The 112425-nt window shown below is 39.4% G+C and overlaps 6 protein-coding genes and 1 long non-coding RNA gene across 25 annotated transcripts; 2 read left to right on the plus strand and 5 right to left on the minus strand.

The window, feature by feature from the left end:
• Positions 1–1453: 1453 nt before the first annotated feature.
• On the minus strand, positions 1454–6954 carry ift52 (intraflagellar transport 52 homolog (Chlamydomonas)). Of its 5 annotated transcripts, none has more exons than XM_081607465.1 (15): positions 6799–6918; positions 6617–6652; positions 6266–6435; positions 5067–5154; positions 4834–4963; positions 4674–4749; positions 4501–4572; positions 4285–4411; positions 4101–4184; positions 3522–3590; positions 3290–3444; positions 3130–3217; positions 2945–3053; positions 1800–1945; positions 1454–1664 (listed from the first exon to the last, which is right to left on the minus strand). In XM_081607465.1, exons 3-15 carry the CDS (start codon positions 6382–6384, stop codon positions 1623–1625), a joined length of 1305 nt encoding a protein of 434 aa, XP_081463591.1. In that variant the 5' UTR covers positions 6385–6435; positions 6617–6652; positions 6799–6918; the 3' UTR covers positions 1454–1622. The 5 variants fall into 5 exon arrangements, with proteins under 5 accessions (XP_081463591.1, XP_081463590.1, XP_008408408.1 ...); XM_081607464.1 differs by having other exon boundaries at positions 6617–6711; positions 6799–6917; XM_008410186.3 differs by lacking the exon at positions 6617–6652 and having other exon boundaries at positions 6799–6954.
• Positions 6955–7588: 634 nt separating this feature from the next.
• On the minus strand, positions 7589–13399 carry acot8 (acyl-CoA thioesterase 8). The gene is made up of 6 exons (XM_008410202.3): positions 13140–13399; positions 11395–11531; positions 11078–11303; positions 9930–10087; positions 9644–9835; positions 7589–8429 (listed from the first exon to the last, which is right to left on the minus strand). The coding sequence occupies exons 1-6, from the start codon at positions 13319–13321 to the stop codon at positions 8311–8313; spliced, it is 1014 nt and encodes a 337-aa protein (XP_008408424.1). The 5' UTR covers positions 13322–13399; the 3' UTR covers positions 7589–8310.
• On the plus strand, positions 9484–70330 carry phactr3b (phosphatase and actin regulator 3b). Of its 9 annotated transcripts, XM_008410195.3 has the most exons (15): positions 33652–33793; positions 33869–33933; positions 41499–41564; positions 41780–41938; positions 42088–42162; positions 42310–42450; positions 43665–43901; positions 43970–44177; positions 45074–45264; positions 48028–48181; positions 66921–66976; positions 68133–68194; positions 68280–68420; positions 68771–68847; positions 69796–70330. In XM_008410195.3, exons 4-15 carry the CDS (start codon positions 41785–41787, stop codon positions 69809–69811), a joined length of 1512 nt encoding a protein of 503 aa, XP_008408417.1. In that variant the 5' UTR covers positions 33652–33793; positions 33869–33933; positions 41499–41564; positions 41780–41784; the 3' UTR covers positions 69812–70330. The 9 variants fall into 9 exon arrangements, with proteins under 9 accessions (XP_081463588.1, XP_008408415.1, XP_008408420.1 ...); XM_081607462.1 differs by lacking the exons at positions 33652–33793; positions 33869–33933; positions 41499–41564 and adding exons at positions 9484–9502; positions 16217–16324; XM_008410198.3 differs by lacking the exons at positions 33652–33793; positions 33869–33933 and adding an exon at positions 16217–16324.
• Positions 70331–74575: 4245 nt separating this feature from the next.
• Positions 74576–78025, minus strand: ppp1r3db (protein phosphatase 1, regulatory subunit 3Db). 5 transcript variants are annotated; one of them, XM_081607469.1, is made up of 4 exons: positions 77721–78025; positions 77355–77636; positions 76800–76904; positions 74576–75413 (listed from the first exon to the last, which is right to left on the minus strand). In XM_081607469.1, exons 2-4 carry the CDS (start codon positions 77628–77630, stop codon positions 75306–75308), a joined length of 489 nt encoding a protein of 162 aa, XP_081463595.1. In that variant the 5' UTR covers positions 77631–77636; positions 77721–78025; the 3' UTR covers positions 74576–75305. The 5 variants fall into 5 exon arrangements, with proteins under 5 accessions (XP_081463595.1, XP_081463593.1, XP_081463594.1 ...); XM_081607467.1 differs by having other exon boundaries at positions 76800–77636; XM_081607468.1 differs by lacking the exon at positions 74576–75413 and adding an exon at positions 75553–75731 and having other exon boundaries at positions 76800–77636.
• A 1470-nt stretch (positions 78026–79495) lies between these two features.
• Positions 79496–91954, plus strand: LOC103465411 (solute carrier family 41 member 1-like). 2 transcript variants are annotated; one of them, XM_008410210.2, is made up of 11 exons: positions 79496–80040; positions 80177–80440; positions 84607–84714; positions 84855–84926; positions 85470–85614; positions 85707–85853; positions 86666–86810; positions 86983–87062; positions 89143–89277; positions 90822–90970; positions 91052–91954. In XM_008410210.2, exons 2-11 carry the CDS (start codon positions 80312–80314, stop codon positions 91229–91231), a joined length of 1290 nt encoding a protein of 429 aa, XP_008408432.1. In that variant the 5' UTR covers positions 79496–80040; positions 80177–80311; the 3' UTR covers positions 91232–91954. The 2 variants fall into 2 exon arrangements, with proteins under 2 accessions (XP_008408432.1, XP_008408431.1); XM_008410209.3 differs by lacking the exons at positions 79496–80040; positions 80177–80440 and adding an exon at positions 82635–83453.
• On the minus strand, positions 91955–108700 carry LOC103465412 (carbohydrate sulfotransferase 11). 2 transcript variants are annotated; one of them, XM_008410212.3, is made up of 3 exons: positions 108112–108700; positions 97138–97211; positions 91955–93557 (listed from the first exon to the last, which is right to left on the minus strand). In XM_008410212.3, exons 1-3 carry the CDS (start codon positions 108203–108205, stop codon positions 92712–92714), a joined length of 1014 nt encoding a protein of 337 aa, XP_008408434.1. In that variant the 5' UTR covers positions 108206–108700; the 3' UTR covers positions 91955–92711. The 2 variants fall into 2 exon arrangements, with proteins under 2 accessions (XP_008408434.1, XP_008408435.1); XM_008410213.3 differs by lacking the exon at positions 108112–108700 and adding an exon at positions 97417–100991.
• Positions 107351–108105, minus strand: LOC145551765 (uncharacterized). The gene is made up of 2 exons (XR_014087678.1): positions 107933–108105; positions 107351–107518 (listed from the first exon to the last, which is right to left on the minus strand). It is a non-coding gene; the product is annotated as an uncharacterized LOC145551765 (long non-coding RNA).
• Positions 108701–112425: the final 3725 nt, after the last annotated feature.

Raw genomic sequence — 112425 nt, forward strand, 5'->3', positions numbered from 1 at the left:
GGAAAAAGGGTGCAAGAAAATGGATGGATGGACATTAAATGACTCTTTAAACTACCTGTCACTAAAATGGTTACCTCAAATCCAGCTTTTCTAATGTTTGACTATTTGAAATCTCAAGGCTTTTAATTTGAAGGGACCCCTGGCTTCTAAAATCAGTGAGGCCATTAGGTTTGCATGAATGGAAGCTGTGCTGCCAGTTGCCGCAACATTCCACTTCTCACCCTCCAAGGCATCTGTCCAATCAGAGAGCTGGAAATTCCTAAAATAACTACTGAAAGAGTTAAAGGAATTAAGCACTAATCTGTTAGAAATCTGCCAATTTCTGTTGAAAGCACAGCATGTAAATAATAAATTATCACACAATTTACATGTAATAAATATCAGTGCTGGTATGGTGGATAAGGAGTAATGGGCACCCAAATTGAAATCTGCCAAAAACAAGGCCATAGAAAGCTTTGGGCTGGCTTTGGACGGGACTGGCTTAACAGTAATTGTTCTTTTTTTATTATTATTCTGTATTTTTTTATGATCATTTAAATAGAACATTTACCGTTAAAAAAGGCACAACATTTTTTAAAAGCATATTTCCTTTCTTTCCAGACATATTAAAACAAACATATCGACTCATAAAACAGGAAGTTGTAATCCTGTACATTTATACAGAAGTTTTCAGAACCATTTCGGCTTGTAGCGGGTCATCATAGCGGGTCTCCTCCTCCTGATGACCCGCTCTCACCCCAGCTGCTTCAATTAACCAGCAGCTAAAATCCACCTGCTACTGACTGATCAGTTTTCTGCCTCCATGGACGCAATGGAGAAAGCTGTTGTCCTCAAAGGTAAGGTCCATGTTTCTGAAAGCGGCCTCATTTCCATCTGATTAGCCCAAAGGTTTAATTCCAAACGTTTCTCCCTTTCTAGACGTCAAAAGTTTTGAGTACTCTCCGTCGGAGTTGGACAGGGCCTTTTTCGGGGAGCAGAGTTTCCTGTCCGCTTCGTCTCTGGACCAACTGTCCACGTCGAAGCCTTCTAACGCGGATGGCTTTGACGGCAGGTCGTCCATCCTGGCGTCCCTCTGCTTGTCGTCGGATGCCATTTCTCCTTCCGTGGGGTTTCCACCCTGCGGTTTCAACATGAAGGAGGCGGACTGCTCCATCTCCATCTCTCCGCAGGGGAAGTTCTCTACCCCCCGCGTGCTTTCCAAAGAGCCCCGAAACTCCGTCTGTTTCGACCAGTCCCACGCGTTTCTCTCGGCTTCACAGGTCTCCTTGGATGTCTCCGTGATCAAGTCGGAAAGCAACAGCCCCAGGTTCTTCATAGAGTCCGGCACTCGGGAGCAAACGTGGAGCCCCAAACCCCAGCTGCCTGAAGTTTGCCCTGACCAGGAGGCCAACAGAGACGGTAGCTGACTGTGGAGGAAACGTTTGTGGAAGGAAAACCAGACTTTGACTCTCAATCAGGGTCAAATTACAGAATTTTTATAAAGTGTAGTCTAATAAAGTAAACACATTTGTTTCCATTAAATAAAATGCAGTGTGAAATAACATTTGTTTACAGTCTTGGTCTCCATGTAGTTTTTATATTGAAACCATGAGGAAAAAGTCTTGACGTGATTGTGGTTCTGATCAGAGTGGAGTGAATTGGGTCTCTGGGTCGAAGTCATGTTCCTGTAAAAAGTAAAACATTTGCTTTAGTGAAGGCTCCCACAGCAGTCGCCATACATCATGGTGTCTGGTCTTGAAAGGCATTTGTCAGGGAAAGCAATATTTGCAGGGCACCCGCCGTAAACTTAACCATCTCACCTGGTTAAGTTTCTTGAATTCTACCACCTGGAAGAAAATGTGTTCCAGGATGTGCTTGGCGTCCCTGTGCTCTTTATCCAGCTTCGGTGTCACACCCAGAATTTCACCACATTTGCGTACATAAAACTCAAGGTCATCATCTGTGCCTTTTAAAAAAAAAAAAAAAGTTTAACGGATGAGACAATTTAAATCTTTCACTCTTAAAGCTTTGCTTTACAAAATCTGCATATCCAGTCCATCATTGCATGTTAAATGTTTACAAGTAGGTCACCAAAATGAGCTTTAAGTAAAAAGTTTCCTGTTTATAATCTGGTCAGTAAGCAGATAAATTTGCACACAGGTGGAAAACTGCAGTGTGATTAAGGAGATCACACAATTTAACTACTAATGCAGATTAGACGATCACTGAAGAAATGGTTGAAAAGACATATCTACTGGCTCTATGTAGCATTAAACTTACTGCATGAATGTTAAGTTTACACATCCATATTTGGAATGTGCCCTGCATTTGCATTGAACCATCCTGATGTGTTTTTGGTTTGTCTCTAGCAGCTCTGAACACATCCAGATGGAACATTTTCCCCTCTTTTATTCTAAAAATTAAAAGGTCAAGTCAGATCCTGCTACAGAAGCAGTTTCCCTCTATTTAAGACCATCCACCTTCTCTGGATGATCCTGCCACCACAATATGTTACTGCTCATTCATGTTTTCATCACAAACGCAGTAAAAAGCTTAATTTCAGACTCTGACCAGAACACCACCTTCCAAATGTTGTCCTCCATGATGCCCATAAATTCACACCCTTCAATGCTCTTTTACCAATCAATACATCAACAAAATTTGACTTTTTGACTAAAACTAAGATGGCAAACTACAAATTTGACAACTTATGGCTTTCAACAACTTAGTAATTTAAATTTTCCTGATTCGTAGTTTCCTTTTCAATTTAGAGGGACAATTATGTATTGATAGGTTTGTAGTTGTACTAGAAAAAAAAGTGAAATTAATGTCACTAAATGTGAAATGATGTAAGGGGTAATTATTTTTTGCAAAGCCCTGTCTGACGTTTTGGTAATGAACTTAATTTGCAAGCTACCAACTCAATAGAAAGTTAGCCAGATATTGGTGATTCTAATCTCCTTACATTTATTGGTAAGTTGGGCGAGTCGTACTTTCTCAGAGGAGAACGTTTCATCGAGATCAAACAGGTCCAGCATGGGAGGAGGCAACTCACTTAACGCAGGTGGAAAGACCTTCCAAGGATAAAATAGCATCCATCAGTGTTACAATCTGTTTCCTGCTCAATGAATGCTGAATCCACAGACTCACAGCAGGCTGAAGCTGAGGCAGCGGCGTCTCAAACTGTGGAGTGATGAGCTGAAGCGGCTCGTGTTTCACATTGAGCTGCTTAAAGGAACTGCAAACACATTGTTTTAGCTATGAGAGACAGAAAAAAACCAGGCGTGTGTTGAACACTCGCTCCATATACCTTATGACTTCTGGTAAACTGTGGGGCGACAAATTGAACAAAGACATATCAAAGAGGGAGGTGAAGTCCCGCGGGTTCTCGTCTCCCTCCTGTAAACACACTCGCAGCTGTTCCGATAAGCGGCCCGTGTCTGGCAGCATTGTGTAGTCTGTAATCTAGGCGACACAACAACAGGAAGTGAGCTAACGGCGATCGCTGGTGGTGATCTTTTAATACGGTCCAGTCTGCACACCTCGGGATCCTCTGCATCGATCTGATTCAGCTGAATGTTTTCTGACATGAGCCACTGAAGCACAACGTCCTGCAATGAAATGAGGTAAACAGTTTGATTGCTGTTTTTGCATGTTGCTCAAAATGTTCTAAAAAAGAAGCTAAAAAAAAAATCATAAATTTCAAAGGTATACAGTTGCTGAAATTATGTAACTGATTAGGTTTAAAAGCCCATAAAGCTACTTTTAGTGTTTTCTCCACAGATACTTTCATGAGATCATAGATAAATATAAGTCAACAAGAAAATACGGTTAAACGTAAGCAGTGAAAAATCATGCTTTTTATGTAACTGGTGTCCCGGAGAAGTTTGTTTCCTTCTAGGTTTCTTTTTTAAGAGTAATGTTTGTGTTTTGGGGCTCTGATTACTGTCATATACCAGAAAATAAGCTGCAATTATTTTATTATTTTTATCGTTGTATCAATATATACCAACACATTTTGTGGTACCATTGGAAAACACACCCCTTTAAAACATTGAGCTGATCTTCACCCATTTGTTATCAATCATTTTACCAAAAGTTCTTCAAACGTTTGGACTCACCATTATTTTACTGTTCTCTTCCCTGTCTGTGTACTGATCACAGAACATGTGGCAGGAACCCAAAACGGCCAGTTTGCCAGACTCCTGTGTGAAACAAAATACTAATTATACTAATTATATTTACAGGTGGTTATTGTCATGAAGTTTGGGGGTAAAATATGTAGAAAGTATGAAATTAACGGGCCTTTCCGTGGTAGAAGGCCAGGACAGGCCTGTTGAGCGGGAAGCAGACGGAGCCGGTTGACAGAACAGCCACAGCAGGTTTAATCACGCTCAGTGTGGCTCCAAAAGGGTACACAAATGTCAGAGCCCTGCAGAAACCCACACAGGTCAACTCAACTTCAGACCACAGCAACCATACCAACCAAAGCAACCAGCTTTGGAAAGCATAGTTGCTTACTGTGTGTTGTTTCCAATAGCTTCATCCTCGATCACCCCGGTTACCACTTTGCCGGCAGCTCGACTGATTTCTCTTTAAAAAAAAAACAAGAAAAAGAAAAAAAGGAGAATGATAAAACTTCTGCAAATTAAAGAGTGCATTTCCATAACGAAGACCAGAAGGTGACAGCTGACCTGTTCAACACGCCGTTGGACACCAGGGCCTCCTTGGGGTGAAAGTATTTGTAGTACACATTCCGAACTACAGCATCTATTGCAGTGAAAGGAGAGAGAGAAAGATTGGTGCCGACTCAGACCGGCGAATCTGGGGTCTGCGTCAGACTGCTGTACGCACCACTGTTGACCATTATTCCAAACTCCTCCAGGAGGAAATTGATGTTTGTGTCATATTTCATTTCTCCTCCCTCTCCAAGCATGACCAGCATGTTTCCTCCTCCATCCAGGTAGTGCTTCAGCACCTCCAGCTGTGGAAAAAAATACGGGATAAGTTTGCACCAAACGATCTTCATTCTTCCTGAAGCTTTTGTGTAACATTCCGCTGCTGTGAAATGTCTTAATGCATATCACCTCTGATGCTGTGAACTTCTCCCTTGGGCCGGCAGTTATCCACAGCTTCACACCCTTCAGCTTCTCTACAGACAGTTCTTCCTTTATACTGCGAGGGATGAAGATGAGCTACTCAGTAAGGAGGATAAAATCTAAAGTCATGACACATAGTTTTAACTTCTTAAATTGGCTTGTATGTAGCCAGTATGGAGGGTAAAGTGTGACTATGTTTAGATAAAAAAATCATTTATCTAAGTTTAGACTAAGTTTAGATAAAAAATAATTAGCCTAGTTTTAATATAGTTTTATTTTATTTTATTAATCTACAGGTTACTGTATTTGAGTCAGTGTTTCTTTTTTCTTTTTTACTGTTTTCATGGTTATTGAGCCATTTTTAATAATGTTTTATTCTTTGTGTGTTGATCCAAATTGTTATTTTTGTCAAGAAATCTGACTCCCCTCACTGTAACCAAATCTATCTGATGGTCTAAATAAAATGTATTTACTGATTGTCCTTTGAAGGAAAACTTTTATCTCAAAATATATGTAATTATTTCACTGTGTATTTGTTTATTTATTTTATGGCTTTTGTGGCAGCGCTATTGTCACGAAATAATTTAAATAATTCAAACCCAGAGTACAGTGTAAATATAATCTCAATAAGTTAAAATGCCACTGAAAAGTTCACAATATTTAGATGCACTTACCAACCTCCCTACACATGAATGGATTTTGTTTCACAATCCTCTCAAGGCTGGAGATATTCAAGTTTCTTGTGCATAATTTTCTACCACTATCTTTCCCTTTCACTCAACTTTCTACTTCCATGCAGCTCTCTGTGAACACCGGGTTTATTTAGCAATGACCTTTGGCAGCTTACTCTCATTGTGGAGGATGTCAGTGATAGTCTTCTGGACAATTAAGTCAGTTTTCCCCCTGATTGTACAGGCCAAAACATTGATGTAATGTTATATTTCGGTATTATAAATAATAATGCTTTTATATGACATTCAAATGTACTAGGGTTTTCATTAGCTGTAAGACATGCAACTAATGAAAATATATACAACATATTATATGTATTATGCAGACCTATATAGAAGTTTCAAGTTTTGAACTGAACTTCCGTTTGATGGTATTCTAATTTATTGACACGCACCTTTACTTCTGTACTAATATGTCTAACTTAAACACGCTGACCGCAGTGGGGTTACTCTTACCTCTGGATCTTCCACTGCGCTCTGAGTCTCTTCTGCATGTACTTGTAGCCATTGTTGATGCCAAACAGCTCTCTTTTAGAAGCATTAAAGATGATGAAGCTCTGTTGTTCTTTCTCCATCGTTATTAATGTGCAAACTTAAGACTTCGGGTTGTGTTTGCTTCCATATACCTAAAAAAACAATATAAACTGAATATTAAACAAAGTCTCGTGCCTTCAGTAGACTACCACGTAGCGTAGAAAGCTAGCGGTAATGTTAGCACGGCTGTTTCACTGCACTTCATAGAGCGACAAAAAACAATTAAGCCAGCATTGTTTCACACATATCACAGAAACCGTTTCTAAGACTTACCTTTTTTTTTTAAATATACATGTTTGCAGTCCGCAGCTGAAAGAACAAAGCTCATAAACTGAGAAGCTAACGTTAGCTGCTGTCAGTATCTACCGCTAACGGGGTTGAAACACGTTAGTGTGATCAGTTTTCCGGATATGTGATTAAAAACAGAGTATAGAAAGGAGATAAAAAATACTTACTTCCTTTCAAAAGAATATTATTTTGTTATAGAATGTTATTTAGCGTTAACTAAATATCTTAAAGCTCTCCTTGAAGCGATGCATCATGGGAAGAATTGGTAACTAAGGGCGCGAACTACATAGCAACCGAGTGGCGTAGCTACGTGTCAAAACAAAAGCTTCCTCTAAGATTTTCTTAATTCCTTTTGTGGAATTGGCTTATTATAAAATTGTAGGTACTATATTTTATTAATATTTACATATTTAATTAAATTACAAGCAGGGATAGAGGAGGGAAAGATGACCGAGTCATCATACTTTTTACATTTAATTTCCCCATGGGATCAATAGTATTTTTGAATTTGAATTACTCCTAGAGTGATATTGAAAGTTTTCTCTTACTTTTCCATAGAAATCTCCAAAACACTTTCAACAACTTTTGGAGATTCTGCAAGGAAGGAAAATGTTGGCAGTAGATATTTACATAAGCTGTATAAAAGGGTTGCACAGTGGCACTGATAATAGACCCCATGTTTTAAATTATTTTCATGTATTTTGCATATGTGGGTTATTTCCTGGTACACTGGCTTCCTCCCACAGTACAAACATGGCCGAGTTTTAATTTTATGAAATAAAAAATAAAAATTCTTTCTTGCGCAATAATCTCTACCAGTTCCATGTGAAGAGATATAGAAAAGTCATGCTCAGTTTTTTATGCATCCCTTTGCATTTTAGTAAAACAGGGTGATTGTTCTTCAATCAGCCTGTTGATTGAACTGCTTGTTCCTCACAGGTTTTAAATGCATAAACATTTTATCACAAGTTACACGTTTATTGTTACAGTGCAGAATTCTCTTAATTTTTTCACATTCAAGCTAAATACAAAGAACATTTTGACATTAGTGCAACAATTGAAACAAGAGTGACTTCTGTGATACCCCTGTGAGGAAAATTATACATTAAAAACAAGTTACAATGCTTTGTGTTTCATGTTATCAAGGCACCACAGGTCAAAGATGTTGCAACATAAATCAACAAAAGGAGTTAACATTGCATATTGACTTTTACATTTTATATCATTGCATGAATGTTTCAAAGAAATACAGAAAAGCTTAAAGCCACTCTAGGTTTTTCCGTCTTTGGGAATGTGTTAATAAATAAAAACTAATTTATAAAATTGAGATATTTCAAGCTGATAGACAATGTCAAACTCTACAGTCATAATAAACGGTACATCTGTTTGCATCCGCAGGGGTTTTCAGATATCATCACATCTTTATTAGGTTCTAACATGGCTTATATTTTAGCCTCCAGTGCACAAACATATCCCACTCATTCATAAAACTGAATAAAATTGTATTCAAGTCCTGACATGTAAAATCCTAGAAGTTAGAAAGATTGTACTCACCCCCCCCCAAATGCATAATTTTAATTTATGATATTTGAACATTTTAAAAGCAATCCTTCCATAAAACACTTAAAAACAGCAGATGTCACTCATAATTATAGCAATTATGTAAAAAAAAAGAACTGCTATAGCTTGCTGTTCTCTGGGACAGGTTTGACTCTGAGGACCCCTTCCTGAGAACACGAGGCAGCCAGGACCCCATCTCTTCTCCACAGCCGGCCCTGAGCCAGTCCTCTGCTGCTTCCTGCAGGAATAAACAACCACACACCAAAAACGAACACAAATGTTAGGCTCAAACTGGAAATGGAGAAAAATTTAGGAAAAAGGACAAATCTGAGGTATCGTATCGGCCGATATCGACCTGATACAGAAAAACAGCTGAATTGACTTAAAACGCTTCTTTGTTTAAACACAGACATAAATGTAGTGAATTACAAATCTATTTGAAAACTCTGCACCAGTACAGCACACATAGATACACCAATGGCTTTACAACCTGTAAAATGACATGTAAAAACAACTATTTTATTAAGTCAGCGCAATTTAGAGTACAACAATTAATGTAGAAACTGAAACAACAGGTTGGCTACATTGGTCAAACATGTAAAAACAAATTGCAACAAACCTTCTTTCAAATGGTTCAGAAAATGCAATTAGGAATTCTAAATATGATGTAAAATAAATAAAGCATGACAGCACTCAAAATTAGACTGAATAGATCTGCCCTAATGCATAGGGCACATTGCCACCGATACCATATCTAGAATTTTTCAATATTGGCAACAATTTAGATATTAATATCAGATTGGTGCATCTCTAGGCATTAACTGGCTAGAGTGAGACTTGAAAATGGACACACCCCAAAATGTAAGGCTGAGCAATCTGTGTCCTTAGTTTAAGTATGATTACATGCAAAGAGCCTTTAAGAGCATTTTAATGAACCCCAAATTGAAGGTTCAGGTAGTACAACAGGTACTTCTGTTGTCATGGTTGGTACGTCAACTCAGGGAAAATTAGAGCGGTGAGAATTTATAACGATTTAAATAAGTCACTTGGAGAAACCTCTAACACAGTGGTGTCCAAAGTCTGCTGGCATATATTGCATGTTTTATTTCTCTCCATGATTTAACACACCTGGATCCAATGATGGCTCATCAGAAGGACTAAGAAGAACACTGACATTCTGAGAAGGTTGTTACTACCACCAGGGGGAGAACTAAAGTATGCAGGGTGTTTCGCCCTCCAGGTTCTGGCCTCTCCAGGACCCACTTTAGACACCACTGCTCTAAGAGGTCCTTGTTCCACCACTTCAAATGAGTGAGTCATTCATTAATCGAGCAGAACTCAGAATGGTGCCAACACTTATTTCGTATTTTGCTGTTCATCTTCACCATTGTTGTCCAGAACAAAGTGAGGCAGGTATGTGGGGACAGCGGGGTTACAGGAGGAGGTACTGACCTGCCCAGGGGCTGTCACACTCGTACAGCATCCACTCGTCGCTACGGAAGGTGCTGTGGAACCACATGGCGTGGTCCAGGGAGGCGGTGAAGCGGGCCTTGTATTTAGGGTACGGCAGCAATACCGTCCCCAGGAGGGCAAAGTCTGACACGTAGGCAGCCACACAGCAGTGCAACTTCATGTTTCCTTCACCTGCATAGGAACAAAAGCCATCTGCATCCACAGAACTCGTTCAATTATGTTTTTTTTTTGTTTTTTTTGCCGTTATGGGTTGTTCAGATATTACCGATATGTCCTCGCGCTCTGGCCCAGAACAGCCTCCGCGGTTGTCCTGAAACATGGCGGTAAAACTGTGCTGGGCTGACGGGCTTCACCTCGATGGGAACCTCTGTAGCCAGGAGTTTGTTCAGGCCTTGTTTTGCACTCTCTGTCAGGTCTGGTTTACTGTGAGGCGAGCAGATCCTCAGATCACATTCAGAGCAGAATGAAGACAAGAGTTTGTTGTGCAGCCAGATGGAGCAGTGAGTTCTCATCTGTCCTTTTTCTACAATTTCATTCACTTTTATAGGGGTGAGGCATTGCATGTTTGGACAAATCCCTTTGGTTTTTTATGCTGTGCAACGTTTTCTTTTTTTTTTTTTTAACTTTCAGATAGCTGTTGTGATGCACAACAATGGAAACAAGGTGCTTTTTCTCACAACCAGTAGCCAATTGGCATCTCAAAAGATCAAATGATACCTGAACTCTGATCCCAGATCAGAGGAGGAGGTGGCTTCAGGGATGAGGAGGTCCAGAGAGAGGGAGGAAATTCAGACCGTCTTAAATTCAAAACGTTTTAGCTATTCCCTCAACTAGGTCTGTCAAGATAACATATTTTGCTTGATGATAAATTGTTCCAGTAATTATTACGATACGCAATAATATTGTTGTTTTGAATCCATTTTCAAGTAATATATTTATACTAGTGTAATGATACACTCTCGGAGACCAAGAAACTTTAATTGTGTCAGTAAAACTTTAGCACAGGAAGTGGAAGACATTTTAAATATCCAAGACAAACAACCAAAAACAACAGAAATCAAATCCACGCACACACAAAAATAAAATGGATTAAGAAGTCTCTGTAAACAAACTTATCCTTCAAAAAATATCAGTGGAATCAAAACTGTTGATTTTGTTTTAATTTATCATGAGATTAATTGATTGCTTACCTCCAACATTGATTTTTATTATCTGACACAAAAACACTACTGTAAAAATATTACTGCTATAATATTCACTAGCAAATTTCACACAGGTGGGACAGAGTGCATCACCACCATGTAATTCTTTCACCTCATCAAAAACCTCATGTCCACCACAAAATACAGAGAGCAGAACATCTGACTGGTGACCTGCCAACCAGGCTCACATCTCCACCACAGAGAGCCGTACCTGAGGTAACGCTGGATGATCTCCTCAACGGTGGGCAGGTCTTCAGGCTGAGGGACCACCGGCATGGGGAACTGGTGCTGCAGCGGGCTCGGCTGCAGCAGCTGGAAGGACGCCTGGCAGATCAGGATGGGTTGTCCGTGCTGGATGGCCTTCACAGAGCGCACAGTGAAACTGCGCCCATCTCTAGTGCGGTCCACCTGGTACAGAACCGGTACCTTAGGGTCACCTGGAAGAAAAGAAAAGAAAACAAACACAAACAATGATTCAACTCTTCAAACTTTTGCTTGGCTCCAGATGTTAAATAACCCGAGTCTTACCTGCTCGCACAAAGTAACAATGGAGCGAGTGGGCATAGAGATCGTCACTGACCGATTTGGCAGCAGCCACCAGAGCCTGGCCAATGATCTGACCGCCAAATAAGCGTTGTGTGCTTGGCACCCAGTGGTGCGTTCCCCTGGGGGAGAAAGAGATGGGACTGAAATAAAATACCCTTATCAGATCCAGCTGCTCGTAATAAAACATAAAGCTGCCTGCAAGCAGGTTTAGTAGCTTCTAGCTGTTCCTAGAGATGAACTGATGGAGTTTGGCGGATGACCATTTTGATCTCCAGTTCATAGCAAAATAAAATATAAAAATAAATTTTAAAAAATTAACAGTTTTTATAAATATTGTTTTCCAGTAAGGGTGCAATGACAAATAGGCTCCAATTTCCATAACGTCGTGATCGGCCAATACTTACACGTGAAACCAATGTAAAGTGGACAACTTAGCAAGTTTGTTGCCAAGTTGTGACAAAAAGTTGTCACAACTTAGCAACACAAATAAAGTTATGCGTTTAGTGACAAAAAACAATTGTATTGGCCAAATTTGAAATCGTAAGGTTAGGCTTTTTAAAGATTGGTGATCGGCCAGAAAACTGCAATCGGTGCACTTCTTTTTTACAGCCTTTCTGACATTAGCAGCCATTTTTAATTCATATTGGAAGCAGAAGCTACATCTCACTTTTTTGACAGAGAAAGTGTGATCTCTAGATTTTTAAGAATATAGAGATCACACTTTCAACTCTATAACTTATTAGAGTAGACAGTATGTTGAATCAGACTGCTTGGGTGCAATATTTTTTCACCTTCTTATTTATTACTGAAAATAAGCCCTCAACCTTAACTCAGAACTTTCCGAAAGACTTCTCACATTTTCAATACCAGGAGGCTTCAGAGCAGGTTGAAACCCTTAAAATGATAAAAGTGTGTTCAGCTGTCTCCTGGAGTCCATCCCTCACTTGGACCTAATGTCCGGGGCCCTTAAATCCTTAAAATTAAGGATTTAAATTTAAGGTCCTTAAATCCAGGCCTCAAGGACCGGGGTCCTGCAGCTTTTAGATTCGCCTCTGCTTTAAAACACCTGTGTCAAATAGTCAGGTCATTAGCAGGACTCTGTAACTCAGCCACTTGATTGACTTGTGTTGGCCCAGACACATCTAAAAACGATGTGAAAGATTGGATTTTTGATTTTCTCATCAATATAAAAACAGGCCAGTTTTAGTTAGGAGATGATCTCAGTGCAAATCTAAATGTTTGTTTTATATTACAATTATTACAGGAACTGTAGTCAACATGACTATACAATTTGTTATAGTCTATTATAAAGCATTTTTCCCAGTGGTTTATAGATAATGCTTTTTTTTTTCTTTTACAAATTTTTTTTTTTTGAAAAAAAGTCACTGAAATTGTTTTATCCATGTTAAACTTGGAAAAACCAGTCACAATAAGCTTGCAGCTGTTTGCATGTGATTCAATCATTTTTTAAAATGAGTCGCGATCATGTGTATTTTTCAACCCATTTATTTACGTTTGCAGCGATTTATTCAGGCATCATGACAGTCGCCTACCCGAGACGGTTTTTTGGCATTGAATACCTCCCTAAAAACACAGCAGTGAAACTGTTTATCCTTTCAAAAGCCCCAGTTAACTAAAAGCAAGTGAACTAGAAGCAACGTTAACTCGAAGCAAGTGAACTAATTTCTAAATGTTGTAGAAGTGACGAACTGAATGAAGCTACTTGCCTGTAGAGGTCAATGTCCAGCTGCTCCAGGTTTAAAACACTGGTAACCAGGACGCTTCGGAGGTCCTGCGGGTACCGAGCTCCAGAACTTTCCGAGCTGTCATCCTCAGCTGAATTATGTGACTCTATTATATCAATTAACCGGTTAACTGCATCACTCTCGCTCACTTTCCCTTCTGCCATTTTCTTCAGCACTTCCTCTTATTTGCTTTAGGCTCGGTGCCAATCAGATATATTGCTCTTTATCGCCTCCCAGTGGTGAAGTGAGTTCCTTCATTCTATTTTCAAGCTTTCCAATGCATACGTATATTTGTAGATTACATATGAAATATTAATAGTTATTGAACTAAAAAAAAACAAGCAGGTAATTATATTTGTAAAAAAATGTATATTCCCTCAATGTTTTCACATTTCAAGTACAGCCTAAACTTCAACGTATTTTGAATTTTATGAAATCTAACAGAAAGTTGTGCATAATTGCGATGCAGTGGGGAATTCTGCATGTTTCAAAAGTATTTTTTGAAAACATGCATTCAAGTCTTAGTTATATACACTATATTTGGCAAAGTTATGCTCACCTATCCTAAATAGGACTCAGGTGTTCCAATCACTTCTATGGCCATGGGTGTGTAAAATGAAGAACCTAAGCATGCAGACTGTTTTTACAAACATTTGTGAAAGACTGGGTTGTTCTCAGGCGCTCAGTGAATTCCAGAGTGGAACTGTGATGGGATATCACTTGTGCAACAAATCCAGTCGTGAATTTTCCTCACTCCTAAATATTCCACAGTCAACTGTCAGCTGTATTATAAGAAAATGGAAGTGTTTGGGAACAACAGCAACTCAGCCATGAAGTGGTAGGCCACGTAAACAGACAAAGCGAGGTCAGCAGACAGTGAAGCACATAGTGCGAAGAGATCGTCAACTTTCTGCAGACTATTCAGTCACTACAGGCCTCCAAACTTCATATGGGCTTCAGATTAGCTCAGTAACAGTGTGCAGAAACTTCATGGAATGGGTTTCCATGGTGACCACCTGCATCCAAGCCACACTTCACCAAGTGCAATGCAAACCGTTGGATGCAGTGGTTTAAAGCACTCCACCACTGGATTCTAGAGCAATGGAGGTGCCTTCTCTGGAGTGACGTATCGTGCTTCTCCATCTGGCAATCTGATGGATGAGTCTGGGTTTGGTGGTTGCCAGGACAATGGTACTTGTCTGACTTCATTGTGCCAAGTGTAAAGTTTGGAGGAGAGACGATTATGGTGAAGGGTTATTTATCAGAAGCTGGGCTTTGCCCCTTGGTTCCAGTGAAAGGAACTCTGAATTCTTCAACATACCAACACATTTTGCACAATTCCATACTCCACACTTTGTGGGAACAGCTGGCCCCTTCCTCTTCCAACATGATTGAGAACCAGAGCACAAAGCAAGGTCCACAGAATACCTGTGGGATGAATTAGAACATAGACTGAGAGCCAGGTCTTCTCCTCCAACATCATATGACCTCATAAATGGACCCTGGAAGAGTGGTCAAAAATCCCCATAATCTCTCCTAAACCTTCTGGACAGCCTTCCTAGAAGAGTTGAAGCTGGTCTAGCTGCATAGGTGGACCAATGTCATATTGAACGTATGGATTAGGAATAGGTTGTTCCTTAATCTCATATGTGAGTGAAGGCTGGTGAATGAATGCTTTTGGCAATATAGTTTATTAGTCAGATTGGAAGCAGAGTGACTGTAAATAGAGGCAGCTGGTAGCACTGTTTCCTTGCAGCAAGAAAATCCTGTGTTCAAATCCCACCCAGTTCCATTTGATTTTAATTAAGAGTATTAGAGTAAATGGAGCTGAAAATGCAGTTGTATGCTACTTAGATGACAGGACACTTTGAAGTTTTGTGGTTGTAACGAGACAGAATGTGATTAATAAATGATTAATAAAAGGTGCTCATAATTAGGCAAATTTTGTGAGGAATAATTTTGGAAATTGCTGGAGATTTGTCTTTCATTCAGGTCGTAATAATCCACAGTACCACATTAAAGAGCATCTGAATTGCTTCTTGACGATGTTTTGTCTCTTTTCAGAGGTTGGGCAGATTCGTGTTTATTATATAACATGATGATTACATAAACTTGGAAGAACGGCCGTCCAATCGCATTCTATTCAATACATCAACCAGGGGAAAAAAATCAGGAACTGTCGGATAGTTTTTGCTTTGTTTGTAACACTCGCAGAAAAGATCCATTAGTTTCTCATTAACTGTTACTAGCTGTTGGTTAGCATTTCCAAGTAAAGTTAAGCATGATCAAATATGCAAATTCCTGAATGGCAATGGCATAAAAGATTTATAAAAATAAAAAAAAAATCTGAACTTCAGAACTGAGCATCAACTTGCTGTGTGAATATAAAGCTTAAAACTGGAAAGATCTAAAAAAAAGGGAAAATAGTAATGTCGTTTGCTGGGAAATGTCCTTGTTTTTTCTAGAAAATTTCTGAGATTAATCTAAAAATTTCTGAGTTGTTTTTTTTTTTTTTGCTGGAAATTTCCTCTTTCTTTCTACCTTCTATGCCCACACTGTCGTAGTATCTTGTACTGTGATGTATAGTAAATAAACTTAATATAATAATAATAATAAAGCCATAATTTTATTTGTTCTGAAAAGGTAATGTCACTGAGAACCTCCACCCCCCACAATAATTGCTGCTATTTAACAAATCTGTTTTAAGGAACAGTCCACTTTCACGCTCCATGTCTAACTCAACTGTGTGTTGAGAAAAATCACGAGAAAAGATTGAAGGGGGTTTTTGGGGGTGTGGGGGAATCACGTGTTTTTTGGCACCGTCGACACTCTATAATGCTGCGCTCGTAATGAATTTCCCGCTGGTGGCTGCTGCTGACCGGGGAGCCGCAGCTGCAGCAGCGGAGCGCAGCGCATGAAATCAGCGCCTACCACTTGATGCCGCTGACCTTGGCCGGTTGGTTGGCTGTTGGCGGAGATCACGCCTCTTTCAAGCTTTTTTTAACCTTTTTTTTTTCTTCTTCTTTCTCCAACCATGGCATCATCCTCATCATCAACAGCATCACCATCCGACGGGCTGGATGATGAATGCGTGGTGCAGCGCGGAAGATCTCAGAGTGACCCGAGCAGCATCACCAAGGTCCGTTCGGGAGAAGCCCACGGTCCAGGTAAGAGGATGAGAGGAGGGCGCCGGCTGGGCGTCTGTTTTTTTTTCTTTCCTTTTTCTTTTTTTGTTCTTTTTCCGTTTGATGCCGGTGAATCACGTGTGCGTGGTCGCGTGCTCGGTGATACCGCTGATACTATGTGCAACATGCGTCGTCATGTGCGTATTTTTGCGCTGCGCTGCAGGGCCTTCCAGGAACCCCCCACGCCCCCCCCCCGCCCCCATCATGATAAAAATGTCACGTGGGCATTTCTGGGGCTGTGTGCATTCTGTCATGCTTCCATCACAGTGTCGAGTCTGTGACGCAATCTGTAAAACAACCTTATTATTCCATAAATCTGATCATTTTCATTGGGTTTATGATGTTTTTGCTTTGAATTTTCCCTTTACATGTTCCCTTTACTTAAAGCTGGACCAGCGCTGCTGCTGGTGGTGTATTTGGCTGTTTCCATGGTGATCCAAATGGCAGAAGGCAGTGCCAGGCTTTCCAACTGTGAGGCGACATGGTGCTCATCTGTCTGCTCCACTTTTTTTCACGTCTTTCCAGTAGCAGTCGTAAGCCATTCCAAATGAATTGCCAGTTCAGGCCTTGACGTTGGCCTTTAGTGTTGAGGTGGGATCCCCATTTCTGCTGGACGGTGTTGGGAAAGTGTTTTCTGTTGCTTGGCAGCCTGGGAGCTTTTTAAAAAGCTACTGCTGTGGAGTGTTGATAAATGTATAGGAGTATAGCTTTTTTTTTTTTTTGTAAATTGACAGCAGATTATAAAAACCTTAATCATTTTCATTTACATGATTTATTGTTTTTCTCTTTCCTCTCTTCCTACCAAAACCTGGATGGCAAAAGTCTTCAGTCTGGTTCTTCAGTCTCAATAAGTCAATTTTTGAAGGACAAAAATGTATTCATACATGTTTTCTTTACAGACTTCATGATTTATTTGTTATTGTTTCTGTTGTTTTCCGTTTTTATTTTGACTATTTAAAATTTCTTCCTGTTTGTGTTAAATGTTCATCATCTGTTGCTGCGTGTTGCTACGTTATTATGCAATTACCATGTTATTACTTGAAAATGGTCTCAAATCAACAATATGATAATTTACGACAATAATGTCTGGGACAATTTATCATGCCAAGGACCAAGGCCCCCCCACGCGGGCCACGTCCGCGCGGGCCACGTCCACAGAAATTACAAAGAACAAATCTGGTTCTTAATCAAATCCTAATGAGTCAAATTGAAAGTGTCATGGAGTCATCAGCCTCATGACATTAACACTGACATGAAAAATAATGTTGAAGAAATAAATATATCAAATCTAATTAAAAACAAACAAGTGATACGTTATTTACTGTTATGGTCTGTAAAATGTATTTATTCTCAGTATAGATATGGTCTCAACAAACCCATGGCACTTCAACAATATTATTTTACATTTTATCTGGAAATAGTGTCTGTTTATTCTTGCCATACAGTCCTCTGTATTAATTATTGCTCGAAATGTCTTGCCATACCAGTTTATTCCTCTGTATTTACTTTAGCTTCTTAGTTTATTCTTGCATTTTGTTCTTCATTCATTTCCATTTAGTTTCCTTTGATTAATAGTATCCTCTCTTGGTTTATTGCTATGTCCACTTTAGTTTCTTTCCTGTTGCTAAATTTATTTTATCGTTTATTGACGCTCACCATCAGTAATCTTCACTCATCACCTGCTGCGCTGCCGAATTGTCATGTGTTTCACATCATGTGTTGATTTTTCACTGTTCAGCGTCAGATTCTCTGTTTTTATGCCATAATTCACATCTAGTTCGTTGCTCCATTTTATGTCTTGCTTCTCTTGTTTCAGAGTTTTTGCGCAATGTGCGCGGCTTTTTTTTTTTGTTGTTGTTTTGTTTTGGGGGTTTTTAACTCCCTATGGTGCGCAGTGTTTGGGAAGCGTATCGATGGGGAAAAGGCAGACTGACATAAACCTTTTAAAACAACGTAAACAATTTCGGTATTCTGATTATTGAAATTTAAAAGTGCTTTGGTATCGTTGTTCTATCACACCCATTTCATACCGGACCACTTACAGCACCGGTGTTAACGCTATAAAATGAACGCTCTCTATCGTGGTATCATCCATTGGAGGGATTTTGTTATTTAAATGGATTAATTCTTCAGAGGGATACAAAGTGAGGGTATCGTGAATTTAGTAATTACATGTTCATAAGACCAATTTTCTGTTGTCCTCCCATGGAAGCGTGCAGCTTTCAAACGGAAATAAAACCCTTTAAGTCTCTGCTTTGACATGATCACAGCACTGCCAAAACATATGTACAAAAATACCAGACAAAGTGAAGCAAGACCATCAGCTGGACTGATGCGGTGAAGCTACTAGTAGCAGGAGAACGGAGCTGCGCCAAGAAGCTACAAACACTGAATAGAAGGAGAACTGCCATTGATACAGTTGCAGCCAAGCATGTTTTAATGTTACAAAATACAGTTTTAGCAAGTTGCTCAAAGTCTAACCTGGTATTATTGTGCACATAAGGTGTAAAGTTTACCTTCGACCTAACGCCCCCCTAAGGAATCCCAGCACCCCCCTTTTGTAAAAGTTTCCACCAGCGCCCCCTGCCGTCCTCTGAACGCCCCCCGGGGGGCGGTACTGCCCACGTTGAGAACAGCTACTCTAGTCCTTCTGCCAGCGGCTCACTGACGCTGGCTGTGTTGGTGCCCTCACTCCTCTTCAGGGCTCGTCGTGTTCTCATGGTTGTTATGGTTATGACAGTGTGTTCATTTCTGTCTGAGAAGCTCTGAGTCAACATCAGAAGGGTGTAAAATTGCCCTTGTGTAATCGTTTTAGACCTAATGTCCACCCACCAGCCCACTGTTCCCGTGTCGGTGTCTTCCATCCGCATCAGGATGCTCTGCAGCGAGTCGTCCCGCTCCTCCTCTGCTCTTCCATCCCATCACACTTGATGCTAGCACTTTAGCTATCAACCCAGTTATGACTGAATTCACTGCTTGAAGAATCATGTCCATTAATAGGGATAAAAGCGGGAGCAACAGATCTCTGATGTCAAGGAGATCAGCTGCATAATCGCCTTGACAAAATTTTCATATGACCTCTCAATACAAGTATTACAAAGTAATGCATTGCAACACTTGGGCATTTAAAGTTTCTAAGTTTTGTACCTCTTATATGGCAAAATACCTACCAACGGATGGTAAAGTTTGCTTCGTCACAACTTATTCTGCAAATGTTTCCATCGACCCTTCAGCGCATTAACTCTTTTTTGGAAAAGCCAAAAACCACCTCAAGCAAGTATAAAAACGTTTCTGCAAAATTGAGGAAGTTATATAGAATTTTGTCAATTTGATCAACCTTTTTTAATGCATTGCTTCAAAATGCAAATAAAAAAATGTTCGAAGCACAGTTATTGTCTGCTCTGAGTGTGGCTGTTCAGAAAGCTGACTGCTGCTGCGGGTAAGATAATGACAAATTCTCTAAACAGAAACCCACTTATCTCTTAAAGGGGTGGTATCATGTAAAAAAAACTTTCTTGAGCTTTACATCATGTTATTATTTTCCTATTCAAAAACATGAGTGTTACTTTATTCTTTCATACATGTTTGAGAAATTCTTTAGTCTCCTGTGTCAACCATTCAACTGTACAAAACTCCACAATATGGGTTAAATGGTTAATAGAGTGACTTTCGCAGTCAGGCTTTTTACCAAAATGATTTTATCTGAGCTAGGACTGGGTAGATCAGTTATCAGTTCTGCCTACATATGATAAAGCTCATAAAATCATTTGATGAAAATAATGTAGTTGCCAGAACATGAAAAAAGTGAAATTGCTACTGTTCATGTCCTGTTTTACTGTTTTTCTGAACAACATGCCGGTCTGCTGAGGCTCCCCTCGTCTCTTGCTGTTGCCCTGTTGCCTGCAGTCTGTGAGAGCCTCTTGTCCTTTTTAAAGGGGGCGTTGTTGTTCTTTTCTGACATGCTGCACTAACATCAGAGGCTCTTATCGTCCAACCGCTGCACCTCCACCTCCACTTTTCCCTTTCAGCTGCACATGGCCTTCAGCTCAGTCCTCTCTATCAGTCAAATGAGAAAAGGTATGGGCGGCTGCATGAGGCTGGGATTCCTTTTATTTTGCTTGCCTTATGTTTTATTAATCGGGGAGCCTGTTTATAAGACAGTTTGTCTCATTCTGAATTCAGAGCTGTGAGCGAACTGTGAGAACAGAAGACCCAGCACCTGGCAGCTCATGCCTACATGCACGCATAGACCCGTCTCCATAGACACACAAGTCATAGAGCGCACACTCCAGCTCACGAAAGGTGTTCCTATAGTCTGGAAAGAAGAAACAAAAGAAAATCTATTTCACTCACACAGCATATCTGCAGGATTGCAGCGTGTGGCACCTGTTAGGCAGAATCTGGGTCCTGAAGCTCACAGAACATGGATTCTATCTCTTGCTGCAGCCTCTTCCTCCATGTTTTTAATTCACGCCTGTTCTTAGTAGGGGCTTATCTCAACTCCCAGAACCGTTTTATTGAGAGCAGTGCTCGGGTTCTGGGTAATTAAGAACACCAGAAGGTTTCTTGATAACTCAAGATCAAACAATTGCATGGAAACAATACTGAAGAGGACCTGGGTGGACTGAAAAGGCTAGAATTTCAATTTTGGAGGAATCCTGTTCACATATTCACCTATTTGCAGATTTCTGTGGAACGGAGCTCCAGGTTATTTGTGGAATAACTTGGAGCTATTGAATATGTGCTCTATTCATAGATTCATGGAACACATAGAACTTCAAAGAAAATGCAGTGAGGGAAGTGGTGTGTTTGCAAGCTAATATACAATGAATGTGAATATTTATGTGCTTCAGTTATTACTGTTGCTCTTTTAGACCGTATGGGTGACCATGTCATGTTGTTTGTGTCAAAATTTAAATTATTGCATATCCAACGGTGTCTACTTCCTTCTTGAAGGAGGCTGTATCCTTTCTAAAGCTAGCTACTGATTGACTAATAACAGCCATTGCAAGCAAATTAGGAGACAACTTGCAGCATGTCTAGGCTGGTTAACCTCTGTATTTGCCTTCTTCCTCTGATGTCCAATAGCAGAAGTAGGCTAATGCTAACATTGGCTAGGCCAGGATTAGCTTTGGAGATACTGGTAACTAGCCAGGGCTGGTCACCCACTGGAATGCCTACTAACTGTGCTGTCCATTGCCACATATATGCTAACGCTAGCATTGGGTTGGCAAGCAATAGCCTTACAGAAGCTGGTGGCCATCATCCCAAGGCTGGTCATTTGTGATTTCTAAATGTTTCTTTAAAGAACATTTTATTGAGAAAACTGGTTGGTGTTCAATCTGCAGTTGATATAAATTAGACATGCTGACTTGTTCTTTTAACAGTTTATTGTAATCCAATTTTTCAGAACCTTGAGCATCTGTAATTTGTTCTAGTTTATTAAGAACTAGAACAAATTAACCATCTCTTCAAACTGAAAGCAGACTGCTTGTCACCTAGTTTGTACTTTGCGGATATAATGTCCTGAGATAAGGAAGCAGCTACCAGTGGGGGTGTAATATTCTTAATTTTGGCACTTGTAGCATGATGGGAGAGAAGAAGAGAGATGCAAGAGGTTATTGAGTTAAAAGGAATGTTGTAAGCTCAAGACATCGTTTCCAGTGATTAATGCAAATGCAACTAGAAGCTGAAATACTTAGGTGCAATGATACCTCCTCGACTCTGATTGGTGTTTCCCCGCTAGTCTGCCTAAAGACCAAGGTCTCAGTTTGTTGAAGAGAAATCTGTTGAGGTTTCAAAGTATATGTGAACACCAAGCAGACCAGACACTGCTCCAAAAGAAGGAAGCAGACTATAGCGCAGGGCCTTCTGGGTAAGTACAACCAAAACAAATGTGTGTATATCACCACCACAGGAGAGGAGGTGAACAAGTTGTTGAAGGGTTTGGTTTGTTTTACACAGTATAGTGTCAAAGTTAACCACATCAGCTGAAAATATAACAAATGTTGTCATTTTGATCCCCAATCCAACAGAGTCTGCTGGACGAAGGTGTGAACAAATCCTTAGGTTCTGCTCTACAGAAGATTTATTCAAGCTAAAACAAAAACCTTGAATTAAAAGAAGCTGGAAACCAGTTGAAAACTAAAGAATTGAGTCTTTTTGTAGACATCTGAACAAACTCAAACTGTAATACTTTTGAAGGGAACAAAGTAAACGCAGCAAAACGTGGTCAAAAAAGTAATGAAACCGTCAGTAATGGTCGCCACTAGAGGGCTCCACTCTGCAGATGGGATAAATAAGTGAGGTGACTGTCACGGTGGGCCTGGTACCGCAAGCAGCAAATCTCTCATATAGGATAGGGACAAATGGAGTGTGCAAGGTCGAACTTCCCACTGAGTGAGGATGCACAGTCACTGGAGTCTGGATTACTCAGCAGCCTGCTCCAGGATTTGCGATTGCTGCCTGACCACTGTACACTCAGTGTTATAATGATCATTAGGATATTTTAAAATGAAATCCAGTCAGATGTGGATAAAATGAATAAGCCAATGCTTTATTTCCCTCTCATCCAGGATCCTCATACAGTATTTTTAGACATGCTGCAGGCCCCTCAATTTCTTCCATCTTCTTTTTGTTTCAAAAGACGAGCTGCAGTGATGAAGGCATTAACATGAAGCCATTTGAAGTAAGACTCCTTATATATCCCTGTAGGTGCTGCTGTGTATAGATTTTACCCTTGAGTCTTGGTGGCATTGATTCTTTTAAATTACTTGGCTAAGATTGAGTGGCTCAGAGGAGCGTTCAAATCATATCTCCATATTTTCTGCCGAGTCATCTCCTGCGTTGTTATGCTTTTTGCAGAGACGTCCCTGGGTCCCACTGACTACAGCACCCTGGGGTGAATCACAGAGAGCACGACAAAGCATGACATCACCCTGGACCGATCTAACAAGAGGACACAAGCACTATTATGCAGGAGGCTGTCATGTGATGTGGAGCAGCAGCAGCAAATAAACAGAGCAATAAGGGTTTTATTTCTGCACACAAAGACAAAACATGTCAAAATATCAAGCAATGTGAAAGAAAATGTTTTTCAGGTTTGTCATGTGCAAAGGCTAATCCGCCATTAATCCTCTCTAAAAAGCTAATGAAGCAGGGAATTGTGTGCAAAGTGTGGCTATGTTAAGAGTCTGACAAATCAGTATCTTACCTGAAGTGAATAACTCTTCACCACTTATGCTGCGTTCAGATTTGAATGATTTGAGGATCTGCTTTACATGCAAAGTCTATGCAGACGCACATCCACAGGTGTATCGTAAAGTCTCATGGTGGATCTGCTGTCACACATTTTGACTTTGCTTAACGGGTGTCCATCACAACTGCTGCTGGAGTTGTTTAGTAGCTGGACATGGAATATCAACCAATCAAAGAGACTCCTCTATATGACGTAGTGGCCTGTAGTTGGTGTCCTGGCAGGAGATGTAGGCACTGATGCGGGTTAGTAAGCCGTGAAACTGGGCCTGACTGAGACACCATTGATAGTGACCTTTGTCAGCAAGTGGCTAAGTTGTGAACCTCAGAACATCTCTGAATCATCTGGTGAATTCAAACATGGTGCAGAGGCGCCCGACAAAGACGCTGTCTTGCTTTTAGTAAATAAAGCCACAATACTTTGTATACATTTCATCTGCCATTGTAGAAAGTGATCAGCAGAGGAAAATAAAGGCAAAAGTCAAGAGGCTCCTCCCAATGCGCAGGATGCCACACTTTGCTCAGACACATTTCTAGAGCGATTTTGATGCTCAATATTAAGCGTCGGACTTGTGCACAACCATCCAACTTGAGGCCTGGGTTGGAACCCAGCATTATGCTTTGTTTCCACCGAGAGGCATGGCACAGCATAACATCACGTCATATTACTGCACCGAAAAAAAGCCACTCAGTAGTTCGTCACATGCTTATCGCAAGCAGTGACGCTATTTTCCCCCTAATACGGGCTATATTGTGATGCCAGTAGCTCCGTTTTAACCATATCTTACTATACTGTACCGTACTGTACTTTATTGTCGTGTGCCTTACTGTACCTTTGTCCTATGGACCTACCACTGAAGGGGGACCAGGAATAGTGCTGTACAGGTTGGTTTTATGGGTTGTTTTAACAATGGAGAGAGACAATATAGCATGCTGAACCACACTGAGTTGATTTGACATCAGTTTAGCTTTAGCTATGTCTGCTGTCTAGGGATTTGTTTATGGGTTAAAATCTGCAAAAATTTTATTGGAATATATTGTACCATATTTTTCAATATATTGCTAGTAATCAATAAAAAGACATTTGAAAGAAAGAAAAAAATTAATCCTGATTAAATATTTACATTTTTATGTTCTATATGTGAGGTACTTTATATGTTTTTTTTATGCAAATGCAACAACGACTACTGCTAAAACACAGTTCTGTATTTAATTATTCTAAAATAATCTTCTTATTTAAATCATGATCGGTTTCCTTTTAAAGAGAGAGTTTCATCTGGAACTTGTGTATTCAAGAGTTTCTGCTACAGCCGTAAATCTGAACCTCAAACAACACAAGCAAATAGTGAAGAACGACAAAGCTGCTTCTCTTGGACCACTGGAGGTTCATTTCATTTCTGAAATGATGTGATTGAACCATTGTTGTGTTCAGGTTGTGCTAAAAGGAGTTAGGAAGCAATGCTCCAGATTCAGCAGACTGATCTTTGCAGCTGCAGTTTTCCTCCCTTCAGTACGCCCCCCGCCTCTCTGCCTCTCCGTCCGCTCTCTGGGCTTAAGCGTTTGCTTTAATTACATCTGCCATGGGGAGTAAAGCACTTCTCCGTGTGACGGCGCCCACGCTACGCTGTTTCTGTTCTCACTGTGTGTTTTGTAAAAAAAAACAAATGTCTGAAATGAACTGAGTCCTGGGTGGTCTGAGCTGCTCTTCCATGCAGCCCGTAGTGATCAGCAGGGTGCACCGTGTGCAACATATTGCTTTTACTCAGCTCTGGAAGGATTTAGGTCAGCACATGAAACATTCATAAAAAGATACTTAATGTGTAAATGGCTGACAGCTTATGTCAAGTAGTTTCCCCCCTCGGCGGAGTGCAGTTGCTGGGTAGATCTCCGCTTCTTCTCTGGAAGATATTCGGATATTTACAGACGTGAGGATAGACACCCAGTCTGTCGAAACCCAGACAGGAAGGAAACAAAATAATTGCACATCTGAGACAGTTTCATTCAAAATCAGCAGGGCGTGGCGATGGTGAAGGGCTCAAGCACCCGACACGCACGACCGTCATGGGTTCGAGTACCCCCGGTTGACCTTTGCCCCATGTCTCAAATGAAGGCCACTAGAGCCGAAAAACATGATTTAGACACAAAAGCAGTAGCAGTAAGAATGATTGAAGTGACAATGTGGATGAGGGTAATGGAAGGAAGGAACCTGCATCACATAAGTCTTTACTGACTTACTTTTAACTCTGCCTGTATGATTGACAGATTGTGTAAATCTGAGCAGCATTTGTAACATGTCAACATTAGACACTGATGTTGTTGCAGGGGAAGGCCGCACTTTTGTTGGTGTTGGAGGAGGGGAGATGGTGTTGGGGGGATGGGTTCATCCAGATTCTCTATTTCTCTCACTGTAGCAGTTAAATTACATCTCTTCTTGCTAACATCGCCTCTGATTTTAGTTCTCCTCTCTTCTCTAAAAGAAAAAGCATAATAAAACTGTCACGATGCTGGAATATTTGACTTTGATTTCTCTCTTCTGTGTTCATATTTATGCTTTGATTATTACTGTGGCTTGTATCAGTTTAGATTTTGCCATATCATTTCATTCATTTATGTTAGTGTTAGCGATGGATCTCAATTAAAAGTTTCCATTGATTTTAATTAATCACATTTAATCAAAAACTGTCCAAACTGACAAAATAAGCATTTTCAATTCAAAACCTTTTTTGCTGCCTAATTATTGAATAAATCGACATATTAGATCAACAACAAAGATATCTGATGTGTTTAATATGGATGCTAACATTAGCGTTAGGACGTCTGTGCTGCTGCTAGATATTTAGCATTGAGATGCTATGTTAGGTGTGAATAGCTTCACTGATAGGCTAACCCCCGTTAGAATTTAAGCCTAAAGAGCAGAAGTGGAAGCCTTCCATCAGTGCCAGACTGCGGCTCTTGTGGGACTCCAGCTCACCTTGTGGTAGTGAGAATGTGAAGCCAACATTCACAATAAAACTAGTAAGATTTTGATTTCATAAATTTGCCCTTTCTCCAGTTTTTGAAACTTTGCATCATCATTCTGAAGCAACACTCGTCTCTATGGATGCAGGTCTCAGGCTTTTTCTGGTTTATACAGATTTTTGGTTTACTGTGACGTGAGGTTAGGGTGGGCAATGTAGACTTAAAGCAGGGTGTCAAAAGTGTGGCCTGGGGACCAGATGAGGTCCTTGATGAGGTCCTTTGTCCTTTTGTGTGGCCCCTGGGTGGAATCTAGCAAATAGAGCTGTTGCAGATCAAGGCTATTTGTTTTTTTCTTTGTATGACATTTTCAATGACAAATTTATGTCTTAAAAAATTAATTTTAGGTACAAAACAAGCCCTAATTTATGTTTGCTTACGTTTTAATCTTATAAAACGTAAGCAATGTCTTCAGTGACATTTTTTACTTGAACACAGACTTAATCACACCTAATAGTTAAAATTAACTAAATATGGTCAAGGGTTTTCAAAGACAGTGAATTTCAGTTTTTGCTGAGAATAAACTAAAATTCATATCTTGACCCACAAGTTAGGAAACTGTACAACTTTGACATTCTTTTTCAGACATTTTTGTTTAACTGTTCTTTGTTGCTGAGCAGGTAAAAAGAAAATAATTCACCAAAAAAAAGCACTACACATTTTTAACTGAAAAATAAACAAATACATATTGTGATCCCTGAGTGTTTTCAACTTGACAGGTTTGGTCCTCAGTGCAAAATGTTTGGACACCACTGACTGGGTCATGATATTTTGTGGTACTATTGTGATAATGATAAAATAACTATTTATTCCTTCTTACTTATGTAACTGTTTGCGTGCAAACAGTTACCTAAATCTCCACAAACACAAATATTGCTCTTTAAAAAATGTGTATCATACATCTTTAGGACTCCGGTTTCATAAAGAAGTGTAATTTGCATCACTAAGCACAACAACTGGATTTCATCTTTTTTTTTCATCTTTTTTTTCATATTTATTGATACCCTTATTGAACAAACAGTAGATTAAACTGTTATCCAATAAATACAGACAGTTTTGATGAGCTTAATTGGAGTTTGTTGTAAAAATAATGAATGAAAATTCTTATGTTTAGAAATTTGTCATGATAAATGATGCGATAAACGCCCACCGCTACTTTGAGACTGACTTCCTGATTCTGATTTTAGCCGGTGCTCATCATTTTTTTCCACTTTTCCACTGGGAAAAAACGCATTTAAGGATCTAAGACACAAAAAGCAGAAACAACTGTGTCCAGATTGCCTAATAAAGAAGCTTTGAATCCAACAGAAAAGAAAAGGCATTAAAAGTTTATCCCCATCCATCCATCCTCGTTCAATGGGCTCATTCATATGTCCAATGGCGTTATTTCTGCAGATTTTATTTTAAAAAAGTGCATGGTAGGTGTTAACCAAAAATAGTGGTCAATAAACACCAACAGCAATTTTTAGATTTTGTCTTTCCAAACCCAGAAGAAGTGTCATGACGGGTGGATTTAAATAGGACCAAAGCAGTCTGGAGATTTGAGTGGCAAATTTAAAAAAATGTACAAAAACAGAGCCAGGCAGGAAGCAGCAGGGCAAAAATAATTTACAATGCAGGATCCAGGAAACAAGGAATGGCCACAGAGGGAGGAGCCAGTGGAGAGCTTAGATATATTCTGAGGAGGGAAAAGTCAAAGAAACCAGAAGAGCTAATTACAAGTGAGTGGACGCGAACGCAAATGAGACTAAATAAAATGACATACGGGCTAACCCAAAACAGTAAGGAAATAAACAACAAAGAAATGATCAGAATAGAATCAAACACAAATGAAACTAAGAGTCCAAACAACTGCAGATTATGACATAAGGAGAAAAATTATGAATTACAATCTGTGGCCCATATTATTGAACTGCTACTTCTCAAATCAAGAAATAATGTCATATTTAAACTGCCGTTCTGAGCCGACTGAAATATTTGACTTCCTGTTGAAACTGAACTAACTTTACCAGTCATTTTATTTTCACTCAGTTCTAGTTGTTTACCATCTATATCATAGTACTGCTAGCATTATTGCATGATAGCAACATGAGTCTGTTAAACCTTTAATCTCCAGACTGACTGGTCATTTATTGGTTGATTGCTTTAGGATTAGGTTTAGATAATCATGTTGGATCAGAAGGCTGATGATTGGGGGTAGTAAAAAGAGAGCTTGGACCATATTTAATAAACAGTGTGAAAACTTCAGTGCATCTGGTTATATGACAAGTTACTCAACGTTTTTCATGTAGCACAAGCTTGCGTGCTCAACAAAAATACCTCACAACAAAATACCTCAAAATTTCTCCACAATGAGGATTTCTTCATCAAAGTCATCTGTTTTTAAGTTACCAGTTTAACTGAAGATGATAATTTACTGTCGGAGACAAACCATCAAACAGACGTGATCGCGAAAGAATGGATGTCTTTAGTTAAAGAATATGTTTAATTAAAAAACATATTAAACATACATTTAAATTACAATTTAAATGTAATTAAAGTTGTGGACTGTGACCTAATGACATATTTGTAATTAGTGTCCTTCAACAGTGGTACAGTCACTGCGTTTCCATTCCAAATGTGGACAAAACCTAGTGGACATTCCACTAACATTGAAAAAACACTATTCAGCAATTGCAGTGTTTCTATTAAATCATAAACGCAATTTTAAAAAAACGTGAATATGTTTGTTCATGCGATGAGTCATTACAAAACAGGCCGTGCCATCATCCTCCAACTACTTCCTGTCTTATTCTTTTTAGTTTCCGCCAGTAGTATCATCCACTACTGGTGTGACCTGTTGATCATGTGATTTGTGTGATGCAGAAAAAGTGTTTCCGTTGCAGTTTTGCAAAATAAACCAATTTTGATAGGGCCAAAAAAACCAACATCTTGTCGCCAAAAAATAGCAAAAGACAAGAGTTTCTTTGACATTGCCATGGGTTCATTTAGCAAATGTATTTTCAAAAGTCAAATTGTGCAATTCTATGGTCAATGGAAATGCAACAACAATGGGCATATTGTAACCTGTCCAGTAAAATAACTGCTTATCAAAGCAAGAAGAAGTCTCAATGCTCAATATTTAGTTCTTGGGCAGACAACAAAAGCCAATTTGAAGTCTCCCATGGGTTCTGGCAAAGAAATCAGTCGGAACAAACTTCCTATTCCACCAAAGCAGCACTGAGAGTCCTGGCCTCCTTTCAGGCCTGAAGCGTCCCCTTCAGAGGAATCCCAGGCGTCATTATGTTTCTTGCTCACATGCGCAGCTCAGTGGAGGTACTTTCTTCCCCACCGCTACGTCCTCCATCTGTCACTGTGACATGGCAGCAGCTCCATGGCCAAGCAGGCATACCTGATCAATGATTCAGCATATTTGAAGGGAAGCAGGGCCGAAGCAGAGCCGCAGCAGGGCTGCTGGAAGTCAGGCAGTGGAAGAAGCACTGTTGTAGTTAAACTCTGACTCAAATGATCATCTGGAGATGCTAACAGAGCTGTTGGGCCATGAGCAAATCTGGTAAAATAACATTTGAAACAGGCTGATCTTATTTTAGCCTTATAAAATATTACACTTAGTTTTTTTGTTCTTTTAAATATAAATTGTTTTTAAAAAAGTGAACTTTTGTTATGTATTTGAAAACATAATATCTGCTAGGAAATGAGATAAAATGAACTGTAGCATCTCACCATTTGGTAACTTCATTACCCAACCTTTCAGGCTTTATAGAAAGAATAACATGATAATGTAATCTAAAAATGTTGTTCTATTCTACTTTGTTTCTTTATGTTATCTCTTTTTAATTTTTAATTTCATACTTGTATTAGTGGCGGGACTTGATTAAAATTTTTAATCAGATTAATTAAAATCTGATTAATTAATCAGTCTGTAAGGAATTGATACATTAACAAGATAAGCAACATTTTCAATTCAAAACCTGTTTTGCTGCTAAATTACTGTGTAAATAGACATATTCGCCCAACAACATAGATATTTATTATTTTTAATGTTATTTAGGTTCTTCAATCATCAGATTGGTACAAAGTGTTATTTTATCCATTCAGCTTCCCTGAGTTTCAGGAACTTCTGATCATTCATGGAGCTTCTTTGGAAATTTGGACTGTGGATGCTGACATTAGCATGTGTGACATCTGTGCTGCTGCTACATGTTTAGCATTGAGATGCTACTTCAGGCTTGAATAGTTTTGTTAACTGCTTTTACCCTAAAATAATAATTTTTTTCAGCATCCAATCAGTTTTTCTTTTTAAGCAAAAATAAAGCTCCAGTGGGCCAAGAGAAGCCTCTTTGCCGTCTAATGCTTTTGTTAGTGGATGTTGCTTGTGCGTCAGGTTCATGGGCATTTCAGAAACATGAGACTACAAAAGGTTCTGACTGGAATTGCCCCATTAAAAAAAGCGAGTAATTCCACTAAAAATTTTAATCCATTAAAATCTATGCAGTTAATTAATTGAAATTAATTAGCTAAATATCTGCCGCTGACCTGTACATAAAAGATTTAAAGTTCTGCTGGCTTTGTTATTTTTACTGTTACCATGTGACAAAATGGTCTTAAGTTCAAATCCTGGCCTGAGGTCTTTCTGCATGGAACTTGCTGGTACTTTGACTTCCTCCCACAGTTCAAACCAGGTTTAATTGCTGGTGTTACTTCTGGGTTTTTTTTCAAACCTTTAGGGTTTTTGTGTCACAACTCACCTTTGACCTTCATTCCTTCTGCATACTGCCTGAACTCTCTGCCATGGATGGTTGAAACATAAACTCATCCACATTCGACATTTCTGCAATTTCAACCTGCCCTCCTTTCCAGACCATTATCTGGATGTTTGATCTGGTTTTGGGTTTGTAGGCTCCAGTCCTGACTCATCCCGACTGTGTCGGTAAAGTCAGAATAGGCAGAAGATTATATTTATTATCCAGACATTTTCACTGCGGCATGTTTTATTTCTGAACTTTGCACTTGAGGTTTGCAATCAATCCTAAAGAGCTTTGGTGCATTTTTTCCCATAAACGGGCATTTCATAAGTGCAGGTCTGAGCAGTTATAGTGCTGATGCTGAGGGTGTTTCTCCAATTTTTGTCATCTCCCATGTGACTGAACACGCGCACACACACGCACGCATGCACACATGCACACACGCACACACACAGCAAAACTGATACACATATCTTAGATTTCTTGCACATTGTTCTCTAAAAAGGGTGACGCTTTCAGCTATTATTGAGTTGATGCTTACTACAGAAAGGTCACATCAAGTTATGTTAGTTATGTTGGGATAAGCACGTTTATGATTTGTCTTTTTTCAGTTCAATTCAGTTTATTTATGTAGTGCTAAATCACAATAAATGTCATCTCATGATGTAAGAGGCATCTGCAGAAAAACTGCCATTTGGTAATTTCCCAAACTTTAGAATCTGTCTTTTCTTTATTTCTGGGGTTAAAGGTTCCTCATTTCTTCCTGTCACATTTATACAAGATTTCTGTGCTGATATATCGGCATTTCTTTTGTGGTGATATAATTTTTCCAATTAAAAATACCACTTATTTTGAGTCAGTTAAGAAAATGTGTCTCTTTAGTTAATGTAAAGGCCTACAACGCACTCAAACTCTGGTTGTTCCTGAATATTTCCAGTGTTTTAGAATATGTACATCTTCAGCTGCAGGGCATAACTGATAGCAGTTTGTGTCTTCCCTCCATCTTTGGCCCTAAGTATAAAACGAAGTCCTATAAATGTTGAATGAGTTTTGAGTTGAGCTGCATTTCCTACATCCTTGTTAATACTCTTTGCTTACGGTTTTTGTCCCTGAGGAGACATCCACACACTGACTTTATTATCTCTGATGTAGCACAGCCTTCCCTGTATGCTGCCATTGTGTGTGTGTCCAGCTAAAAGGTCGATCAGAAACCACATAGGCTTTGTTTACATTCAGTTTATTGCCGAGTGAATAATTAATGATTGGTCTTCAACTAGCCACTACTCTAGAAACTATGGCAATATATAGAAAAAGGGATATTAATAACAATTTGTATCAAAAATAAATTATGACATTTATTTTTAATTTTAACACATTAGCAGAAATGCTACATTGTCAGCTTTTATCGCCTAATGTAATTTCTACTGCCGTAGACAAGCGTCTTTATTTGCCAGTAATTTGTCTTTTCTTGACGACTATGTAAGCAAAAAATTCCCCTTCATATTAAGAGCTTTAAAAGTGCTATAAAATGCCAATCATTGAATCTTTTTCAGAGCTTCTTACTTTCTTCAACCAGACATTTACATATGTCTCATTAATAATTACCGTTTAAGCTGTAATGACATCTTTGTTGTCCTTTAGCCATTTTAGCTCAGGCAGGAAATTGGTCTTGAGATTTTGTTGAGGAATTGTCATAATAATACAATTTAATTCTCTGAAGTTTATTCTTGAAATATTATCACTCATATTGTTACAACTTTATTGTTGTCTTTTCCTACTCATTTTTGTATGACTTTGTCATCATTTTTTATTTTATTCTCATACAACTTTATTCTATGATTTAAAAAAAAATTTATTCTTAGACTAGGCCTCATTGAATTGGTCGTTCAAACTGCCATGAAAATGTCAAATATGGGTTGCATATGGGAAAAAAAATTGGATTTTGGTTGCATTACCTGCTGTCTACACTAACGTAGTGTATTTGGAAGAAGAAGCTCACCCAGGGAGCCTTTCATGCAAGAACCGCCACTGGTCTCAGCGGTTCGCATCCTACTCTGGCGCTGAATATCTGCTGTTTTGTGGGGATAAAATAAAGTTTTACTTAAAACTTTTCTAATGTTTTAAAAGCTCGTGTTTGAGCCGTTAACCTAAGTAAAACCATAATTTCTCTCTTAATCTTTAGGCGCTGAGTTTCATAATGTCTGTTTATCAGCTGAGCTTGAGTGTGTGTGTGTGTGTGTGTGTGTGTGTGTGTGTGTGTGTGTGTGTGTGTGTGTGTTCCATTTTTCTCTCCCTCCTCCTCCCGTCCGGAGGGGCGGGGTCCACATGATGCTACAAACAACACGAGCAGCTAGTTGCAGATGTAACACCGGCTCGCGCGCGCTGTCGCTGTGGCTCCAGAGTTAAACCGACACGTTCCGGACAACTTTTGACGCAGGTAGAGACGTTTAATATTTATGTTTTCATTTTATTTTCTAAAACGTTCAAGCGTTGTGGTGTGTTCCGTTACTAGCCAGTTCTTGGAGAACCTATGAAGTGAACACGGAGAGCTGGAGGAGCGCTGGATACCTAACGGCTGTAAGTGAGTTTTGCCCGAAAACACAGGGCTTTTTTGGAGGGTTTAGTATCATAATAGTGGTAGCTGAATTTATCTATGTCCATAAAGTTGTCCTTTATGAGTGTTTGACTTGAGAATTCCCGCTGCTTGTCTCGTATAACTTGAATAGTAATTCAAGACCAGGTCTGACCTCTATGTTAAAACTAAAGTTAATTAACACGGAACGTGCGTTTTTGTTAATGAAGTTGTGAAGTGACATTTCCATGTGCTGTCTGTGAGTGCAGTAATGGTAGTAGTGAACATTTCAGCGATACCGTCTACAACATTTGACTTATCAGGAGCCAGTTCTTTCTGGATCCAGATATAATTTTCCTATGATTTTTGCACCGCCATCACCGCCAGCGTAAAATGACCCCTCCACCTCTCCCCCGACCCGTACATCCTCTCCACTTGAATATTTCAGGGCGTCTTGAAAATTAAAAATGAAAAACGATGCATAATGCAACTCGGGTTGCATTATGCATCGTTTACACGCCGGGCTGTGATTGGCTGCGGCTCCGTGTCGATCCGTGTGGCAACAAGCCTTCCCATCATCCACCCAGCAACTCCGTGTTCCTCATGCCGTGGTGATTTCTCTGCCTCCAAGGGCCTTTTTTTTCCTGCAGCATCCAGCGTGGTAGCTATGGAAACAGCAGCGCTGACCCTGGGTGAGCTTGTTACAGTTACGCCGGGCTTGACCTGGATTCCTCACCGCATCCCAAGGCAGGGCGGTAACAGCTTGGACAACTGACCCGCTTCTCACATTGATTAGTGATCAAGCAGCTGAGGCGATAATCCACCACATGTTTATGAAGTTCTGATTGACCTTACTACTGTTTGTGGACTTTGTGAGGTTATATCTCTTCAGGTCTATGATGGTTTCTTAAAGCATCTAGGGAAGATGTACTATCACTGTGACATAAAGGATTTCTTGTTTTCCTATATTCAGCGTGCTACTAAATATAACTTCTTCGGTTTCTTGCTTCCCATTCATCATCTGCATGAATGAACGTTTTGATGTGAAGATTCTGACGTCTCTGCCCCTACACATTCTTCTGCTTCCTTATCTTTTAGTGTTTGCAGAACATATTTCTCATGTTTCAGTAACGGATAGCTTTATTAGCAACCCTGGTTTAAAAAAAAATTATCTCTTGCAGAAAAAAATGTTGGGGGAACAGAAACATAATTACAACTAATTATTTTTAAAAAAATAAACTGTCAACTACTGGCAGCCCTCCAGCCAGTCCCTTTCACCAGTAGAACACTGAGTCTTCTCCAATTACATACATACAGAGAGGTTAGAACTAATGATTAATTAATGAATTAATCATTAACTAATAACATTCACTCTAACAAGGTTCTCAGTTGGGTTGCATTGATAAATTGGCTCAGATCTCCTTAAGATTGTGAAATCAACCAATTTTTACACGTGAAGCCGATTTTATCTACGGATCTTATGATGATTTCTGAAAATCAACCAATGTCCCCTTTTGCTTTGCAGTGAAAGTGGGTTGACTGACAGACCACTAGGTCACGTCTGGACATTCATGGTTAACAATAATTACGCCACTGTTTCTGGTTCACATGGCAAGATTTTAAAATTGTCGGACAATTTTCAAAACTTGAGAGACAACACACGTGGCAATAAAAAAAAAGTCAGGTAGGTTTGGTTGTACAGTGCGTGGTGTCGAGCAACACACCACACACAAATTTCTCCGACTTGCCAACAGTCAGACCTCAGACGGAAAATCTCACAAAACCTATTGAGACCAAACAAACAGAGTAAACAAACATGGCCGACTGGGAAGAAGAAACTGTGACCGTTTGTGGACTATTTAGCAGAGACAAAAAAAAAAAAAACGTATAAAAGCATCTCTGCTGTCCACCGGACTTTCTGGTGCGCCATGGAAGTTGTTTTGTCTTCTGTGCATTTTGAATTTCCTTCCATGATTCCGTCACCTCACTTTCTATTAGCTACACATCACATTCAACAGTCCGCGTTCAGGTTTGTTCTCGGGGAACAACACCACACCCGCTGCTTCACCGCACCTAAACAATCCAACATGTTGGATATCTTTCAGATTAGAGTGTTCCAGTCGTCCTTTCCAGAGGACCATATCACCCTTAACACACCATACACAGCATAAGGATCTCTTAAGATTATCTTTAGAGACATGCCAATAATTGCAGCATCCTTAAGATGGTAAGAAGGGGGAAATCGGGACAAACACTGGCATAAAAATCTTGTCGTGTGAACAAAGCAGCTCTAGTTCCCAGGCTCTTTAGAGCATAAACAGGCCCACAGTATAACAGATCCTCCGCTATACGTTAGACTGGGCATGAGTTGTCCTGTGTTTCATGCCATGAAAAGCCTTGTCTTACTCTTATTTGACCAAAGAAAAGTCCTTGCAAACTCCACAGTTTGTACTCTTGTAATGGCAGGACAGAATTTTTTATTTTTTTCTCTCAAACAAATTGGTTGATATGTTGGTAAGGGTTGTCATGGAGACTTGATGACCCATCAATCCACATTTCACATCAATAATTGTGCTCTTAATGATTGTCTCTTTGTGTATTTCTCAATGTAGAATTTTTTCCCCTTGATCCAGTGTCCTCTAATTAAAGGGTGGATTTAAAAAACATGCTTTTGATATAGTACAGTAAAATCTAAATTATTTAATTTTATTAATGCATTTTTTTTCACCTAGGGTGCCAGTAAATCTGTCCACCAAATACTTATATTCACCAAATACGTGAATTCTTCACGGTGAATCATAATATATTCTATTTTAGTTTTTGCACCAGTTTGTAGTTTGAGTTGTAGTGAATATAAATCATGGTTTAAGAGATGAGAAAAACAGATGTTGTGGATGAAGACGCTGCCGATGGAAGCTAAAGGTGGCTCTGCTCATGGAACTGCTCACTGGCTGCCCACGACTCAGCTGCAGGCTCCCTGAGCTGTCAGCTTGTTGTCGGAGCCAGACTGTGTAGGAGTTCCTATTTCTGTCCTTTCTCCAAGCCATCCTCCTCCTCTTGCTGAAGCATAACAGAAGTCAGCTCAGTTAGCCTCTGTGGATTCTGCCTGCCTGTCTGTCATCAGGATGCCTCTTCTGCTGCTTATCCCGCCGACTTGGATGTGTCAGGGAGCCCCACTAAGAAGGGAAGCAGCTGATTTGCTCCGTCTGTGGCATGAGATCAACGCATCCTTAAAGCAGTTTGTCAATCAACATGGAGGAAATCTGTAGCTATTTGGGTTACCCAACAGAAATAAGTGGCACATGTTCATCTCGCTGCTGCTTGCATGTTAAATGTTGGGTGTTAAAGACAAGTAAATCCAGCAGTTGCTTGATTTGAACACTTTTTATTGGGTTTCAAAAAATCTTTGGAGTGTCTTTTTCCACCGTTGTAATGTAGATTTGCTAGTGTGTTTGGTATCGCTGTTCTATTCTTTAGCTGTCACATCTGATAATCCAGAAGTCCCGGTTTGATTGGGACCAAACTTGCAACATTTGTTACATTTTCAGCTGCTGCGTGTGGTTCACTGTGTCAGACGAACCAAACCCTTTAAGTAACCTGTGAGGGTGGGCAGAGAGACACTCAGTGAAAAAGACACTGGGTGCAACTTCCTTTTTCTCAAAATGTAAATAGTAATGCAATAGCGTCATATTTTAGTGGTTGTAGGATTTAGGACACATTTGTTTTGGTTCTGTTGACCCAGAATGCCTGGCGCTGTAGTACGTTTTCTGCTTCTGGAGCATCTTTGGTCTGCTTGGCGTTCATTCAAACCATGCCAGAGTTCACTTTACGATAATCGAATCCAGACCCAGGTTTTCAGGCGGACTAGAGTTCACTGTTTTGGTTTGCATCTGATTAAGCGTTCACATCTCACCCAACAAAGCAGACTGTCATGATCCGTGTTTCTGTGTTTATTTTTGAGTTTTTCTGTGTTTAGTCCCGTTTCCCTGTGAGTCTCTGTCCTGTCCTCCCCATTGATTGATCCCAGCTGTGTCTCGTTCCTGTGATTACCCTCCCAGTGTATTTAGTCTCACCTGTTGTCTGTGTTCCTGTCTAACGACTTTGTGTGTACCAGTCTGTTTCCCTGTGTTCCTTGTGCTCCCCCTTGTTCCGTACCTCGACATTATCATTAAATTCATCACTTCACGATAACCTGGGTCTCAGCGTTTCTCCTCACCACTTCCACCCACCAATTATGACACAGACATTCTAGACAACTTGATTAAAGAGAGTTTGATTAAAGCAGGCTTATCAGGGCTGGTGGAATGCACTTCAAAAAAGCCAAAGACCAAAAAAGTTAACTCTGGTCCACCTAAAAGAATAAACCCAGGTCAGCTGCAGTGAACTCTGGTGTGGTTCAAATTAGTGATGCAAACCATTAGTCAATTTAAGATTAATTGTCGATGAATGATTTATTAGATTAAAATTAGATCCAATGGATAAATTCCTCTTAAACCTTCTTTTAGTGTAGTAGTTTGGCCGCCATCCAGCACAGGGTGGCACTGGTTGTCCAAAACCATTTGATACAGGAATAAAGATGGCAGAACTATCCCAAAATGGGAAAGAGAATCAGTCCATACAAAGTCCGGTGTGGGACGCAAAACGCAAAATACACTTTTTGCAGTTCTGTTAAGAAATATTAACACTTGACTAACTCCTTAGGTTTCATCTTAATAGGTGTGATGCATGGCAGAGCAGCGTCAACTTCTCAATAAAATATTACTGAGTTGATATGAATGTGAGGATGTGATGACGACAGAAAAGTGGAGGGCATAACTCAGAAAAATTTTAACATTATGGAAAATGGCATGGTGTCAATAAGCACGGTTAATTTTGAGGGTTGTGTAGGTGTAATAATGTAATAAAATCACAAATTTCATTTTATTCAGTCAGTATTTAACACAGGTAACACACAAAAATGGTAAAACACAATAATGTGCTTCTTTTTTAAATTCAGTATATGAAAAATTTAGCTCTTGTTATGAAAAGATGGTTGGCCCTCTTGATACAAAAGGGGACTGGGGTTTTTAAGAAAGTGGCAGCTAGTCAATTAATTGTTTGTCAATTGATAAGACCAATCAACTTTTTTTAAGGTTTTATTGGCTCTAGTGGCCTTTATTTGGTAGTTAGTTGACAGGAAAGTGGGTAATGAGAGAAGGGGAAGACATGCGGCAAAGGTCACTAGGCCAGGAATCAAACCAGCGACGGCCACATCGGGGACTGAGGCCTCCAGATGTGGACTGTGCTTAACCCCTGCACCACCACAGCACACCCAAGACCAATCAACTTTTGATTAACTAATTAGTCAATAACTTCAATCCCTAGTTTGAATGCTTATGTGAATGCAAGCAGACAGGAGACTGATCCAAAAGCAGGCTCATGGTCTTTAACCAAAGACAAAAGAAAAATACTGCAATCGCTAAAATCTGACATCACTCCTTTTTGTCAGTGTCTTCTTCAGAGATATTCCTGTTGTTTCCCTTAGTGGTTTTTGGTTTTACAATAGCATGATGCCTAGCCTTGCTGCTGTCTTGAGTAGTAGTTCATTATTTGTGTCGGATTGAATCTCTCCCACTTGAGTTCCTGGTTTCAAGCAATATCAACAACCAGGAGGGCTGTGAGAATGATCTATTACCAAGAAATTAAAGTTTTGTACAGAAAATCTGTCAAATTTCATCATCACCATGTTCCCACAAATCTAAATATGATGAACTTTGACACATTTTTTAAACTTTTATCAAACTTTGTTTAGTATACAAATTATAAATATTCTCCTATCAGATCTGTAGGTCTAGTAACCTCTTTTGGTCGAACGGCTTTTTTCTTAATTCTTAATTAATTCTTAATATCAGGACTTGAAACTGATTGCAGACTTGGTGCCTTGTTCACATGAAGACTGATGCAGTTTCTCTCAGAAGACCAGTCTTGTAGTTATGATTAACAGCAGCCCACAATTTTTTTATGATGCCGCTTGTTTCATTGTGCTCTGTTTTAAGGTCATTTTAAGGTTTATGTTGTATATAATATTTTATCTTGCCGTGCTGTTTTACTGTCTTTGTTAAAAGATTTTTTGGCACTACTAGCCTTCACTGGACAGTAAATTGCCAGGAAACGGGATGGAGAGAGAGGGCAAATTGGCTCAGCAATTGAACCCAGGACGACCATTTTGAGGACTTCAGCCTCTGCTCGTTGTGCTTGTAGTCTACCAACTGAACCACCCCAACCCAGCCTTTAAACTGTTTAAAGGCAGTCTCCCGTTTGACTGCCTTTAAACAGTTTTATGTTGTTAGAAGTCTTTCTTGGGATCTGTGTTGCAAATGAGCTGAGGCTATAAATGTTCTAGTGTTTCTTATTTATGATTACTGCCTGTTACTATGTAAATAACAAAGAAAGAAAGAAAAACATAAATTATTTTATGTCTGCATCTTACAGTCTGACCTCTTCAGATCAATTGGAAGTGACTTTGTATTAATGGCCTGATTGATTAGCATCAGCAGTTACTGTAAAATCATTGCTGATGTCTTTACTTATAGGCATTGTGGTAACACAATGTGACGTCCTTCAAAAATAAATGATTAGTCGCTTTTGTATTTACTTGAGTTTTCTGGTTTGTTACTATAGTTTTTATCACCAATCTATAAAAATTCTGACTTGCCGTTTCTAATTATGGCAGATGGAACACGATTTTTCTTCCTGTTCTTTTTTTTTTTACAAATACGATTTTCAGACCTTTGTGAAAGTAGGCAAGTGTAGGTATTGGCCGATCGTCGTTCACCCAAAATTCAGGAAATTGGTAAAACACACCACTTAAATAAATTGTATGTATTTCATTAACTTTTATTATTATTGTTATTGCAACAATGATGGACAGCTCCAATAAACACAAGATTCTGTCAAGTCTAGTGATGCATGATCCACTTTTTTTACTTTCAATACTGATACAGATGTCTGAGGTTTAACACTGCAGAATTGACTTTCGTTTTAAACACAGATGTAAATGTAATGAATTACAGATTTTTTAATAACTCTGCACCAGTATGTCACACTTTAATACACCAATAGCTTCACAAGCCTGGTCAAACATGTAAAAATAACACAACTTTAATTTGTTCAGTCAGTGTAATTACAAATATAACAGCCAATGTAAAATAAATAATAAAGAAACTGAAACTGACAAAAACAATATGGTGACTACCTTGGTCAAAACATAAGCTGCAACAGGCCTTCTTTAAAGTGCAATTAAGAATAAATATAAATGTCAATATAGTGTAAAATAAATAAATAAAGCATAATGTCACTCAGACCACAGAGCATAGAATTTAATTGAATAGATCCACCTTTATTGATAGGGCAAACTGTCACCAATACCCGATATAGAATTTATTTCAATATTGGGGCAGATACAGACGTTCTACAGCCACATTCACTTCCCAGAATAGTCAAATTTGTGAGAATTGCCAGCTGCAGATGTCTACACTGATCCTGAGAGAAGGCAGTTGTGCTGAAGCTGATTTTATTTATTCCCGTGTAGTTTTCCAAAGCATCCCATTGTGAGTGGATCTCTGGCCCGGGAAGGTCCTGTCTGCCCTGAAACCATGTGAGTCACGCCCAGACAATGCGATTCTGTCTTCCTCTCAGAAATTAGGCTGGATGAAGCATTCAGAGCCACCGACCCACTTTTTCCTCTGTCACATGATGGCCGTAGTACTCGACCAATTGTGTTAGGAGAGGTTAAAGAAGCTGTGAGGGGTTTGAGAAGCCGTTGATTGTTTTGTCTGCATCCTGTCTTAAGATAGCTGTTTTCTGTCGTAGATGTAATGGACCAGCAGAGGGCGCTGCACTCCGGTGGCCTGGTCTCAGGAATCCGCACGCCTCCCGTCAGACGCAACAGCAAGCTGGCGAGCCTGGGACGCATCTTCAAGCCATGGAAGTGGAGGAAAAAGAAAAGTGAGAAACCGAGGCCCCCTGGAGGTGAGTGGTGAGACAGACTCTGGCTTCCTCCTGCGTTTTGACGGATCAGCTGGAGGATGAGGAAGAACGCAGCATGCTCTTGCTCAAGGTTTCTCATTTTTTCCCAGACGTTCTTTGGGCCAGTTTTCATGAATGTTTGTGTTGTTCAGTGGCTGAGAAGAAGGCAGCTGTACGGCAGAAGAGAGATGAGGTCGTCAAGCGAAGCCCCAGGGAGATGGAAACAGGTGCAAAACCAGAGATTAATCCCCCCCATCCCCTTCACAAAGCATGCACACAAACAGTTCCAGGCTTATCACAGTCTATTTGCTGAGCCACATGATGCCCAACTGCTAAACAGACTCACTGCTGTCCTTTCTGTGGCTTGTATGCAGAGTCGGATCTCGCTTGTGGGGGGAATGGCGAGGATCCTCACACCCCGACCCAGTCAGACAGCGAGGACAGAGACGAGGAACTCATGGCCCCCCTAGCCAGTGCCAGTGAGGACCTGGGAAGTGATTCAGAAACCCCAGCAGGTAGAAACCAGCAGCTGTCACAGAGGACACAAAGATGACCTTGTCAGGAGTTATTTCTCTGAAAACCTTACAGTGTTTATTGGCAAACTCAAAGCTGCAGGAATTAATATTTACATTTAAACAAGAGGGAAAATCAGAGTATAGATTCATCATGGACCCTTTTTTACAATCCATAAACTTTAATGGATTGTATTGCGATTGTATACAATAGACCTACAGGTGGTAGTCCAAAATTGAAGAAGAAAATTATTATGTTTAGGTGTTTAGGGTTGAGGTACCATACCAGTGTGTTGGCCTATTATTTTTGTCTGAGCTTTATCACTGCTTTCCTTCTCAGTTTAGAATCAACATACTGTATGAAGTTATAGAGTAACTTTAAAGTTTGTTCCCATATTTGACTTTCAAAAAGGTCTCAAAGATGAGAAGCCATTTCTCAGTTGCTATGTCCCACACAAGACTGAAATGCATCTCCATTACAAATATGAGCACAACTTTGTTGGTATAAGACAATTTTGCAATTCTAGTGTTTTCTTTAAAAAGAAACACAGTTAAAATCACACATTAATAAATGCTGCACCATCATCCTCCTATCACTTTTTGTCATCATCTTTTTCAATCTCCTTTGCAGAATCATTCGGTTGTTGATCACATGACTTGTGTAATGTGTTTCCATTCCAGTTTTGTTCAATAGACAAATTTCAATATGGCCAAAAAACCACCCAGCGCCGAAATGGGAGTTTGCTTCCATTTAGCAAATTGGTTTTTGAAAATTCAAATTGAGCAATGATGTGGTCAATGGAAACATAACTTTCTGGACACCACTGCAGCCAAATCTAATTGGTCATATAAGACACCAAGTAACATATTCCATGAAGACATTCTCTGCCTGGCTCTGGAGTATGACAAGAACTTGAGAATACTAGAATTATGGCGCTCATTATGCCAGCATGTTGGAGTAGTTATTTAATTTCTCTTTGGGATCAGTAAAGTATTTTTTTTTTATTTGAAATTGAAATGCTGGACGTCAAATAGAGAATAGTAACTTGATCTAATTGAGTGTAAATAAATTGCTGTTAACAGAAGTGAGATTTTTGTGTTCAGTATATTTAACTAAAAAATAAAAGTTTGCTGTAAAATTAGTTTCCTGAGAGGAGATGGTCCACCAGGTGGAGACAGAGACTTCAGAAACAAACCAGGCCTTGCTCCCTTTTCAGTTCAAGATGTGGAAGAAGATCTGAAGGCGGCTGGAGAAAGCAATCGGGGTGAGGACGAAGACGCAGAAGACGGGAACGTGTCACTAAGCGACTCCAGTGAGGAGCGGATGATGGAAACGGCAGAGGCTGCTGAGGCAAAACAGGAAATGATGGCAGCCAAGCCCCAGAGACGAGCCAGCACCCCTCCTCCGCCAAGTCTTCCTGTCAAGCTGCTCACCAGGCTGGGGAGCTTAGATGGTGAGTTGACCTTGACGAACAGACAGACATGCGGTCCAGTAAGAGTGTCTGACTGTTTGCTTCTTCAGGCGCTCCTCCAGTTCCAGTGAAAAAGTCTCCCGCCACATTACCAAGGAACTTCACACTCCCCAAAGAACCTCACGGATCCCTGCTGAGAGGCAGGATCTCTACACCCACCGGCTCTCCGCACCTTGGGGCTCTTCACCAGCCACTGCCCCCCAGCTGCATCATTGAGGAATTGCATCGTGCCCTGGCCACCAAACACAGACAGGAGAGGTCAGCCAAATGTTGGTGTTGAAATGGAATGAGAGTTTGGGAAAGTTTTTCATTTAATGACTGAAAATGTTCTAGATACAGAGTTTCGGATGTGAATATACCTCTTGACCTTTTTTTCCATATTTGGTCGCTTCATAACCACTTCAGTATAGTCATAATTGTAATTGTCATAATTGATAGGAAACAATTCAGAGTTTTTCCAGTTAGTTTTAAGAATGAAAATCTGGAAAGTGTCATGCGTTTTTGTTCAGTTCCCCCGGGGTCAAACCTTTGTAGAACCAACTTCTGAGCCAAATACATCTTCAGACCTTTTTGGGTTAAGTCTCTATGATGTTTACAGGTTTACATTTCCCTATAAAATAATGTTTGCTGGGATTTTTTCAGAAAATAAAAAAAGCGTGAGATGTTTTTTCCCATTTCTTCTTCACAAGAGCTCTGTGTTAATTACATTTGAAAAAATCAGAAGTGAAAAACAGTTATTTAAAACACTTTGAAAAACATGTACCCCTTTTTGTAAACTTCAACATTGTACAGTATTTTTGGGTTGGTCTCACATAAGCAACCCAAAAAAGCAGTTTGTGGTTGTTTCACAAACTGTTAAAGCCCAGTTCACATGGCATGATTTTTCGCCCCGATTTTCCCCTTACGACAACATGATCAAACCTGTTATACCTACTATTTTCTGCTCTTGTGTGGTCTCTCAGATTTTGAAAGTCGGCCAACAATTCTAACATCGTGTAGTGTGAATGAGGCTTAACATTCCTGCTTATTTTCAATTCAGCATTTGAATTGTTTTTGTTTTTAATTGTTTTTGCGTTGATCAAAACAATTTTTTTTCCTTTGCTGCTTTACCAAAGATGACAATGAAAGATCCATCTTGTGACATGTGATCCCAGTTTCCAGACGAAGGAAGCCCGCTGTTCCCCGAAGCGCAGAGCGGATGGCCGGCTGTCTCGGACGTCCAGCATGGAGAGGGAGTCGCTAGGGGAGATGGACGGCAAGAAGAGATCAGATGAGAATAAGGAGAACTGTCGCCTGGATCAGTACGCCAGCGATCAGGACAGCTGGAACGAGTCGGTAATCTCTGGTAGGTGTGCTGGCACCAGAGCTGTGCCTTAATATTTTCTTTTCTTTCTCCCTGTTGCATAGCGCACAAAGCTAACTAAACGTAGGCGCCATTCCAGAGGATGATGAAGCAATCTAATCTTTGTTGATAGCCGTTCCAGTCAGGGAATGACAGGCAGATTAGAAGTGATGATGAACGGCACACTTGCTGCCGTGAACTTCCAGGTGCCTTACAGCATCTGCTGTGGTGGCCTAATTCCTGGACATCTAACAGTGACTAGGGCAAAAACTGTTAAACTGTTGGGCTGCAACATTAGCACAGATGTAACAAAAGTCCAGTTCCAGCATTTGGCTGATTGGATGTAGCTATCTAGTGACTACAAAACCAATGATGCCAATCTGGGATGAATATTAATTAAATTCATTTAACATTTAACTTTTCAAAATGTATATGTATGCCTCCGAGGTATTTTTCTGTTACAATGTGCAAACTTCCACATTCACTCTCGGAGTGTTGAATTTCCACATGACATCCCTTATTTGCTGCTGCTCGCTTGTGCAGTGTGAAGGAAAGAGGGAGAGACGCTGCACACTGGGCCTCTGCAAACTGCAAAGTATGAGATGTAGGTGATTGGTTTTTGTGATTGGCAATAAGAGACAGTGATCAGCGATCACTGATTACATACTGTTTCACGGAAATCGGCTGATCATGATCAATGGCCGATCGATCAGCACACCTCTAGAAGTTTTGTATCTTTTTAGGTGAAGTTGCTGGAGTTGGATTATTTCATCTTAAAACATCAGAATGAGGTGTTTAATATTCACCCAATCAAGAACCAGAGACTTTTAAGATGTGAATGAGGGACTCTTATCATATAAAAATAATAGAATTGTGATGAAAAACTTGTATTCTCAAAATCCTCTGGACTCTTCTCTGACAGTAGACTCTTGATGGCTAACAAATTGTTAGGCTTGGGGAGCACTTACTTTAAACTACCCTAGTTAATATAACTTTTCCATGTAATTAATGAAATCCTCATGGGAAAACAACTTACTTTTACCCAGATAATCTTTGATATCAAAATATTGATAACACTTATGCTAATATTTGGTTAAATATCATGTGGCTTATTGGTTGAACCATGTGGTTTGTTCACAAATGCATCTGTAAAGCAGGAGGTGATGATTATTACATTATTATAAAGCTTTCAAAACTGTTCAGCTTGGATCCACTGACATCTAGTGGCTAAAATTGGAAACCTGTAAAATAAATTCCATAAGTTTTCCTTAAGTACTAAGGGTCCACGTCTTTCCAGGGGCAGCAGCTCCTTCAGCGTTAATAACATGGACATTTTTAAACAAGCGCACATCTAAGAACCTTACTGTATGTTTCTTTTTAGCACTTTAATCTATCTTCTTGATATGATTTTAAATTAATATTTTAACAGTAGAGTTTTTGTCAGAAACATTTCATGTTTATATGGATGTTTTTTTAAATTTATGTCTGTTTTTCTTTGAACATTTAAAATGCTACTTTACTTTGTAACACATGAACTTAGAGAAAAAATATTCTATGAATGGAATTTAGGGGAAAAAACAATTATTATTTTTTAGAACTTACACTTTTATTATTTTTACAGAGCAATTATACAGCCATACATCAGTAGTATATAACACAAGTGTTGACAATATGAAGTTTCCCATAAAATAAACATCTTAGCATGACATCTTACGACCTCAGCATCACATCTGTAGACACATCACTATACAACTCTAAAATAAGGATACACTTTGGGCTGGATACATAAACACCATATGCCAAAAGACAAACTTGTTGGATTTTATTCAATTACATATATTGAGCATATATGACAAGATACCATCATGACAGGTTTTTAATAAATACAAAAATTACAAAGACATAATTATAAAACATAGTGCAACTAAAAAATGACAGCAGTGGTGAGAATGGTAGTAGGTCAGGTCTGTACTCTCTCAGAATCAACAGCTCCTTCAGTCCTGCACTTGTCTTGTCATTCACTGTTTTTCTGGTAAATTAATCTCTTCTTTCTCTGTTTTTTGTTGGACATTAGCGCTTTATAGATTTTTATTAAAAGTGTAAGTATCTTGTGTTCTCCAGGCACGTAGTGTCATTTTGTAGCACAATCAATTATCTATGTTACCTTTAGTTGTTATAAAATTGCTGTGTATATCAAACATGATTTAAAATAATTTTTACTTTGTAATTTAACGGCTTAAAATTGGGCCTTTGTCTCTTTCTGAAACTCCACCTTCAGAAAGTCATCACAACATGGCTCCTCTATTAACCCTTTAACAACGTTTTTACCAGCATTGCTCTGAGAAGTAGTTCCTATAATGAGCTCATCAGGTGTTTGCTAATTGCTGCTGGCTAGTCGGAAGGAGCTGAGTGGGGGAGTGGTGGGGAGGCCTGCTCTGTGAGGCTTAGAAACTGCAGCTCAGAGGAGAAGCTGTGCTTCGAAGGCAGACCTAGGTCCACCCAGGTGTTCTGCATAGATGAATGGTTGCCATGGAAATTAAAGTATTTCTCAAAGTTGCATGAAAGAATCAAGGCAACACTCCAGGTACGTTTTTGAAGAAGGAATAATATTATAAAATGATGTAAAGCTCATAAAAGTTGATTTTTACATAATATTGCCGCTAGTATTTGGTAGCTTTGACCCCCGGCCTTCCCTGTAAATATGGCCATGATGGCAGCCGGAAAACTACCATTCCCTTACCCAAAGTGTATTCTGAACTTCAACAGGAACACTCCCCCGCAGGATAAGGAAAGAGCTCCTAGCCGTGAAGCTTCGGAACAGGCCCAGCAAACAGGAGCTGGAGGACCGCAACATCTTCCCGGTCCGCAGCGACCAAGAGCGACAGGAAATCCGCCAGCAGATAGAGATGAAGCTGGCCAAGTGAGTCGCTGTGTGTGGACCCAGCTCAGCATACCGTCAGACCCCCCACCCCTCTCATCACCTCATGTATGTTGGCTCATTTCACATCACATCACTTGTTTGTCTACATTTTATCTGCTTTTGTCTTCCTTTTGTAACACCTAACATCCCCATAAGAAGCACTCACTCTTTCCTTATTCATAGCAATGCATTGTGGGGAATATTTGTTCTCATGAATAAGCACAATTCATCTTCAACATTATGGTGATATGGCAATATAAATATATAGGATTGAATGATATGGACTATGTTGTACTGTTGTGATAACAATAACAATGGTGGTTAAAAAAATTTATTTTATATATCACTAAGCTGGTTTGAGTAATGCCATTTAATCATGTTATCAAATTTACTAATATTTATTGATGGTCTTGAAATACAAACAGTAGACAAAAATCATAAAAATAACAGATGATAATAGTTTTTTATATGAAGTGAAATTTATGAAGATGAATTTATCGGAGCACCTATTTCCTTAATTTGGGGAAATCGATGATCGGCCGATCTTTGCATTTGAAACCAAAGGTCTGAAAATCAGCCCTTGTCTCCTTCTACTCAGAGGACTGACCGCCCTGCAGGTCACGTCTGCATGTGCACAGTTAACAGTAGCCACCCCACTGTTTACAACTTAGCAACTTTGTCACTATGTTTAGCAACTTTTCAGACAAAAACAATCTGTATTGCCTAAAATCAGAATTGGCAGGTCAGTCTTTTAAAGATGGATGATTAGACAAAAAACTGCAATCATGCAGTGTTGCTTTTGAGTGATATTTAGGGCAGACGCGGGTTTACGTTGACAAAGATTTCATCGTTAATCTGAACTTTTCTGAGTTTCTCTTTTTTTCTTTCTAGTACTGGCCTTTGTGCTGCAGAATAACTCCTTGAGTGAGGAAGGGGATTTTCTGAAATGCTGAGGTAGACTGAACAGAGCAGTGTGATCGGATTTGTCATTGGGTGCTCTTATTACAAGGACTCTGATTAGGCTGTTTTTCTGCTAATAATGCAAAGACTGATTCTGCTACCACAAGTTTAGTTACAACATCAGCATTTATACCTGAAATCTGTAACAATTACATAATAATTTTCAGAGTGGCATAATAGATGTGTGCTGAACAGAAAATTAGGAGGTATATCAACTTTTTGACCTCACACAACTTCGCTTTTGTAAACAACTTGCATGTTCTGCAGTTCACAAGCAGTTCCAGAGTTTCTTAATAAACTGCTCACTAAAAACATGCTCTAAATGGAGACTGGTCTTTTTACAGAAACAGACTAACTCCATTTCTAGGTAAAAATACAGAAATTATCATAGTTGTGTGTGTGTGTGTGTGCGTGTGTGCGTGTGTGTGTGTGTGTGTGTGTGTGTGTGTGTGTGTGTGTGTGTGTGTGCGTGTGTATATGTGCGTGTGTGTGCGTGCGCGTGTGTGTGTGCGCGTGCGTGCTTGCTACACTTGATGGACAGGAACTACTCCTGCATGTCTTTAATGCAGTTTGATTTGTGATTTTAGTGCAGAAAACAGAGCAAATAGCAGACTTGAAGGAGTTGCACTACTTACTGATTTCCCTCCTGAGTGTTGTGTAAGTTAAATAATTTGGTGACCTCTTGTTTGTGTAGCATTTAACAGAACATTTCATTCAATAACAGGTTTTAAAGGTTTTGATAACAGATAGGGATGTTTCAGTGACATTGCTGATTGAACGTTATCTGAGTCACAAACTCACTCACCAGTTACAAAGGTTAAAGAAACAGCCTTTATACCTTTTAAATTTCCCTTTATCTCCGAAGTTAGAAGGTATCCATAAAGAAGTCGATGTCAGATTATCGTCAGTCCTTAAAATATCATATTAGGTCAACTGTAACTCCAGATTTTTTCCTGTAAAGAGCACAGCATAAAAATCTATCTGTGATGACCATATAAAAGATTAAAGTCTGTGGAAGGAACCAGCAACAAGACTTTTAGAACCTCAAATGCTTCAGCCGCAGCTGTCACGTATTGTTGGAAAGGAGAAGTGTGTGACTAAATGTTTTGTTAATATTAGACAAATATTTTGTCATCTAGTATAGCTAACTCAATACCTCACAATTCTTCAGCATTTCGCATTTCATCTATGTTTGCTAGTTAATCAGCTTTCACTTTAAGCCAAATCTTTTTAAACAGGAATAGTTTCTGCCATTTTTTTGAAGTACTTTCATGAGTTTATTGTACATCTGAATATGGCCACAGAATGTAAAGTAGCTAATATGAAATAACTGGTTAACCCAAATTTCTTAGCTTGTGGGGTCATATTTGCAATGACTAGCTTGTGGTTAGCATCTGCAAGCTAGCTCCCTCTGGCGGTTTAAAAGTGGTTTTAGTCTGTGTCCTACCGAAGGTTTGATGTGATCCATTGACAAATCATATGCTCAGTAATTTCTTTATCAGGGAAGTGTGTTAGTGTTTTAAAACCTGTGATGATAATGTGAAAGCTACCACAAAGCACCAACAGTAACAGATGATACACTCACATTCTGTTTGAGCCTGCTGAGCTCTAGCTTGTCCTGAAAGCACCATATTATGTCAGTGACAACTTGACCGTGTAAATGAGAGGACATGAAGGAAGTGATCAATTTGTAAGCCCGGTGTGAGTCAGTAGTGTGTTAGTTTTATGCTGTGGGACCCACAAATGAAGCTTGTGGAGAGTTGTAATGTCAGTAAGTGAACATGTGCCTGGAAATGCACACGGCACTAATCAGCATTTATTAAAACTGGGAAGTCATTCAGTCAGATTATTTTTGTTTTATTTTCTCCTAGTCAGATACCGGGATGGTTTCTCAGGGTTTCCCTTAGAAAACTTGCTAAGCCCAGTGGTTTTATATATATTAAGGAGCATTATATGACACACTTAGCATCCCAAACACAGCTTATGTAAACCGAGCTGCTGATTAGTCTTGACTCTTGTGTAATAAAAACAGGAAGAGATCAATTTCGTGTCATGGAAGGACAATGTGACTGGATGAAGCAGGGATACGGACAGAGTGTACACAGTGTTAGGTAGGACAGAGGTCAGAGGTGACAGGCTGCTGCTCATGCTTTGCTGTATTACTGCTGTGATTAATTGTCACATCGCTCCTCAGAAATCAAGAAACCAATGATGAAATTCTGTTATCACTTTCAAGATGTAACGAAAGCAGTGACAATTTTTTTATATATATACTGTAATTAGGAGAGACCAAACTCTACCTTTATATGTCTTTATTCCCTTTTTTCAGAAGTTCAAATTAAGTTAACACTGAAAAAAGAGAATAATTGATCCATCTTAAATAAATTACTTCAGTTGGTAACAAGTACTTGAATTAGATTTATATTAATTAAGTTTATGAAGTACTCAAATCTTCCATCCATCCATTTTCTAACACCCTTGTCCCTTAGTGGGGTCGGGAGGGTTGCTGGTGCCTGTCTCCATCTAACGTTCCGGGCGAGAGGCGGGGTCACCCTGGACAGGTCGCCAGTGTAGCAGGTACTCAAATCTTCATAAACCAAAAGTTGTCAAAAGCTACAAATCTCTGTAGGTCCAGGCTGTGTGGAAACAAAAATCTCTGCTTCTCAAAGACAAGACTTCTTTTCAAAATCTGTTCATATGATTTTTTTTTATTTATAATTGGGCTGCACCTTACTGAAATGTAATGATTGACCTCAATTATCTCTAATGTGGTCCCTTGTCTTTCCTCTGAGCAATTCCAAATCCAGCATGATCCATACCGAACAAAGGATAAAAATAAAGAGTAACTTTGCTGTAATCCTTTAAGCTTTGCTATTATCAGCAAACGATGGTAGAAATGTCATAGAAAATATTATTTCCTTTTAAATCGCTTCTTTGTCCCTTTAGACACCTCACTGTTACTGCAAATAGCCAACTGAAGAGCAACTAAACACCAAATCAACTTTTGTTGCAGATAAACTGTCCAGATTTGTCTTAAGGTTGCTATCATTATTTTTCTGTTTAAATTGTGATATTTTCATGAAAACATGTTTAATTCTGCAATATTTGGTCTAAATCCGTCTTGGTGGCTACTGCAGTTGGGTTTTCAGATCGGTTACAGCAGTACAACTAGGTTGATGTCTACGTAACGTTTGGGTGTAAAACCATCTCACTGTTCAGTCGAAAGAATTGTGAGTGTTGTTACTAAGTGTTACTAAGTGTTTTTCATTCAGTAACAATGTCCCACTGAAGAGTGTGGAGGTTCTCATCTAGCTATGTAGTAAAAGATGCAATTTTTAGTTTTTGACCAACTGTTTATCGGTCAGACCAATAAAGTTAAAGATCACTCTGTTCTGATCCCAGGTTGTTTTTTCCACATATCTTCAGGATATTAAGTGCTTAGAATTATTTTAATTGGTCCAGTGTCTTGTCAACAATCCTCTTTGAAATTTTATTGGATATTATTGGAATGGTACTTTTGAAACTGACAGTGCAGGAGAAGCAACATTTGCTCTTGGGTAGCTTGAGAAGCAGAAGTTGTTCACCAGTGTCTCATGCTGAGTGTTGCTGTGGAACTCACCAGGTGTTGGCCTCTCAGCTCGTAGAGTGACGGACTGCAGGACTGAGGCATTAACATGAACTGAGTCACTGCTGAGCACAGCTAAGGCACGCCATTGTTTTTGGGGGGCAGCGGCGTCCCGCTGACCTCTACGGTCTGCCAGAGGACATTATGAGTCCCTCCTGGTAGCCGCTCTCTAAAAATCCATTCTGTCCCAGCGGTTGTGTTGCCTCTGCATGAATCACACTGATTGTGTCACGCTGACAGAACACAGCAGAGCCATGTTTGTGGAGGCGGATGGAACTAATTGTCCTGTTTTAGGTTCAAGTAGCTGCACTGCTGTCTGTGCAGCTTCAGGAACAGAACAGCCTAAATCACAGCCAAACAACAATCCGCTGTGAGCACATCGAATGGAAAGCTGGGTATCAAGGCATTAATCTCATTTAGCATTTAGCTTGACGTTATTAGCTGTGATTCCATTACAAATGTGCGTAAAACTTTGTTGATATTCCACTAAAGTTGACAAATACAATTTTGCAATTGTGGTGTTAATGTTAAATAAGAAACACAGTCTTCCCAAAATGCACTTTGATTTCTATACATGAGCAGAACTTAACTTTAAATTCTTCTACCAAACTTATTATAGACCTGTTATCCTTCAGAGGATGTTTCCTGATGATTCAGAGCTTTGCCATAAATGCAAAAATACATAGGGGCACATTTAATTGGTTCATCTGATGATACAAGAGATTGTTGGTAAGCAGTTCCTACTGAGCCCCTCCTTCTTACTTTTTAATCATGCTCCAGACATTCTACTTAATGCAGATACTAAATCTTTTCTTGTAATTATCTTATTTCTGTCCAAGAAATGTATACTACTGAGATGGTCAGCAACACAGACCGCTATAGTTGATATGTGGATATCACAAATCTCTGCTTTTATCCCAGTTGAAAAACTGACTCACGACCTTCATCAAATGTCAGACAAATTCTGGGGGATCTGGAACCCTCTGCAATCTTTCTTACATAGACTTTGATATCAACTGGAAATGAGGACTGACCACTCCACCCCATTTAATTTTTAATTTTTAAATTTTCTTTTTTTTTCATTCAATGCATCACTCACTTTTCTGCCCCTTGACAGTTTAAGGACTAAAAACACATAACAAATTTATCACAATAAATGATATGCAATATGATGAATTCCCACCTTTATATTCTGTATTAGAATATGGGACAATCAAGCAGCATTGTCCCATGCTGCTGCTTGGGACAATGCAGCAAGTAAAAAGCCTCTCAGGAAGCTTTTTACTTCCTGAGAAAGTAAAAAGCCTCTCAGGAAGCCCAGCTGACTGCATCATGTTGGCTTCGCAGCATTCCCTCAGCTGTATCATAGCTTTGAGACGTTATGTATTTGAGTGAATCCATCAATGAATGCATGCATTTAGTTTTTAACATTAAAGATGATGCCCAGCTGACATATATTCCTGTTGTGAAGTCCAGTTGAGCAGCTGACACATTGCTCTGGCCTACGTTGTCTCAGTGTGCTGCTCTGCAGCAGAATGCAGAGCAGTGGGCGAGGCCTGCAGAAGGGAACCCTCTCCTTCTAAATTTAGCAGTGCAAATGGTGCATCAGCACCCATAATCAATGGCCTGTCTACGTCACAGCTGAGCTCGCCCCGTTCTGCCTGCAGGATTCCTCTGTGGAGCTGGCTTCAGCTTTACTGCATTGCTATAGACACCAACTCCCCGCCCCCCGCCATCTACTTTATGGGCTCTTGTGCGAGAACTCATGTTTGTGAACTCAGCTAAAAGCATTGTTATTTAAGTGTGAAATCGCCATGGCAGCAGAGACGTTCTGCAACCCAACTGGATGTGGTTATGAGGCTAAAGATCGTCCGTCTAATGAGTGATTTAAAAAAATCCCTGATTGTTCTGCTTAGAAGAGTCGCTTCTTTTCACTTTGCTACCTTCTATATGGTTTTTTTGAAGAGCAATTTTGTTTAGAGAGACTTCAGTATCTATTTTATTTGTTGTTTTGGGGGTTTATTTATTTTGGATATTGTTACCTTCCTAAAATAATGGCTGAAATCATTTTTGCCAAAATAAATTTTAGCAAAAGAAAAACAGAAAACCTTTAGGCCAAAAAAATCACTGTCAAAAAAAAAAGATGTACACCATTATTTTAGGAAGGTGACAATATTTAAAATGTCTTCCAGTTCTAGTGGTAAATGTTTGTTATAATTTGAAGTTTATTGATCTTAGAGAGGGTGTACTTGCATTATTATACCATTGCCATATTATTACTTGGTCAGATTATCATCCAGCAGCATTTGTTACTATGACTGGCCTACGGGTGGATGATTGAAACCACTTTGTCTGGCAGATGAGATGACTTTGTTCATCTCATCTCATCTGCTAATGATGATAATAAGGATAATAATGATGTTCAGGGATCGTTCCAACTTGTACACCCAGTTCTTACTTTTACAAGTGCTAACTTTTTTTTGTAGTAAAATCATTGCACACTAGGAATTGAAAAGTACCAATATTCCTAAATCCTTTAGAGAACGTCTTATTTCTTGAAGACATTTCACCTCTTCTTCATTTCTCTGAAGGGTAGGGCCAGAGACTCATGCGGCCTTCACAGTCCTGATAGGGCATCTATGGTCATGATGTGACCTTAACTGTCCTGGAAGTGAACCTGTGGATGTATTGGTGACTTCAGCTGCCTTATTACTGACCTTTATGGCCCAGTTAGATTCATTTTACTGACCCCAACTTCCAAGAAAAAAATTTTCAACCTATTTTCAGAAGTGAAGAAACCTTTTGGACAAAATGTAAAATACATCTCTAGAAATGTTTCTAGAGATTAAATTTTATATTTTGTAGATTTGTTTAAATAAGGATGTGTGGAAGTAGGCTGTGAAGTAATCACCCTCTGCTAGCGGGTCATTAGCCTCCACAGGCTAAGAATTGCCATTAGCTTTGCAGAATATATGTTGAATATGTTGTTTCTGTATGTTCCCAGTAGGGCTGAAACGATGATTTGTGATGAATGAATGAATGAATGAATGAATGAATGAATGAATGAATGAATGAATGAATGAAATAATTGTCAACTAATTCAGGAATCGATAAATCGCTAACTGGACTATGCAGACTCTAAAAAAGGGAATTTACTGAAGAAAAGAAGAAAATATAAATCTATAAGACCTGATAATGTTATTGCCATGTTTACCAGTAATTTTGTCATTTCATTATATTGTGCAGACTTAATGATCTTATTGAGAATGAGCAATGTACGACTCAAATACAAAATGAAAAACACAAATGAATTTGAGACTCTTGCTCAAGCATCCATGCAAGCCTCTAGCCAGAACTGTATATCCTACTGAGACAATAGTGATTATATATGAAGTATAAAAAAGACATTTAAGTAGCCATTACAATGACTATGTCAGGTACCCGGTAAGCCTGTAAAGGACCCAATAATTGGATATTTGTGGCCCAGGGACTTATTTCTGCTGACAATAGAAGTTGGCTGTGTGAAGCAGCTGTCTAGGGCTGCTATAAATAGCTCTGAAACCCTCTGCCCACACAACAGCTGACTAAAGGATGGATGGCTGTATGAGCATTGAGGAATCCCAATGCCAGAAACTGAACCAGCGCTGGGTTTTGCTCTCTCCTCAGTGTTCAAGCATATTGTGCTCAGACAGCAATACACAAAGATCAAGTATTTCAACTCAAGCAATTTAAACACGTTTTGATAATTTACAGTATCATTTTGATCAAGTGTATTTACCACTATAGCAGTTTATAGGCAACTAAGTCTGTCACATGTTGACAAGCTGCTGTATTTCTGAGTTTCGTAATCTGTTTCACCCCAGATGAAATATTAATTCCTGCTCTGCAGAAGTCACCCTCCCTCTTACGTATACGATTCTCTTGGTAAAAGTAAGGCGGTTTAAAAAGTTCTCATTCCCACAAAATCCCAAATGCCTGAGTGCTCTGCTTTCAACATCCAGGCTCAAAATATTTATTATGAAACATACAAAGTGTTGCTGAAGGGACAATCGGTGCTGTGCAAGGCAAAAAAAAAAAAAAAAAAAAGTACTTTGTAATAGAGATGCTGGTTTCCTTTTTGGCTTGTGGAAGTTTTTTTTGTTTTTGTTCAACTGCAGTGCATTTTCTGATTAAGACTGCAGATAATGTTATCAACAGTCCTTTGTTCAAAGTTACTAAAAAAACATAAACTTGTGCTTACAGAAGTTGCATGCTGGTGAGTGGGATTGATCATAGAGTACAAAGTTATTCATTTTTATGAAAAATCTGAAAAGTGCGGCATGCATTTATTTTTAGCCCGCTTTACTCGGATACCCCTAAAAATCATTAAGTGCAACCAGTTGGAGGGTTGTTGCTTTTGTTATCCACATTACATATTATGCCAGAGTTAGCCACTTTGGCTAGTTTTTATCTGCAGTCCCACAAGATACAATCAATATAAATACAATAAACACCGCACATCGACTATTCAGCTTCAGATGAAGAATGGGAGAGCCTTAACGCTGCTTATCACATGATCAGGGTAATAATGGCCCTGATATCACCCAGGGCCAATATACTGTGGAGAATGCAGTTGTTTAGCAGAGGCAATGAGGCTGGTCAGAGTTGAGGTTGGATTAACCTAAACCCAGAAAATCCTAAAAGAAAACTTGTCAAGGGACACAAAACTACAAGCCTATCCACTCCAACAAAACAACAAACCTAAATGTAAATCCAGAGCTGCAGTGGAGTAGTTTAGGTCAAAGCATATTCAGGTGTTAGAATGACACAGTCCAAGTTCAGAGCTAAATTCACCTTAGTAACCGTGGCAAGATTTTGAAATGGACTTCCCCCAATTATTTCTATCTAATTTCACTGATCTTGAGCTTGTTACAAAGATGGATGGGCAAAATTGTTAGGATGTGTGCAAAAAGTTTGGTAGTGTTGATTGCAGAGAGAGGTTGCACAAAGGAGGGCTGAAAAACGTCAGTAAAGTTTGGTTCTGGTGCGACAAAAGATGAAAGGGAATGAATAGTTTTGAAAGTCAGATCCTTTTAGCACTTCAGTCTACTGTCTATGTTGCGAATGGTAGCAGTTGCTAAAAAGGTCTATGCCTCCAAGTTGCCTGAAAGTTCCTTAACCTTCTACCTATGCCGGATATACATTACATCATACATGTTTCGTAATCATGACGACTGTGGTGTCACCAGAGACCGTTTTCCAGTTCCAATGGTCCTGTTATGGTGAGCAACATCACAACTGGGCGTCATTCCAATTTCAGTCTTGGAGTTGGCAGATACTGTACTGTGGAGCGGTTGGAGGGAGGCGAGCGCCGGATGAGACAGCCTGTACATACATGGCATGAAGTAAAATCCTCAAATTATATGTTGCCACCATCCCTGTCCCAGAAGTAGCAATTAGAATTGTACAATGTCTTTTATTCAAGGGATCACACTGCAAGAACCCTCTAATTGAAATGTCAGAAGTCTCTCAGCCTTGGCGCCCACTCAGAGCATTGTTTGTTTCCCTCTGCTTCCCAACCATTCCCAAATAAGGGTTAACCAGCAGCAGTCATGGATGTAACCCATGACTAGAGTGCTCTAAATGAACAGATATTGTATGTTGGAAGTATTTTCGTCATAAAACATTTACAGTTTGGTACAAACAATTACTGGTCAGCTCATTTTTACTACTCGCTAAAGAAATATAATTTTATTACTACAGTAAGATTCAAACAGGTGCAATCATTAGTCAATCAGTCAATTGAGTTATTTGCATAGCACATTTAAGCAGCAAGGCAGTTCAGAGTGCTTTACATCACAAACATGTTCTGATGTGGTCAACAGTTGTGAAAAACACTAACTTACTTGGCATTTTGTCAAGTACCTTGCTTAAAATGATCAATTCACATCAAATATGTTGGTTAAATGTTCCATGCAGCTATAAATAGATGATTGAAAGGACCTCAGTGTTTCAGTTGATTTGCAGTTTTATGAAAGTTAGTTAGGAACATAACTGAACCTTTAAAGATACCTGATACCTGTGTAATACACACTTTAAAACTGCATAAATGTAATGCTGCCTTTTGCTGTTTTTGATGACTATGCACCAGTTATTTTGCTTTAAAAACGCCTTTTTACAAATTTACATAATTGGATGACATTTATAAAACATTCAATTTTAAACCCTTAAGTTATCAAGATGTAATCATTATTAAGTAAGGCTGATTATAGCTCGTCATGCAGAGACTACTGTATGGCTTTATTTATTTATTTATTTATTTATTTATTTATTTATTTATTTATTTATTTATTTCAAACATGATAGCAGTATAAAATAACACATGAACAAGAAATGCAAAAGACACATTTTTTGTACCACAATAATCCTAACATGCTTGAAAAGGAGTAGGAAGAAGTAAGAAACTTAGGAAATCCTACCCCATAAACTCATACAATATTCTGAGCTGGACCCTCATTATTAAATCAAAACAAAACAAAAAAATTTCATTTTATCTGGGTTAATATATGTCTAAATATTTACATCCATACCCACACACACTCATATGTGTTAGCCTCAATTTACATATACACATTAGTGCTATCTCTGACCCATTATATCTCGTGATAATAACCTCCTTATGTTTCCTTTTAAATTGTATTACATTTTGACTTTGTTTTAATGCCTCATTTAACTTGTTCCATAATTTTACACCACATTCATTGGGTCCACTGAAGCAGGACCCCCTTACACAGTCCACCTGCATCTGTTCTGGTGTCACCATCACGTTCATGCTCATCACTCTTGGATTACATATTTCCTGAATGTACCTTCATATGCTTCACATACTGGTGTATGGTAAACCCATGAATAATCTTCTAATTTCAAAATTGTGGTAGTACTTTAATGTTGGGACGAAGAAAAAGCAATATGACATGTCCATTGGCTGTCAGTTAAGCATTGTGACCAAAAATAAAAGGGAAACAAAAGGCTAGAAAGTGAATGTACACGTTCTTACAGGCATGTTACTGAACTTAGTGTTTACCTTTTAGCACTAATGCTTTTCAAAAAACTAGAAATAAGTAATACCTGAGAATATCTTCTAGTTTGGTTTTGTGTGTAAATATCAGAAATGGCAACTTAAGTCTGAGACTGTGGCTCGAATTGCACTTAATTAGCAGAAATAAGACTTCAGACTTCAGCCCTAAAGACTTCAGACTTGGACTCCTTGTCAGAGACTTGAGTCCTATTAACATATATTAACAGACTGCAGCTGCTGCGCCTGTCTTACTATCAAAAGATAATTTTGATCATTAGAGTTGGTGGATTATAGGGTGTTAATGGCTCATGTTAATAACTTCATGTTAGCTTAATAATAGTGACCACATGAATGTCTCTCCAAATGAACACCATATTAAATTACTGGATTGTTTAGAAAATAAAAACATATATAATTTACCTCCTAAATTCTTGTTTTTAAGCTAGCAGCAACGTTACAAGGAAAATTGTATTTCCGGTTTCCTACTTTCAGAAGATCACTTCTCTTCCCATTACTTACTACACCATACCTTGATCATTGTGCAGTAGTTTATCTATCGTTGTTTAAAAACTTTAAATGTGGATTTAGGACACTGTTTCTGAATATTATTTTAATACTTTAAGTTTAGCGTGAGCAGAAGAAAAGCCTCCAAACACTATTTAGTTCAATAAATGATTAACTGGACAATATGAAGGCATTGATGAACAATGACAAAAAAGCACTTTGATTTATCCATAAATTCAACATTAACAGGTTCTCATCTCTTTCTATTATTTTTCTTAGGCATAAGTGTCTATTTATCCTTCTTATATCTTACTACATTGATTAAATTTTCAAAATAATATATACGTCTTTTGGATGGTGAATTAAATTTTAAATGATGAAAAGGTTATTCTTCATATTACATAAAGATTTAAAGATATAATTACTAAATATTCACTTCATAATTTATGCCTAAGGACAAATAGTTCAGATTTAGAATCATAACCTACAGCGATGCAAGGCTAGGAGATATGACACCAAAAATCTTCACATGTAAAACATGTACTACCAGAACGTGTTCTAAGCTGTCTCTTTAAGGCTGTGCCATATTGGATTTGGACATCTAACCAAGTATTTTCTGTGTGAGAAGTTATACCTCAGAAACAGCAACCTAAAGGCTGGCTAATGTTGCATCAGCCTCCTGTGGTGTCAGAAGCCAGACCCTGCTGTTTGAGATCGCCACCTCCACTCTGTGCTCCCTGTGGGAGGGTTAACATCCAGACATGATCTCTCAGTTGACCTGCAGACCTACTGCAAAGGCCAAAACCTTGGACACAAACTGGTTAGATAAGACATTGATTCAGAGTTTCATGTCGATAAACCTTTGAAAAGGTTATACAATGTTGATGCAAGAATCAAGACTGTTTTTGTATCTTGACATTTATGAGTAAAGTAAGGAAGAAAGAAAGGCACACCACGTTTCCTGACCTACGGTCTCACATGAATGTGACCCAGTAATAAAGGAGTACAACTGAGCAGAATTTCCTAAATAAGCAGCATCTGGTTGACTATTTGAGAAGTTTAGTTCCAGTGAATGCAATCCTTGGCACAACTCCCCCTAACTACTGTCCCATCCCCCCGGGCCATCCTGGACTCACTCTGAATCCATATCCGGCTGCGACACTGTCGTCCTCAGACTCTGTCACTGTAGAGATGGGAGTGAGAGATTAGGACACATCTCGGTGAGCACTAACAGGCCAGCGGTGTTCGACTCATTCCATTCTCCTCCAGTTTTGATGAGCTGACATTCCCATCAGCCCTACTCTCGCAAACAGCTCATCGCTTTGACATGCTGGTGAGTTCTCCAACCGGCGAGAAACTTTTACCTCCAGCCAAGCAGAGTGGGTGAGGACTCGTGAGGCACAGATCGATGCAGGAGGCTGTGACTAATGCCCATTTGTTGGCCAACTTGAAATCTTACTAACTCACACTTGCCTTTGTGATGTTACTGTTAGATGCTTTTAAAGCACAGCAGTAATATTTCCTAATGTAACATACTTCTGATCCAGCTTTTCTGGCCGCAACTGATTTTGATTCTCTCCGTCAACTGAGGCAAATCTTATTGACCTGAAATGTTTTCAGGCTGTAGCTCTGCTTCATTTAGCACACTGATTCGCTTTGAGTATTGCCATGTCTGTGGTCTTGTTTATTAAGCCACAAGTAATCCCAGTCACAGCTGAAGCCATCACAGGGCAGGGAGATTATTTTAGACATGCACTCTAGATGCCTTCCACTCTTTCATTGCTCACAAGGCTTTGGACCAAATATTGCAGACCTTACTTTGTTGTCTTTTTCATAGTCTGAACTCACGTTTTGGTAAGTGAACATGAATTAAGTTACTAGGCATATTTTCATACAATTGCCATGCGAATTTTAAGAGAACCTTAGAAATGTCGCACATAAAGGAAAATTAGAATCAAACAGAATTGCATAGGAAGCCAATTGCCAGGGTAATAGTTAAAGGAATAACATCTAGGCATCCCTCGCCCCAATGACACTACCCAGTCCCATTGTGAAGATTCTATATCTTGTATTTGATTCAGTCATGATCCATGTGTCACAACCTTTGGTAAGGATTATCATAAAAAATAGGAAACTGTTTCCTGTTGAATGAAGTTTCTTTGTCTTAAATCTGTGAACTCTGATGAAATTTTAGATGCATAAGAAATTTTTTTTCAAGAGATAAGCATATGTAAAAAAAAAAGAAGAAAAAAAAAAGAAAAACGATGAGGAATGCTGGAACATTGTGCAAACCACAAAACACGTTCGACTTTGTTTTTTGAGAACACTAGAGTTAAATATTCATGGCGAGATCTAATTAGTGTCTGTTGAGTGGGCTCTGTTCTCCTGGTTTCAGACTCATCAGCATTCAATCCCATGTGGCAATAAAAGCTGAAAACACCAGCAATCTGGTGGTAATGCTGAACTCAATGAAACATTATATAAAAAAACTGCATATATAAAAAAAACTGCATATTTCTCCATATTTCTGATTAATAAAACCAAATTGGTGGTTTCAGAGAGTGGGAAGTTCTATAAAGGGTCATTTTTGCCAAGTTGTGAATACAGATAGATATAAAAACAAAATCAGCCGCAGTGTAGAGTGAAAGATGGGAGAATATCCTGAGTGCAGCACTGTGTTCCCAGGTAACATAGCATGACATTTTTCAGCCTGCACCTTCAGCTTCTCTCATTGTCTCCTCTCGTTGCTCCATCTCATCTCGGTTTATTACACTATGCTCTAACTCCCTTCTGCTAAATTAGGATAGTGGATCCTAATAAGAGTTTTTTTTCCCCCTTTTTGTCAATTGAGTTGTGACTTGTTATCTTTATTTAAATCCTGTTATCTCACAGAAGTTTGCCCAAACTCCCATATGCTGTCCAGCAACATATTAGTATATCCAAACTTGTCCAGTACAGGGAAAACCGCTCTTTTATATCCATTCAATTGGCTGCCCCTTTCAGACATTGAGCAACCTCTCATAGAATCTTCAAAGTGGTATCGGAATTCTATCATTTTTGCATTTTGCTTTAGAAATCCACCAAATACCCAGGGTGTAACAAGGGTGTCACGTAAACTACTTCATCTGGTAAAGAGGTTAAGCTAGCTGAAACCATTTTGAAGATTGATTTTGCCAGAGTTCTGACATCAAGATGAACAACTACTACAGTGTTAAACGGTGCCTACAGTATGTACTGTATGGCAGTGGTCCCCAACCCCCGGTCCGTGGACCAATTGATACCGGACCGCGCAAGAAATAATTAAATATTTCCGTTTTATGTATTATTTGAGTCTGGAGATTCTTTTATTTTGAAAATCCTTTAACCGGATTCTCTCGGTTACTTGCGCGTCACCATTGAGCCCACAAGCAGCAAAATGAGTAAGAAGATGTCTTTGGAAAGTTTCTTTGCAAAGGGGAAAAGGCTCAGAGAAGAGACAGGAGAATGGATTTATCCCGGACCGGTAGGTGAGTCCCACATTACAAGCCCGCTCTGCGTAACATGCGGCGACCGGCTGCTAATGAGGCAATGAAGCTTCAAACTGCTTCGCCACATAGAGATTGAGCACGCTGTGCTCAATCAACACACCTCCGGTGCTATTGTCTCTCGTCACTCCCAGATGGAACCGTCTCGTTGCAGAGAAACAAGCTCAGGGCTCCCGTTAGTCATTGTCGTGAGTTAAAATTTTCACAAAAGTAAAATTTTCGTTTTTATGGCACATCTGTATCTTATTTTGAAGGGTTATGTAAACGTTACCATAGCGACCAGAGTCAGAGCGTTTGGACAGTTCGAGAGGAGATGAGTAGAGCTTGTGAGTCTTAAGTTAGACGGCAAGATTTAAGAATTGTCTGCCGATTCTCCAAACCTTGGTGACCACAGAGCTGATAAAATACAACAGGTTTGATTGGTTCGTGTCTCCAGCCACACGGCAGGAACTGATTCCAGTCACGAACATCCCGATTCCAGAGGATAATCCAGTAAAACCCCCAACATAGCGGGAATTTAGAATGACCAAACAAGGATGACGATGCAGAAGCGAAGCAATAGTGATAGTTTGTAGACTCATTTGAATACAAGATGTAACAAAAACTGTTTAACTGTTTTTTCAGTTAACATTTTTATCTGAATAAACATAATAATATATAATGACCTTTACATATAATAATAAACATTTCCACATATCATCTCCGATATCCACCAGACTCTCAGTTGCTCATATGTCAGCTGTTTGGGATTCCCCTCTGTTCTTACGTCACCGCGCTTTCTGATTGGCTACCTGTCACATTCAACAGGTTGTATTGTAGTTCCCACTCAGGGAAAACCCCACAGGCTGTGATAAAAGGGCCAAGACAACCCAAATCGGGCATATTCAGGCTTTAGCGAGAACACCAACATCCTCCTCTCCCGCCTGGGCTGCAACAAAATTTCAAAGTCTTGACCGGTCCGCGATAAGAAAAAGGTTGGGGACCACTGCTGTATGGAACAAGTATTTGTGGAAGAACAATAATCTATTTATCAGGAATAGCTTTCAGAATGCACATGTTTGAGACTCTTATTTTGAAGTTGTAAAGGAAGATGTTCATGAGTTTTTCTTTTGTATTGACATAGTAACCTGTTAAAGTTCTTTTGTCAAGCTGGCCAACACTAATTGGTTACATTAGTACTAAAGAAGCTATCACACCAATTACAAATATTTTGTATCAATGTCTCTGCTACTTATCAGGAAAAAAGATGTTAACGGATGAACAGCTAACTATTAGCTGCTAATGACTTCATGAGATCAGTATCTGCTTCAGAGTTTCTTATCAGCAGTAAACTACAAAACATTTTCACTATTTCTGTGTTCCTCTTTTTTTTTCCATGAGTCCAGACTGAACTTCATCATTTGTAATTTGCCATCCAAAATACTAGACTGATCAAACCTGAATTGGAACATCTTACACTGAAGAGAGATTCTTCAAACAATTTCAGATGTTTGAAATCTTTGTTTTGTAAATCTGAAAATGGGGAATTCTTAATGTCATTTATTGTATTTAGACTATTTTGAAATAGACAAAAAAAAGCAATAGATGGAGTTGCTAAACATAGAACATAACATAACATATTACTCCATAATAATTGCAAATTAGTGTTGGCTACCACACTCAAGGGAATTCAGACTCTTGTGTTTGGTTCCACAGTGTTGGAATGACTTAGTGGCACCAGAACTGGGTTACCCTGTCTTTATTCAGAAAACTGTAAAATACTTTTTAGGGAGCAACTCATACCCTAGCACCTACTTCTCTACCCCCTCCAAAACATATTTTTCTGCACTTTCATCCATGTCTGCATTTTATTTCTACACTGAACATGACTAGTGGTCTTCCTTCTAATCTGCTTAGATATAAACTGCATAAATCCAAATTGTGAGGTATTTTGGACAGGCCAAATGCATAAACATGACCACATAAGCAGGAGCAGAATGCAATATTAGTTGCATCATAAACATGTACACCATGTTTATGATGTATCTAATATTTAGTTATAATATTGCTGCACAGTGGAGCAGTTGGTAGAGCTGTTGCCTTGCAGCAAGAAGGTTCTGGGTTCGATTCCCGGCCTGGGGTCTTTCTGCATGGAGTTTGCATGTTCTCCCTGTGCGTTGCGTGGGTTTTCTCCAGGTACTCCGGTTTCCTCCCACAGTCCAAAAACATGACTGTCAGGTTAATTGGCCTCTCCAAATTGCCCCTAGGTGTGAGTGTGTGTGTGCATGGTTGTGTGTCCTGTGTGTGTCTGTGTTGCCCTGCGACAGACTGGCGACCTGTCCAGGGTGACCCCGCCTCTCGCCCGAAACGTTGGCTGGAGATGGGCACCAGCAACCCTCCCGACCCCACTGAGGGAAAAAGGGTGCAAGAAAATGGATGGATGGATGGAGTTATAATATTGACTAAATATAAGTTTTTTTAAATCTGTGAAATGTGGTTTTTTCTGTCTTGTTTTGCTGGTTTCCTGTCTAATATTTTGTGTAACAGGACGCTAGCAATTTTATAACAAACACAATGTGTACTCCTGTGTGTGTGTGGGGGGAAGGGGGGCGTGTGTGTGTGCGTGTGTGTGTGTGTGTGTGTGTGTGTGTGTGTGTGTGTGTGGGAGGGGGAATCTCCTCCTCCGACCCATCCTTCACATTTGCACTGAGCATGTGGTGAAAACCAGGCAGCGAAGCAGCGCAGCATCCCAGTCATTCAGTCGGTCTACTCGGCACCGCCACTCCTCCGCTGCTGTTTGGAATACTCAACCTGTTCTGTTTTCTTTGGGAAAGAGTCGCTTTTACTTTCTCAGCAAGGAAAGGTGCTGTCTAACGCGCAGCCGGAGTTTTTCTTCCCGATGTGGAGTTTAAAATGCTGGAGTAGAGAAAGAAGCCGCGGTGGGGACCCACTGTTCGCTAGGTGGTCGCGCGGTTCCCAGCGGTCGCTCCCGCTCATAGCGCGGCAGCAGCGCTGATAGCTAGAGGAGAGGCTGAACAACTTGTAGGGTGTGAGGATGGTCCAGAACGTAATTCTGGTGTTCTTCCGCAGGCGACTGAGCCAGAGACCGGCTGTGGAGGAACTGGAGAGCCGGAACATTTTAAAACGTAAGTAGCCGGGACTTGGATGCAACTTTAATACCGTCACACCCATGAGTGACTTTTTACAAAGTTAAGAAACGTTTTCAAAAAGACCGCTGAAATCTTTTATTATTATTTTTTACTATTAATTTAAAAGTTACTAAGCTTTATACTATGATAATGATTTTTCATAGTGTGCTTTATAATTTATTTAGTGTTTTAACAATTGAGTTATTTCATTTTCCATAGACCATATAAATTGTAATAAATAAGAATAAAGAACTTTTTTTTATCTTGTAATTTTTAAATAAATTTCCTTTTGAAATGAAGTATTACAACAAATTCAAACAAAGAGTATTCTATTATTTTGCCGATATATACATACCCCATCAAATATTTTCTTATGTTGTAAAACTTAGTTGCAGCTCAATTTTCTATAATCTAAGCATTCAAAATACTTTTATTTGGAAGTGAAAAACAACATGCCTACCAAAGAGAAATAAAAATAAAAAAAAGGAACGAAGCAAATATTTTACAAGCTGCAAATCCAGCATCTGGAACTAAACTGCCACATTTACCTTTAAACCACATTAACGCATTTCCTAAATTTCGTGCTTTTTAGTTTACTTGCATATAGTATTTCTACCAATTAGTGTGGGCCTAGACTATTCTATAATAATTCTGGCCGTGTCATTATTTGATCCAGGTTCTGCAGACTAACTTGTAATATGTAGGAACACATGGCATTGCGTTCCTGCTGTCGTCACACAGAAACATTATGAAACGACCATGTGAGAGACCCACATTTTGTGCTGATCTGGGTCTCCTGGGTGTGTTGGACCACCTGTGAACCCTCAGCAGCTGTCCTCATCCTCCACAGCAGCAACACGCTCCCGCTCTGATAACAGCTATGAAAAGGATGCATAAGAGCAACAAAATCTGCTAATATAATGAATACATTTGTGGAAAAAATCGATTAAAAGGAAGTTAGCATTGAATGTGGTGGTGGACCTGCTCTGGTTTCACTCTGTAGTTTCCAAACATCTCTCTGCTGAGAGAATGAAGAGCTGCGTTTGTTACAATCATGGGGTGTTTTAGGAAGTGCATATATTTCCTCTGAATTCTCCTCAGTCATTCACTTTAGTTTGTTGGTATTAATCTTCTGTTGTTTTTGTTTCAACAGAGAGAAATGACCAGATTGAGCAGGAAGAGAGGAGGGAAATAAAGCAGCGGCTCAACAGAAAGGTAAGACAGATTAAAGCAAACATACAAACCATTAATGTTTTTAGTTTTCTTTGACCTTTGCTGACCAATCACCTTTCTCCTGCAGCTCAACCAGAGGCCAACCGTGGATGAGCTGCGGGACAGGAAGATCCTGATCCGTTTCAGTGACTATGTGGAAGTGGCCAAAGCTCAGGACTACGACAGACGCGCAGACAAGCCATGGACCAGACTGTCAGCTGCTGACAAGGTAGAAATTAACCCCCCCGCTTCTGTTTTACCCAGACACAAAGGATCACACATCTTTTACTAAAGAAAGTTCTGAAATGTAAGGAAAATGTCAATTATGGCCAATTAAACCAACATCATTTCAAATAAAAAGGTTAATCCCATCAAATTCTACAGAGGTCTAACGTAAAATGTGTTATGAAAAAAAAATAGAAAATATATGTAGTTTTTTTTTTATTATGTAAGAAAACAAAATGTTTTAACTGGGTAAAAACACTCTTTTATGTTTACCCCCATAATCTGCCTTAAAACAGATTCTTCATCTCTATTTAAGCCTCACCCGCTGGGCTTCGTGTTGCTTTTGTTCTCCAGGCGGCGATCAGGAAGGAGTTGAACGAGTTCAAAAGCAACGAGATGGAAGTTCATTCCTCTAGCAAGCATCTGACGAGGTGAGCACAAGACGACTGGACTGAAACGATTAATCGCAAACAAATCAATTGTTGGAATAATCAATTCATTTAGTAATCAGTTAATCGGCAACTGGAGTATACAGTCAAAAAAGGCTATTTGTTAAAAGAACAACACTCAGAGCAGAAGTTAAAACAAAACTGTACCAGAAATATATACATTTTTGCTTTTTAGTTAAAAAAAAATCTTTGTCTGTAAATCTGTCCTACCCAAAACTCCTCCGGTGCAGCTTTAGCTTCACCCGGTTCAAATTGTTTAGAAAAAAACTTCTATTAATCACCTTTTGCAATCTAATTATTAATCTGTTAATCTCAAAAATGATCACCAGATCAGCTCTACACTGTATTGATGTTCAGTCAAGCAGAAATGGCTGAGCTTTTCCCATGTTGATGTTCAGTAGCTGCAAATACATTCTTTGCTACAAATTACTCAGCATTCACTAAAGCAATGCTGTCAGCATTGTAGGTAAAAAAAAATTTTTTTCTTATTTGAAAAAGGAACTGAATAATTTTGTTTATTTTCATCTTTTAATGCATTTCTAATATTCCATAAAAAATCTGCACAATGTGATAATTTATTTTATTTGATTAATTGATTATTCAGTTAATCGGTGTCAGTGATTGGGTGTGTAACAGGGTCACTGTGATATTGTACAATTGTCTGACATCGATAAGTGTACAGCAAGCGGAGCCGGGCCTAAATTTATCCTCACCCGTTCCCCAAGAGATGAGAAGTTGTGCTGCTTTGGCCCGGCTCGCCACAGTAATGAATGTCCTCGCTTGTTCAGCTTACGTTTCGCTTATGTCATCGGTAGCTGAATTAGCAGGGGTTGAGCAGCATTGTTCATGGAGCTAATAATAGTTTTACAGACTTTTAGTTTTTAAGATCTCACTCACACATTTGCTCTGTTTCATCTCCTTTATGTGCAGGTTCCACCGGCCATAGCAAGGTTTCTTCTGTGAAGAGTTGCTTAAATCTGGTTCTGTCAGAGAAGACCTTGCATCAGTGGCTGTCCTGATATTTGGGTTCAGCAAACCTTGGAGGCTATGTCTCTAATAGGGAGTCTGCTTATAGGAGAGGCGGCATGCAGCACGCTCCACCTGCGCTCAGGGGAAGCCCTCTTCCTTCATCGCCCGGTCAGAGCAGCAGAAAGGACAAAGATCCGCCCTGCAGCTCCAGCGGACCAGCAGGGACTTCTTTTTGTAAACAGACTATTTTCAAAGACTTTGCTTTTGAGGCGGGGAGCGGAGGGGGAGATGGTGCATGTGATGAAGTCAACCAGTCCCACTCCAGTAACGTTAGTCACATCCCTGAGCCGTGTGCGAGTCTCAACGATTCAATCGATCAGTTTCATATCAAGACTGTAAAATGTTCTTAATGAGACCTTGTTGGTGTACAAGACAGAAATCCCTTTGTAAGCACTATTTATTGTCTGCACAATACAAGTTTTCTATTGGTAACAAACTGAGTTTGTCTTGTGTGCTGCATGCAGACGGTGAGGCTTTGAACGACAAAGCAGGAAGGAGTTTTCTAAAGTAGGTCAGCTTCCTACACAGTCTGGAACGGAAACTTCTGGAATCTCATTCAAGAGTTGGTAGATCTGAAAGGCCATCCATCCATCCATCCATCCATCCATCCATCCATCCATCCATCCATCCATCCATCCATCCATCCATCCATCCATCCATCCATCCATCCATCCATCCATCCATCCATCCATCCATCCATCCATCCATCCATCCATCCATCCATCCATCCATCCATCCATCCATCCATCCATCCATCCATCCATCCATCCATCTTTGCCTTCTGTGTATTTTTGCAAATGTTTCATTAAAAACCCAACCTTCACAGAACCTTTACTATAAACGGAACTTTTCTGTTCAGGCTTTAGAAATGAACTAAAAATGACTGTAACTGTAAGTGCAGTTCTTCTCATAGAGGCCAGTATAAGGGGCAGGTTAACTTCATTTGTCTCATGATTGGGCTGTAAAGCCTTGTGATTAACCTCAGTCACTGTTAAACTGCTTTATGAAGCAAATAATGAAACGGCAGCAAAGTTCATCTTGTTGCTCCAGACTAACACCATTTGTTGGACAAAATGCAAGCAGTGACCCGTTTCTGATCAAACTATTATCCTGGTAAGCGGGTTAGCCCGGTTGAATTCCCTCACAAGAACGAGTTCACCTGACTGGGCCTGTTCAATCATCCAGTCTAATATGTGCTGCTGCTGCATCACCCTGCCTGAGGATTAATGAGATTTGTGATCTCCCTTCTCTGATTCTTCACACTCAGACGGTGTTGGTGGTGCATGAGATCACTGAACAGCCTTTCACAGAGTAAAAGCCGGTTGGCTGAGTTGAGACTGAAATATAACAACATAGACAAACCAAACCCGGTCTGGTCACCTCACCTCTTGTTATGTTACAGCCACATTCTAATAATTACTTTGTAGGTCAGTCAGTTGTGGAGTGGGCAGAAAAATTCTATGTGGTGTGCATTTCTATAGAATATTTTACATAATTCAATCTAAATATTTAGCTCCAACTTAAATATGTGTTCTTAGTGAGTAAACTAAGTTTGCAAACAAAATATTGGCTTGAAATAAAATATTTAGCTCAGAGATAATAAACATGTAGTTTAAATCTAAATACTTAGCTACAAATTAATAGTCACATTTTTACCATGTTATTCATGCATTTATAAATGTCACGTTCAAACTTCAGTTTTAAATAGCAAGTTAAATATTTACTTTACCAGATAACTATTTAACTCAGAGCTAAATATTTAGATTGCTATGAAAGTATTTAGTTTTATACTTTGACATTTATAAATGAATAAATAATGTGAAAATATGACTTTGAAAAATGACCCCCGCCCCATTTTTTCTCTTATGACAAGATATTAATCCCAAATTATTGCTGTTCTCATTTGTGACTGTGTAACTTGACAAACAGCAAAACCCTTAGATTTATGATGCCATTTATTTGTTGTATTTTATTTAGGGGAAGCAAAGTAAAGCATGCTGAATGCCATTACCCCCTTTCGGGTTATTAGTGGGGAAAAAATAATTAAAACAGAGTGTAATTTTCCTTCCACTTAAAAGTTAGGCACTACTTGGTGTTCTGCCAAATAAATTCTTAATAGTATAATTAGAAATTTTTTTGTTTTGCTTTAATGTAACAAAACGTGAAAAACCTAATGGGGCGAGCATGTTCTGATCCTGGTGACTCAGTCCTGACCTCATTGTCACGGTGCTGGTAGTGTGAGAACAGGTGGCAGGTCCGGTTTGATCTGGAGGACTCCAGCCCCCCCTCACCGTTTAGAGTAATGAAACCAGCAGCTACTGGCTGAGAACCGCGGTGGCTGATGGGAAGAGCGTAGAGGTGTGTGGGAGGAACAGGGGGGGGGGTTCTCAACACGTCTGAGGGGGATATCCCTTCCGGGTGTTCCTCAGATGGGACTGGGCCGTAGCTAACACACACGCTGAACATATGTTGTGCAGTTTCGAGCCAAGTGAGAGTGATGAACTCCTTTATGCCTAAAAATAAGTGGAGGATTGTAAATAATAAATCTCTGGACTCCTGCGTCACTGCAACTCGGAGTGAGTGCCCCTCCGGTACCTGTTGCTTTTAGCCTTGGTAATCCATAAAACAGATGGTTGGAACCTACAGAAACTACAGTGCCCATTATCCCAAAAATACACACGCCACATTACGTAACCTGTAATAGCTGGAAGTTTTCAGATCTAAGAGCATCACTCTGACTCTCCTAACATGGTGCTTTGTTACGTAGGTTTCAACAAGCGTCATATCTAAATGCATCTAAGTATGTTTGGACCGTCTTCTACTCCAGCATGGTCATGTGACTTCTAAATTACATCTACACAGATGTTTGTTAAATTAACAGTGTCATGTTGGAGCCATATATCTTGTTTTCTTGTTTTTTTCCATTAGGGGAAACGTTTCATTTTGTGTATTGAGTATTTTGGAAGGGGCTGGTGCTACTTAAAGTAAAGTGTGATTCTGTTCAGGTTTTGACATTGTGAAGGAAATAAATGACTTTATGGTTACAAATTCAAATGAAGATCACCATAATGAATCGTGATTAAGCACATGTAAAACCAAAGCCTACCAGGAACCACAGCAACCAGTAGCTGAATAGCAATTTAGCTGCTACATAGTCATCTCATGTATAATTTTGCGTGTTCTATCAGATCTTCTAAACATTCCTCCAAAGAGACATCTTGTGGCTTTTGGTAGGTTATTGAGCTTCAGTAAAAGCTCTGATTGTAATGTACACTTCATTGGGGACTAAAACGTGTTTTAGAAACCATCAAGTAAAAAAACATAAAGTCTTTAGGATTTAATTGTGTTGATATGTTTAATGTTAAGTTTTTTAGGATAAGGTTTTGACAATATTGAGTACTGAAGAAAATTTGTTTATTTTAGTTCATTTGACATACAATGTTGATTAATGTGTTCTGTCCCTTGGCAAATGAGTAAGTCTTAATTTTAAATCTCTTATATGTTTGATTTATTGTTAACCAGCATAAATTGAATTGATTTGAATTGAATTAACAGAACCTGGGACGGGAGCATTTCCTCCTAAGTCTCTTGAGCAGAAGATGGATTTTCCTAAGAAGCCATTGTAACTCCTTAGTTAGCAAACACATCTATTTGCCAGTCTGCATTCAGTTTCCATGGTAACCCAGTGTTATAATGAACAATTGATGATGGTGGTATTCTCCTCTACGTTTGCTTCTGGTTAGATCATGGATCACAGAATCAACAAATCTCAGAATACACATCACTTTTTCCATCTGCATAGAGAGATGCTAGCTGTTAGCCTGTATGTAGCATTCAAACATGTTGTCATTTTGCTTGTCATAAATAAAATAAAACTTCCGTTAACATCCATTGTTGGGTGTATGTTTGCAGTTGTAAGTAGTCCACCCTTTCTTTCAGGGAGCAAACATGAGCATTAGATATATTGATTTATTAATAACATCCATATCCTAGATAGACACATTTTAAAATTGCAACATCTGAAAGCTGTGTTTACACGAGGAATATGTTTAACTGAGTATATCCTGAGGTATGTCCTACATAACATGTCGTTTGCTTAAGGATAGAAAATACCCAGATAGCACAGATTGATTGAAACAACATTGAATCAATGTTGAACGCTGACATTAAAACATTGAAAGTGGTCGGTGACTTGTATGTTGAATCAACATTAGGGTTTCAACCATAACTTACATTATATCAATGTTGATTCAACCATCATTTGTATGTCAATTTACATGCATATTTGTGGTGATATTGCATTAAATCAGTTAGGAATCAACATTGATTCAACCTTCATCTGAATGTGGTTCTGCATGCATATTTCTGTTGATTTTACATTGAATCAGTTACGAGTCAATGTTGATTCAACCATCATCTGAACGTGGATCTGCATGCATATTTCTGTTCATTTTACATTGAATCAGTTAGGAATCAACATTGATTCAACCTTCATCTGAATGTTGATCTACATGCAGATTTGGGTTGATTTCATATTGAATGAAAGCTAAGGATTTATGTACATTTTTAGGTCTGATAGGTCTGCATCATAACATACCACTAAAAGTTTCTTCACTGGTGTTAAACACTATTATTGGCAGATCATGGGTAAACTGTGTACAAAAGTTTAAAAATGACAACATAGGTTTGATATAACATTTTATTTAAGAAAAGAGGGACAAATCTTTAAACATATTTGACTTCTTTTTGACTGTCAGAATAACAGTCTATTGTCCACAGAAGAACAGAGTCCATGAGGTTAAGCTTTGTACTGTATGAACCAGGAAAACAGTACTAGTTGTGGTAACCCCAGTTTGACTCTGGTTGGCATCACTTTGATTCCTTGCAATGTCTTCCTCTAATTTAGATTTTTTTTAAGCAGGATGTCTTGATTCCATCTTTAATGTAGCATTATTGACAGCAACTTAACAGACTGACAAAGGTCTTAGTTCCGATGCTTAGCAACATGAACATTATCGCTAAGTAAAGCAGTGCTGCCATCTAGTGTTTGAACGACATCAGAATAAGTACAACCATGAAATAAAATTAATTATGTATAATGGGCTCCAAAAAGCTTTTTTTCCCCGCCACAAAGTTTAAAATGAAAATTTTGTCTCTTTCAAAATTGTGTAAAACACTCTGATGTCTACTGCACCCTTTGTAAAATATGCCAAACATTAGATGGCGGCTGGTTTGAAGCGTGTCACACAGCTGCAGTGACTAGTCCAGATGACAGAGTGTTTTCTAAAGCCTTGGCCTGGCAGGAAGCACTCAGGAATCTGGGCTGTGACATTTCTGGAAACGCTGCACTGAAAGGCTGGTGTGAGTCTGTGATCCAAGGTCAAGCAAACATTTTCTCCCCATAATCCTCCTTATAAAACCAAACAAGTCCCACAGGGTGGGGTCAACACTCTGTTTGCTTCAGCAGAAACGAGGCTCTCGGCTCTCGGCTCCGGCTGCTGCTTCATTTCTGCAAGAGACTGCAGAGGTTCTTCATTACAGACCTCACAACAGGCAAGATATGATTAATGGGATTTTATGTGACTGATCAGCATAAAGTAGTGCATAATTGAGAAGTGGAATGAAAAGCATTATTTCCACAAAGAAAATGGATTTAAAAAAAATAAATAAATAAAACAACATTGGGACATTGTACTCACTGCAGGATTTAATCCATGATGCTACAGTGTTACTATGAAAAGACAGTAGTCCCAGCTCTCTTCAGGTCATTTAGCAGGTCCTATCGTGTAGCTCTGTGCTGATCTCTCTTCCTCATGATGACTGATACTCCATGAGGTCTACTAGAGCAGATCCAGCATGGAGCCCCAGTCTAAGGGAGACTGACAGGCATCTGGATGTCCTTTGATTTTCTAATTGTCTCACCAAACTGTTTACCAATCATTGCCCATGTTGACCTTGTGCAGGTCTACACTTTGTCCCTGGTGTCCTTAGATATGGGGTTCAATTCTACTTACTTTTAACACAAATGGAACCCCAATTGAAAAACATGCCGCGCCATCATCCTACCCATCACTTCTTGTTGTTTTCGTTGTCTTTTCCACCAGTAGCGACATCCAGTTGATGATCACGTGACTGGTGTGATGTGAAAAAAGTATCTCCGTTGCAATTTTGTGAAATGCACAAATTTTGATAAGGCTGGGGGAAAAAACACCTCATCGTAGCGGCAAAACATTTTATCAAAAAATGTGGGGTTTTTTTGTTACGCCAACTTATTTTCTTAATTCCAATTTGCTCAATTTTAAGGTTAAATGTGAGAGACAGAATTCTTAGTGGTTGGTAGATGACCACATTCTTATTTTGTGCAACAACAAAAAATGGAAGGAAATTATTTGAAGATCAATGTGATTTTTACTTTTTTTAAGATTCTCTTTCACAAATACTTATTTTCTCCTCCAGGTCTTTATTTTATTTTCTCAGGGCAAAACAAAGTTTTCAAAGAGAAAAAAATGATCCTACAATCACCCAGCAGATTTATTAATCTGCTGGGTGATAAGCATTTTAGAACGAATAAGTAATTTATGACTTGTAGTTAAGAATTATCAATTTAATATTAGTAATCATATATTGAATGCAAAATATTCAGTATATGAATACAGTATTAGATGTGCTACATGCTGATAACATAAAATTTGCTGTGTAGTAGTTTTGGAAAAAATACAGAAAAAGTCCAAACTGGTAAACGTCCAGATGAACTGAGTAACATTCCAACATTTTGAAAACCAAAGTAAGAGTTCATATAGATGCTATCCATGTCCTCCCACATGCATTAACAGGAGCTAGCCCCCTCGTGTGGCCACTCAGGTGAAATGCAGCATGCTGTCCTCACACTCCCTCGGCACGGTCACCTTGTAACTGTGGCATGCCAGTTTGTAATTGTTGCCGTCATTGTTATCCCAGAAGTCCCATCCATTCACACAGTAGCAGATGGCAAACTCCAGGATGGCTCCTGGCTGCAAGATGAAGGGTGGGACAGGCAGACGAAATCTGAAAACGTCCGTGCCTGGAGCTCCGCAGTCACCAGGGTACCCACCTGATACCCACAAACCTGATGTGTGTGTTTGCGTTCTCCAGTTGGTGAAAGAGTAGTGGACTTTGACCTCTTTCTGATAAGCTAAATTAAGTACATGTACGGTTCCTGTTATGCCTTGGTCTGAGCACATCACCCGCTCCAGAGAGACTTTGTGAGAGCAGACACGGTTCTGGAAGTTTGGCAGGCCCCCCGGGTGCTCAGGGAAACAGGGTCTGAAGTAAGGCATGTTCAGCTCAGGTGACTTTCCAAAAGTCAGTTCAGAGCTCATCAGCAGCCTAAACATCACATGTGGGGGTATCAGGGGGTTCTCCTGACATCTGAAGACTTTCACTTCCTCCAGATCAAGACCCAGCGCATCCACAAAGCGTACCTGGACCCTCCTAGGTTCTCTCTTCTTTCCTGAAGCCGAAGACAAAGACTGGGCCCTTTTCCTCCGGACGGAGGGATTGTCTGAAGGGATTTGCTGCTGACCTCGTTCGCTCAGAGAGGCAGGTCTCGGAGATGGTGGACGGATCCGGACAGGGGCCTTTGAAGATGGAGGCTTTGGATCGTATATGTCTCGCAGTCTGATTGTTGTGGTCGGTCTGCTGGGACCAGTGATGACCTGTGCTTGCCTCCAGTTCTTCTCACCAGCTGACCCAGACATTTTTCACTGTAAATTCAACATAATAAGAACATAACCCAATCATTTAGACTATTGTTGCCACATGCTAAATATTCTGAAGAAGAACCAGACCTTCCCGGTCGTGTCCTGTTGTTGAGCTGCTCTCTGCTGCGTGACCGTGTTGCTATTTTGCAGTTGCGTGGAACCCAGCTGGAGCTACCTGACAGCTAGGAGAAGCCCATATTTGAGAAGCCCAAGAGGAGGCAGGGTGCAACACATTAGCAAAGTTCCCACAAAGCACCAAGAACAGAAGACCCCAAAGAAAGACCTGGGAAAGCCTCGCAGTTTAGCAACAAATGCACCAGAGCCAACTCTAATGACATGAAGACAGACTGCAATCTGTGGCCCCTTCGTGTTTGAGCTCAGTGTTTGACATATAACATGAGACGTGAACTCGGGTTGAGGTCTGTATATTAATAGCAACAGGGCAGTGAAGAGGCTTTTCTTGTTTATTTATAGCTACTGAAATGAAACAGCGTTAAAGGGTTGAAAGATTATTGCTTGCAATAACACCGTCATAAAAAAAGGAAAAACTGGGACATAAGGATATGTTTGCTTCGTAGGTATACTTTATTAAACAAAGAACATTAACATAAAATCTGTTTTATATGACTATCAGTTATTACATTCCAGATTACCAAAAAACAAATTTTTACTAAACAACTGCATTTTTACTATCCCAAATGGTAATTTGACTTAGTGTAATGTTTTGATTGTTAAATGACTTTGTGTTTTTATGTTTGTTGTGATGTAAAGCACTTTGAAATGCCTTGAAATGTGCTAAAATTTTATTTTTGATTTAATTTAAGATAATTATAAATATCTTGATTAACTCGTTTGTCAAGTCATAAACCAGTTTCAGATGTTTGGAATGTTAATTGGTGAAGCAGACTTTATATTTAACCCATGTGATAGCTGCGTCATCTTGTGTCATCTTTGCTTTACTCAATGTTGTTTCTAATTTGGTTTTCTTAGAAATGTCTCTGTGTCATGACTTTATGTCCCATTTCTGATTGAGGATGACAGCTCAGTTTGTGGGGTTTATTATGAAATCTCAGCTTTTTTAGCACCTCTGTTGTTTTGCATCTGTTAGTCATGGACCTTACCACAGGGCGCGCTTTTCATTGGCTAATGCCCATTTTACGTCACAGCGCAGCTATCACGTGGGTTACAGTCTCACAAACACATGCTGATGTACATTGTGGACTACCAGACCGACAAAGTTTTTGCATCAGGACTCGAAAAAATTGGTTCTCCGTCAGTGGGGTATCTGTACACGCGATGTCAGGTATCCTGATCGTGTTTGTGGAACTAAAATTCACAGATTTCTAAAATCTCAGACTTAAAGCCTTGCTTGGATCAAAGCTTGTGCACGACCACATTCGCAGCTCAACCGTTGTAGGATCAATAAGAACAAAGTGTCTGCTGGTGTAAGTATTATTGCTTTGCTTTCTTTGTGTTTAGTGAATGAAAAAAATAAAGTCAATAATAAACACATCTATTATGAAAACCTTTTAGCCAAGTACAGCATAATGGCAGTACCGATACAACTTCGACATCCTGAAGCCTGTCTGTTACAGCCTTACTTAGCTGAATAGATCAATATGCAATGTGTACCGTATCTGACATACATTAAAGATTTTATTTCACCTGAAAAGGCTTTTTACTAAACTGTAATCGTGTTAGCCACGCTAGCTTTTACTAAACTGTAATCGTGTTAGCTATGCTAGCACCGAGTACCGGTGTATAAGTCCTAGGCACATTCGAACCCTCAAAACCATGAATGCCTGACTTACCCAGCCTTGCAAGAACAACAGCCATCAGTGATCATGTCCACAGCTATATTTATGCTGAGGGTCTGAGGATCTGCTGTTTTCCTCATTGACTTGTAGCATTTAGCTGCAACTCACACAATGTTGGAGGCATCGCGTGGCTAAAACATCTTGATGTCATCCAAAAAAGATGACATGAACTTGTTGGTTCCCTTGTCCATTGTCGTGGCTGATATTTTGTGAAAATCCGGCAGAAATGCTAAACTAATCGACTCAGAAATACTCTGCAGTCAGTCGAAACGAAAAATCCCATTGAAGCTAAGCTCTGCGAGGAGGTTAATGTGAGACATGAAGTCACGTGGGACTTTCGAGGGGCGTTTCTGGGCGCAGCTTGGTAAGGTCCATTGGCAGCTCTCGTTTTGTTTTGTCTTTGGAGACGCAACGTGACGTAATACTCCAATGAACATGGCGGAAAGTAGGAAGAGTAAGGCTGGCGTCGAGGAGGCTAACATTAAAAAGAAGAAAATTTGGAAACAAATTCAGCTAAATGTGCAAAGTTTGTAACATTTTCACAAAACCAAGCTCACAGTTAGCAACGTCAAATGAGGACAATGAAACTGGTGAGGCAAACCACTGTTAAGTTAAGTCAATGAATGGCGTGGGGGGTGTAACGTAATGTTGCGTAATGTAAATATCTCTATGACAAGACGGCCAATAAATTGGAAACTTTGTCCTATATTTTTACTTAACGTGTAGGGGGGGTGCAGGTTGGCATGCTGAAAGACAAACAGAGTCTGGGGCTATTGGCTCCGGGTTGGAGTGAGAGGAGGACTAGAGACGGTCAGTTTTCCAATATGAACCTCGACAGCACTGCTGTCTGGTCCTGACAAGATGAGGGAGGAGAAGCTCCACCTTTCCTGTGGACAGTCATCCTGGACTATGTGCCTCCAAGTTCTGCCTTCGTACCTGCTGGCCGGTCAGGGTATGGTGACAGCCGGAATGCTGTTGGACCGCGCACAGGTTAGTGACACTAGAACTAGAGTTTAGTACCTGATATCTATGGGAACCGCAGAGGTCCAAAAAACACTCTAAAAGAGATCTTTGTAGGAAGGTATTTTCTTAGTAATGATTTGCTTACAAATTCTCCAGAGTTGAAATGGATTTTCAATAACCGACATGGAAGCTGAACACAAGTTAAAACTGTTATCTGGTTTTAACTGGGAATGGAGGCCAGGAGGTCAGGATGACCTGTGAGGTGACCCCAACCCGACCCATGGAAAGAAATAAACACATTTCAGAGATAAGGCAGAACTGCAGTTTGTGTTAGTGTCAACATGCAAGTCTAAATGTAGGAAGTATCTGGAAAAACTGTTAAATTTATTATAATTCATTCACTGAAGAAGTTTAGAAGTTTGTATTATTCCAAAGATGCCAAAGAATGTAAAAGCAATGTCAGATTCAGGAACATGAATTTATTAGCCTGCACAAATTATATGTGACCGTACAGAGGTTGGATTGTTTAGTTTGTAAAGCGCTTTGAGACACTTGGTGTGAATCCAGTTACACACACACACACACAAAAAAAAATATTCTGTCATCTTTCTGCTGATGTTTTGTCAAATAATATGTGATGGTGAGCTCCAGGCTCTGTTTGTAACTTAATTATAGATAAAACATTTTGGAGCCACAGGCAGCTGCTCACCTACTTTATGACCAACAATTTATGACAAATATTTCTGTCACATATAAACAATCATATCATTCAATCATATCATACAATCATATGATGCAACAACATATTTCCCTGAAGTTATCCATATTCACCTTCCAACAACTCTGACCACCTGCCCTGTCTCTGCTAAAAAAGAAAACCCAGCATTTCCATATCATGATGCTGCCACCACCACATTTCACAGTGCTGCATTCAGTGTTGTAAAGTTCTGTATTAATTATCAGCAACAAGCAGGAAGCACCAACTCTTAACTGGCTGCTTCGGCATAAAAGCAACATAAACCTTGTAGCTTTGCACTGCAAACCCCCCAGATGTGACAAGGTATTTTTGGCTAGCTTTTAGTGCAAATACCTTAGTACACTAAAACCGTCAAATTTATTTTATGTTTGATACAGAATTTTTATGACAACCAAAGTTTACATAGTTATTTGATTGTGCTATAAAATGGCACCATAATACCAATACATAATACCGCCCCTTTAAGGCAATCATCCCTTAATATTGATCAAACAAATTCTAGTTCCACTGGCAGATTATTTCCACTTACAACAAGACACTTTTTTCAGTGAAAACAATCGGCCAGTGGAACTCGTCTTTTTGATTAATATTAAGGAATTATTGACCTAAAACAACTCCTGCTGTCTTACTGACAAAGTTACTTTTAAGTTAGTTTTTGCCTTATTTCCAAGATATTTGCACAATAAACTAGACAAAAAATAAATTCTTGCTAAGATTTTTTTGTATTTTGCAGTATGTGTTGTGCTTGTGCGCCCCTCCTTCAAATGCCTCCCTGGACAACAGCCACTGCTGGAACGGAACTACACAGATCAACTCCGTTTACTAATTTGGCGTTTCTGAATGTAACTGAGTTTTATTTAGGAGAGTCACAGTCAATGGAGTTGAATTCAAATGCATATTTTCCTCAGATTTCTAAAAATGAAACATGTCACTTCTTCACCTCCTCCTACTTTGTGCTGATCTGTCACATAAAACCTCAATAAAATACAGTAGATTGTATTTTGTGGTGTGTTATTAAGTGTGAGCTGTACTGCCTGAGTCATTAGGGGGCGCTGCAGTGACAGCAGTCGTGTCTCAAGGACAGTTTTCAGCTGAGTCATCGTCCTGCTGAAGGTGTGTGTGAGGACTTTTAGGACACACACTTGCTGAACATCTGCACACATCAGACATCACACACTGCAGGAACAGATTCAATCTGAGCTGGTTAGGTTTTTTTCACCTCCCTGTCTCACCAGCATTGACAGATTACCTGTGAGGGGTTTTGATTGGGAATTCATATAAGTCAGTAGATTATGTAGCTGACTTCTGGCAGACAGCAGATGGCATCTGTCCGTGTGTCTCCCTGCCCTCCCAAGTCCACCAGGGTAAAGCTTGTCCTTCCCACACAGCAGCAGCACCACGTGTCGGCGACAGGTCCAGCACCTGCCGCCGCTCTGAGTGCGTCAACGGCCCTCTGCAGGCGGAGGAGGAGGAGGAGGAGGAGGAGGAGGAGGAGTCTGCTCCACCTGACCGGAGAGGGAAAAGTGTCTCATCCTCCTTCACACTCCCTCCTTCCTCTCAGATCAAAACGTCGTCGTCTCTATTCATCTGGAAATTGAAAGACACGCAGCATCACAGAGGTCAGTCCAAAGGTCATAGCCTGGACCAGACCTCGTCGACATGAAGAAGGGGCTCCAGGCTCAAGCGGGACATCACGGCACAGGGGACAAAGAGAGGGGCATGTGGAAGGAGACGGAGGAGACAGAGTGGCAGAACTGGAGGACAGAGAGGAAGCTCCTGGCCTTTTGGATGTCCCTGTCCCAGAGGAGGTGGAGCCTGTTCAGGCCGGCCGTCCAGCGCTCCGCCTCGGCCGCCCGGCTGCTGAACAGCGAGGCATGAGGAGACAAAGGGGGGCTTTGTGTGTGTGTCAGAAGATTCCTACCAGACCTGCATTAAGTAGATGTGTGTGTGCGTGTGTGTGTATACACTCCACTTCCACGCTGAACTTCCCTTTGAGTTAAAGTCAGACTAACTTCGTTGTGAGTTTTCAAAGCGAAGGTGGAGGTGACAGGTCTTGAGATGAACAGGAAGTGATGTCATCTCAGACCTGAGCTGAGGCTTGAAGTGGTGATGGGTTCAGACCGATGTGCCATGGCGGTGGCACATCTGGCCCTGCAGCTGTGTTTCCAGGGGAACAAGCCCAGAGGCCTCGGCTGCAGACGGAGCCGCTCTGCCGGCGGCCTCATGGTGAAGCCGGTCCGGCTCCACATCCTGCTGGCCGGGCCGGTCATGGACACAGCGCAAGTATGGAGCATTATACTTCATAGTGGGCTTTTTGTTTAAACAGAAATGTAGAGAAGCATGTCAGATCTTCACAGCTTGTAGGGACTGCTCTGGTAAACTTACTGCATGAAGACAAAGAAATCAGAAAAGCTGTTACTACTGAACTTGGTAGGATCCAAATTAGTGGTTCTGAAACTCTTTATAACCAATTGTTGCTCAGAAAATAAGTTTTCTAAGCTCCATTGTAAATGACAACAGGACTGGGACTTTCATTCATTTCATCCAATTTAGAAAGGAAGAAGCCACAACGGGAAAAAAACACAGCAGTTTACAAATATAGTGAAGGGAAAAGACATTCATCAGACGACATGACCAGTCGTCTGATGACAGGAAGATTGACGTGTTTAACCTTAAAGAACATTGTTACATTTGGAGGGAAAACTAGGAGGTTTGCTCACCTGAGAACACAAACCCAGCAGGGAGTCCCTGTGCTGCTGCTGGAGGGGCTGGTGCACTTTACAAAATATGACATGAGGAAAGAACAAGAAAGTCATGATTTTGGAGCAACTCGGTTACTGCAGCTTTTATTTCAGACCAAAAAAAGATTGGTCTGATTTAATGCCATGCAGTAAGGAAATAAGATTGTTTATGTATGTAGTTATTAAAGTTTGGCATATGGATCCAAAATATATATATAAAAAAATAAGTAGATGTTAGTATTGATCGATAGTAGCGTGGTAAGATTGATTCTTCAGCTTCAGATTCCCTCTTGAAATTTTGCTTGTAGTTTCTTAACTCTACTTTAAAAAGATTTTGTTTTGATTCGCCCTCAAATACATTTTGCACTTTATCTATGAAACAATGCACACAGGCTTTCTATTGTTTCTGTTTATTGTGTCAGTGTGTCATTAAAGCATTTTGTAGACACTTATGAACTCTGTACAAGTTTTGTCCAAAGTTTTAACAAAATTATTCAATAATAAATAAACCATGAGAACATCTAAAGGTCAGAAGTTTGATGATGTATCAAACTTAAATAAGTATCAGTATCAGTATTGGTATTGGGGATATCTAGCTCACATTGAAAGTTGGTGCCTGAATGAAGGGCATGAGGAAGAGCTGAACATGTGGATTAGAACTTTGTGATTTGTTTATGCCACTCTGTGCTTGTCAGCACTGGCAGGTGTTCCAGCAGATCTCTGAGGTGTTTGTCTTGGTTCCGGCTCTGGTGGGGCTGAAGGGAAACCTAGAGATGACACTGGCATCCCGTCTGTCGACAGCAGTGAGTGCAACACTCACACTAAACACACACTGCAAATTAAGTCTGTTGTGAGACTTAGTAAAATGTTCGGCGCTTTGAAACGTTTCTGTGAAGACTTGTGAGGAAATGGGATTGTTCTGTAAATTTATTCCCATCTGCAGGCCAACATGGGGCAGATGGACGAGACTCGGCAGCGCTGGAGGATGGTGCTCTGTAACATGGCCCTCATTCAGGTGGCCTGCACAATCTTTCTCTTTCTCTCTCTCTCTCTCTCTCTCTCTCTCTCTCTTTCTCTCTCTCTTTTTCACATACATACACACACTATCTTATTAACAGCTCACTCCAAACCCTTGGAGGATTTTGCTCCAAAACCCAAATCTAGATCCAGAAACACTGTAGCAGCTCATATGACTGAAAATAGAGAGAGAAACTCGTCCAGCTGTCATTTGGATGAATGTATAAGAGACTGGCCTGTGACTAAAGTAGAAATGGAAGGGAGGAAATAGATTTAGAGAAGTTTCATTCATTTAAGACAGAAGATGTGTTGATCACTGATCACTGACTGCACTTTAATTTTCCAGCCAATCAAAGGTCAAACTTCAGCCTGACCTCAACCGTTTGAGCCCCTGCACACATAGACAGCTAGCCTCTGTTAGCTAGCTGCTACATAAAGTTGATGCGTACTCTTGATGAATGAAGCATCCAGGTTTGTGGTTTCTTGCCTCCATGTGTGAATGTGGACTCTGTAGTTAACGTAGCATTGAATTTGTCTCCAGGTCCAGGCCACAGTTGTGGGCTTCCTGGCTGCCGTAGCCGCCGTCGCTCTGGGCCGTCTGAGCAGAGAGAGAGTGGACGGTATCCAGGCTGCCATCCTGTGTGCCAGCAGCATCAGCACCGCTTTCATCGCCGCACTCGCTCTAGGTCAGCCCGACGCTCAACACTTTAATTTACACAATACAACATAGTTGATGTGATGCTGCGGCTTCATCCAGCTGTCCTGTGGGCTGAGACAGGGCTGGTGGTGGTGGCTGTGATTATTGGCTCCAGAAAACTGGGCGTCAACCCGGACAATGTGGCCACGCCCATCGCTGCTAGCCTCGGTGACCTCATCACCCTGTCCCTGCTTACTGGGGTCAGCAGCTTCTTCTTCACCTACAGAGGTCAGAGACACAACCTACCTGAAGGGGGCAGTATAGTATAAAACTAACTTTTATGAACTTTGCACTATGTCGTAATGTTATTCCCTCATTAAAACCATACCTGGAGTGTTTCATGCATATTTGAAAAATCCTTTCATCTCCATGGCAACCGTTCAGCTGAGCAAAACACCTAGGTAGACCTTTGCCCCGTCTTCAAGGACAAAGTTCCTCACTTTCTAAGCTTCCGCCTCACAGAGCAGCCCTTCTCCAGGACTCCCCCACTCAGCTCCTTCAAACTAGTCAGCAGCAATTAGCAGTGGTACTGTGCAGCAGCTGAGCTCATTATAGGAGCTACTTCTCAGAGCAATGCTGCTAAAAATGTTGTTAAAGGGTTAATACTGAGATAAGTTCCTGGAGGCAGAGTTTCAGAAAGAGCAGGAGCTTTTAAAGAGACAAAGACCCAATTTAAAGGATGTAAATTAGGAAGTCATGTTTCTTTAGAATCATATTTGATACAGTCAGCATTTTTCTAACAACTGAAGGTAACATAGTTACTTGACTGTGCTAAAAATGATACCATGTGACTGGAAAACACATCCTACTGCTGCTTTAAAGAATAAAGAACAAAAATATCCCAGATGTGGAGTAGATGAAAGGGATTTTTGTGATGGAAACATCTGGAACACTTGTTATGTATTTTAACTGTTTTTTTATTGTTGTTTTTTTAACCAGAGGAGGGCAGCAAAATCCTGATTAACTTCTTGCTAAGAGCTAGAAAAGAGCTGAATCATCACAGCCAGATTCCTCTGATTCTTTGTTTTGCTGCCCTCCAGATGTGTGGTACCTGCCCACCATGGTGGGGGGCTTCTTCCTGCTGCTCACCCCTGTGTGGGTCATTGTCGCCAGCCGCAGTCCACCAATCAGAGAGGTCCTAAAGTCAGGATGGCAGCCAGTCATTTTGGCCATGTCTGTCAGCAGGTGAGAGTCATCTGATCATTTCCTCATGTCAACTCAGACATTAGTCATGAACTTTTCACATAACAAGCTTCATTTCCAAAAAGTCAAAAATTTACCTCATTAGGAATCAAAATTATTTTTAACAAAATTATTCTATTCTGATTGATATGTAATCATATTTTCATCTTCTTAGTATTGGTGGTCTGATTCTGGATAAAACTGTGAGCAACCCCAGCTTTGAAGGCATGGCTGTGTTCACCCCCATCATCAACGGTGAGTCAAAACAGACAAGACAAACTTTAAACCCTTTAACTATTCACAAGGCAGTAATGGCCTACAAATCATCACAAGGTTATTATAATATACACAATTTTGGTGTTAGAAATGTGTGAAATCTATAATTAAATGTTTTGGAACAGAAAATTAATTAACTTTTTGTTTGATGGATAAATTTTATCCTCAGAACGGAGACAAAAAGAACAATGAAAAAACATTTTTTTAAAAAACATAACAGCTTTTGTCTTAAATGATACCTATGCATAATTTTAAACTTGACATTTGAAAAAAATGGAAACATCTTTAAAGATTTGTCAAAATAACTTGAAGGAACATTAAAGTTAAGAAAAAATGTTCAAATTGTAGTAGGAATAAACAATTTCCAGATAAGGCAAGTTAGCCTTATCCATACTAGTACAGCTAGATACTGCAGGTAGTTAGACATTAACTACCTGAAGAAGAATTGTATCATTCTTAAACAATAGGTCTTTAAGGATGTTTTGTAAAAAATGTTTTTATAAAGCACTCATCCTCTGTTAGTGTCTCCAGAGAGGTGAACAGTAACTTTGTTTTTCTTTTATCATTTTTGATGTAATCCTTTTAATTCTATCAAAAATTAAATTACAATGACGGGATTTATACTGATGATGTTTCTCGCTCTAAAGAGTCGCTTTTAAAGAGACCAACTACGAGCAGAGCAGAAAAATGATGACATGTGGAAATGATTGAACCACGCTGGAAGCCAGCAGTAAATCCCATAATGAATAACGGGATTAAGTTTCTAACTCCTCCAGAGTCTGACTGTAAACCAAACCCCTGCTGAGGCCGAGCTCAGCGTCAGATCTGAGTCCGTCATCAATCATTAGCCATGAAAGAGCTGCTGGAGTCTGATTGGCCTTCATGTCAGAGGATCCTCAGAGGGGCGTAGAGGACCAGATCGTCTGTGACCCGAGTCCTGCTGACCACAGAGCGGCACGCTGAGCGGAGAGCAATAACAACGGCCTTTACATAGACCACAAGCCTGATCAGAATGCCAACTATGCCTTCACTGGCTGCTGTTCTGTGCCATCCCGCTCCAGGAAGTGCATTTGCATTCCAATGCAGGCTCTCCTCTCACGCCTTGTTGACCAGAAACACTTTCCCTGTTTTTGTTCCGATGATCCGTGTGCTTCAAAGCTCTGAGAGCAGAGAGTAGTCACACTGCTGCTCATAAAATCAGCTGGAGGGGTTATAAGGCAGATGGAAAATACCAAATAAACTTGACAATGCCTTTTTAGACAGTTTGAGAGGAAAGAAAGGAGTCATGGAAAACAGAATTGGATTAGATTTCCAGTAAAGTGATTGTTTGGATATGGATTAAGTTTTTTTCTCTATTTGTTGACGCACTGGGCTCAGCGTTTAAAATCACATCCAGATCAGAGCCTTGATTCAACATATGATGTAGTTTCTCTTCATGATGGATTATGAGGATGGCACATTTCTTTGTTTAAAGACATTTAAATGCAATTCCTCCCAAATGAATCTGTAATCTTCAACTGTGCTGTTTATTATTCTCCTTATTTTTAAGTCACTTCAGCTAAAAATACTTTATTTGTCCCAACAGGAAATTAAATGTTGAACTCATATCATCCACAAGTATCTTCATGGAGTCGACAATCAATCAATCAATCAAATTTTATTTGTATAGCACATTTCAGCAGCAAGGCATTTCAAAGTGCTTTACATAATTAAAATAAAAACAGCATGTGACATTAAATAAACAGTGAGAAAGAGATCTAAAAAAAACAAAAACATTAAAACATTAAAACCCGCACCCCTTTAGGACTTCAGTTAAACGCCGTTTAACTGTGATTCTGAGGCTGAGAAACCAAAGATACATTAGACTGAATAGATCTGCCCTATAGATTGTTCACATTGCCACTGAGACCTGAATTTAGCAGCAGCAGAGATAATATTCCACAGCAACCTGCGCTGGATGACATCAATTGTTGACCAGTTCAGCTAATCCGCCTCATTTGCTTTTGCCGCTCCTTCTTAGAAGCGATGACCGTTGCTCTATGTTTCCGTGTTCTTGTAGGAGTTGGAGGAAATCTCGTGGCGGTCCAAGCGAGCAGGATGTCCACCTACCTCCATTATTGGAGCGTTCCTGGAGCTCTCCCAGTAAAAATGAGTGCTGACTGTCCTGGACCCTGCACCGCCTTCTGCTCCTCAGGTCAAACCAACAACAATGTTGCATTAAAAAAGTGTTTGGGTCTTTACTAACCCTTTGTCAATAGATCAGCATCATAGTGAGCTTTAGTTGGGAAATAAAAATAAAAGAACAAAAACAGCCATTTTTATTAGTTTTGATATTTTTTCAGGGGGAATGATTTTTAAATAAATCAAATTTTCAGGTTCATTATTTATGGCGCCTTAAAGTGACTTTTGTTTACTCAAAACATGGAAAAAAAATCAACAAATCCAACATTTACACAGACAGGCCAACTAAAACGAAGTCAGCTTAATAAACTAAACTCAAAGTCTCAAAGTGGGACATAAAACAGAATTATGTGTGCACTCCATGCAATGTAATGTGTGATGGAAAAATAGCAGATTTTTCCAACATATTGTTGGATGTTCGACAGCCAACAACATGTTGGATGAGGAACTAGGGGTCAAGTGTGGATCACGTTATATTTGATTTTCAGGGTCAGACACACTTAAACTTAACAAATGTATAAAAATAATTGAATGCATTCATGTGGTTCTATGAGACAACATTGTTAATGTGGAAACATTAGACAGGGGCAGTTTTATGTATTTTCCAGCCACACTGCCATTTTATAGCACCAATCAAGTTACTTTGTTAACTTTATTCATTTATTTATTTTCTTGTCAAACATCTTGGAATGTCTGAAAAAGTCCTATAAAAATGTATATATTTTTATATACATTTTTACTTTATTACTACTCGTATAATTTAATCTAAAATAAATTTGACTTCATAATTTAACGCCTTGAAATTGAGCCTCTGTCTCTTTAAGAAACTCCTGCTCCTTCTAAAGCTCTGCCTTCAAGAAGTCATCACAACATGGCTCCTCTATTAACCCTTTAACAACATTTTTACCAGTGTTGCTCTATAACGAACTCAGTAGATGCTTAGTTTCAGGTGTTTGCTAATTGCTGCTGACTAGTCTGAAGGAGCTGAATGGGGGAGTCGCAATGGAGGGTTGTCCTGTGAGGCAGGAGTTTGGAAACTGCAGAAGGAGTTCACCAGGTGTTTGCTAATTGCTGCGTTTACATAGCTGAGTGGTTGCCATGGAGATTAAAGGACTTCTCAAACATACCTTTAAGAATAAAAGCAACACTCCAGGTATGTTTTTGATGAGGGAATAGCATTATGACATGATGTGAAGATTAAAGAGTCAATTTTACATAATACTTTCCCTTTAATACTGTCTTAGTCAGAGTAATGAGGGTTCAGTTCAGTTCAGATTTCTTCAAGTCCTGGATGGGCAGTTAATGTTGCGTCCAGAACATTTTCAAACATAAAACAACCAGTTAAAAAAGCAAGAGACAAAGTGTACCAAAACAACAAAATGGCTGCCACTTAAACTAACACAAATCAATGAAGTTACCTCCAAATGGCCCCAGGCATTGGCTTCCTCCCACAGAACTAAACATAGGTGTTGGCTAAATCAGAGATTCTACATTTTCTGGCTCTTTAGCTGTGAGTGTACCTACTGGAGGTTTGCTTCTCTGTCCATGTTTGTCCAGATGTGAACTCTAAATCAGCCAGAGTTCTGGTTGCCCTTGTGGTACCAGGTCACCTCCTCTTCCTCTACACAGTCCAGCTGCTGAGGGGAGGCCATACCGCCATGACGCCTTCCTTCATCATCTGCTACCTGTGTGCAGCTCTGCTTCAGGTTAGAAACACTTTACTGCAAGAAGTAATAATAAAAACTATACAGTGTTTGCATTTGAAGCCCAGCATCCTCCTCCTCCAGGTGGTGATTCTGCTCTACTCTTCCGTCCTGATGGTCCGCTGGCTGTGGAGACGGAGCTTGGATCCAGATAACTACTCCATCCCCTACCTCACAGCTCTGGGGGACCTGCTGGGAACTGCTTTCTTGGCCCTGACCTTCAGGTTTTTCATGATGGGCAGCTCTGAAGGGACCGGACTTTGAAACATTTGGTCAGCACCAGCACAGCGCTGAGCTCACTGCAACTGCAGATGAAAGACTATGAAACAAAAAGACAGGTGGTGACTTAATAATTAGAGATGCTATAATCTGACTTTGGATCAAATCATAATTCTATCACAATCATGATTCACTATAAGGGAAAACAAAACGCTCACATAATGAGTAGCTTAAAGATCAACAACTCAGATTTTGTTGTTGTTCCTTCTGCTCTGATTATCACTTCCTGGTCAGAATTAGGTCACAGATCTGAACAGTTCAATGTGAAAAAGTGTCCAAGAAAAAATGTAACTGTAAACTTCTTCAGTACTTTGGTCCTTAGTACTTTTCTGTTGTTCACATGCAGTTTAATGAGCTCAAACTGAAATTGTAGAAATACCAATTATTGCACGCCTATAGTTCTTGCTAGATGGTGGATGTTTATATTATGACCAATAGACATAATTGTGTTTGTATGTCAACGTAAAGCAGACACTATAAGGCTCTAGTATTTAACTTGTCTGTGTGTTAGTTTGTGTTCCTACTGACAAACAGCAGGGTTTGAGGTCAAAGTTTATTCTTGTGTGGAGCCTTTTTTTTATTTCTTTGACATCCATAAAGAAAAAATAGCAATAACAGTGAGGCTTGGCTGAATTTGTAGAGCTTCTGCATTTGTAAAAATAAGAAACAAAACAATTTGTTCAGTTAAATAAAACACATGGAACCATCTTGGTGAAAATGCATTTATTTGAAAGACATGGAAGAACATATATCTAGTTTGGTTTGGCTTTTTTTAGAGCTAGAAATAATAAATTAAAATAATAGTTACACAATTTTTTTTTCCTACAGTAAAAAAACCACAACAACAGTCACAGTTAGAAAAGCTGTCTTTGTTGCCAAGGTACAAAATGAAGGCCCACGATCCAAGGCACATGTCTGGAGACATTCACTGTCCACACACGATCTGGATACGATTCATTCTAGAGCAGCGCTGTCCAAACACAGCAAACTTTTGCAAACAAATGGGTGGCAAAAGTGAGTATAATTCCAGTATTACAGAAATTAGAGATCCATTTTCAGACCAGTTTGCTTCTGTCATCGACACATTCCATTTAGAATTTTATTTTAAAAATTTTGTCTGTGTGGCAAATGGATACTTTCCGATTTATAATTTTGGCCCACATGTCAAAAAGTGGACACCACTGCTCTAGAGAGATCACCTGTTGTGCAAATTCACCTTTGAAACAGCAGAAAGCCTAAACTTGAACAGCATTTCACACATTCAGAGCCAGTGACTAACAGTTAACTCCACGTCTTCCATAAAATCTCATTTGCCTCGTGAGGCAGAAACTCCTATCTCCTCATGGAATGTCCTCACCAGCTTTTGTTTTTCTCACCTGCTCAGATATGAAAACTTCATGTTTTTTTCATTAAAAGCAGAAAGAGAAGCAGGTCCATAAGTTTGTGTCTGAAAGACGTCCCGGCCTCATCTGAACTTGAGGTAGGCTGGAACCGAGTAGTTGAAGAGCAGGAAGTCCATGCGATACAGATTGTAGAGCTTTTTCTGGTAGAAGGGGCTGATGTTCTGGAAGAAGTCGGCTGCCATATCGCCGGTAGTCCTGGTGCTTTTGGACGAGGCGGGGAAGCGGACCTGCTGGTCCGCCCCGGCCAGCTGCAGCACGTAGCGGGAGTCCTGCTCCAGCGTCTCGTACTTCCCCACCACGTCGTAGTGGATGAGGCAGGGGTGGCACAGCGAGTGCACCCGCTCCCAGTGTTCGTTGAAGGGCTCTTCCCGCTGGGTTGCGGGGTCCACGAGGTAATACACAAACTCCTCAAAGGAGACGTCGTCCCCTTTCTCCAGGGCTTCCGGCCGAGGGTCTGGCCTGTGCCGGCGGACGATCTTTGTGCCGTATCGTTTGTGGAAAGCTGTATTGTAGCTCCGCGTGAATTTGTTGCGGTACGCAGAGACCAGCCGCTCGAATGGCTCACGCACAAAAATGAACTTCAGGTAGGAGCGCAGGCGCTGGTTGATCTGGGGGGTGGAGTACTCAGACAGGGTCCGGAGGTTTCCCGGGACGTGGGCCTCATTGGCGGGGATGGCTAGTGGGTCTTTGTGGTCACCCGAGACTCCTGTCAGAACCATGAGCACCCTCTTCCAGTTGGTGCAGGCTACTTTGGGCACGTAGCAGTACAGCAGGCCGTGCTGGTCGTCCACAATAATGTGCTTCAGGTCTTCGGGGACGAGGACTCTGCGTTTGCGGGTGTAGGAGCGGCAGGCCTCCTCCAGCAGCTCCCGGCGACCCTGATGGACGGCCGACACAGCAGATTCCCCCTGTTGGGGAAAGAAAACCAGGAGCAGATAGTTAATCTGGTTCAGGTTTGGATGGTTTCAGAATGTTTTTGGACAGAAAAGTAGCACAGCTTGTAAATACATTCATGGCATTTGACTTCTGATAAATGCATATCACACATATCAGATGTTTTGTTTTTTGAAAATGCTAATAGGACCATGTAACATTTTCCTATGACTTCACACATGTGCACGACTTGGTGTTGACTCACAATACACAGCGCATCTGGAAAACCTTATTCCAGATTCTACTAAATGAATTTCTTTCCTCAACATTTTACACACATATCTCCCATTATGCCAACGTGGAAAAGGTTTTTGAGAGTTTTGCTAATTTAAAATCAAGAAATCAGATTTATATTAATATTCACAGCCTTTGATAAATACAGCAGCAATTCCAGCCTCAAGTCTTTTTGAATATGATGTCACCAGCTTAGCTCCACTTTTTATTTGTATTTTTTACAGTTTATTTGATGGGGACAGATACTAGAAACATGGCTCAAGACAATCTGATGCCTGCATCACAGAGTTCAGAGCCAGAGCTAAGTCACAACACTTGTCCCTAGAAACCTGGACCCTCAGGTGGGCAGTTCTGAGGAAAATGATTAATTAAAACTATTTGGGAAAAGGCTGTAACATAACAAAATGTAAAGTGCTGTGAATAGTTTCTGGATGCACTGTATGTTGAAGATTATTGTTATTAGGTAAAAACCTCTTTTGCAGTGCACTGTACTGGAGGACAAACTCCTCATTAAATCAGATGCAGGACATACAGTTACTCTGCATGTCATGAGGACTTCACTTCTCCATGGTGAGTGAAGCTCTGACTCCACAGAGGGTGGTCTCACCGCCGCTGGAACGTGCAGCTACCTGGTAAAACCAGGGGTCATCTAGTTCATCCTGTTCTCCTACTGGCACAAATGTCTTATTTACTCTTTTTATTTACTCGGGCTGGCTTGGCACTGCAGCGGCCACAGCCCCAGAGCTCAGAGTCTGACTCTGTGTCCGACCCGATGACTGGCTCTGTGTGTCTGCCGACAGACACCGGAACATCCAGGAAACACTGAGGGGCTACGCTCTGAGCGGCAGAACCTGGCCCGTACTCTCACGTAAACCTAGACCTCGCCTTTAAGTCTGTCCGTGTGGACAATGAGGGGACATTAATAGCAACTTGAACCGTCCAAGTCAAACATGTCCTTGGGAGACAGCAGCAGAGTTTGGTACTGCTGCTGAGGGTTAACACAAAGGGTTTGGTTTTCAGGTGAACCACATGCAACAAGGCCTGTTAACAAATGTTGCTGGATGATAAATTGTCCCAAAAGTTATTGCGGTAAACGATGATCTTGTTTCAGACCATTTTCAAGTAATATAGTGGTAATGACATCATAATGCAAGAACAGCCTCTCAAAGGTCAATACATTTAAAATTTTAATAAACAGAAACTGGAAGACATTTTAAATATCAATGGGCCAGCTACACTATGAAGCCTACAGGAAATCTGCATGTGCTGTAAACAATCACATGGTGAAAAGAGGCACGACATCATTGCTAGCCATAAAATGTCTGAATCATATTCCTCTTATTCTGACTTTATTGCTACATTTTTGGAATCTTCCTTCTTTATGTAAACAAAAATGGAGTGGCGTCAGATTTTAGCAGTTGTAGGATTTCTCTTTTGTCTTTGGTAAAAAACCTCTAGTCATTCCTTCTGCTAGCACTGGACACGCATGTTTGTTTTGGTTATATTTTATTTTGGTTGTGTTTTGGTTGAATTCCCTGCACTAGATAAGAGTGCAATACTAAATATTTTGCTGTCGATCCAATACCAAGTAAATTTAGGCCAATATCATCAATACCGATATCAGTATCAATACCTTTTATTATGTAGGTTTTTATATCGTTATATTGCTGACCTCTAAGTATTTATGTGTTTTTTTTTCCTTAGGAATATTTTAGTAAAATCTAAGACAGAATTTGGACAAAGTTTATAGATGTCTACAAAATACAAGATGAACAGAAATAATTTTAAAAAAAAAAACTTGAAGCAAATTTATGTGCATATTTTTCTTAAAGTGCAAGAAAATTTAATTTGAGAGCAAAACAAAAATCTGTTTTTGGGTAAAATTGAGGAACTACAATATTTAAATAAGATGAAATTTCACTATACCAATACCGACATGTTATCAATATATCGATCGATCTACCCATCTCTTTAACTTTTATCTTACTAATTTAAAATTCAAGGAAAAATTGTAGAATTCAAGAAGTTCTAAGAAATTTCTTAAAATGTTTGTCACTACGAGCTCAGATTCTATGTGACAAAGATCTCTCCGTTCTTTAGAAGGGAAACATGAAAAATTGGTGGTTTGTTAGACTCCAAGTTTCCCCACTTTAAGTATTTACTCTACAATATTTATAGCTTATTTTGCCCAAACCTATAAGTTTTAAAAGCTGCTTAAGGTTGAGTTGGGCCAAACAGACACAGAAGTGTGTCTGGCCAACAGTTTACCTCCTAATTACCATCCTGAGAGATTAGCAAGTTAAGACGTGAGGAGGAAGAAAAATGAAGAAAATATTACAAGCAGTTAAATTAAAGGGGAACCTGCTGGAGCTTGTTTGTTTTATGAAAATTAAACCTTCCTTCTTCACACAGAAAGACGTAACTGGGAACAGCTGCTGTGATTTTACACAAAGCATTTCAAATCTGAAAAAGAAAAAAAAGTGGATAGGTTTGACATCTCAGTGAACAACCAACACAGGAAACACAACCAACGACGAAGGCAGCAAAGGATAAAATGCAGGTGATAAGATAGAACATCTAAAGGTCTCATCGTCTGGTGATGCTTTCTGTTGTTAAAAATGGAAAATTCAATGAGGTTTATGTGCTCAAAAAACTATTTCTGAGCTCATTCTGAACAATAATAAACAGAAGTGTTGTCAACTAGATCAATAAATTAAAAATATACATTAAGAGAATAACTTATTATATTCTGTGACTTATGTAGTTGTAAAATGTTTTAACAATAACTGCAAGAAAAGGAAGTGGCTCTTCTTTCTAAAACAAATATAACAAAATGGCGTTGATCTGCAAAGTCGCACCTAAAGGCAGTGGCGCAACTACACGTTATTTAGTTGGATGCCAAACATAAATCCCCCCCCCCCCCGGAAGGAATGTCAGGTTGAAGGGCCGACGCTCACTCTCTACCCCCCCCTCCCCCACTCCGAGGCGACGACACATGAAGTGTAAAACTCGCTACATTTACCTCGTTATGTGCGCGAGGTGAAGGAGCGTAAGGCGCGCTGAAGTGTACGGGAAAACATCACTGGCACGCCGCCCCCTGCAGACTGGGTTTTGGCGCCCCCTCTGGTGCTGCGCCCCTATGCGTTGCATACGCTGCATTCCCACTTTTTGCACCACTGCCTAAAGGCACAAAACTTCTGAAGCAGTGCAATTCACAAAATTCAAAGTGGTTTTTAACGCCGCCCCAAAATAAAGAAACAAAGAAAATCAAAGCAGCGTTCAGGTTTCTGAAAGAAGGGAACGTGTTCCCACACCACTCACCTGTTCCCCCTCATACAGGCTCTGCAGGGGGCTCCTCCGGGTTTTCTGCCCACTGCTCCGCTCCGACAAATGTTCTGAAGAACAAAACACATCAGTGACAATGTTCATGTCACAAAACACACACTCATACACACTAGACATTACGAGGTGTTGGCAAATTTAAAGGAATAGGAATCACAGACAATAACGCTATAACATCACAACATGTCAACAAACAACGAGGATAAAAAGTCTGAAGTTTAAGAATGAATAAAGCAGCCGGCTGAGTGTAAAGCTAACCTAACATGGAGACTCAGGGCGATGAGGATCAGTCTGAGCCTTCAGGTCGGCATCGTTTTACCTCACAGGCTCAGACACAGACACACACACACACACACACACACACATACACACACACACACACACACGCACACACACACACACACACACACACACACACACACACACACACACACACACGTGCGCACACACCATTTCACACATCCACACTTGAAGCAAATGTGGTGAATCTGTGGTATCAGAGGACAGACGTTACACTGATGAACAGTCACTTCACACTTTGGGAAAGAAATATTTGCTTTGTTGGATTAGTGCAACAATCTGTAACATCTAACTGCACAAACAGCAGTAACCACAGAACATCCCCGAAAACTTAAAAATACCTGCATTAAGAATGAGTTTGTAAGACTTTCAAAGCCAGGAGGTCCAGGGAATAACAGCAAAACTCATGAAGGGCAACGAGAGAAATCTGTTCTACAAAATCCTCTCATTTCAAGCAACAGAAACAAACAAATCGGCTAAGAGTTACTTCATTTTGGGTGAGCTGCAGTTGACAGATCCTTCCATGTAAAGCCCATCTTAGGTCACATCTTAGTGTGTAGTTAACAACCGTCAGCCCAGTGTTGCCAACTTAGTGACTTTGTTGCCATATTTAATGACTTTTCAGACAATGAATAAATAAATAAATTCAGGATCAGCAGGTCAGACCTTTCAAAGTTTGGCCAGAAAAATTCAATCAGTGCACCCTTAACTTTAAGATCCTTTTTTTAATCATTCCCATCTTCCAAAAATACTGTCACACTGCACTTAGTGGTTAACCACGTTTCACATTACATTTCAGAAATATGATTGATGAATTAAAAAGGGAAATATGAAGCATGGATTGGTGATATGGGCCAGGGGTCTATCATTTGCTGTTGTGTTATTCTATTTTTTACCAGAACTGTAAGCTACAGCTAACATGCTAACAACATAAAAAGCCAGAAAGTTTAAAGGACTTCTCTATTTTGGATCAAAAACAACCAAACATAAATTCACTTTTTAAAAGTTTTTTTTTATTATTATTATTTCAACTATCCATTTCACTTGAATCAACCCTTTAACATATTATACTAAATATTATAAATGTATCCACTTACTTGAATAAAAATGAACCTTTATTCAAGCTTTTTTTATCTAACAAACTGAGTTCATTTATAATGTGGCTCCTTAACACTGACCTAATATTCAATATTTTATCTCTCATTAATATCTATTCAGTAATAGGAGATATAAACACATGTAGTCCATAAACAGCAGCGTAAAACCATTTTCCTCTACATGTTATATTAACATCTGGAAACAGACCTGACTGCTCCACTGTGAGTGGATTATTATAAATTAATATCATTTTAGAAAAAGCTGAAGCAGCAGAGCTGGTAGTTCATGGAGTAGCTGCAGTCGTTTCACATATTGCTCACTGGATGTGCTCTGGAGAGCCCGGGGCGCCACACACACGGCACACACACTGGAGGAGAACACTGTAAAATTGTAATGTCTGACTGTACGGGGAATGACAGAGTATGAAGGGCAGACATGGCATTTTCAATTTTAAAATGTAAATCTAAAAAACTAAAATTGATGTAGTCCACATGTATATATGTATGTCTCTTACATGATCTACATGCAGTCCTACTCAATAAGTCAAAATTTTATTAAAAAGTTGACGTATCTCAGTAACTCAGTTCGCTAAATGAAACTCAGATCATATAAAGTCTTTATTTCTATAATGCTCATCATAAAAGCTAATGAAAACATTTTAGATTAGAATATGGAGAGGATTCTACACTGACCACATCTGGATGCAACAACAACAAAAACATTCAGTGCTTTAAACTTTACATTTTCTTAAAGCCCATTCTGAGAAAAGTCACAACATTTAGTAAAGTGTAATCCTGTGTTAAAAATCCATGGAGCTTTTATTCTGTGCAGTGAGGCTGAAGGTGTTGATGTTTTTATAAATAATCTTTCCTCATATTTGATTATTCTTCACCAGCTACTATATGTACTTACTTATATACTTATATATTTACTAGCTGTTAAACCGTTTCTGTTTTTATTTCTTGTTATTCTTTTTAAATCATGCACTATTTTTACCATACAATGATATAGAAAAAGAAAAAAAAAGAAATAAAGATATCCTTCCTGGAAGCATTTCTGTTAGCACTAGCATAAATTAGCTGATGTACCGATTGTGCTTCTGGAACAGATCGTCCAGTCTAGACAGCTGCAGTTTCAGAGGAAGAAGTGTGGAAATACTGTAAAGTGACTCAATATCACTCCCAGGCCATCGCTGTGGCAGAAACATTGGCTTATAACTTAAATACAAGGATAACGCTTATTTTCCACCAAGCTAAGCTTTAGATTTTTTGTTTTTTATCAAGAAGATTCACGTCAGCAGAGAAGAGCAACAAAGACAAATCAGATGATCCTTCTGCCAACAGAAGGTCCAACTCAACATTTTTCTTTAACTCTTTGATTTATCTGCTGACTCAGAATCACATTTCACGCATAAAAACATCCAAAGTCACGTTTTTCTCCTCCTCCGTTTAAAGGCCAGTGAGCAAAGGTAATGTCTGCTAGGGTTTAGGAAATGACTAACACCTGGCAGACAGCGAGCTCAGCAACAAGCTGAGATGGCACACATTGAAAGCATGCATTGTGTGACATCATCTCCCTGCTAATGCAGCATCATGGGAAATTTGAGTGGTTCTCTGGTGAAAATATCAGGACATTAAGCTATCTAATTATTCTACCAGAGTAAATCACTGCAATATGAAATTGTGGAAACGTTTAAAAAAAAAAGAGAAGAAAAATCCATCTAAAAGAGAGAGAGGGAGAGAACTAAAGCGGGGCTAAAGACGCTGATCGATCCCGCTTTGGAACTTTTCCATTTGAAACATTCCGGTTTCACCTGGTCTGCTGTGAAAACCCTGCAGCTCCGCTAGTCACACAACCACAGCGCAGGAAATGCAAAACGCAGGAAGGCCCATGTATGTTCGTCCTGTCTTGGCTATGAACAGAGCTCTGTTTGAATCCCAGTGGGGAAACAGCCCCCAATCCCCTAACCCCCATTCAGCTTCTAATGCCAATGAGTCACTTTGCTATGAGAAATGCTGTAAAAGTAAAAGCCTCATCCTTTTATGTGAAAATGAGTGTAAATCTTTCTGATCCTGTCAAAAAGCATAGAAATGATAAACGTATAGAGCCAGACCAGTCCTGGACAAAAACTCAACAGTAAAAATCACCAGTCAGGTCTTTTTCACTAACTCTAAGTACTATGAACACATAACAAATGGTGAATTAATGAAACCAACATTAGGACACAGATAAGAAATGACATCAACACCATGTTGCATTAATGTTGGAGGCTCTTATTTTGAAGTGAAAAGGGAAGTATTTTTTTGAATTTTTTGATGACAGAGCTGGCTAATAAAGACTTTTGGTTATGCTAAAGCTTGACACACTTTAGCAGACCCTGAATTCGGATACAGCTATACTATATCTGTAAGCAGTAAGCTAGCTAAGTGCTAGTTAGCATCAGCAGTAGCTGATGCTAAAGATGGTGGCAGCTTTTTCTGGGCCAAAAGCTCCAGTGGAAAAATGAGAAGAAGTCAAAATAACGTAAAATACGCTTTTAAATTAAGAAATGCTACTTTGAGCCACAGTGTGAATTGTAAGAGGTAACAAGTCTTCTGGTTCTGGTTCTGCTCTGCATCCCCAGAACCAGAACCAAACAAGGAGAAGCAGCATTCTGATTTTATGCACCATAAATCTGGAACAAACTTCCAGAAAACTGTAAAACAGTTGAAACACTGAGTTCCTTTAAATCTTGACTAAAACCCACCGGTTTAGAGTTGTAACATTTCTGAAGGAAACTTTTCAGAATAAAACATCGAGGCCGTGTCAGAAGGAGTGAAGTCTAGGAAGCAGAATCAGCTTCATTCATCAAGTCTGTGCAGACAAACAAAGACTTTGGTCCAATTTTATTCTCAAAGATATTTAAAATATAATTACATTAAAAAGGGAAAATAATAGCTATGGGTCAAAAACGCATACATTGACGTGCTAAAATCACAGCGCCACACAGTGGCCTGGCATAAGAACTACACCACTGTAGCTGTTGAGGTGTACGCGGTCTCGTCTAAACGTGGAACTAATTAAACATGATTTAATTAGTGTGTCCACACACCTCAAATTCAGGCTTCTCTAGAACCTCGCAAGTAGGTTTTTTTTTTGTTTGTTTTACAAACAGGCAAATTTGTATCTGCAACAGCGTGCGTGATGTAAATTTTGCGTCTGCTTTTGTTATCTTTTCGCAGACATCTATGACACCTGGACGTTGGTGATCGTGGTGACAAACACATAGCAGATAAGAAAAACGTTGAGCCCCAACGTGAGCAGAGAAAAATGACTTGTTTGGAAGAAAACAAAGCGTGGGAGGATTTTTCTTGTTTTCCTCAGTTGCATAACTCCATCTCTTGGGGACGGCAGGGTCACAAAAACTGCTGAGAAACCAACTTTATTATTCCTCTTTACTTCTCTCCTGATCAGACAGTCGACCAAACCATCGCATCATCACGTAAACAAGAGTCTGTCAGGTGTAGTTCTGAGTGGAACGCTGTGCTCAGAAACAAAGTGTGACCTCTGACAGGTCCAGGTGGGCTGTGTGGGGAGCGTTTAGCTGAAGGAAATGTAATCTGTGCAGCTCGTTTTGATGGGTTCTGAAGAACGTCATGAGTAGTTTCATCTGCGACAGGGCAGACCTGCAAATCATTTGAGAATAACAGCTGCTTCCAAAACAGATGGTCCTGATCAGATTCAGAGGATCCAGAGGACTGCTTGCATAACAACCTGAGAGCCGTCATCAGACAGGCTGAGGAGGGAGAGCAGGACTCCTCTACACCCGGCCTGCAGTACATATGTGATGCTGTGTTATGTAATGTTGCAGTAAAATCTTCATAAAGTAATAAAACATCATTAAAATAGCATTACGAAATAATCAACGCAAAACATAATGAAATCCTTGAACATGTTTTGCAAAATTTTTTTCCACATTATGTAAAAACTTTACATTTTCCGCCGTTCTAGAAAACACTTGGAAATTTCTGAGTTTGAAAAGACAAAATTTTGCTAGAAAACTCCCCGGAAATTTTGATATTCATCTAAAACTAAATTCTAATCCCCCACCCCACAAAAACACACACACAAAAAAACAAAAACAAAAAACAAGGAAGCTTCTGATTTAAAAACAACAAGAATTTGCAAGAAAATCTCAGAAGTTTTGAGATTTTCTCAATCTCATAAATTTTCTAGAAAATACTTGGAACCTTCTGAGTTTGAAAAGTCGAAATTTTACCAGTATAAACTGAGATAGTTTTAGATTAATTAATTAAAAACATGAACATGTCTGAGCTTCAAATGTGAATTTTTGACATTTGAAATCCAGAAGATTTCCAAAAATAGAACATTTTTGACTTTAAAAAGTTTTTTTTCTTGCAAATTTCTACAAAACTTTTGAGTTTTCTGGTGTAAGTTTCCTCTTCCTGTTCAATCTACGACGGCCCTAAAACACTGTCGTACCAACATGCTATCCAGATCAAATCCCTGCTTCTTTCCAGAGGATTGTTAGTTTGTTTTTTAACTTCACATCTAAGCTTTCATCCCAGATCCAAGAGAGGAAATGTCTCCCAGGGAGCCGGGGAACATGCTGCTTTAAGGCTCAGCATGCAGTGAGACGAAGTGCTGCACAGATAATTTGTGGTGTGGAGGCTGGGCAGGGAAGGAATGAGCTGAGCAGGAGCCATGGTGACGGCCGCCTCCAGCCTCCACCCTCCATCCTCCAGCCTTCACCCTCCAGCCTCCATCCTCCAGCCTCCAGCTTCCAGCCTCCACCCTTCAGGCTGCTGTCTCTACCCTCCAGCCTCCAGCTTCCAGCCTCCACCCTCCACCCTCCAGGCTGCTGTCTCTACCCTCCAGCCTTCACCCTCCAGCCTCCATCCTCCAGCCTCCAGCTTCCAGCCTCCACCCTCCAGCCTCCAGGTTGCTGTCTCTACCCTCCAGGCTGCTGTCTCTACCCTCCACCCTACAGCCTCCATCTGCTGCTAATTAAACCTCTAGAACAAACTGCACGAGAGGCGTCACTCCACATCTGGATCTGTAATGTTACCGCTGACATAAACATCAGTCCTACTTCCAGGATCATGTAAGAGGAAAACTCTGGCAATGGAGGGAAATATAACATAATTCAAGACAGGTGCATGCAGCCACAGGAAGCCCTCTAAAGCATTGAGCTGCCAATAAAACATAAACTGCTTCAGATTTCTCTCTAACATTAAAACAGCATTCAACACTGCCTGGACTGGTTACGGATTATTTATGTAAAGAGCAGTGGAGACGCCACACTGTGTGAGAGAAAGCAAAACGGATCTTTGCATTCTGAGCATAATTACAGTTGAGGATTCTGCCACTAGCCAGTCAGGACAACTAAAGCCTGGTTCACACAGAAACGTTTATGTGCCCAAATGAAAATAACAGTAAAACTGCTCACTGAGACTGACCTTATGGATGCAGTAACAGCATCTATACAGAAGAGCTGCTGTCAGCGAGGCTGTCTGGCTGATGGTTTCCATCAGATCACCTGTTAAGGCCAGTAAAGCCTTAACAGAATATCTGTCTAGAAATGAGCCAAAATGGAGGCGGCCTGCTGGAGCAGAAGGTCTCTGCTGCTCATTTCTTCTGTTTGTTTGGAGACTTTTACTTCACATCTTTTGGGTTTTGGAATTGCATGTTTAGGCTTTTAATCACTAGTAATATCACTGGACCATATGGCTAAAAATGTATCATGACAATGATTAGCTTTTTATTTGAATATCTGAATTACTGTCCAACTGGTGACGTGTCATTTCCTGTTTATCCAGGTTTTTCTCCACAATGTTTTTGTTCATCTTTAAGCAGTTATGAGACGTGGAGGAGAAACCTGCTGCTGCGCAAGCTACAAGGCAGGTTGTTGCTAGGTAACCGAAGAGTGAGCTAGTTGATGCCATCAACCTTGTTTAGCCAGCTGTGACAGGTTTCCTCAGCCTACATCCCCCAGAATGCTGTGCAGCTCCAGATCAGAGTTCAGTGAAATTACTGAACCGTGTATTGGACTTATTATCTATTTATATTGATCACATATTTACTGTAACATACTGTTATTGATTTATCAGTTAAGAATGGTTACTTTGAGGCATTTTTAAGTAACATTTAAAATGGCATAACAATACAAGTTTGATAAACTCATTTTGTAAAAACTCAACACTGGAACTGGAATATATTCTAAATATTCTAAGTAAAACACAAACCAAATACAATACATAAAACAGAAATAGAAACCAAATGCAACTGAAATAAACAGATAAAAAGGATTATGAAGTCTGAAAAAAAATCCTCCTTCTAAAAATATGAATCATCTGAATGGAAATTATTGAGATCATTTTAATGTATCTCTCAATTAAAGATGACCTGCTCATTGCAACAGGCTTGTGAGACTAATACAGCACCTGTCTTCAGTCAGAGGCCTCTTCAGATTCACTGTAAAACTGACTGCTACTGGAGACACTTCCTGCCTACAGCATCAGCCTCCACATGTTGTCATAACACATGATATGAGTTATGACAACATTTCCTTTCCCTTTGACATAAATAAAAATGTGTGACTCGAATTAGCAGGATGTTTCTTGGAACATTTCCCCTTTTCTCTTGGACTAAAATGGACCAATGCTCACATCTACAGTACATGCACTGTAAAGCCACACTGAATCCGTAGCTCAGTGTTGTGGGTTCAGAGTGCCAAAGTACATAAAAAACTACCATCCTATAATAAGTGCAACCTGAGCATTCCTCTGTTTACAGAGCGGAGCGGCTTGCTGCTCCACACAGAGTTTAGACAAACAGCCTGACCTTTAGCCCACATGGAGCAGAAAAGAACTGTTCAGCTGTTCCAAATATGGATAAATTGTTCATGCTTATTTCAAACTGAAAGCCAGCCGGCTGTATTAATCTGTCAGAAACATGCTGCTTTCCAAGTGCATTTGAAGTGCACGAAAGCAGAAATACCAGAGTGAGTCTTCCACCGTTCTGCACACGACTTCATTCATGCAGTCGATCGACAACGGATCCAAGACACGAGGCAGGAGAGCAGCAGGAGGGACAGTCAGCACACAACTCCACTGAACTTATTCAACCCTTCACTGACTTGTTCATCTCGATTCATTATTTACATGGATTTTAACGTGTTAAAAAACTGAATGCAATTAATCGCTTTTTTTTGTTTTTTAAATACACAAAGATTCCAACCGGAATATCGGCCAATATTAGCACAACTTTCACATATTGGTATCGGTCTCAATAAGTAAAATCTGGCTGATATTTACGCCTGCCACAATAAAGCAAGCTCAATAATTTCCATTAGTGTGTGTTTTTTTTTCCTTTCCTCTCCAGGCTTCAGTCAGGTGTTTTTGTCTGAAAGACAATTTTGTTTACAGAAACTTCATCATTTATTTTATTTGTTGTTTATGTTGTCTGTTTATTTCTTTGGATATTAAAAAATGTCTTCCAGTTTCAGTTTTAAATGTTCATTAGAATTGGAAGTTTATTGATCTTTGACAACGTGTCACTGCATTATTATTATTATTATTATTATTATTATTATTATTATTATTATTATTATTATTATTATTAGATAACTAATAATAACGGCATAACTTCATGTTCCAATCAGGTTTAGAATAGTTTGGGGTTTTTCATTATAGTTTAGTTTTATTTCATTGTGATTTTTTGTTTGTCTAATTCAGTTTATTTAAATTAGTTTTTACAGTGGGTTTGCTATTGTCACTGTTTATGTTTAGTTCAGGTTTTACTAGCTATGATAATAGTGTTGTTTTTCATAATTTGGTCAATTTGTAGGTGCGGAATTCAAAAAGTGATTATTTATACATCAATTGGGATAATAGTCAACAGAAGATATAATATATAAAAAATATTTTCAATTATTGACCCACCAGCTGACTGCTGTTTTCTCCAATCTCATTCTGTTAAGGTACTTTTAATACTTAAGTATTTTTAAAAGCCAGGACTTTTTTACTTTTACTTAAGTAAAATGTTAATTTGGTAGTTTTACTTTTACTTGAGTACATTTTTGAATACTTTCTCCACCACTGTGTATATGGCATCGACTGTATCATGAAATGACTCATGTTGAATGTTGGAGACAAAAACAATCCTGACCAGGACGTCCCACACTATGAAGCAGCTCTTCTGATTGGTTAAAATCCACTAAGATAAAACATATTCAGGAAACACTTACGGTACAAAAAAGAAATCTCTATAATTAATACAACACATAACTACTCCGCTCTGTGACATCACAGCAGGGACCAGATATACATCTGATATTCCACACTCTGTGTGGATGACGAGAAGGACCAGAGAGTAACCACGGTGATAATCAATAATGTACACAGGGAAATGCTGTGTTGCAATAACAAGATTCCACTGCACTATTTCACTATTTGTTCATTTCACTGTATATATATATATATATATATATATATATATATATATATATATATATATATATATATATATATATATGAAAATGTTCTGAGTTCTTGCTGTATTTTTAGGATTGGTGTCTCAAGTCTTTCAGCCTCTACCTGCATCACGACACCCCTGACCCCTGGATTTAGCTCCGCCCATTAACTCCGCCCCACTTCATTATGCTGAAGCATCCCAGCAGCATGCTGCTGCCACTACCGTGTGATGGACTGGGGATGTACTGTTCCGATTGATTAGTGGTTCCACTGGATTTTATTAAGGAGTATCAGAGTAATTTGGAGGCTGGACTCATATGCCAATGGTTTTACATTTTTATTTATAAAAAGAAATCATGATAATAATAATCCATCCATCCATTTATTTTCTTACACCCTTGTCCCTTAGTGGGGTCAGGAGGGCTGCTGGTGCCTCTCCAGCTAACGTTCTGGGCGAGAGGCGGGGTCACCCTGGACAGGTCGCCAGTCTGTGATAATAACAATAATAATAATAACAATAATAATAATAAAAAGAAAACTGTGAATATTATCATTCCTTCTACTTCACATATGTGTGTGATTTAGATTATACTTCTTGTAATAAAATCCCATTTTTAGATACTGCATGAAATATGGAAGCAGAAACACAAAATATTGAGAAAAACTGAATGGACTTCATTATTAAGTCACTAAGAAAATGACCTGATGCTCCATGTGCAGAATACACATGTGCATAACAGGGTGCACTGAAGCACAAAATAGGATTTTTAAAAATATAAATATAGAAACATGACCTAAATGTAAATGAATTTGGATGTTTATTTTATTATGATGGCTGCAGGAATGATTGCTTCACATTTAATGATTGATAATTCCAGTTAACCTGATGGGATTTGCCACACCTGAAGTGGAAGGTGTTCTTCTTTTGTCTCTGGTTGGGATCCAACACATTCTGGTGAATCAGGCTCAGACTGAGCTTTTTACCCCAGATAAAGATAAATGTCAAACGGACATACTGGAACACAGACAAGTATTTCTGTTCCCGCCGCAGGGTTATTTATGTATTTGTGTTAAAGCTCACCTGGCCTCAGACTGCTGTTAAAGTAGAAGATGACCACAATGAAACATCCCAGACACAGGGCAGAAACCATCCGAATCCCTTTGGGTTTCCTCATTCTGAGTCTGTGGAAATGACCGAGCAGCTGGGCCGACGTCTGCCCGGGTTCATACGACAACCGGCGTCCGTCCTCTTCCTACTTTATTACCGGTAACAGCACCGAGCCGGCCCGCTCACATCTCACCGCCCTGGTTATTTTCTCGCGCATGTTTGCATGTCCGTACCGGAGGACAAAGCGACGAAAAGAAAAGGAGAGGAGAGGAAAAAAAGGTGGGGGGCAGCGGTAGCGAAACGAGAGCCCGCTGTTCTCCGGTATTTTTTAACGATTAACTATGGCGTTTCTGTGCGCTGCTGGAAAACCAGCCGGGCTGGTTTCATTACTGCCAGCGTCGTCCGAGCGGAGGTCACCGGCTGCCTGGTTTCGTTAAAGGGCTTTTATGTGACCCTGCGGGCCTTTCCTACCATTCAATTAACCCCTCTCTGCCCAAAATCCAGAGGTTTGCGGTTACTCTTAAAGTAAGTCGTCAAGCTGTTGTCTCGGTTGGTGAACTTCCGGTCACCTTTTTCAAAGTAAAACCTTTCCAAGAAAGGGACCGGATGTTTGTCCTGTCTGTCTCTACGACAGACTGGCAATCTGTCCAGGGTGTACCCCTCCTCTCCTTAGCACCCCTACTGACCCCGCCACTAGGGACAACCAAACGTGTTAGAAAATGGATGGATGGATGGATGGATGGATGGATGGATGGATGGATGGATGGATGGATGGATGGATGGATGGATGGATGGATGGATGGATGGATGGATGGATGGATGGAAGGCACAGGAAAAGGTCCACAAACTACCCAAATCAAAGATATTTTTTTTTTGCTACTATTTGGAAAACAAAAAACAAACAAACCCAAAAAATAAATAAATGTATATATACTTGTTTGAAGTATATATAAATACTTCAAACAAGTAAATATATATATATATATATATATATATATATATATATATATATATATATATATATATATATATATATATATATATATATATATAGATATATATATATATATATATATATATATATATAGAAATACTTGTTTGAATTTTTTTGTAATGAAAAACACACACATACATTTCCATTTTTAGAGGTTAAAATAAAGTAAAATATATGTTCAAATGAGGATGGATATAGTTATTTATTTATTTCAAGGATAACCCTTCAAAACCATCTCAAGAGGAATCAAAAGGGTCCAGTTTTTTATGGGATGTTGGTATTTTTTGTTAATGTAAAAAAGAAAAAGAAAGAAAAAAATCTGTTTGCAAAAATAATTATAAAAAATTATCTAGAACTATATTACTGATACTTTTCACTCTGGAAAGTGAGTGCAATTATTTCTTTTAAACAATGTTTAAAAAATACTACAACCTGATTTTTTACCATATAAATTACATAAAAAATATTTAGTTCTTTGCAATTTTTCCCCAAAGTTCTAAAGTATGAACGGTTCAGTGGGCTATGTATTTGACATGTATACGTGATGTAATTTACATGTCCGCCATGCATATATGCCATGTCTTATAAAACAGACTCATAACAGAAACAAATTATTGTTCAGTGATGAAATGAATAAAAAAGAGTGAAATACATCCTACTAGCTGGTGTAGCCAGTAGCAGCTTGGCTGGTTACAGTCAAATCCAACTAGTTTTCCAACTTAAATCAGTAACTGTGTTAAATTGGGTGAGGTGTTATACCTAAACAAATAAAAGAACATTAAGCATTCCCTTCATGAGACGTGTATATACAGTTATTGATTACATCATTCTAGGTAAAAAAACAACAACAATATTATAAACACATAATAATAGACTTGCATAAAAAAACTAAACACTTTTGTATGGTGTTTGCATGGTTTTCTGTGCCTTGTCTAATTTTTTTTTTATCATGATTTACTATGAAATGTGTAATTTTAACTGAAACACAAGTTACCAAGCAATTAATAAAAATAAATTGTATTTATGGAAAGCTTTGAAAAAATTGGAAAAGCTAAAAAAAATAAATAATTCAGTAAGAGCCCCGCTGTTATTTTGAAGTCACAACAAATCCTCATCCGGGGTATTTCTATTGTTTTTTTACTAAGCTTCAGCCCAGCAAACACTCACACGTGTTATACCTCAGTGTGACAAATTTAATGGCTGGTCAGGTTATTCCTCCCAGTTTAGTGATTGACTGGATTCTCTGCCAGAGGTCAGAGCAAAAGCCAAGGGTCACAAAAAAAGAAAAAAAAATACTAACTGCACTTTAGAAAAGCTATGGGTGGAGGATCAGTTATGGTAAGTAGAGTTTTGGTTACAGTAAGCACTTTTGTTTTATTGCTTTGCTGAACGTGTTTTTGTTATAAAACCTAACCAATAAAATGTTCCCTTTTGTCTTCTAACAGGAGCTGAAAGTTGAAAGCAGTATTTAAAAAAAACACATTTTGTTAAATCTTCACATTGTGTCAGGGCTTCAGCATCTAATGTGGAATACACAAGTAATTCTTCTCTATTCACTGAACCAAGTGTCAAAAACGTTTTTCATCATCACAATAATGTTTAGTTGCAAAGTACAGACAATGGAGTTTATGTGTTGCAGTCAGACCCAGATGTAAAGAAACGAGGTAATAAAACTTCAAAAATATAAAATGGATCTCAGTAAAGCTAGAATAATTGGTAACTGAAGAAGTTCTAGAGTTCTACATGTCTAAACATGTTTAGAGAAATGAAGGAATTCAGAGTTAGGATGGTAGAAGGCGTGTCATTAGCATACTGTACATCCTGAACCCACTTACAGAAGCTTAGAATAGATATTCATATTCTAAATAATTTTCCTTATGATGCTCCAGATAATAAGAATAATAAAGATCCTTTATCAACAGATAATACATTTTATTTTCATAATGAGAACAATATATAACTTTTCTTTGTTTCTGTATGGAGTATGAAAATGTTGGTTTTTGCTGTAAAATATTTCTTTGTAATCTTTTTTCAAGACAACGTAGAAATTGTCTTATCTGTAATTCACAAACATTGTTATCCTGTGATAACTGACACGTACATGTTGTTATCCATATTGTCAGACCTGTTTCTATACTATAAACTATAGTTTACAATATTGAACATCAGTTTCTAAATTAAGTGAAAAACGTGTCACAGAAAAAAACACAACATGAAAATAAACTGTTTTCAGTTCTGCTTCCCATGCAGGACACAACCTGCACACTTTCTGTCATCATCAAACTTGTTTATGTCTGTCAGTGACATAAGGTAAGGTTAGCAAGCACAAAATTAAAATGTACAAAAAAAAAAAAAATCACTTCTAATACCAAAAAACCATATCAACCAAGTCTTTTTTGGATGTCCAGAATTATATTAGACAAATCTGGAATTTTTTTTCCAGAGTTCTGTTGTCTAAAATAAATTTAATACTAGTAAGAACTGTGTGGGATTTCCTGGTAATAATTATGATTATATATCCATATTGTTCATTCTAGAAGGCAGAACCTGGATATCTGTTGCTGAAAACCAAATACATATGCATGGAAAATGTGATGTAATTTAGCTACTAAATATCTAAACATTATTTACAATAATGTCTTAGATATCTGAATTATTTATTTGTACCATGAAGAGTTTGTTTATGGATATCTGGATTACATTCCCATTCTGGCTTTAAAATGTCAAAATAGCCAATAAGCTTTATAGCACGTGCCAAACCGAGGGCACGTGCTTCAGGACTTCAGGAGAAGTCTAGATTCTAGAGAGACACACAAATAGAGCCTCCAAGATAACAGTTGTGTGCTTAATATTATTTTAGCAGTAAAATCAGAGCAGTTGTTCATATTCTGCTTTACAACAATTTTATGCGATTACACAAATGTGGAAATTCACACAAAATCATCAGATCTACACATTTTTCCCTCTAATGCATAAGTGTGAGTTTATTGCACATTTTCAACAAAAAATGTCAAAAACGTTGAGTTTAAGTGATGCTACTGCAGGTGGCAGTATTTTTTTACTTCCACTACATTCCTGCTTCACTTTGTCTCGAGTCATTAACGGTTTTATCAACCAGCCCTTGAGAACATTCATGATCTAGATGTGGCCCACAGTGAAGATGAAGTGACCTTCCTGTTTATAGTAACCAGTAGAAACCCTAACCCTTTTCTCTACTATGTGTACAGCATTGAGAATATAAATATACTCAAATTTACTTACCAGCAGTTACATGTAAGTAATGTAATCATTGA

The sequence above is a fragment of the Poecilia reticulata genome, chromosome 5 (assembly GCF_904066995.2).
Source record: "Poecilia reticulata chromosome 5, P_reticulata-male-v2, whole genome shotgun sequence".
NCBI classification, from domain to species: domain Eukaryota; kingdom Metazoa; phylum Chordata; class Actinopteri; order Cyprinodontiformes; family Poeciliidae; genus Poecilia; species Poecilia reticulata.

Bases quoted from the DNA above. Each gene is read 5' to 3' on its own strand.
- ift52 (XM_008410186.3), bottom strand. From the start codon at position 6,384: ATGGAGAAAGAACAACAGAGCTTCATCATCTTTAATGCTTCTAAAAGA. The intron at 4,573-4,673 runs GTCAGCTGTCAC...TTTTTTTTAAAG, and splicing joins TCCAACGGCGTGTTGAACAG to AGAAATCAGTCGAGCTGCCG. The intron at 3,218-3,289 runs GTATATGGAGCG...ATGTGTTTGCAG, and splicing joins AGTTTACCAGAAGTCATAAG to TTCCTTTAAGCAGCTCAATG.
- acot8 (XM_008410202.3), bottom strand. From the start codon at position 13,321: ATGGCAGAAGGGAAAGTGAGCGAGAGTGATGCAGTTAACCGGTTAATT. The intron at 11,532-13,139 runs GCAAGTAGCTTC...TTTCTCCCCCAG, and splicing joins CTGGACATTGACCTCTACAG to GGGAACGCACCACTGGGTGC. The intron at 9,836-9,929 runs GTAATATCTGAA...GTTCCTATGCAG, and splicing joins CAGAGCGCGAGGACATATCG to GTGAAGGAAACATGAAGTTG.
- phactr3b (XM_008410193.3), top strand. From the start codon at position 16,192: ATGGCATCATCCTCATCATCAACAGCATCACCATCCGACGGGCTGGAT. The intron at 43,902-43,969 runs GTGAGTTGACCT...TTGCTTCTTCAG, and splicing joins CAGGCTGGGGAGCTTAGATG to GCGCTCCTCCAGTTCCAGTG. The intron at 48,182-66,920 runs GTGAGTCGCTGT...GTTCTTCCGCAG, and splicing joins ATAGAGATGAAGCTGGCCAA to GCGACTGAGCCAGAGACCGG.
- ppp1r3db (XM_081607467.1), bottom strand. From the start codon at position 77,630: ATGTCTGGGTCAGCTGGTGAGAAGAACTGGAGGCAAGCACAGGTCATC. The intron at 75,414-76,799 runs GTGACCGTGCCG...GAACCTCTGCAG, and splicing joins TGGCATGCCACAGTTACAAG to TCTCTTGCAGAAATGAAGCA.
- LOC103465411 (XM_008410209.3), top strand. From the start codon at position 83,280: ATGGGTTCAGACCGATGTGCCATGGCGGTGGCACATCTGGCCCTGCAG. The intron at 85,615-85,706 runs GTCAGCCCGACG...GGGCTGAGACAG, and splicing joins CATCGCCGCACTCGCTCTAG to GGCTGGTGGTGGTGGCTGTG. The intron at 90,971-91,051 runs GTTAGAAACACT...CTCCTCCTCCAG, and splicing joins TGTGTGCAGCTCTGCTTCAG to GTGGTGATTCTGCTCTACTC.
- LOC103465412 (XM_008410212.3), bottom strand. From the start codon at position 108,205: ATGAGGAAACCCAAAGGGATTCGGATGGTTTCTGCCCTGTGTCTGGGA. The intron at 97,212-108,111 runs GTGAGCTTTAAC...TTTGTTCTTCAG, and splicing joins TAACAGCAGTCTGAGGCCAG to AACATTTGTCGGAGCGGAGC. The intron at 93,558-97,137 runs GTGAGTGGTGTG...TTTCCCCAACAG, and splicing joins GCCTGTATGAGGGGGAACAG to GGGGAATCTGCTGTGTCGGC.